At 40.2% G+C, this 127,907-nt stretch overlaps 4 protein-coding genes across 5 annotated transcripts; all 4 read left to right on the top strand.

Annotated features, from left to right (window-relative positions):
- Window positions 1–12,790: 12,790 nt before the first annotated feature.
- LOC132771849 (cysteine-rich venom protein 2-like) lies at window positions 12,791–20,519 on the top strand. Its single transcript, XM_067463501.1, has 5 exons — window positions 12,791–12,850; window positions 14,934–15,047; window positions 16,372–16,462; window positions 18,122–18,267; window positions 20,421–20,519. The coding sequence occupies exons 1-5, from the start codon at window positions 12,791–12,793 to the stop codon at window positions 20,517–20,519; spliced, it is 510 nt and encodes a 169-aa protein (XP_067319602.1).
- A 14,745-nt stretch (window positions 20,520–35,264) lies between these two features.
- LOC137097196 (cysteine-rich venom protein triflin-like) lies at window positions 35,265–53,550 on the top strand. The gene is made up of 7 exons (XM_067469155.1): window positions 35,265–35,327; window positions 36,293–36,403; window positions 39,468–39,558; window positions 46,181–46,326; window positions 49,773–49,867; window positions 50,086–50,174; window positions 53,429–53,550. Exons 1-7 carry the CDS (start codon window positions 35,265–35,267, stop codon window positions 53,548–53,550), a joined length of 717 nt encoding a protein of 238 aa, XP_067325256.1.
- A 7,012-nt stretch (window positions 53,551–60,562) lies between these two features.
- LOC132781400 (cysteine-rich venom protein triflin-like) lies at window positions 60,563–84,413 on the top strand. Of its 2 annotated transcripts, none has more exons than XM_067463204.1 (8): window positions 60,563–60,621; window positions 68,925–68,986; window positions 70,645–70,755; window positions 72,584–72,674; window positions 76,914–77,059; window positions 79,422–79,516; window positions 79,767–79,855; window positions 84,123–84,413. In XM_067463204.1, the coding sequence occupies exons 2-8, from the start codon at window positions 68,927–68,929 to the stop codon at window positions 84,248–84,250; spliced, it is 720 nt and encodes a 239-aa protein (XP_067319305.1). In that variant the 5' UTR covers window positions 60,563–60,621; window positions 68,925–68,926; the 3' UTR covers window positions 84,251–84,413. The 2 variants fall into 2 exon arrangements, with proteins under 2 accessions (XP_067319305.1, XP_067319306.1); XM_067463205.1 differs by lacking the exon at window positions 60,563–60,621 and adding an exon at window positions 67,298–67,331.
- A 3,604-nt stretch (window positions 84,414–88,017) lies between these two features.
- LOC132781407 (cysteine-rich venom protein piscivorin-like) lies at window positions 88,018–108,100 on the top strand. The gene is made up of 9 exons (XM_067463530.1): window positions 88,018–88,023; window positions 93,278–93,428; window positions 97,325–97,386; window positions 98,779–98,889; window positions 99,775–99,865; window positions 101,847–101,992; window positions 102,247–102,341; window positions 103,689–103,777; window positions 107,894–108,100. The coding sequence occupies exons 1-9, from the start codon at window positions 88,018–88,020 to the stop codon at window positions 108,019–108,021; spliced, it is 879 nt and encodes a 292-aa protein (XP_067319631.1). The 3' UTR covers window positions 108,022–108,100.
- The last annotated feature ends 19,807 nt before the right edge of the window (window positions 108,101–127,907 follow it).

A 127,907-nucleotide genomic window follows, 5' to 3' on the forward strand; every position in this document is an offset into this window, starting at 1 on the left:
TTGGATGAAGCAAAGTCCAAACAAGTTAGGGCAAAATGCGGTTTATTCTTATGGCGCAATAGGAAGATGGACAGGCAGCATAACACACAGCATGCCGACACAAAACTGTCCGCCCCCTTATGTCCCCCTCAGTATGACCGATTGTGCACCTAGTACAATTTCTGCTACCTTTTCATACTGCTTTGCTTCAAAATGTAGTTTATCTCTCTTCTCCTTCACAGTGAAAGGTGTGCATCTTAGATTTGTGTTTTAGATTTGTGTGTGTGTCTTTTTTTAAAAAGGGGGATCAGAAGCAGTGGCTGGGAGAAATGGAGGGAAACCAGCTATCTTGGTCAGCTCCCTAAAGGGTTCCCCTGATGATGCTGCCCTAATGTCTACAAGTTGATGCACACTGTTTTTTAAATTTTCCTTTTTCTTTGTAATCTGATGATTCCTTCTTTTAATTTCAATATCCTCCTCTTGTGTCTTTTTTTTCCTGAGTGCCATACGTTAGTTCTGATATGGAGTGGAGTCAGCACCATGGGAGTCAACATAGCCAGCTGCCTCGCTAGCTCAGTGGCAAGAGGTGTCTGCATTCTGTGGCACCAAGTTGTCCCAGCACCTAAATGAAGTCTAGATTAATCAAAGATTTTCCATTATTCTTGATTGCAGTTTTGTTATGTTCTTCTAATACCCAATCAGGAATACCTTTCTTTGTGAACTATATTAACACGCCTCTTGAATACTACTTTTTGATAACAATGGCAGAGTTTACTTTGTACATGGTTTCTGTCTCAGAATTCAAGTCTTCTTCTTTCCCATCTAGAACTTAATGAGACATGCCGCATTATCACGGGGTGTCTGTGCCCTATACCATTGGAGAAATTACACTGTTTAGCCGGTATTGCACCATCTGACATCTGCCGGGAAGTAGCAGCCAATAGTGAAAGGACCAAGGCAGTGACATCTCCAGCTCACCCCCTGTTTGGGTATCAGCCAGCATGTCAACAACTTAAATCAAGACATTGTTTTATAAGATCTACAGAGACACTCACTGGAACACCTCAGCAAGCGAGAGTCCAAAAGTGGCAGGCTCAAACCCAGAACCTCAATCAATGGCTGATACCCAATGAGAGACTCTGGCACCATGAGATGCAGAGCCAGCCTTAAGAAATGGGGCTACAAAGTGGAATCCACGACATGCGAGTGTGGAGAAGAGCAAACTTCAGACCATCTGCTGCGATGCAACCTGAGCCCTGCTACATGCACAATGGAGGACCTTCTTATAGTAACACCAGAGGCACTCCAAGTGGCCAGCTACTGGTCAAAGGACATTTATTTAACTACCAAACTTGCAAACTTTGTGTTTTGTTTGTTTGTTTAAAAATGCAATACAACTGTTTGGCTTGCTCCTGACATAATAAATAAATTTAGAACTTTAACCAGTATTTCTACAATCCACATTCTAATATTTCCTGAACTTTTTCTAAGTCACATATTCTTAAGAAGGATCCCAACTGCTTTTGTTCTAAAAGTGTGAGATGGTTGAGTTATGTGACTAGTTCTACATTTAGAACTTCAGTTCGTTGTTTTGACATCTGTGTATCTTTTTTATTTGTAACAATTTCCTTTTATATTAATCTCGGTGTCTTTTAAAAAAAATGTCCTAAGATAAGTTGCATCACATTCATTTGAGGTATAACTAGTACCTACTATGAGGTACTGCTTAATTCCTGTCATAAATTTGTTTCGTCTTTAACTCTTTTCTGATATTCTGGTGGTATTTCATTCACAAGTCTTCCTCCTTATCTCCCCTCAATCCACGGGGTACTTTATCATAAAACAGAGATATACCGTATATACTCGAGTATAAGCCGACCCGAATATTAGCCGAGGCACCCAATTTTACCACAAAAAACTGGGAAAACGGATTGACTCGAGTATAAGCCGAGGGTGGGAAATGCAGCAACTACGGGTCAACTTCAAAATCAAAATAGATACCAATAAAATTACATTAATTGAAGCATCAGTGGGTTAAATGTTTTTGAATATTGACATAAACTGTCCAGCTCTGATTAAACCTTTATTCTAACCTTTTTTCATTGTAAATGTGCTTACGTATCCTTCCAATAATAATAAAGAGAGGATAATAATAATAATAATAATAATAATGTAAAATGATAAGTGCAATAATAACAACAACAACAATGGAGTAAAATAATAAATAACCTTGACTCAAGTATAAGGTCAGCCCCCTCGCTGATGGCGTTTCGGAAAAAACTAAAGACATGGATGTTTGAACAAGCATTCGGATAATCCGACGAAACGAATTTTGACGATTAAGGATTGGTAATTACAGATGACGAATTTGGATTGTGATTCCAGTTACGAGATGCATTTGGATTGTTATTGGTGGCCCAATAATTCTGTATTTTATATGTGTTTTTTATGTTTTTAAATTGAATATTGTTGTTTTTAGATGTTGTAAACCGCAATGAGTTGCCGACTTAGGCTGAGATATTAGCGGTATACAAGTGTAATAATAAATAAATAAATAAATATAAGCCAAGGGGGACCTTTTCAGCCTAAAAAAGGGGCTGAAAAACTAGGCTTATACTCGGGTATATACAGTATCTTTCTCAACAACCTGTCATCGAGCTCAACTGCATATGGCCTCTTCAAGAACCCAGTCCCACCTGAAATTTAGACATTCTTCATTAACTTGCTTTGTTCTGCTCCTTGAAACCAATTATCGATTACATTTTGAATACTAGAAACACAGAAACATAGATCTGAAAGAGACCACAAGGGACATCCAGTTTCAAGCCAGGTATCATCCATCCTATATCTGTGCACTTCCTTTCTTCTTCATTAACATCATCTACCAAACTTGTAACTCTATAAAATAAGTTAAGCCTGGCATATTTTTAAGAAACCCTTGTTGACATTAAGTGACCCTGCCATTCCTGTCTACGTGTATCTGAAAGCCATTTATTTAAATGAGAAACACTGCTTTAAGAAAAAAGATTTCTGTCCCCAACTTTTGCATTACCTTTTCTTTAATATTTCTTCCAAAGGGCTGCTAGAGTTAGTTTAGTAATTGCACTGGAACAGTGTATATATAGGACAAACAGTTCCGGCTTCATGAATGGCAGCTGCCAAAAAAAAAAAATCCACAAAAAAAAAAAACAGACCAAACTTCTACTTAAGCATCAAACTGTATTTTAATTTTTTATTCTGCTTTTTCAGCTAACATGTTGTAAGGTTACCGCTTGAGTTCTAAAATTCTTCTTGTGCTGCTATATACAACATTAAATTGTAGCACTATACCTCTTATCTAGTTACAGGGCATATTTGACAATGTGATTGTTGAGTGTATAGGATTGTGCAATCACAAAGTAGTGAGAAGTTAATACAGCAATATCTTGAGATGGCAGAAAGATAAGAAACGGGAACTGGTTTATAAATCCAGAATTTGGAAAATGTTTATATTTATAGAGAAAATTAAAGTGAAGCATGAGTGCCTTATGATTGGTAGAACTATTGCAAGTAAAACTGCAGGAGTGGGTAAATCTTCAGCTATATTTTAAAATAGGTTTCAGTTTAATTCCTTCTATAAAGTAGCCTCATATTTTTTTAATTATTTGTTGCTGAGTTCTCTCTAGAGGTGTGCAATTCAGGTAAACCCTGTGCTGTTTTCGGTGTCCAATTTTTGGGTGCCCCTGGGAAGATCTGGCTCATTGGGGGCAATGGGGGAACTTCTGAGGCTTCCCTTTCCATCATTTTTATGACTTTCAGGACAAAAATGGCCATACTTGGAGGGCACATTTACCATTGCATGCCCACCAAGTTTCAGAACATTTGGGCCATCTATTGATATTGATATTGATATTGGGAAGGTAACGGCGTTCCATGCAGTCATGCCGGCCACATGACCTTGGAGGTGTCTAAGGACATCGCTGGCTCTTCGGCTTAGAAATGGAGATGAGCACCACACCCCAGAGTCAGACATGACTGGACTTAACGTCAGGGGACTACCTTTACCTTTACTATTGATTTTTAGGAAATTTTTAAAGTTTCTAAAAATAAAAGTTCCTTTACAAAACGTATTCCTTGGAATTTCTCCACAGCAACAGTATAGGAGGAGGAGGAGCAGCAAGGCATCATTCCTGCCAACTTTCATAAAGATCCACACATCCCACAATTTTTAGGAATTTGTTTAAAAAAATTACTAATAAAAACAAATGTTGTTCCCAATCTTTTGCATGTCTACATGGTTGACAAGCCAAGTGAACTGGGGCAGGGGAGGGGAATAAATGAGTCAGTCAAAGAGGTGAACAACAAGAAGAAAGAGTGATGTATTGTCGAAGGCTTTCATGGCTGGAATCACTAGGTTCTTGTGGATTTTTTCGGGCTATAGGGCCATGTTCTAGAGGCATTTCTCCTCATGTTTCGCCTGCATCTATGGCAAGCATCCTCAGAGGTAGTGAGGTCTGTTGGAATTCCAACAGACCTCACTACCTCTGAGGATGCTTGCCATAGATGCAGGCGAAACGTCAGGAGAAATGCCTCTAGAACATGGTCCTATAGCCCGAAAAAACCCACAAGAACCTAAGAAGAAAGAGCCTTTTTTTGTCAATAAATAAATGCATTTGGGGGAGGGGGAAAGAAAGGTGCAGGACAGAGTACAGAGACAACAAGAAGGAAATGGCTGGGGAGGGATTGAACTCTCCCCATGGGGACTCAAGGGAGTTAGGCTATCTCCTCCCTTCACTAAAACACCCTCCCACAAAGGTAAAATATATGTAAGCATTGCAAACACCCCCACCAAAATGCCCTTTCCCAGCCCTCTCCCCAAATGCACACCAACCCTCACTCCCCTAGTGAAATAAGAAAAAGAAGGTCTGGAAGATATTAAACTAATAAAATTTAATAAAAAACCAAAGGAAAGATTGGAATTGAGTTCAAAAGCAATTCTAAGCAGTGATAGTACTGAGATTGAACACAGACCCAGCTACTCTGTGTCTTTCTTAGAAGCCTGGAAGCCACAGAAAAATGGAGGAGCTTGCCCTGGTATGTATAAACCAGCTTGGCAAAAAAACATGTGATCCACTTTCTTGGTCTGATTGGCTCAGGCAAGGCTCAGGGGACCCCCCCCCCCCCAATCGTGTGCAACTGCTGCCACAGCACAACTGAAGGCAGCAATTTTTGGCAGCCACATGGTCCATTTTGGCTAAGTCAAACCAAGCTGCTCCATTTCCAGGAATTCGGTTTCCGAAACTGCCGGATTTCCCACATCCCATTTTGAAAAACAGCACTGTACACACCCCTAGTTCTCACAGGATGGCAGGATCTAAATTTGCAAGCAGTTGTACTGAAAGTAGTACATCATCTTCTATTTATTCAAAGGGGGCTCCCTTCCATCTGGTATGGCTCCCCCACTTAGCAGCAACAATGGGAAAGATCATGTGGATCCAGAATTGGTCTTCAAAGTCCTTTACAGATCCATCTCCAAGACTCTACATCTACACTCGGTCATGAGATCACCAGTGCATGAAAGTTTTCATCTTATATCCACCTACCCAGTTGATCATAGGTCTTCAATGGGGGAAAAAGTCTGAGCATATGTATATATGGCTGCACTGTGAGTAGTTGATGCATTTGGAGTTGAAGCAATGGATACCAAGTTTGATTAATGAGCAGTGATTGATTTTTGAAATACTTTATTTCTTTTACAGAACTGCTGACCATCAGGATGTAGATCAATATGATGTTTCAGCTTGAGTCAACTGGTTTCAGAGAACAGATAACAACAACAACAACAACATTTTTTATACCCCGCCAAGGGGACTCGGGGTGGCTTACAAAGGGACAAGCTCAATACAGATAAAAACAAAATGCAATAAATTCAATCAAATAAGAACATTACACAGTAACAAACATCATCATAAAACAATCATATGTTTGAGATAATGTAGACATAGGGTTCAGGTACAAGTGAGTACAAAGCTTCCTAAATGGGGCCAGTGGGAAGTGCAAGATTCAAATAATTAAGGAGTAGGAATATTATCTCACAACCACCGAAAAATAGAAGGAAGTCAAACTAACCATTTCCCTTTTTTTCCCTTCTTTTTTTCTTATTTTCCCTTCAGTTTTCTTGATTAAGTTTTTTGTACTCCCCAATCTCCAATTCCCAACTCTTTCCCATTTTCTAATTTTTCTGTTTGGAAATTGTTCTCACTCTTTCAATGTTCTATCTCCTTTCAAGTAAAAGTATAATAAAAATTAATGGGGGGGGGGGGGGGAGAAGTAGGAATATCCTTAGAAAAGGTGTCATAGTAAGCCAATAGGAGGGCCGCAATAAAGTGTAGGATTTAGAATAGGATCGAAATGGGTCTCCAGTGAAAACTGCCTAATAGAAAGCACAATGGAACATCCCGTTTTTAATTCCCTCCAAAAGGTGGACAAGGTAGGAGCCTGTCTAATCTCCATGAGGAGGTAGTTCTAATGCTGGGGGGCCACTACCGATAAGGCCTTCACCCTCGTCCCCACCGATCACACTTGAGATGGCAGTGGAAGCGAAAGAAGAACCTCCCTGGATAATCTTAGGGTGCGTACTGGTTCGTTATGTTACTGAAGGAGCTCTGTCTTTTGTTTTGGTTCATATACTAAATATTCACCTGTTTTTTCATATCAGCATAATTTACTTTAAATGGCTTGGTAAAGCCCAGGTTTAAAGGTGAATTAGGAAAAGAACTCCCAGTGTTGGACAAACCGTACACCAAAAGCAATACATTATTTGACTTCCTCACAGTATTGAGTGCTTTGCATGGTTACAGAATTGGTACTACAAGAACTTAAGAAACTGCCTTAGACCATGTCAGACCACGGATGCAATAAAAAGCGTTTTACCCTTTAGGACAATCATATTAATTGAGCAGAAATTAAATATAAATTGGGCACAAAGTGGATAGATATAATGAAGCATCTTGGTAAGCAAATAGCATTTAAGTAGCAACTTGTAAGCATTCTGTTCAACAAGCACAGCAAGTAAATAGTTACAAAGGATTTGAAAAAGTCTTAACTACATATATTTAAATAATCAGCTAATAGATGTACTGCTTTGTTCAGAAAATGACGTTGTCTTTTTAATGACACTTTAATTCCCTACTATTGCTCTCTGTTGCTATTAGGCTGAGTTCAGTTCAGACACCTTGATAAAGGGGAGCATGTTGTAACATGCTCTAAATCCAGTGCCACAAATTCCAGGCCTAGTCCAGCTACTGTTCCACTTAAGCTGGGCACAAAGTCTGGGTCATCACGACACTTCAGCAGAAAACATAGCTATAAATCATTTCACCCTGGCTATGCTGGGTGGGCACAGAAATGGTATTTTGTGAGTGTGGGGGAAGAGGACTCCAAAAGTGGGTAGAATATCTCTGGAGTGAAGGGACAAGTTCAAAGAGCATCTACTTAACCTTGCTTTGCTGCTTTGGGTCTACCCCAGCTCCACTGATGAGAAGCTGGCTGGGATTCCTGAGAGGAAAGCATTCCAAAAGTGGGTTGAACAGCTTGGGGTGATGAAGAAAGTCCCAGGTATACCCATGCTACCTCATTTGACTGCTTTGGACTTAACACTTTACTCCTGGACATGCTGGACAGGTTCCTTAAGAGTAGAGAACTAAGAGTGTATGTAAGATATCTCACTTGACTTCACCCTGTTATCTTGATAAAACCATGTAGTGAGAAAAGCAGTTTCAATTTTATATCCTGCTCTGAAGCTGCTTTGAAATGAGTCAAGAAAGTGTGGATCATCCAAAGCTATCTGAAGTTGGTGGGCAACTATCTTCCTGATCACCTTGCCCAATATTTACTGGTCTGTAAATATTATGGTTGTAGCCCTCAGTGTTGCAGTGGGTTAAATCGCTGAGCTGCTGAACTTGCTGATCGAAAGATTGCAGGTTTGAATCCAGGGAGTAGCGTGAGCTCCCTCTGTTAACTCCAGCTTCTGCAAACCTAGCAGTTCGAAAACATGCAAATGTTAGTAGATCAATAGGTATCACTCTGGTGGGAAGATAACAGCACTCCATGAATCATGCCAGTCATGACCTTGGAGGCATCTACGGACAACATCTTGGACCTTGGAGACATCTACGGTTCTTCGGTAGGGCCATGGGTAGGGTGCCAGCTTATAGCATGGTTGTGCCCAGTGACTCTTTGCTCCAACCAGCCACCAGCCAGCCACTAGCCAGTTGCCAGCCAGCTGCCAACCAGCCTTCTCCACCAATCTCCTGATGGGCCAGCTGGGTTGTGTGTGTACTTGTAACTTTTGGCCATGGGTAAGATGCCAGCTTATAGCACGGTTGTGTCTGGTGAGTGGTTGCTCCAGCGAGCTGCCTACCGTCAGCTGCCAGCCAGCCTCTAGCCAGCCAACCTCTAGCCTCTAGCCTGCCAGCCTTTTGCTGATGCTGTTTTATTGCTTACTGGTTTGCACCCAAAGGTCCTAACTTTTTTTTAATCAGGGGAGTGATAGGAATCCAAATAATTACAGTTTACAGGCCTGCACAATATATGACCCACAGGCTGGATTCACCCTGCGACAAACTTCCCTGCAGCCGACAGATGCTGCTTGGCCCTTCATATGCCCACCTTCCTAGTCAGGCAGACATGCAAAGGATGCAGGAGTGACCGATGTTTTTTTTAAAAAAAATATTGGTCCTTTACAAGGATCGGATTGTGTAGGCCTTGTGTATTGCATTAGAAGAAGGACTTACTTCTGCAGAAGAAGGAAAACCCTTCTTAAGTTCCATTGATGAATCAGTGAGGTTGTTTTTATAACCCACTCATATAACTGTTCACTGGAACAAGTGGAAGAACAAAGTTATAGACATCACAACATGCTTCACTGTGTTTTATTTCCATGTACACAATGTGCAGCATAACAAATAACTTTCAAAAATCCTGAAACTATAATTATAAACTACAATGCTATGAGGAAATGTTAGTAAGCAATGTATCTGACAATGTACCTTTACTATATGCCTGCCAAAAATATCATTTTTATGTTTACAGCGTGTACTAGAAATCTATCCTTGGACAACTGCATCCCTCTCTTGTTAGCTTTTATAAGGGTTGACTTTCTCAGATCTTTCAAGGTTAATTACAGCTTAACAGGACAAATGTAAAACACAAAATAAGTCAAGGAATTCTGTGCACAGTTCCATTCAGTAGTCCGGCATCCTGAAATCAGCGGAGACACATCATTTCCATTTTCACACCAACTCTAAAACTCTGAGAAACTGCAATTGTTAAGCTTCACATTCTTCTGTTAACAGGCACATCCTTTAGACCAGGGGTCCTCAAACTTTTTAAACAGAGGGCCAGGTCACAGTCCCTCAAACTGTTGGAGGGCCGGATTATAATCTGAAAAAAACATGAATGAATTCCTATGCACGCCGCACATATCTCATTTGTCGTGCAAAAAACACTTTAAAACAATACAATAATTAAAATGAAGAACAATTTCAACAAATATAAAATTATTAGTATTTCAATGTGAATTTTGGGCTTATGGCTGATGAGATAGGATTGCTGTTGTTGTTGTGTGTTTTCCAGTCATTTTAGACTTAGATTGACCCTGAGTGAGGGCCAGATAAATGACCTTGGAGGGCTGCATCTGGCCCCCAGGCCATAGTTTGAGGACCCCTGCTTTAGACAGTTTGGATGTCCAGTGTAGTGACTACTTTCAGATTTATTCCCTTGGAACTGTGCAGTTGTTAGTAGCTGGGTATTGAATCTGAGTCTCAGGATGGTTCCACACAGCCTTTTAACCTGGGAGCAATCGTGAATTGCGCCTGGGTTAAAGTCCACATACACCCCAGAAAGTGCATGCTTTTCTGGAGGGGGGTGATTCCCAGGACACAAAAGAACCCCCCCCCCCCCAAGAAAAGCCTTTAAAAAGAAAATAACTTACCTGGCCACCATTCCCCTTCTCTGGAACTCTCTTGGCACATAGGAATTATGCGTCAGGAGATGGGGGGGCAGAAGCACCAGGAGAGCACCGGAGAAGGGGAAATGGCAGCTGGGTAAGTTATTTTCCTTTTTAAAGGCTTTTCACCGGGGAGGGGGCTAAGGGCCCTCTCAGATATTCCAGGCTCATAGAGCCCAGAAAACACAAGAAGGCTGTGCAGTCGGCCCCCTCAGCCCAGACTCCACCCACAGCTGGAAAGACCCGGGTCTTTCAAGAAGACCCAGGTTTTTTCAGCTGACTAATTACTTCACGATAACGTATGGTTTTCCTGCTTTGTCCCGAAACCATTCACTTTTACATGGGGCATCGTTTGGATGACCCATGTGAAAACACGAGAGCTCAGACTTCTCAGGGGCTGTCTGGTTGCACCTTCAGATTTGTCTGAACACTACAATAAGACACATTGAGGTTATCATGTAACTGAAGTAAATGTTTTATATTAGAAGTGTTCAGCAGGCACTCTAGCATTTCCTACCATGACGGTTGTGGCTTTCTCAAAAAGCTGAAATGGAACATTTTTCAGTAATCTGTGGCCCCTTCCACACAGCTGAATAAAATCCCACATTATCTACTTTGAACTAGGATATATGGCAGTGTGAACTCAGATAACTCAGATAACTCTGTTCAAAGCAGATATTCTGCCTTGCTATTCTGGGTTTTATGTGCTGTGTGGAAGTGCCCTCTATAATGTTATTTTATTTAGCATATTTAGCATGTTTGTGTTAAATGTTATGTTTAAAAGCTTTATGTGGAAATTGTTTTATTGAAGGATTTGCAATCACATAATGAGAATAGTATATATTTGCCTTAACATGAGGTATCTATAATTCAGAGAAAGCTATTTTAGAACCACATGAGTAAAGGTAGTAGTATTTGATAGGCCTGGTTAACAACGGAAAAATTTGTTTCTAAAATCGATTCGTTTTTTGGGGGTTTTTGCATTTCGATATTTAAAAGAATTACAATTTTTTTCTCTAAAAAAGTTCAATATTTACGAAATTTCGTAAATGTAAAAAAATTACAAAACATTAACGAAATGATTTCCGAAACAATAACGAATCGATTCGTTAATGGTGGACGCGACCGCGCAATACGCTAAAAAACCTCCAAATGGGACAGGGGGAACTTCTGAAGCTTCCCTCTCCCTCTGTTGTTGACTGTTGGTGTGATATTATAATTTTTTTTTCACTAATTAAACAAAAAACTTGCCCCAGACATGCGGAAATAATAACGAAATGACCTCAAAACTATAACGAAACGAATACAATAACAAAATCCGAAGCATTTACGAAACGAAGTTAAAAATTCATTTCATTTTTAGGTTGCTCCAGAATGGTTTGTTATCGCTTCGTAATCAAGAAAATTAACGAATTTTTAACGAATTACGAATTAACGAAATGAAACCGCCCAGCCCTAGTATTTGATGCATCTTATATCAACAATTTCACTTTCTTTTGCTGAGGCATTATTAGACCTTCATCTTCACTGTCTATTTCATATAGAACAAACTGGTTGACTAAAACTAGCTGAACTTATATTTTGGATGGTTGTTGTCTGGCATGTGCCCACATTTTGTTTCTGATATATAGCAACCCTATCACAAGATTTTCTTGCAAATAATTATTCAGAGGTAATCCAATTGGTTTCCATGGCCAAGCAGAGACTCAAACCCTTGTCTGGAGTCATAGACCAACATCGTGGCTCTCACTACATAATGTTACAGAGTTAATTTTCTGATGAACTACCCTTCCTTGTGTCTATATATATGTGCGTGTGTGTGTGTGTTTATTTATTTCATATCCTGCCTTTCTCCTTGAACAAGATCCAAGATGGCTTGTACCATATTCAGGCTAGCTGGCTGCAGAGACCTGAATATTTATTTGCCCTTTTCCCCCTCTATCATGGAGCTTCCAAGGACGTGGTTTTATCATTATACCTTTTTTGAGATGATTATATATATATGCCTCTGATGCAGGGTTTTTAGGAAATGAGTAGTAGTCATTTACAAAGCAGGAAGTGAGTCTGTCACATATATACACCTCTCCAGTGCACTTTTGATCAAACTCCTCCTGGTGACCAGAAAAGACAGAAAATAATATCCTTAGATCGGTAAAGACTTGTAAAGGTAAATTCTTTTTTTAAATGAAAAAACTGCTTCCTGAAGAAATACTTTCACATTCATATTTCAGTATATCTTTCACATGAAGTCTCTTTTGATTATCTTGTAAAAGGGAAAATAAACAGTGTGGCCAATGGCATTTATAATAAAGATTGCTTCTCAAGAGAGTTGTTTACAGTTTGGATGTATTTCCATTATAGCAAATTTTACAACTATATATATTAAGTATCACTGTAATCAATTAGTTTAGTATTAGAGTGTTAACAGCTTACTATGTCCAGCATATTAAAAGAGCTGTCCTACTTGATTAAGGCTATGTTGTGTATATTATTTGCTTTTGAGTGCAAGGGCTTTCTTTCACAATTGTTCAGAATAGAAAGTTTGGTCCAAGCTAAGCAGTCTTTAACACTTTCCCATTGCTGCCGCCCTGATCAAGATGGGATTTTTCCATCCCCTGTATGCATGTGTTCACACTTTTTCCAATGCAAATGCAATATTTCTGAAACCAAGACCAACCTAAACCACACTGAGGGTATCATAATAGCCATATTTGCTAGGAAAATAAGTCCCATCTTCTAAGAAACATCCTTATCAAACATGCACCCTGGTTAAGCAATAAGCGATTCTAATAAGATCTGCCGATTCTTTTTGTTTTCCCAGAAATGCTTTTTCTGATCAAGCTCTTGGTCTTAGCTGTTGTGATTCAGCAATCTATGGAACAGGTATGTGTTTTAATGCAAAGGCAGTACTGAACTGCCAATGATTCATTCTGTTTAAGACTTAACAATTGTTAAATATTAAAATCTGCTTATTGGGTTGCATTTATAATTTGGAATGGGATTAAATTCTTCAGATGGGAAGAGAATTGGAACAGCTGCCAATATGTTTTGAAAATATTCTGAGGTACATCTCTTCTTTGAGGAATTCAAATAATCACTACCTTTAAAAATGGCAGTTTCTTTTGTCACTTATCTGGATCCACCATTACAGAGAATAGATTCACACTTTACTTGAGGTGTGGACAAACTGGCATCAGTGGACCACATACAGAATCTGGACCACACTTTTATAACTCCCAAAATCCACTCAAAGTCTCCCATCTTCCCAATTTGGTAAGAAAGAAAAACTGGCAAGATAATTGGACAAATTTTGCTTCCAGTACATACAGAAACTCCTCCAAAGGTGTGTAAACATACAAAAAGATCTTCACACATCCACTGCAAGTTTACGTTACCCCAAATACCTCTGCTTTTCTCTGCATTCCCTCTCAAAGATAGCAATATAATTGTGTGAGAGAGACTATAGAGTAGGTAAAAATGCCCTCTGGCCCTATGCAGTTGTCCACCACTGGTTTTATACACAGACTATATTGAGTAACCTTCCTTCAGCAACTCTTCAAATTCTAGAGTGAAATGTTAACTTCTTTCACCATTTTGATTTATTCATATACAACAGGGCTGAAAATTAGTTGTATGAATTACCATTGAGAGGCCTCAGTAATGGACTGATGTTATAACACAGAGCTTTCCTGTTCCGTCTCCCAGGAGCCTGATTTGCCTCACTTTAAAGTTGCTTGAGGTTGCTTCCTCTTGCATTTTCTCCCAGGGCTTTGCAAGAGTCCTAAAAGCTAATAGTATCAGAGTCTGCAGACCTCTTTGCACCATTAGCTTAGAGAGCAGCTCTTTGAGTTTAGGCACTGTCTTTTCTCCCAGGGAGAGATCTCCATTTTAGATTCTCTCCTGCCTTTTCAGTTTGAGGAAAGATTTCAGGCGTGCTGATGGTTAAGCAGTTAGCTCTGGGAAAACCATTGCAAAGACTACTCTTTAGATAAGTATTAAGCTAAACTGAGATGGTATATTGTGTTTTGAGCTGTTTTTGAGATATTACAGACAGATATGCTTAGTTGAGAAGACTGAGTTATATAGTTATAGAGAGAGAGTCGTGACTGCTTTGTCTCCAGGACTGACCTTAAGTTATAGATAGGGGAAAAGCCTGCCTTTTTCTAAACCACAACAGCTTTAGGTTAGGGTGTTAAGATTCCAGAATCTTATCTGCCATCTGGAGAAAAGGGTTGCCTCTGCAACTATAGAAAAGAAAGAATATTTTTGTAACTTCATCTATTGACTGTTTGTTTGCAACTTTGATGATCTGTGATGAACCGTGCCAAGTCTTCAAGGACTTGGAATAAATAAATGTTCTTTTTTATGTTTAAAACCAGTATTAGTCTCAGTTGCTTAATATCTTAAGTTTTCAAGATAGACAACTGCAGTTCACTCAGCTATAGAGAGAAGCACGCCGCAGTCTTATTTTTTATAGCGTCTAGGTGGACGGCACATTTCCAAACATTTCAATTTGGTGACACACCATTTTTAGGCATGCATCATTGTGTGACACAGTAATTCAGTATAAGGGATATAGAAACATACATGAATTGTAATAGCAAAATTGTATGGGGACACAACCTATCTCATTAATATTTTAATATATAATTTATTGCTTGTTTCACATAGATTCATTAGTTTTGCGCAACACACCTACACACTGCAGCTGGCACACTAATGTGTCACAACACATAGTTTGGAAAGCTCTATTATAACATATTGCATTATATTCATAATAATGACTTTTTCGCAGAGCTAGAGATTCTTCATAGCTCACACATCATGCTCAATTTAAGTAGTATTCTATGGTGTTCAAGGGGTAATTATATACAAGTCAATTGGATATTGCTATCAACAAGATCACAATAGATCAGGAATGCTTAAAATAATATAGACATATGACATACTTAATATATTATTGCAGGGTAACTCAGGTATCGTGGCTAACATCCCTAAAAAGAGACAGAAGGAAATCATTGACGGACACAATGCTGTGAGGGCAAGGGTAAATCCAACCGCCAGTAACATGATGAAAATGGTAAGATACAAATCTCCCTTGTTGTTAGATATTGTTGAAAGGTTCCACTGTAGGTCACACCGTTTACAGAAAATCCACACACACGGATAGATATCTACATAAAAACTCCAACCATCACCCAAGCCAAAAAAGAAGCACAATTAAAGCCTTGGCAGAATGTGCAAAAAGAATCTACGAACCCCACCTCCTCCAAGAGGAACTGAACCACCTAAACTAGGCTCTACAGGCCAATGGATACTCCACCTCAGACATCAGAAGAGCTGCAAGACCAAGAACAAGCCACGAGAGTCAAGACAAAGATCCACCCAGAGGAAAAGTGTTCTTGCCATACATCAAGGGAACCACTGACCGCATAGATAAGCTGATGAGGAAACACAACATACAAACTATCTACAGACCCACCAAGAAAATCCAACAAATGCTATGTTCAGCAAAGGACAAGAGGGATCCTCTCACTTCTGCAGGAGTCTACTGTATACCATGCAGCTGTGGACAAGTCTACATAGGGACCACCAAACGCAGTATTGCCCAAACACAAATCAAGGAACATGAAAGGCACTGCAGACAACTTCAACCAGAGAAGTCTGCCATAGCAGAGCACCTGATGAACCAACCTGGACACAGCATATTATTTGAGAACACAGAAACCCTGGACCACTCTCACAACCACCATGTCAGACTACACAGCGAAGCAATTGAAATCCACATTGAAATTACCTTGGAGGGCCATATGCGGCCCCCGGGCCTTAGTTTGAGGATCCCTGGTCTAGAACATGGCCATATAGCCCGAAAAAACCTGCAACAACCCGGTTCCACTGTGGCTTCTAAAACATTTACAAAATAAGAGAGGATGTCTACTTGAGGGCTCTAACTAAAATGTAATGTTCATGAGGGGACCAGTGTGTTGAAAAAGTTTTGGTTGGAAGGTTCTAAAGTTTAGGAGGTTTTGTAAACTGCTTTTTGATTTGAACTGGCTTGTTTTCAACGCAAAATGAATTTCACATTTTTTTCATTTCTCTTGTGTTTTTGTTTTTGTTTTACTTTTTACATAACTGTTAATTTTGTCAGTTTTAAAATAACCATCTGACTACATACCATTTTAACTTACTGGTACCAGTGATCACTAATGAGCACTTCTTTACTTCAATTCCTCAATCTGTAGTGATAAAATATAGGCATTTAGTATAGGAATCTGTAATGGGATCTCTACTATTAAAAACCAAAATGATGAGATTTTTATTTTATTTTCTCTGTGTGATCGACTATATTTTGCTTTTTGTGGTGCACTTCAATGTTTTCACGCCTCCTTGTTGGCTTTTTAAAGAGGTGGGATGAGGAAGCAAGCGAAACCGCTAAAAAGTGGGCTGCACAATGTAGAGGAAGAACAAGTCCAGCGGACCAGAGACTTGTGGATGGTGAGTTATGTTATGGAGTTGGATTTGCAATGTTGAATTTGCAATGCCAGGAGTTGCTGGGCAATATGCTTTTACTGGGATTCCCTACTGTCAACATTCCTCCCTCTCCTCTTCTTTCTGCCTCTGGGTTTAACTGGTACCATTTTCCAGAGAAAGATAACAAAACACCGTCAGGTTATTACTCCTTTTTCCTTCTCTAAGAACCAAATTATATGCAATATTTATTGTACTTCACAATGTTCTTTTCAATATTTTATTCATTAAAATATTTATATTGTAGTCTATACCTCAGACTTACATATAAGCAGCACAACAAAGATGATAAACAATTTAAATGGGTAGGGAAAGCTGAAGACAGTCTAGAACACAATACACTTTGTATACAGGGGTCCTCAAACTTTTTAAACTGAGGGCTGGTTCATGGTCCTTCAGACTGTTGGGGGGCAGACTACAGGTGGAAAAAAACATGAACGAATTTTTATGCACACTGCACATATCTTATCTGTAGTGCAAATATTATGGAAGAACAACATAAAGAATAATTTTAACCAATATAAACTTATCAGTATTTCAATGGGAAGTATGGGCTTTTGGCTGATGCCTTCAAGGCTTTCTTTCAACAAGAGTTCCAGAGTCAAAGGGATACCATAAAGGCCCCGTCTGCACTGCCATATAATGAAGTTTCAGAATGCTGATTAACTGCATTGAACTGGAGTATATGGCAGTGTAGATCACATAAGCAAGTTCAATGCCATTCAGACTGCATTATACGAGTCTACACAGACCATATAATGCAGTTCAAACTTCATTATATGGAAGTGTAGATGGGGCCTCAGTGAGACAGGACCTGACCCGAAAATCCAAGGTTTGACCTGGCAGTAAAATAACACCATAAAGATGGCATTGCATCAAAAGAAGTTCACTACACCAATATAGTGACTGGTAGGGACAGGCCCGTAGCCAGGATTTCAATTTGGGGGGGGGGGGCTGAGTTTGTTTCGGGGGGGCTGAGTCTGAGTAAAAGAGGGTCTACCCTAGCAAACCTTTTGTATCGTTACTCCAATACCCCCATGCATATGGGATATATTGAGTATGGTGATCAGATCATGATATGAATAAACATAACAGTTTAAATAATGCACCAGTAAGGCCTTTTCGCGAACCACCATGAGAATTGGCTACACGCCTGGGTAGGGAGTGATACTCTATCCAGGTACTTCTACCATATCCATATCCATATCCATATCCATATCCATATCCATATCCATACCCATACCCATACACACACACACACACACACATATGAATGAATGAAACCAGGACTAGTGATAAAGTGTCACTGGAGACATCTTTTCTCCATGATAACTCTTTCAGGAGTGGATTTCTCTTTGAAGGGGTAGATTTCTCTCACTTCCTGTTGTCTCATCCCCATTCTTAACTATGAGACATTTGCAAGTTGGATGTTTGTAACTCTAGGACTGCCTGTATATTCCAATTATTAATTGGATAACGAATCTTCATAATACTATTTTAAAGAATTTTGAGTTTGTACCCTTAGGCATATTTCTATTGCAGGAGTTTATTGTAATGAAAAACTTTTTTAAAATGTCCAAATCCATCTTCTGATCAAATATAGCTCAAGTCTGCTTCTCATTTCAGGAGTTTACTGTGGTGAAATTATGTTAACCTCTTATAAACCTGTGTCCTGGTCAAAGATAATTGAAGACTGGTCTACTACATCAGTAAATTTCAAATATGGTGAAGGGCCAATTGGTGACATTAATTTAAGTGATGTCTATACCCAGGTATGAACAAAAATGTCTAATTTTTTTGTTATAATCCCCGAAAGATTTGCCCTTATGAAGGCACTTCAGCAATCCCGGTGTTATCCTGCAGCAAGTTTTGAAATGTACATGTCAGTTTTTAAAGTGAGGTAGGAAACAAGGGACTTTCCAGGTGCTGCACTACAAACTCCATCGGTGTCCAGTGGTTTTTCCGGCTAGGGCATCCTTTGCCTAGTAACAAGCAAGTGCAGGAGGGAGGATGCAGGAGGGGGAATCAGCTGCTGAGGAAAAGCAGGTACAGGAATACTGATAAGATATGATACCAGAAGGGAACAAAAGGAAGAAATAGAGATGAGGCACAAACTGGAGAAAGTAACTTGTACATATGCTCAAGGTGTTGACTATAAAAGTGAGCAGCATCACAGTTTTGTGTAGCATTTTTTCCTTTGGTTCACCAAGCAGGGTAATTTGAACAAATAAGGGTCTTAAGCAGGGCTGTAGCCAGAAAACTTTTTCGGGAGGGGTTGAAATTTTCGGGGGGGGGGGCGTTGAAAATTTTGCATGGGGGGTTGAAACCTGCCTCCTAGCTCACGCTGAAGCAAAGAGGACAGCAGGGGGCAGAGCAGCCTTCCATAGCCTGCAGCTCTATCCCTGTCAACCACCTCCACCAAGTCTGGCCTCCTTAACGAGAGCATTCAACACCCCAACGTGGTTGCTTCACTTCATCGGCTATTGCTGCAAGTAATGACAGTGTGAATAAATTGTCAATGTTTGCCTGAGATAGTGCTTGCAGTTCTGGAGGGACTCTTAATTTTTTGCATCTCATAGACGTAGCATGGGGATTTGGTTAACCAGTTAAAATTCATGAGTAAACCAGGTTTTTTAAAAATCTGAAACATTTCGGGGGGGGAGGGTTGAACCCCTAACCCCCCCCCCCCCCCTTGCTACAGGCCTGGTCTTAAGCGATCTTCTTGCCTCCAGTTTGATTTGATAAATGGGCCCTAGAGGTTTTGGAGCCATTTGATAATAGAGGGATACGTATCCCAACAGTGAAGATTCAAAGATTTTTGAGCACTGCAATAAGTCATTTGACTTAATGTTATGCTCAAAAGAAGCTTCTTCCAATGAGCTTTAATCAGGTAGCAATATATGGCCAGAAATGAGAATGCTGAGTAAGGTTCAGAAATCCACTCTCTCTTTAGCAGACAAACTTCGACTTCAGTTAATTCCCCCAAATACATTAACTGAATCAAAATCCTGAATAGTACAAGAATATAAAAATAAGAGTACAAAAAGAGAATCATATTCAAAATTATAAACAAGAAATACATTTTTTAAGCAATCAATCCATTACAGGGTCAAATTAGATGGTATAATGAACAGAATATTTGCTATGACTAAAGCTACAATTTTATTGACACTTTACCGCAAAGGAGGGCTGACTTAGCTCTGTGGTAATTGCATGATGCACAGAACTGATTTGACTGAAATCGGGCCAAAATGGAATACTCTTTCCCAAACTCCTGGGAAACACTTTGGGCATGTGTAATCAACTGTACCACTTCTGATTTGGTTACAGTGCCATGCTACTTTTCCTGGGCTCAGACATCCCAGGGACAGAGGATGGTGCGTATCTCCCCCCGGCCCCGGTGTTTGCAGTGCCCAGCGCTTGATCGTAGAAGGGAGGGGTAAAGGTGGGAGCAATTCTTCCTCCTTTCCTCCTTAGCATTACTTCACCACTCTGGATAGCATCACTTCAGACACCAAATGATTAACAATGCTATTTTCACACTGAGAGGGAATGGCAAATAGCAGATAGAAGGGGACAAGGTAAGTGGTGGCAAGCTGGTTCCCATGTTGATCAGTCATGCAGCTGTCACATACTCACCAGGGTGGTTGAGGGCCTGCAGTTCAGCTCCCAAACCAGGTTCAGGGTGTGCAGTTTAGCCTCCGGCAATGCTGATCCAGAATAGCCTGCTCCAGGTCAGCATCACCTTTTCTGCAGTGTTAAGATGCACCCTAATTCATTTTGCCTTCCACATTGCTGCCCCACCAAACTACAGATATCACCAAATTAGAATAACTCTGTGATTGTATTGATCACAATAATTTTACAGACTGGAATATTGGATTAAAATGCAATGTTAATCTCTTTCTCTGCTTTGTATTTTTAGCTTGTTTGGCATAATTCACACCGAGTTGGATGTGCAACTGCCCACTGTCCAGATCAAATTGTCCCTTTCCTATATGTTTGCCATTATTGCCCTTTGTAAGTATAATTTTTATGCTATGTTTATTTATGTTGTTATATTAATTTTATTGAGATTTTTCATTTGTTATATGCTGCTCTTGATTCTTGGCATTGAGTGTCTGCCATTGATTTTTACTGAAAGCCTGAGTCCCCCCTGGGCGGGTTAAAAATAAAGGATTATTATGATTATTATTTAATTTTATCATAGTAGAAATCCACTTTTATCTGATTTGAACTGGATTATCTTAGTCTACACGGCTATATAATCCAGTTCAAAACAGATAATGTGGATTTTATACAGCCTGAGGCCCCTTCTACACTACCCTATTTCTTAGGATCTGATCCCAGACCCTGAGTCCTACAATTTTTGGGGGTAGAGCTTTCTCTCCATCAGACCCCCCCCCCCCCTTCCAGACTTAGTTGATAAGGACACAGGAGAGAGACCTCTAGGTTTTGAAACAACTTCCTGGAGAGGGATCAGTTTGTCCTGCCTCCTGTCTTTTTGCTAGCAGACAAAGACATTCTTGTTTGAAAATGTGTTCAGACTTAGCTGACTAGGATGATGTGTTTTTAGTTTCTATTTTAAAGTGGTTTAATTTTTAATGTTTTCAAAACAGTGTTTCAGTTGAATGTCTAATGTACGACTTTTCAAACTTTGTCCTCCATTTTGGTCCAGATATCCTGTTTTAGTCTGTATTGTAAACTGCTTTGAGCCCTATTTGGGAGGTATCAATCAAATGAATAAACAAATAAAGAATAAAATTGTGTATGCTATGATTTCAGAGGGAACATACTACGACTTCTGCCAACACCATACAAAGAAGGCAAACCATGTGCAGACTGCCCTGATAGTTGTGAAAATAACCTCTGTAGTAAGTTATTGATTTTATTAATCATTGAAATAATATTAAAATTGAAATCATGAGTTCTAAACTAACATTTGTAGATGGAAAGAAACACTTGCAAAACTAGTTCTGCTTTTATGGTGGTAGGTTCTCACAACTGTTGTGGATAATTGCTGTATTATTATGCCAAAGGAAGGCTGATTGGTATAGTTACTGAAAGAGTTTTATCCAGGGAAGCAGACCAGGAATAAGAATCAAGGATCAATGACAAAGACTCTCCTCCCCCAACAACCAAATTTCAAAAACCTTTTTTCACCTCAAATATGTGTTGCATTGGAGAACATGGTTTTAGAGCTGAGCCATGTTCCTCAATGCTAAAATAATTTTGGATGCATCTGAAACACTTGAAAATGTGTTTCCAATTATCTAAAATAGGCATGAGCAAACTTTTTTTGGTGGGGCTGCTTGCTGGGCCAGGGCCAACTAATTGGCCTTGAAAAGAGGGCGGGAGGGGCAGGAGGGGAGGCCAAGGGCAGTTGGCACTGGATGGGAGACTGGGGGGCAGTTGTTGTGGGGGAGACCAGGGGGCAATTGGCACAGGAGAGAAGGTTTCACACCCAGCTATGCAGGGTTCTCAGGAGAGCCAGAGAGCTTGACAAGTGGCTGCATGGGACTCTCAGGAAAGCCCCACGCAGCCCTGCATGCCTGCAGGGTGCTCCTCTTGGCAGGAGGACACAGTGTCCTGCCACATCCTCCTGCCAAGAGGATTTCACACCTAGCATGTGACTGCCCTGGCCCTCCTCTCAGCACTCCTGTGGGCCATCACATCCTCATGCTGCAAAGACAGGGAGATTTGTGACAGAGAGGCACAGTTGTCCCCTGGGATATTACCAGTACTGGGTAATGCCGTTCGGCTTGTCTGGGCCCCCTAGGTTTTCATGCAGTTCATTAATGAAGTACTACATCAGCTTCTATATAAGGGAGTTTTAGTCTATCTTGATGACATATTAATTTTTTTCAGCATCATTAGAAGAACACATAAAATTGACCAGGCAGGTATTAACAAAATTACAGGAAGCACAGCTCTATGTCACATTGTCCAAGTATGTGTTCAATAAGGAAGAACTAAACTACTTGGAGTTCAACATTTCCAAGGACGGGATAGGCATGGATCCTAGTAAAGTACAGGATCTTTTGGAATGGGAGGCCACTTGTACCAGAAAACAATTCCAAGGATATCTGGGTTTTGCAAATTTATATAGGCAATTTATTAAGGAATTTGCATTAGAATGTGGCAGCTCTCAGCATCCACTTGTCTGCCTCGCCCATTCTTTCATGCTGATAGGACAGGGAAAAAGAGGGAGACCAGAGGAAAGCATTGAAGGGAGGCATTCCACCTGCAGGCCTAGATTTGCCATGCCTGATCTAAAGTGTAAGGCATATTACTTCTATGTTCAGGGGCAGAAAGACTCAAAAATGGCCACGTGGCCCTACTTGCATATCCAGTCCACTTCTGTTGTAGTACAGCATGATAGTAACGTTACTACTACCGGTAGAAGGGAGAAGAGGGCTGTGCAGGTGTTGGAGCAGCAGCGAAAGCGGATTAGAGACATATTCATGGCTCCAACTGATTCCGAATCCTTTGAGGGTTTCTCAGACTGTGAAATGGGGGAAGGAGAGGAAAGCAGGGGAGTTAAGCGGGCTACTCGAGAACAAGAATCTGATGAGGAGATCCAAAGGAAGCGTATCCGTGATAATAAACCTTTGTTTGGACCTTTTATATTGTGTTTGGCGTTCTTGAGGCTTCTGGGTCTTGACAACTTCTTTTGTTAACAATAACTAACAATTTTCAGAAGTTGGTCCTGAGCTTTCTTGAAGATGCCATCATATACAGTACGTATACATATGTATATAATGGCATTCTCAAGAAAGCTCAGGATCAACCCTATGAATAAACCTTTACATGGTTATTGTTTACAAAAGAAGTGGATATGCAAAGAGGGCATATCTATTACAAAGGAGGTTTCATTTTTAATAAAAAATAATTGGTAAGAAGTCTCCTTTAGAAATAAATCTCTAAAAAGAACATGGGAGATCCCAAGTTACAATGTCCCTAAAAGTAGGAAGATGTAGGAAGTAAAGCTACCCTTATTATGTTAAGTCTAAGAGGAGTTTTAAATCCTCTAGAGGAAGCCCAAAGTTATATAATATCAGATCACAAAGGACCACCCATAGTATTATCCACAAGACCTAGTTTTTAAATGTTTTGAAAAAATAGTTCAAAATACACATGAGATCATAAAGAACAATAATAAAATCCATGACATTTAAGGCAGGATATCTAGAATGAAGTCAGCAATAAAGATTTAAACAAGTGCGTTATTTTCATTCATATCTAATTATGTATTGTTTTGATTTATTACAGTCAATACATGTATCTATGTGGATCATATTGAGGGATGTGATAAACTGCTACAAATGTCCAGTTGTGATGAAGCGTTGATGCAAAACAACTGCCAAGCAACCTGTAAATGCAAATCAGATATTAACTAACATATATAAGAAGACCAGAAATATTCTTAAGAAAACTGTTCTTCACTGCCAAGGAGAGAAATCGACTACGAAAAATAAATCCATTTCCTGATCTAACAGATCAAAAAATTGCAGTTAATAGTAATGGTGTGGAATAATAATGAGAGCAACAATGGATTCGTGTCTGCCTCTCCCTTCAGTTTCAAGGAAGCTTACAACAGTTAAAACAAACACAGCTTAAAAATTAGTTTAAAACACAATTAAACTTTCAATGAAATTAAAAACAGTTAAAAACTTGAACTCTGAAAAGAAAACAAATAGACAATGGATCGCATTATGCAAGATGCCTTGAGCATGTGTTACTGTGGCCAGATCTGATGTTTATAGGAATGGGAACAATTGGCACAAAAACAGTTTCGGTCACTTCTGAAACTTGAACTTCTGGGCTCAGAACTTTGTCCACATATCCGAGTTTTCAGAAGAAATGTAATCCCTTCCTACTTTTGCTGGCCACATTGTCATGAATAACTTTTCAATAACTTTAAAGCATAGGTTCTTTTGTTGCAATTTCCAGTGTGAGAGGGTACATCAGACTACAGAAATATATTTAGACAAAGAGTAACATTTGCCATACAGACATAAAGATTCTATACAACTACATTGGATTTATAATTTCATGGCTAGCAAACAAACAAAGGGTAACTACATTTTCACTCAGCATTCACGCACATGTACATGTATTCATCCTCATGCATCCAAATATTACCATATCCTTTTCTCCCTCTTTGGAAAAGCACCTGCATTCCTGCAGCCTGCCAACGCATAGTTCTAAAACTTTCATAACACCAAAACTTCAAAAGGCTGAAATGCCAAAACTTCTTTCCCTAAGGACAATGCCAAGGACTAGATCTTTGTTTTCTGCACAGCAGAACCTGACTCGCTGCATCTAAGACTCCAAAAGCGCACTCCTTCCTTTTCCCTTGAGAAAGAAGCCCTAAAATGACCACACTGCTCCCTTTCAAATCTGCCACTCTCTGAATACACCATCTCTCTCCTTCTCATGGAGCAGAGAGGCAGGTGAACCAGACTACTCAGGTCTGTCACAATTTGAGCGTTATTAGGTTGAGTCTTATATAGGAATATTCTGCTGATGAAGTCCCAAAGTTGTAAATTAATGATAGATGTCTTCTATCCTGGTTCTATCTCAGTTTCCTGGCCAGATGTTGATTCTTCTTGATTGGTGTTAATCTTGTGTTGATTTCCTTCTTAACATTGTAAGCATTTCTGTTATCACTGTCCCAGTTCTTAGCAGAGTTTCAGTTCTTATTAGCAACTTTTAATTACAGTCCAGCAAGCAGGTAGTCATTGCAGGCCTTGGTGTTTTACTGGTGTTTCCAAAATTATTAACTCCATCCATACATCCTTCCATTCAAGTCATTCATACCCACATATCATATTAAATCCACATTTATCAAATCTGCACATTGAATTTCTTATTACAACATGGGCTCTGACATCAGAGGCACCCTTGCCAGCCAGGAGCTCAGATGGAGCCGTGTTGTCGACTGTGGCAGTAGCACAAACATGACCCACCTTGGCACTAGTGTTGAGTCTGAAGATCAAACTGAGCAAAATCACACCCAGTCCTAGTCTCCAGACAACCCTAAAACTGTGAGATCCTCTGACATTTTCAAGTGAACAAAGTCAGCTTAAATCAACAAAAAGTTATATATACTGAAGTCTCTGCACATCATGAGGACAAGAAGTGATCCATTTGGTGGCGGGGAGGGGAGTTGCCTTCTTTGCATAGATATGGAAAGAAGTAACAGACTTTTATATCATCCACATAATAATGCCGAAGCCCAGACAAACTTACTCTATTTTTGGTAAAATACTTCCAACCCCATCACATGCTCTTATTTTTTATCATCTGCATTCTGAGATCACACGAGCAAGTGTAGTCCCCGCTCATTACACATTCTTCTTCTTTTTTTCTTTTTGGAAAGGGGAAATTTCAAACTTGGAGAAATCCGAAACCTCAAAAATAGAAAATCTATCTAATAATAAGAATATTGGTATTAAATTATTATGGGAAAAAAACAAATTGCATTATCAGTCTTAAAGTTATAACTTTTGTTACCAATGTGATATAAGCACTTATAAGGATATGCTCAAATTTAAGGCAGAATTAGGTTATTATACATTGTTCCAGGGCTTTCTAGAAGACACCCACTAGTACTTCCTATCATTTGCAATAAAAAGGGAAAAGGGGGAAGTATTAACAAGCTAGTTTGGTGCAATATGGAAAGCCAAGGATTCAAGAAAGGTGTGACAGAAAACGGTGTGATAGAAACCCACACACACAAATAGATATCTACATAAAAACTCCAACCAAGAAAATCCAACAAATGCTACGTTCAGCAAAGGACAAGAGGGATCCTCTCACTTCTGCAGCTGTGGACAAGTCTACATAGGGACCACCAAATGCAGCGCCCAAACACGAATCAAGGAACATGAAAGGCACTGCAGACTATTTCAACCAGAGAAGTCAGCCATAGCAGAGCACCTGATGAACCAACCTGGACACAACATATTATTTGAGAACACAGAAATGCTGGACCACTCTAACAACCACCATGTCAAACTACACAGAGAAGCCATTGAAATACACAAGCATGTAGACAATTTCAACAGAAAGGAGGAAACCATGAAAATCTGGCTACCAGTATTAAAAAACTCTAAAATTACAACAGTACAACAACAGAGAGGAAAGAAACAAGGACATCTAATCACCTCTCAACAAAAGAGTTCTCCAGGCACTGTCAGACCATTATATTAGCAAATCAAGGTGGTCAGTTGAAACATTCACACCTAGCTCCAGCAGACAAGAGTCCTTTGTCCCACCCTGGTCATTCCACAGATATATAAACCCTTTTTCCTAGTTCTAGCAGACCTCACTACCTCTGAGGGTGCTTGCCATAGATGCAGGCGAAACGTCAGGAGAGAATGCCTCTAGACCATGGCCATATAGCCCGAACAAAACCTACAACAACCCAGTGATTCCGGCCATGAAAGCCTTCGACAATACGTTGTGTGTATTGTTTGCGTTTGCTCTTTCTAATAATATTGTTATCATGTGCTATCCAATAAGATTTTGTTTTGGACCGTTTGTTAGGCCACACACTTTTGACAGCAGAGAGGAACAGAAGCAGTGGTTTGCAGACCTGGCAGGATGACTCGGGATGCAGGTTGTCTCCCTGGAGCAAGCATCCAAGATGTAACAGATAGGGCGTCAAGGCTTTACAAGCCCACAGACCATTAACTCTTCCTTTTGGTTCATGTAGGAACCATTGGCACTGAAGCTATGGGTAAGAAGATTAAGGGCCTTGATGCCCAGGCCACCATTTCATTTGCCCTCCTAGTTTAAGGGTGTGACCCAGAAAGGGAGAAGGGGGTGACAGAAGTGAATAACTAGTTTCGCAGATTTGGCTTCCTATACCATGGTCTATGACAGTGGTTCTCAACCTGTGGGTCCCCAAATGTTTTGGCCTTCAACTCCCAGAGGTCCTAACAGCTGGTAAACTGGCTGGGATTTCTGGGAGTTGTTGGCCAAAACACCTGGGGACCCACAGGTTGAGAACTACTGGTCTATGATTTAATAAAGTTGGGCTTCTAGCAAGGGCTAGGTTGAACCTCACAGAGGTTGGCAGGAATGTTAATAAAATAATAGAGCTGGAAGAGATCAAAAAGGCCTTCCAGTCCAACCCCTTGCCCATGCAAGAACACATAATCAAAGCAGCCCAGATAGATGGCCATCCAACTTCTGCTTAAATCTACATGAAGCCGCTGGGGGAGATCATTCAGAGTTTCGGGGTGTGGTGTCATCTGTATGCGGATGATGTCCAACTCTGTCACTCCTTTCCACCTGCTACTAAGGAGGCTGTCGAGGTCCTGAACCGGTGCTTGGCCGCTGTGACGATCTGGATGAGGGCGAACAAATTGAAATTGAATCCAGACAAGACAGAGGTACTCCTGGTCAGTCGTAAGGCCAAACAGGGCATAGGGTTACAGCCTGTGTTGGATGGGGTCGCATTCCCCCTGAAGACGCAGGTTCGCAGCTTGGGTGTGATCCTGGATTCATCGCTGAGCCTGGAACCCCAGGTTTCAGCGATGACCAGGGGAGCATTTGCACAGCTAAACCTTGTGCGCCAGCTGCGCCTCTACCTTGGGAAGTCTGACTTGGCCAAGGTAGTCCACGCTCTGGTTACATCCCGTTTAGACTACTGCAACGCTCTCTATGTGGGGTTGCCTTTGAAGATGGCTCGGAAGCTTCAACTAGTCCAACGCTCGGCAGCCATGATTTTAACAGGAGCAGAGCGCAGGGAGCATACAACCCCCCTGCTGCGCCAACTCCACTGGCTACCGATTTGCTACCGGGCTCAATTCAAAGTGCTGGGGTTAGCCTTTAAAGCCCTAAACTATTCCGGCCCACGCTACCTATCCGACCGTATCTTTGCCTATGAACCCACCAGGACTTTGCGATCTTCCGGGGAGGCCCTGCTCTCGATCTGGCCTGCCTCACAGGCACGGCTGGCGGGGACAAGAGATAGGGCCTTCTTGGTGGTGGCCCCGCGGCTGTGGAACGCCCTTCCCACGGACATTAGACTAGCTCCATCATTAATGGTATTCCGCAAAAAAGTGAAAACCTGGTTGTTTGAGCAGGCCTTCAAATAGTTAATGCAATGAATGTAATGAACATAAGAATGGAACAATGGATAACGGATCTGGATCATGTTTTTAGTGATTAGACGCTAGTGAATGGCTATTGGTGTTAATTGTATATTGTTGTTAATTGTATACTTTTCTATAATATGTTATGATGTTAACTGTTTTTTATACTGTGTTATGGTAGCATGGAATTTCTGCTGTTCTTGTTGTGAACCGCTGTGAGTCGCCTAAGGGCTGAGAACAGCGGTATACAAATAAAGTGAATAAATAAATAAATGCCCCAGAGAAGGAGACTCCCTCATGTTCTGAGGTAGCATCTTCCAGTGCTGAACAGCTTTTACTGTCAGGAAGTTTTTCCTAATGTTTAGGTGAAATCCTTTTTCCTGCAATTAGAATTCAAAAAGAGAAAGAACTATTAGTTAAATCTAGATATGAAGATTACATCTGCGATGTAAATGTTAGTTAGAACAGATGGAACAACTTCAGCTTATCAAAGCACTTCTATTTTTTTATTAATGTTTTGTACCTTTCAGCATGTTTCATTGCGCATTACTACATGTACCCAGTTTATAACTTTCTTTCATCTTTGCATAACAAATGTGGATATTCTAAATGGCAAAACATGTTGGCACTACAAACAACACATAGTGCTATCAGAACTGCTAGCTGGCATTTTGCAGCTTAGAAAGGCATACTCCGTGTATGCAGTATGATCAATAAGTCCCCACCAACAGAATTAAAAGTCCGGTCTGGTCTTCATCTCTTGAAGCACTGTAAAGGCATAGGTTACATCTATAGTGAGCATTTTAGGTGAGTGTAGAATTGAATCAGCCTGTTCTGGCCCAACATATCTATCTGAACGTATCTCGGCCTATCAGCCCACCAGGATCCTAAGATCTTCGGGAGAGGCCCTACTCTCTATCCCACCTGCTTCACAGGTGCGGCTGGCGGGAACGAGAGACAGGGCCTTTTCTGTGGTGGCCCCGCGGCTTTGGAATGCCCTCCCTGTAGAGATAAGATCAGCCTCCTCGCTGATGGTATTTCGAAAAAAACTGAAGACATGGATGTTTGAACAAGCATTCGGCTAATCCGGTGCGATGAAGTTCATGATCAAGGACTGGCAATCACAGACAACGAAATTGGATTATGATTTTAATTAAGAGATGCTTTGGTCTGTATTGGTGGCCCAATACTGTGTATTGTATATGTACTTGTGTTTTATATTTTTAATCTGAATATTGTTGTTTTTAAATGTTGTAAACCGCAATGAGTCGCCGATTTAGGCTGAGATATTAGCGGTATACAAGTGTACTAATAATAATAATAATAATAATAATAATAATAATAATAACAAGATGTATGTGGGCTCATCCAGATTAACCTAGGGAAAGCCCATTCATATGACTGAACCCTGGGTTAAAATGACTCAGGGAAAGTCCAAATCCTGCACCAGGATTCTGACTTCCCCCTATGTTCTGGCAGTGTAGATACTCACAGCCAGTTCCTATGCTGAACTAGCTATGTTTGCCCTGACAGCCCACCTACAACACCAGGCTCAAGAAGCCTGGGGACATGGGGTGGCTCTCCTCACCTGCCCTCTCCATCCATGACACTGCCAGCTACAGTGACAAAAGAATTACATATCTGCTGCTGGGCTGTCTGTCCTCCTGCTTCTAAGCTCTGTGTAATCAGTAATCAAAGGCACTCACAAGAGAATCTTGGAAATATCTTTCATGCTAGGTTACTACACTACAGCAAAGTTTAGTCAAACTACTAGTCCAATATCCTCCTGACTCCTCCTCTTCGATTCACAAAAATTCTACAATCTTCCCGTTCCAGTCCGAGCCGGCTCGCATTATCAGTCTCTTCTCAGGCTAGGCCAGAATTATCAGTCTTTTGTCATGGTGGGCCTCCTGAATGTTTCACATTCTTCACCTTGGCATGAATTATGGCACAGGGATGCTATGATATCTCAGGCCACTTCCACCTAGCTCTATAAAATCCATATGGAACGTTATATGGCAGTGTGGATTCAGATAATCCACTTCAAAGCAGATATTGTGGATTATCTGCCTTGATATTCTATCGATCAATCAAAACTATTATTTGTATCCCACCCCCTCTCCCCGTGGGGACTCAGGGCAGCTCACAACATGAAATAATAAACTAAGCAAATGAGCAATATAAACAATCAATCATAAATGAAATCATCATAAAATCAATAAAACACAATTAGACAAACCACATTAAAACAGCAAAACAAGATTAAAAGCCATTGTCAAAGTTAAAAGCAATATCCGGCAAAGTAATACTTATTTAACAAGCCAGATCATCAGATGTTAGGTTCTTCATATGCCTGGGCACATAGGTGTGGTTTTAATAGCTTTTTGAAAGAGGGCATTGAAGGGGCCATTCTAATTTCCTTTGGAAGAGAGTTCCAGAGGTAGGGGGCAACTGCAGAGAAGGCCCTCTTTCCTGTCCCCACCAACCGGGTTTGAGACAGGAGTGGGATCAAGAGGAGGGCCTCCCCTGATGACCACAGCATCTGAGCAGGTTCATATGAGGAGAGGTAGTTTGTCAGGTAGTCTGGACACAAACCGTTTAGGACTTTAAAGGTAATGACCACCAGTACTTTAATTTTTGCCTGGTAGCAAACTAGCAGCCAGTGGAGCTGCTGTAACATGATTATTCTCTCCCTGTACGAAGCTCCAGTTAGTAGCCTGGCTGCTGCTCTCTCAACCAGTTGAAGCTTCTGAGCACTCTCTAAAGGCAACTCCACATAGAGCGCATTGCAGTAGTCCAATCGAGATGTAACTAAGGCATTTACTACTGTGGCCAGATCTGGTGTTTCAAGGTATAGGCACAGCTGGTACACAAGCTTTAATTGTGCAAAGACACTCCTGGTCACCGCTGACACTTGGGGCTTTGGGGTCAGTGATAAATCCAGGATCACCCCAGACTGTGAACCTGTGTCTTCAGGGGGAATGTAACCTCATTCACCATGGGTTGTATTCTCATACCCTGATCTGCCTTATGACTGACCAGGAGTACCTCTGTCTTGTCAGAATTTAGTTTCAAACTATTCACTCTGATCCAGTCCATTACTGATGACAGGCACCAGTTCAGGATCAGAATGGCATCCTTGGCTTTTAGTGGAAAGGAGTAATAGAGTTGGGTGTCATCTGCATAAATATGGCACTGAACTCCAAAACTCCAGATAATATTTCCCAGTGGTTTCATGTCAATGTTAAATAGCGTGGGTAACAGAATAGAACCCTGAGGGATCCCACAGGCCAATGGCCAGGCGGTCAAATAGGAGTCACCCAGCACCACCACCTGAGTCTGGTCCTCTAGAAAGGAATGGAACCCCTGCAAAACAGTGCGTCCTAGTCCCATCCCAGAGAGATGACTCAGAAGGACACCGTGGTCAATGGTATTGAACACTGCTGAGAGGTCAGGAGAACCAGCAGGGTTACATTCCCCCTGTCTAGCTCTCTTTGTAGATCATCTACCAAGGTGATCAATGCCATTTCAGTTCCGAAACCAGGTCTGAAAACAAACTGAAATGGATCCAGATAATTGGTTTCTTCCAAGAAACTCTGAGCTGAGAAGCCACCACCTTCTCCAGAACCTTACCCAAAAAGGGGAGATTACTGCCTTCTTAAGGCTGCCTTCTTACTTCCTCGCATAGGTGAGAATCTTGGGCTAGACTCTTGAGAGGTCAAAGGGGACAAGGGGGAGACCAGACTTGTGTTTGCTGAATTTATAGTGTCGGATTTAGGACCCAAAAGTGAGGATCTGTTACTAACTGTCTCCCTCGTCAGTTGTCATTGCTGTCTGTGGCTGCTAGGTAGGAGTCAATTCTCATTTGTTTCACCTTTTTGTAAGAATTTGTGAAGCCCTGTAACATTTCTGGGGGGTAACTTGGATTCTTTTCCTGCCCCTGGGTGGCATTTTGGCTGGGAGTTTTAGATAATACTGGGTTTTTCCATAGCTTAGTACAAGAGCTGCTTGCAAGACCCCATGCTCCAGCCTCCTTCTTAGTCTATTGTTTGCAGAGGGATGCATTCCTATCTTTGGTATGATAAAATAAAAGCAGATTCAAACCACTTTATAAGGAGATTACTATTTTGATTTGTGGAGTAAATATAAAAATAGTTTTTTCTTCCCAAGGATATCACTATGGTATTCTCTGCATGAAGCTTTGTTTAAAGAGAAATTTATTTGGAAGGAAATGGTTAACTTACAATGATCTATTATTATTGCACAATGATCAACATGGGGTAAAGATGAGAGAAAAGTTAAAGACAGAGAGTTTTACAATACAGTGGTTTGCTCATAGATAAATCTCTGAGTGGTCTAAAATGGATAAAAATATATTTAGATTTGTAACAATTAAATCGGAGTTTGAAAGTTTATTATATTCTGGGCATGATCATTTGATTGCAAAATTGTACAAATTGCTGATACAATATGAGATAAAGCATGTGATTTTCCTGCTTCTTGGCAGGGGGTTGGACTGGATGGCCCACAAGGTCTCTTCCAACTCTATGATTCTATGATTCTATGAAAGGTTATGTGGTTAAATGGGCACAAAATATAGGTTCACAAATCCAATTGGAACAGCAAGAGAAGGCCTGGACAAAGAGTCTGAAATTTGCTTTGAGTAATGATTTGAAAGGATTTTAAAAATAAGATGATGAATAAAGAATAAAGGCAGTCCTAGTAAATGTTGGAAATGTGAAAAATGCTGGGACATTTTATCATATGTGGTGATCTTACAAAAAAAAAAAGCCCAGAAATATTGTACTCAAATACATATGATAAAATATGATGCTAGAATAAATTTGTCAAGGTTAAAATCACAATGAAACTAGAGTTTTATTTCTTGGGGATGCTGGACAATCAACTAGAAAGGAAACATGGAAGAGTACATCTATATATGTTTATTGCAGTGAGGATCATCTATGCCCGGGATGGAAAGGACTAGCTATCCTAATGCCAGAAGAATAATTCACAAAGATTTGTAGTTTAGCTGAGATGGACAAACTGATGCTGCTGATTAAGGAGGAATCCTTGATAATGGCTAACTTCAAGTAAGACTGGGACTTCTTTATCCTTTTTTAAAATTGAAGATGGTGACAAATATCAACTGCTGGTTTTCTGATTTAGAAGAGTGTTATTTAAAGTAGAAGGATAGAAAGGGAGTGGAAAATAAGCAAAAATCCATAGGTAATGTGAGGGAATTGTAGACTTCCCCCTGTGTTCTGGAAGTCTACAATTCCAGAACAGTGGTTTTGGTAGTTGTATGTTTAGAACGTGTTTATTACTGTGGGTATGGGCAAAGTGTTAAATATAGTTGTGTTTCTGCCAACCTAGCAGTTCGAAAACATGCAAATGTGAGTAGATCAAAGTGTTAAATATAGTTGTGTTAGTTGTTGTAGATTAATTGTATGTATGATGGAAAACTTTTTCTTCATTTTTTCCTGCATTTCTGTATCTCTGTATTCCTGAATAAAAAACAATATTAAAAAAATAAATGAAATAAAACATGGTTGCCTCTCATAGCTTGATGATTGGGTTGTTGTGAGTTTTCTGAGCTGTAAGGGCATCTTCCAGAATCATTCTCTCCTGAAGTTTTGCCTGCATCTATGGCAGGCATCCTCAGAGATTGTGAGGTCTCACAACCTCTCAGCATTCCTGCCATAGATGCAGGTGAAACGTCAGGAGAGAATGCTCCTGGAACATGGCCATATAACCCATAAAACTCACAACAACCCAGTGATTCCAGCCATGAAAGCCTTTGATAATAGCTTGAAGATTTTTGGTGAGACAGTGCAATACATACAATACATTTGGGTTAAGTACACTGGGATATGTCTGCATTGATTGGGGCAGATGATTTTGCGTCATAGAGAATCCCAAGCTTTCATTATCAAAATATTTCCAATGAGTGAGTTGGGTGAGTTTCCAGATGAGTTGACTAATGCCTGTTCCCAAACCAAGGCCTCCTCAGCTGTAATAAGTAAAGTTGTGGCCTGTTTTATCCCAATAAATGAAGTTTATATACTTGTTAAGCCTATAAGTCACCACTGGATTGGCAAATCACAGCCAAAAGGGTAGCTTTGCAGAAACATTTCCTGTGAACTCATATTTAAATAGAAACCAGCTTTGTGCCATTTTAGATTCATTCATTTATAAAGCAGGAACAGTTCCTGCAATATAAACGTCTCTCCAATTCAACTTTTGTGAAATTCCTACAGATCTTCAAAAGACACAGACATTGAGAGGTAATGGAGGTATTGGGGCTAAGCGCTACCTCCTAGGACAGTGGGAAGACATTAAAATAGATTTCTGCAAACAGCTTCAACATTAATTCACCGTGTTTGAATTAACTATAGAAAGGGAAAGATTCAAGCATTGGAAAGATGGTTGCAGGAAGTCTCTGAACATATTCACTCAGCTCCTTCACTAACTATTTAATGCTAGGTGAATATTTTGTTATTGCAGGCATATAATTTCAATAGAGGGTTTTCTGGCATTCTCACTCACATATTTGCTTCTGTACGGAGAAATATGAACCAACTGTGCAGGATTTTGTGGGCTTTTTTTTGTAAAAAGGGGGGGAATTGTAATCACAGTTCCTCTTTTTTTGTTCAGAAATGCTTCTTCAGAATGTGTTCCTACTACTGATAGCCGTGGTTCTCCAGTCATCCCCAGGACAGGTATGAGCACCCAAATATGTCAAGAATATGTATTGTCGAAGGCTTTCATGGCTGGAATCACTAGGTTCCTGTGGGTTTTTTCGGGCTGTATGGCCATGTTCTAGAGGCATTTCTCCTGACGTTTCACCTGCATCTATGGCAAGCATCCTCAGAGGTACCTGAGGATGCTTGCCATAGATGCAGGCGAAACGTCAGGAGAAATGCCTCTAGAACATGGCCCTATAGTCCGAAAAAACCCACAAGAACCTTATGTCAAGAATATCTGCCAGGCATCGTCTGGTCAGAAAACTATAATTCCTAATGTTCTCTCTGATGTGTAATTTAATCTATAGAGAGGAGATATGTGCGGTAAAGTTATATGCAGAAGGAGCACTTAGCTCTTATTTGGCTGAAAAGCTATTAAAATGGGTCGATCCTGCAGAGTTTCTCTTTCTCTTGTAAAAGCCATATCCAACTACTTTGAATCCAGGTGAATCTGCAAATGTAGCCAAGCAGGAGATCCAGTTCTCAGTTTTTATCCCATGTATTGGCTTTCACAGTCTCTCTGCGCTTGGGCTCCATTACTGGCCTGATACTTTGTAGGAAAGATAGAGAGATGGATCTTTCACTGACCCTTTTTTGTTCCATTTCTTTCTTTTAAAAAAACAGCCCCTTTCAATTCTTGTTAGGGAAGACAGTTGAGATGGAAATAAGTAAGAAATGTCTTATGCAAATGGGGAAAAGAAAAGTAATAACATCCAGGAAGGCAGTGACGGACCTATTCCATCTCCAGCGAAATGCCCAGTCTCTGACTTTTGAAATGCAGAAGATGAATTGGAGCTCATGTTGGTAACTCTACGCAATGTCAAAGATTAAGATTTCAGCAATCTTTAGCAATGTAACGGAATAATACATAAACATGAATTGTGTTTACTACTCATTCTTGATTAAAAACAGGATAAACATTCAACTTCTTTTATCCTTAGGCAGATGGTTCGCTAAGTGAGGTCTCTGAACTGCAGAAAAAAGAAATTATTGACATACACAATGAAATCAGGAGAAAGGTGCAACCAACTTCTAGCAATATGATGAAAATGGTAAGATGCAATTCAATTGTGTTCTTCCTTGTAAGCTTGGCTATGACAAATTTCTCCCCAAAATTTCCAAGATGATATATACAATTATTTATTTGTGCTCACTTAAAAAAAGGAGATGAGATACTACAAGTCTTTTATGTCTTGTACATATACCTTCAGTTCGTTAAAGTCCTACTGAGACGCTCCACTTGCAAAAGTTGATTTTGCTTTCTAAGCCAAAGGGTATCTTGTTTATCTTTGAAGCATATATCAACTTCTTTTGGATAATTTCTGTGATCATTGTTGAAAGTCACAGCCATCCCTACAAGTTTATGATTGGACAAAAATTAAGACTCCAGGCCAATCCAGACAGTCCCAAAATGCGGAACCTGTCTTGGTTTTTATCGGAAGCATCCAAATGACGCATCCGGTAAAAGTTATTTAATTCAGAGCAAACTAAGGTTTTTTTGGTTTGTTTTGAATTAATGAAATACCTCATTAGATCTGGGCCCTCCTGAAAGGGGAGAAGTGGGTTATTTAAACCCATTTCAGCATGGGTTTCAGGCCTGTGTAGAAGCGCCCTTACAGTTGGGAATTATAAACAGAACGTGTATAAAGACAAATTTATTGAATTTATTTCAAAGAAATGATACACTATATTATGTCTTCTTGTCAGTTTATGATTCACATATTGGGGATGGCTTTATAATAAAAACATATCACTAAATATTTTATTGTACAGGCAGTCCCAGAGTTGCAAATGTCTAACTTACAAATGACTCATAGTTAAGAATGGGGGTGAGACAACAGGAAGTGAGAGAAATCTGTCCTTCAGAAAGAATTATCATGGGAGGGAAGGTGTCTCAACTGAAGCTTTGTTGCCAAGCTTGATTCAACAACAAGCCATTTTTTCCAAAATCTAAGTAACACAGGAACAGAAAGTGAGGTGAAATCTTCAGAACAGGGTACAGACAGCAATACAAACTCCACGGGGATGTTAACCCTTCCTTATGTTATCTAAAGTTTATAGATAGATAGATAGATAGATAGATAGATAGATAGATAGATAGATAGACATATACATATACATATATATATGGCTGGAGTTACACTTAAAAATGTACCTGTTCCGACTTACATACAAATTCAACTTATGAACAAACCTCCAAAACTTATCTTCTTTGTAACTTGCCTGCATTATTGGTTGCTAGCTGTACCCAGCCACACATTGCTTTGGCTCAGTCTGGTTAAATGGAAAAGAAAGAAAAGAGAAAGAGCTGGTTTCTAATATATGTAATTTCATAATGTTTGTGGGTATATAACATTTTTGTTGTTTCATTTTCTCTGAAATGATGATGATGATGATGATGATGATGATGATGATGATGCAAATAATAATACTGGCCTATATAATCTATATAATAATAATACTGGTGTATATAATAATGATAATAATGACAATGATACTGGTCTATATAATAATGATCAGTGTGTTTTGGAGAAAACCTTTTCTTCCCTTCCCTTCTATCTATCTCTTCCTTCCTACCATTCAATCCTTCCGTCCTTCCTTCTGAGTGAGCATGAGACAATGCCAATGCCAGGCAAGGCCAGGCAGGGTGTGAGGCTACGGGAGCTCGGGGCTTGGGCTGGGCCTACCTCCTTGCCGGCCTGCTTTCCTCTCTCCACTGGGCCCATGCCCCACCCCTCTCCCCAGCCTGGATTTCTCTACCTGCTCTGTTGTCCTTTTCCTGCTTTCCGTCTCCCAGTTCTGCTCCAGAGGAAGGCACACAGGCAGACTTGGTGGGAGGTGACCAGGCCGTGAATCCCTAATGGCAGCTCCGGCCCTGATGGGGTCACCTCACAATGTGTTGCTTGGACGTCCAGCAGATGGCACTGTTTTTGATGTCATGAATGTTTTTACCTGTCACAGGTGTGAAATCTATATAATAGTAGGCATGTGAATACACAAAAACATTTACCTGTTTGAATGCTACATTGTGCCCAAATTTCAAAGCAATCAGTGAAGTATTTTGGGAGATTTGAGGTCATTCACAAATGGGCATTTATATTTTTATTTATACAGATTAAATTATAAGTAATTCTATATTAGCAAAAGTTTTCATAGTTGTTATGTTGGTGTTTGTTGGTATACAGTGTTCGTTTTTCCCTGTTATTCCTGCATAAATCAGCAAAACCCACATTGTGTTCTTCCCGGAAGAAACCATGTACAACTTAAAAGTGAGGGAAGTTCGATGTTCTGTTTATCCATCACTAAACTTGTTACATTTTAGTTCCACATAGTATGGTGAGATTTTATTTCTGCTCAGAAGTGCATTAAGATTTCTCCTTAAACTGTTAAGTTGTGTATTTTTGTGGATGATATTTTGTCTGAATTTCTGCCCACAGATTTAATACAGGTATGCATTTAATTCTTTAAGATGCAGATTTAAGTAATCTCACCTGAAAGTCCAAACCCAACTAATTCTTCACCTGTTGTTCTTGAGGCAGAGAAGTTTTCAACAGAAAACTAAACATTAGAATGTAGAGTTGTAAAGCAAATCAGATATCAGATATCAGGTTTTGAAACAAGAATGTTCATTTCCGTTTGCCCTCAGCACTAAATGTTCTGTCACCAGTCTCATTAGCAGGAATTTTTACATGGAGTTTGCACACATGAAATTGCATGTCTGCTGGATAGGTTAACTGATGAGTAAATAGGCATTGTATTCAAAGCCTGATTACATACTGACTGTTGATCAGGCCCGTAGCCAGGATTTTGTTTCGGGGGGAGCTGAGTTTGATTCAGGGGGGGGGGGGGCTGAGTCTGAGCAAAAGAGGGTCTACCCTAGCAAACCTTTTGTATCGTTACCCCAATACCCCCATGCATATGGGATATATTGAGTATGGTGATCAGATCATGATATGAATAAACATAACAGTTTAAATAATGCACCAGTAATGCCTTCTCACGGACCACCATCAGAATTTCGGGGGTGGGGGCTGAAGCCCCCCAGCCCCCCCCCCCCCCCCCCGGCTACATGCCTGCTGCTGATTATCCCTTTTTGTTTTGTTTTGTTTTGCTAAGATGTGGAATGACAATGCTGCCATGAGTGCTGGAAGATGGGCCAGTAAATGCCTGGGAAAAAGTAGTTCCATAGAGGACCGAATGATGGATGGTAAGTGGCACCAAATCAACTACAGCTTCTTTCACATATTAAAGAGGGGGGCACATCTTTGCTGATATGAAGGAGGGATCACTGTTGTTTCGTCATTAAAAGATCACCAAAACTATGTTGTAGATTTGGTGTTAGTTTTTCCTTTAAAAATATTAACAAAAAAACTGTCTTCTAAGGCCTTTTGGGAGTCCCCTCTATGTGCTTGTCTTATATTTTGCTCTGTCATTAAGTAAGAAATAAATCAGGAATACTCAGATTGGTTTTGCCAATTCCTCTGAAACACAGATTACACCAGCTGTAATTCAATGGTGGTCTCTGATTCAAATACCAGGGTTGAACCTGCCTAGCTTTGAAGGTTAGACAAATTCAAATGCTTTTAGGGTATTAGTATAAATTAACACTTTTAAAAGTTAATATTATTGAAATATGCTCTACAGCAAGGGTCCTCAAACGTTTTAAACAGAGGGCCATGTCCCAGTCCCTCAAAGTGTTGGAGGGCCGGATTATAATTTGAAAAAAACATGAATGAATTCCCATGTACACATCTTATTTCTAATGCAAAAAAAAAACCCACTTAAAAACAATAGAATAATTAAAATGAAAAACAAATTTAAAAAATATAAACTTATTGGTATTTCAATAGGAAGTGTGGACCTGCTTTTGGCTGATGAGATAGGATTGCTGTTGTTGTGTGCTTTCAAGTCATTTCAGACATAGGTTGACCCCTTGGAGGGCCATATCCAGCCCCCGGGCCTTAGTTTGAGGACCCCTGCTCTACAGTCTCCCTTGCCAGCATCAAATATTTAATTTTTCACCCCATCAACAATAGAAATGTTGTCAGTGTCAACCCCCAATCACAAAGACAAATATGTGGTGCTGTCAGTACATTTTAATTTTTTTAAAGATGATGGTGATGATGATGATGATGATGATGATGATTATTATTATTATTTGAAACACAACAAGATGAGTCCACAGCAAGCAAGATCACTCTGCTGGCTGTTGTATTGGATCACACACTGGACACTTCTCAAGTGTCTAGTAGAACTGTGGGATGTATCGGCAAATAACGCGTGCAGATCCCAGTAAGGTGGCTTTCTGCAGCTGGCAGATGGTAATTTTGTCAGCGCCAATTGTGTTTAAGTGCAGGCCAAGGTTATTATTATTATTATTATTATTATTATTAGTTATATGAGCAGATGTTGTACATTTATTCCATACAATTATTTATCGATTACATTTTCCCACCCTCTTCCTATTTCTGACTTTTCCTCCTTTCTATATTAGCCACTAGGGCTGGGCGGTTTCGTTTCGTTAATTTGTAATTCGTTAATAATTCGTTAATTTTTTCAATTACAAAACGATAACGAACCATTCTGGAGCAATTATTAAAAAAAACGAATTTTCAAAAACGTTTTGTAAATGCTTCGTATTTCGATATTGTATTCGTTTCGTTATTGTTTTGAGGTCGTTTCGTTATTATTTCCGCATGTCTGGGCCAGTTTTATGGTTTAATTAGTGAAAAAAAATTATAATATCACACCAACAGTCAACAACAGAGGGAGAGGGAAGCTTCAGAAGGTTTTGGAGGTTTTTTAGAGTATTTCGCGGTCGCGTCCGCCATTAACGAATCGATTCGTTATTGTTTCGGAAATCGATTCGTTATTTTTTTACCATTTACGAAATTTCGTAAATATCGAACTTTTTAAAAGGAAAATTTTGTAATTATTTTAAATATCGAAACAAAAAAACCCCCCAAATACAAATCGATTTTAGAAACAAATTTTTCCGTTGTTACCCAGGCCTATTAGCCACACATTTATCTTTGTTCTATTCACTCTTTCTTTTTCCCTCCACAACCCCATACCACAATTTCCATTATAACTTTAACTTCATCCACAAGCTCAGCTTTTCCCATTTCTGTATAATATTTACATTGACTTCATCACTTTTTATCCATTCCATATATACCAACCATTTCTCTTTAATTTTTTCATTTTATCTTCCTTCTCATCTTCACAGGTTAAACTTGCTATAACATCTGATTTGACCTAATCAAACAAGTCATTGTTCCAATTTACCGTAATCCTTTTTTCATATTTCCGACCCCATGCTATTACCACCTTTCCTACAAGAATCATCGCTTTGAATAAATCTTGATTTTGTACATTGTTCTTATTATTCTCTAATATTCCCATCTGTAACAACTCCATATTCACTTGAAGTGGTATTTTAAATAATGTCTCCATTTTCTTCATTATTTGTTTCCAAAAGGCTTTTGCCTTTGGACATTCCCATTCCCACCACATGTGAGCATACCATCCTTTGCTTAACCCACAGTGCCAACATTTTGAACTTTTTCCCATTACTATATTTGATAGTTCTGCTGGGGTTTGGTGCCATTTCCGAATAAATTTCCTTTCCATTTATCTTGCCTGTCTCTCCACCAGCTAGAATCAAACCCCATCCCATAAACACTCTCTAAAAAAGTCCATTTCGATGTTTCTGGCATCCATTTGGGCTGCCAATTTTTCCTATATTTTTAATGCCAATTTTCTGCAGCCTCTTGTTTGTTCCCTATTTCCTTGTAAAGATTCCCTTGTTGACTTCTTCTATCCTAAACCATTCATCTTTTTTCTCTCAAATTTTCAAATAGTGGTTTTATCTGAAACGCTGCATAATATAGTTCCAAGTTTGGAATTCCCCACCCCAATGCTTCCTAGTATGTAAAGTATACTTTGTATTGTCGAAGGCTTTCATGGCTGGAATCACTAGGTTCTTGTGGGTTTTTTCGGGCTATAGAGCCATGTTCTAGAGGCATTTCTCCTGACGTTTCGCCTGCATTGTCCTAATTCGCCTGAATTAGGACAATGGGTTTATATATCTGTGGAATGGCTGGGGTGGGGCAAGGAGCTCTTCCCTGCTGCAGTTAGGTGTGAATGTTTAACTGATCACCTTCATTAGCATTTGAAGGCCTGCCTGAGCCTGGGAAAATCTCTTGCTGGGAGGTGTTAATCTGTGCCTGGTTGTTTCCTCTCTGTTGTTTTGCTGTTATAATTTTAGAGTTTTTTAATACTGGTAGCCAGATTTTGTTCATTTTCATGGTCTCTTCCTTTCTGTTGAAGTTGTCCACATGCTTGTGGATTTCAATGGCTTCTCTGTGTAATCTGACATGGTGGTTGTTGGTGTGGTCCAGCATTTCTGTGTTCTCAAATAATATGCTGTGTCCAGGCTGGTTCATCAGGTGCTCTGCTATGGCTGACTTCTCTGGCTGAAGTAGTCTGCAGTGCCTTTCATGTTCCTTGATGCGTGTCTGGGCGCTGCGTTTGGTGGTCCCTATGTAGACTTGTCCAGAGCTGCATGGTATACGGTAGACTCCTGCAGAGGTGAGAGGATCCCTCTTGTCCTTTGCTGAACGTAGCATTTGTTGGATTTTCTGGGTGGGTTTGTAGATTGTTTGTATGTTGTGTTTCCTCATCAGTTTCCCTATGCGGTCAGTGGTTCCCTTGATGTATGGCAGGAACACTTTTCCTCTGGGTGGATCTTCATCTTGACTCTCGTGGCTTGTTCTTGGTCTTGCAGCTCTTCTGATGTCTGAGGTGGAGTATCCATTGGCCTGTAGAGCCCAGTTGAGGTGGTTCAGTTCATCTTGAAGAAGGTGGGGTTCGCAGATTCTTTTTGCACGCTCTGCCAAGGCTTTAATGGTGCTTCTTTTTTGACTTGGGTGATGGTTGGAGTTTTTATGTAGATATCTATCTGTGTGTGTGGGTTTTCTGTAGACAGTGTGACCCAATTGTTGATCTGTTTTGCGGATGACTAGGACATCTAGAAAAGGCAGTCTTCCTTCATTTTCTTTTTCCATGGTGAACTGGATGTTTGTGTGGATGCTGTTAAGATGGTCCAGGAGCCTGTTGAGTTCTTCTTCTCCATGGCTCCAAATGGTGAAGGTGTCATCCACATATCTGAACCATATCGTGGGCTTTTTGGTTGCTGTCTCCAGGGCTTGTATACTTTTTTTTTGTTGCAATCTGGATTTCTTTTCTCCCAAGAGCCATTCCTTTACAGTCTTGTTCCAACTATTAAATTATGTTTGATATTGTGATATAGCCTAAGGGCTAATCAATAAAATTACTATTGCTACTATTAAATTATGCCTTTTCCATTGGGAGAACTTGGAATAAGTATAATAATTTTGGCATCAGAAACATTTTAGCTGCTTTTATTTTGCCTAGGGTGCCCAAATTTTTCCTTTTCCAATTTTTCATAATCTTAAAAACTTTCTTCCATGTCTCTTTATAAGTGGTCTCTACCATCCTTTCTATGTTCTTTTGTATCATCACGCCCAAATATTATATTTTCATATTTCCATGCCTATTTCTGTTATATTATCTATTTGTTTTGTTGTTTTTGTTTTACATGATTTGTGATTTCTTTGTACTTACTCTCAATCCTGTATTTTTTTCAAAATCCTTCAGTATAATTTTTAATTTTCTTATTCCTATGAAAGGGTTAGATAATACCACCATGATGTCATCAGAATAAAGATTCCATTTAATTTCCCCACAATCAAATTTATAACCTTCTACCCTTACACTATTTCTTATTCTGTTTGCCAATATCTCAATACCTATTTATTAGGCTTGGTTGATTGTGTTGGTTAGTTTCTAAACTCGTTATGAATTCATATTTAAATTAGCTTCGATCCAATATCAAGCCATGCAGGAATAGTGTGAGGAGTAATTAAGAATCGAAACAATTTCCCCATTTTTCGTAATTATTTTTGGATGTCTGGTGCAAGTTTTACAATCTCGCAGTTTCTCTTCCCTCCCCGGTAGCAAGCTGCGCATTTACCCCACTTCCGGTCCCTGGCCTCAGCTTAAGACGATGAATTTCCTCTCCCCCCCCCCTCCTGCCGGCCACCTTTGCTCTGCTGCTTCCCTCCTCTTTCCTCATGCTTCTTCTTGCCTCACTCTGGGCTGCACTGGGCTTCCTTCCTTCCTTCCTTCCTTTCTTCCTTCTTTCCTTCCTTCCTTCCAGCTGGCAAATCCCACATTCCCCCCTCCCTCCTCTTTCTTCTGGCATCCTTCTTGCCCAAAATTTCTCATTACTTTATTTGTCATACCATCACTCTATGCGACAACAATGCATTGCCGGGTACAGCTAGTATAATATATAATATATATAATATAATATAATATAATATAATATAATATAATATAATATATAATATAATATAATATAATATAATATAATATAATATAATATCATAATATAATAATATAATATAATATAATATAACATACAATAATAATATAATATATAATATAATATACAATTATAATATAATAATAATATAGTAATATAATATATATAGTTGTTGTTAGTTTTATCACACCAACAGTCAACAACAGAGGGAGAGGGAAGCTTCAGAAGTTCCCCCTGTCCCGTTTGGAGTTTTTTTTTTCGCGTATTGCGCAATTGCGTCCACCATTAACGAATCAATTCGTATATTTACGAAATTTCGTAAATATCGACATTTTGAAATCTGAAATTTCGGAAATCCTCCCAGATTAAAAACGCGGGCGCCCCCTAGATACGAAACGAGTTTAGAACCAATTTTTTTTCTTGATCAACGAAGCCTACTATTTATAATGTAATGATAAGGGGTAACCTTGCCTGATTCCCCTTTGAAAGGGGAACTCTTCTGATATGCCCCCATTTACTCAATAGCTCCTTAATCACATTTATAAATGGTTCTTCTATACCATATTTGTTCATGATCTCCCATAGAAATCCATGCTTTAGTGTATCAAATGCTTTGTATATATCCAATTTTAATAATGCAATTTTTTTCTTGTTTGTGTTCAGTAACTGATGTCTCCTCCTCCTCCTCCATTCATCCTGGAAATGTGGTTGGCCTCCACATCCCCAGGTTAAAAAGAGAGTGCGGGGGGGGGGGGACTGATGTTGCGGGGGGGACGGACTGATGGCTAGGAGTGGCAGGAACCCGTCATCCCATGCCCCACATTGCCTGGCTTCCCTTCTACCTCATCTCATGGGGAGGTATCCACTGCCCAGCTATCCCCAGTTGATCCCAATGTAACAAAGAAAACCTCCTGTGTTGTCGCTGCAGTGGCATGCACTAATTCCTCTTTAATTTTGCAATGGAGCTCTGCCAGAAGTAGCTGTACATCACAAAATGCGAAGTGGTAGGCTCTGTCACAAAATTAAAGAGGAACTGGCATTGCCACCAAAATGTACCCTTTCTGATGAGGTCGGATGTGACGAAATTGGGGGGGGGGGGGGTCTGTTCCGGGTTTTAAAATGTTATTTCCTGTTTAATTGTGTGGTGTTGACATTGAAAGTAGTTGTTATACTCCAGAGACTTCATTTTTGTGGCTGCCACAAGCTATGTTAAATTGATAGAGACTTTATGAAAATATTCAGTAAAAACGATAGCAAATCAAAATGTGATACAGGATGTCCTGCAAAACCAAGTTTTTACAGTTGAATAAACTTTTTCCATGTTTCTATAATAAAACCAATTAGGAAACGACATTTATAACCCAGGAACAAAAAATGTGTTACACTGTGTAATACTACTACATTTTGTTGAATACAGGAGTCCAATGTGGTGAGCTAACTTTGAAAACCACTTATCCTACTACGTGGCATTCTGTTATTGAGTTGTTCGCAAGTGGACAGAGTTACTTTCAGTATGGCACTGGAACAACGGACTCAAGTAAACATGTTAATGGTTATACCCAGGTAGGAAGAGAAATACCATAAATTTGTGGTAAGGTGCTTGTGGGACCTGCGTTACAGAAATAACACTACATAACACAATATTTGTTATTTTGGGAATACATCTTGAATGGCACTTCAAAAATTGTGACCAAACTCTAAATCTGATTAATGGCTTCTAAGTTATCACGCTCACTGACAAACTCTACAGTCTACTGCAGCCCCCCCCCCCCCCCCCCGCTCTGTTGTGAACTGGTAATAGATTTAATTTTGTGCTGATGTGCATCTCTTCAGAAAATTGGAGAAAAAAGCCTGAACAGTGATTTGAGACCATGTTCCATGTTTAATGTAATCACTGTCCCAGCCTCAAACTGGTTCCAGGTATTGCAATCTATTTAGCTACACAGTAAAACCAGTTCCTCCTAAACTGAATTATAGTGTCAGTGTAGATATGCCCACAGTCTCCATCAACCTTCTCTCTAAAGGACTAGTGCAGCAGCTCCCAAAATCCCTAGTGGGAAAGTGACATTATCTTCTCCTATCCCTCTTCAGGAACAGCATCTGCGAGGTTGTGTTCCTGTTGGCCATAATGGGATTCAACTTCAGAAAGGCAGATTGGTCTAAATTCTCAGATATGATAGATGGAAAGATCATATCAGTCACCACAATCCCTGAGGAATACGAGCGCTTTATCAAAATAGTAAAAACCTGCTCACCTGCTTCTATACCAAGAGGCTGCAGAACACACTACCTTCAGGGAATTACTCCTGATACAGTTGCCAAGTTGGAAGACTATTACAGGCTCCATGATGAAGACCCATTTAGCAAAAAAAAAACTTTTCCGTAGGCAAAGAATTTGGTTCTCCATCTCTGAAGCCAAGAAAGAACAGTGGATAAACCTGATAACAGAAGTCAATATGGGCAGGAGTGGCCAGAAGGAGTAGAGGCTGTTAAAGCAGCTGAACAATGATCACAAACTAATACCCATGCTAACATAAGGGCAGATCAGATAGCACATCAACTTCTGAAGGATGGGAAACCCAAACTTGCCACCAAAATAGGAAGGAAACCAATAGTCAGACAACCAGATAATGAGAACAAAAATCTTCATGAACCTTTTACATCTACCAAATTGGAAATTGCTCTTAATAAATGTAAAAATGGCAAAACAGCTAGCCTGGATGATCTACAGATGAAACAAACTAAGAACTTTGGCCCAAAGGCAAGATGCTGGCTGCTGAAACTGATGAACAACTGCACATCATCCTGTCAGATCCCTAAAATCTGGAGGAAAACAAGCATCATGGCCATTTTGAAACCAGGCAAAGACCGTAATGATCCAAAAAGCTATAGACCAATCTCCCTGTTATGCCACCTCTACAAAGTTCTGGAGAGACTTATTCTGCATAGAATTATGGAAAAAATAGACCCCTGTCTGATTCCACAGCAAGCTGGCTTCAGAAAAGGCAAAAGCTGCACATCGCAAGTGCTGAACCTGACTCAGCACATAGAAGATGACTTTGAAAGGCAGCAGATCACAGGAGCTGTCTTCATAGACCTGTCAGCGGCTTATGATACTGTAAACCACTGCCTCCTCCTGAGAAAAATGTATTATATCACAAAGGACTACCATCTCACCTGCCTCATAGGAAACCTGATACAAAACAGGAGCTTTTTTATTGAGTTCCAGGGCCAGAGAAGTAGATGGCAGAAACAGAAGAACGGCCTGCCTCAGGGGAGCGTAAACCATTGCCTTCTCCTGGGAAAAATTTATAATATCACAAAGAACTACCACCTCACCCACTTCATAGGAAATCTGCTACAAAACAGGAGCTTTTTGTTGAGTTTCAGGGTCAGAGATGCAGATGGTGAAAACAGAAGAATGGCCTGCCTCAGGGGAGCATGCTTGCTCCATCAATCTTCAACATTAACACAAATGATAAAAAGCTTCCCAAGAGAGATACTTGCTAAAACACCACAGCAAGCTAGAGTCCAAAAGTGGTTAGGTTAAACCCCAGCACTTCAATCAGTGGCTGAGACTGAATGAGAAACTCCCTCCTGGTCACACAGAATAGTGGATGACCTGGAAGGCGCTGAACAGGCTGTGTTCTGGCACCACAAAATGCAGAGCTCGCCTTAAGAAATGGGGCTACAAAGTGGAGTCTGCGACATGTGAGTGTTGAGATGAGCAAACCACAGACCACCTACTACAATGCAACCTGAGTCCTGCCACATGCACAACGGAGGACCTTCTTGCAGCATCACCAGAGGCACTCCAAGTGGCCAGCTTCTCGTCAAAGGATATTTAAACTTAGTGTTTTTACATGCATTTTTACTGTACCCTCAACTTGCTTTTGACACCATACATAAATATGATGGGACATATTTCCAGTTTTTCTTTTACAAGAAATAGGGACCAGCTGCAGGCACATTCTTCTTCCATTTTTTGTGCATTTCTTTCTGTCTTTCCCTGGAAGGAAAGTGACATTGGACTTCATTGCATTGATAAGAGGTGGGATGGGGTGGAGGGAATTGCCACATAGTATAACGAATCTGTGGGGCAGTGGGGGGAAAACCTTTATTTATTTATCTATCTATCATCTATCTATCTATCTATCTATCTATCTATCTATCTATCTATCTATCTATCTATTTATGACATTTCTACCCTGCCTTTCTCTACCCTGGAGAGTACGTACTCAAGGTGATGCCCCACATTGCCCATCACAACCATTACCTCATCCCATGGATAAAGCGTTGCCACCTGACTGCCTCCATTGTTCTCTACAGAATATGTGAACCCTCCGATGTTCCCAGGGAAGCCTCCTAGCTCACTGCCAGAATGCTTCCTCCATGGAGCCCAACCTGAAGTTGCCTTACATATGGCGGGTTCTCAGGAGGAAACATCCTAGCATTGTGCTAGGATGCTAATTTTCTTCCATGTGATGAGGTCGATGATCTTCTCCTTTCCTTCTTCAGGAACAGCACCCGCAATGTTGTGTTCCCATTGGTCAGGATGGGACATAACTCCAATTTGTACAAGATATAGGGAGGATCTGCAGGGACCTCCTTCTTCCTTTTCCTGTGCATTTCTTTGTCTGACAAAGGTTGAGTTTCTTTTGCTTTTAGCCAGGAAAAGAGAAGAGGTAGTGCTTCTTCCTAAGAGATCGGCATGCATTGATCTCGAACAAGCACCAGTTTTAGCCCTCTCAGCATGTCTACCTATTGCATCCATGTTTATCAGCATTTATATTCAAGCCTTTGGATAGAAACATATGTAATGCATATAAAACCATACTCAGAATGGCAGAAAAATCTTTGCAACACTTCCTATTTCTTAACAAATATTGTCATTCTTTTGTTATGTTGTTATTGCAATTTCTGCCCAAGTCAGAACTGTCCAATTTACGTCCCAACTTTGTCTTTCTGAATGAACCCCAATTTACTGTGCACTCACTTTATGTTTATAGATTGTTTGGCATAATTCAAACCAGATGGGATGTGCACTTGCCTTCTGCCCCCAAAGTCCCAGCAACTTCATATATGTGTGCCATTACTGTCCTGGGTAAGTATTGCTTTGGGTGTTCCAACTGTGTTTTAAATACTCTCTCACTTAAGTTGCTCCCAGCATATAGAAGGCCCACCTTTTTCTCTGCTATGTTCATTTTTTCCTTGAAACTCCCTTTCCCCCCAGAAATCTGGATGTCTTGATCCATTATGTAATTTGTTTCTTAAACGTTGCACTCAAGTGAGATACATTATCACACTGTTCTGTAATTTCAGGGGAAACATAGTAGAACAACTGAAGACCCCATACAAAAAAGGTCCACCTTGTGGCGACTGTGCTGGGAGCTGTGAGGATAATCTCTGCAGTAAGTGATATCCAACCTCATCCCACGGGGAAGTTTTAGTGTCCTAGGACCCTTCTGCCCCAGTAGAGACATAGAGCCCCATGCTGCTCCTCACACAAGCATAGTGTCACTTCCAGCAGGCCTTTGTGGCTAAACGGAGGTAGCAGTGTGGTAGAACTCTGTGCCACCAACACAGGAGCTTCCCAGTGTTAGTATTAGGAACAACAGGGCTACTGCAGGTGAAGCCTCATGGCGATCCTTCCCCATGTGTGATGTGGAAGCATCAGCTGATGGTGATGTGGGGTGTCTGGATGGCCCCGCTTCCCCGATTCACCACAGAGGCTGGCAAATCATCAATGTGATGAGGCCCATCATCTGCCTGCCTATCTATCTATCTATCTATCTATCTATCTATCTATCTATCTAATCACCTTTTCCCCAATTCCTTTTGCAATACCACCATTTCAATCTGTCTACAATGTATTGCCTATAGGGCATCCATCACAGTTGCTGTACTGGTGGGAAACTAAAATGGTCCAGACAAGTCTATCTGGCTACTTGGGCTATGCAAAATTTCATTTGTGCCTCATTTGAAGCATATATTTCATAAGATTCGTACATATGACATAATATTAAAGAATGCAAGCAACACCTATGCAAAAAATTAAGATTCAAAACATTTTTTGGAAGATTTATGGAAGTCTCGTAAATGGCTCCAGCTCTCCATTATGGGCACGACTTCCCCTCTAAAAGGCCTGGGTTTGGTTCCCCCAAAGGGCCCTGATGAGGATGGCAAGGCTGGAGTAGAGGGAGAAGCCCCACTCTTTCCCCAAAGGGAGTGGCAAGGGGAGGCTGGGGCAGGTGGGTGAGCATGATGCTTGGTTGGAAGCCCTTCCAGCACATGGTCAGCCCAGAGAGAGAGAGAGACAGAGAGCACACTTACATGGAGGTTTTAACACGGGAAGTGAGCAGATTTCTAGAAATGTAGTTTAGGGCGGGACCTTTTGAATTCTCTGGCACAGGGGTCCTCGCTTTCCCAAACTACGTTTCCCAGAATCCTCCCTGAAAGTTTTGGTCTGCATTCTCTGAAGGGATTTTGAGATATAAAAGGGATTGTTGGGAGTTGAATGAACCCTGTGAGGTAGGCAAAGTTGAGAGACAGTACCTCCAAAGTTTACCTAGTAGGTTTAAAGACTGGATGGGCATCTGTTGGAGTTGCTTTGACTGTGCTTTTCCTACTTGACAGAAGAGGGTTGGACTGAGCCTTCCAGTGAAATAGTATTGTTGAGTTTATGTTGGTTAAAATTCCCTAAAAATCAGCGGATATGGAAATCTTTCTGAAACTTGGGGGGGAGGGGGTTCCAATGGTTTCTTTTAGCTAAAATCAATTAAATGTGCTTGTTCATTAATTAAATTATCCATATACTGCATGGTGAGAAATTGTCATATAATCCAGCCATTTGATCTCAATAAAATGCCACAAATAAAGTGAAATTTAGATATAGTTCATTATGTTGTATGACAATTGTAACAACAACAACAACAACAACTTTATTTTTATACAATGCCACCATCTCCCCAAGGGGACTTGGGGCAGCTTACAAGGGGAAAAGCCCAAAATCACAGATAAAAATAACAGCATTAAAATCAATCAAATAAAAATATATTGAAGTTACAACATCATAAAACATAAAACATAATAAAAACAATATCATGGCTGAAAGAAAATCAGAGCTGCTCAAGAAAGTGCAGTGAATTCCTAAGTTTTGTTATACAGAAGAAGAAGAAAACATTTCCTGTGCCTATACAATACACAGGCATGTTCACACTCATATCTAATAATCTCGTTTAGATCGGTAGAATTATTTATTAATATAAAATGTATTCTTCTTTCTTTTTTGGTGACAATTTTTGGTTTATCCCTTGGATTTACTCCAAATATCTCTATATAGTATACTCTACTGATTACTTATGTTATTATTAAGTATGGCAATTGAAAATTTAAAAAATGTATTTTATTTAAATACAGTTATAATGCAAATGAGAAGAATATACATAATTGCAACTGTTTTCATAATATACCAATCAGTTGCCCAGCTTTGAGGAACTAGAATACGGCGATCCTAGTTAGCATTCCCTGAAGATGTCTTTACTTTGGATGTCTATAAATAGTCATTTCATACAAGAACTAGGGCCCTTCCACACAGCCCTATATTCCAGAATATCAAGGCAGAAAATCCCACAATATCGGAACGCGGACTCAGATAACCCAGTTCAAAGCAGATACTGTGGGATTTTCTGCCTTGATATTCTGGGATATAGGGCTGTGTGGAAGGGCCCCTAGAGTAAGATGGGACTTACAAGTTGCCTGATTCCTAACAAATTTGTAAATATAAACATATATATATATATATATATATATATATATATATATATTAGGGCTGGGCGGTTTCGTTTCGTTAATTCATAATTCGTTAAAAATTCGTTATTTTTTTTGTTAACGAAGCGATAATGAACCATTCTGGAGCAACTTAAAAACGAAATGAATTTTTCAATTCGTTTCGTAAATGCTTCGTATTTTGTTATGTATTCATTTTGTTATTGGTTTGAGGTCGTTTCGTTAGTATTTCCGCATGTCTGGGGCAAGTTTTATAGTTGTTTTTTTGTTTAATTAGTGAAAAAAAATTATAATATCACACCAACAATCAACAACAGAGGGAGAGGGAAGCTTCAGAAGTTTTTTTAGCGTATTGCGCGATCGCGGCCGCCATTAACGAATCGATTCGTTATTGTTTCGTTATTGTTTTGTAATTTTTTTACCATTTACGAAATTTCGTAAATATCGAACTTTTTTTAAGGAAAATTTCGGAATTCTTTTAAATATCGAAACGCAAAAAACCCCAAAAAATGAATCGATTTTAGAAACAAATTTTTCCATTGTTACCCAGGCCTAATATATATGTGTGTGTGTGTGTGTGTGTGTATTGCATACATACACATACTCCATGTTCCTCTCAGTGCACATGTGTTCCAGCTTCTGGATACTTTCAAGGATAGTGCTAAATAAAGTGCATAGAAATCTTTTTTTAAAATCCTATCTAGGGTCTAAATGACAATGATAAGCTTCCAGTTTTCCAGTACACAATGCTTCAAAATCAGACCAACAAATGTTTTGTTTCTTTAGTAAACCAACTTGATGGTGGGAAGGATAAAATCCAAGGGAAAGGAAGAAAATTGTTAGTTCTCAAATTTAATTGTTGTTTTATTTCTTTCAGTTAACTCTTGCCCGTATATAGATCAAGGTGATGACTGTAGAAACCTAGTAGAAATGTTCACATGTGCATATCCATTTGCTGAACAAAGATGTGCAGCCACCTGTAAATGCCCCAAGGAATAAATAATATATGCAGAAGAAATAGAAGAAAAGATCGTAATCGCAACATAATGAAAATTGAGAATTTAAAATTATTTTTGACTTGAAAATGTGCATTTGAAATTAGTGTAAAAATAAAGCACATGAAAAGAGTATTATTTGCCTATTTGTTTATTCTTTATTGTTCTGCTTTAGAAAAATTTGGTATATTGATTATTTATTTATTTACCTTACTTATATACCGCTGTTCTCAGCCCGAAGGCGACTCACAGCGGTTCACAACAAATACGAACAGCAAAAATCCAGTGCTACAGTATAAAAACAGTTAACAACCTAACACATTACACAATTAATAAACAGTTACTACAATACCCATTCACTGTCGTCTCGTCATCAAAAACATGTTCCAGATTCGTCATCCATTGTTCCATTCCAGTGTTCATTAACCAATCATTGCACTAATTATTCGAACGCCTGCTCAAACAGCCAGGTCTTCACTTTTTTGCGGAATACCATTAGAGATGGTGCTAGTCTAATGTCCGTAGGAAGGGCGTTCCACAGTCGAGGAGCCACCACCGAGAAGGCCCTATCTCTCATCCCCTCCAGCCGTGCTTGATAAGCAGGCGGGATCGAGAGCAGGGCCTCCCCGGAAGATCTCAAAGTCTTGGTGGGTATACTTCCAATATATCTCTCTCCAGCCTAAAAGTTTTGATATCATGAGGTGTGCCTGTGTGTGTGTGTTCAGTGTGCCTGTTATCAGTTAAAAATCAATTTATATCCAAGGGCTATCCTGGACATCTTGTCAATAATGCCATAATCAGGGCATCCAAAGTTTCACGCACCACCCTGCTGGCAGACAGATCTGTTTCGACAGACAACAGATTGATCTGGCCCTTGACATTAACCAATTTCTCTTGACAGGTAATTAAAACGGTGAAAAAATATTGGCAACGTATAAATGACAAGCTGTCCCCTGCAACGCGTTGCTGTGGCCCAGTCTGTTGATCTGGAAAATAAAGGGAATGAAAAAGTGTTGGTTTCTAATATATGTAATTTCTTTATGCTTGTGGGTAAACAGTATTTCTTGTTGTTTCTTTGTCAGTGTTGATGTGGAGATTGTCTGGTTTGCCTACTCTGGAACATGGAACATATTATTATCCTTCTTTAAGGGTCCCTTTCAAATCTATGATACTATATCTGTGTGTGTGTGAATCATATCTATCTATATATCCATCCATCTATCTATATCTATGGCTGGATGGCTCTTTGTCAGGAGGACGTTGTATACGCTTTCTTGTCCTGATGAAGGGAGTTGGATTGGATGGCCTTAAGTATTTTCTGTTGGTCATGGGGGTTCTGTGTGGGAAGTTTGCCCCGATTCTGTCGTTCGTGGGGTTCAGAATGCCCTTTGATTGTAGGTGAACTGTGACTCCCAGTCACTACAACTCTCAAATGTCAAGGTCTATTTCCCCCAAACTCCATCTGTGTTCATATTTGGGCGTATTGAATGCTTGTGCCAAGTTTGGTCCACATTCATCATTGTTTGAGTGCACAGTGCTCTCTGGATGTAGGTGAACTACAACTCCCAAACTCAAGACCAATGCCCACCAAACCCTTCCAGTATTTTCTGTTGGTCATGGGAGTTCTGTCTGCCAAGTTTGGTTCAATTCCATCGTTGGTGGAGTTGAACTATAAATCCTAGGAACTACATCTCCCAAATGACAAAATTATAATTTTTTGAGTGATGGTCACTCCTTGTGTTGTGAGACATTTTGTTGCCAAATTTGGTGTGAATTCGTTCATTGGTTCTTTTGTTTTTAAGGAACTCATTATGCACAGAGCATTTTTATATATATAGATATACCGATATGTGGGGGGGAAACCCATGGTGGCACATAAAAGAACACAGAACTTGAGAGACATGATATTGACTATGATACTCAAATCTTGAGAACTATACCTAATTTAGTAGGACACTTTCTCATTACTTTATTTTCCAGATCACCAGACTGGGCCACAGCAACACATGGCAGGGAACAGCTAGTATAATATTAAAAGAAGAAAATGAGTATTAAAAAGGGATAACCAGTATGATATATAAAATATTAATAGAGATTAAATGGGTAAAAGGGGATACAAACAAGGGAACTATGGGAGGAAGAATTGGGAACAAAAATAAGAGAAAGAAATTGGGAAAGATTATGGAGAGCAAGACACTTTAAGAATGAATCAATCAGAATAAAAGAAAATTACTACAAGATGATATGGAAATGGTATTTGACCCTGGTAAAGAAACATAATATAGATAAGAACTGTTGGAAGGGTTGCCAAGAAACGGGACATATATGCACATGTGGAGACAATGTAAATATGCACAGAGGTTCTGGGGAAAAGTTGTAATAGATATAAAAAGCATGATGAAGAAAAATTAATAGAAATTCAGAGACTATATTGTTATCTTTATACGATACCGATAATTGTAAAGAAAATGAAAAGAATTTGATAACAATGTTGTTAATGGCAGCAAAACTTTGGAAAAGAGGGGTAGAAATTAAGATAGAAGAATGGTATAAGAAAATATGGAAATTAGCATTATTTATTTATTTATTTAAAACATTTATATTCTGCCCTTCTCACCCCAGAGGGGACTCAGGGTGGAGCACAGCATATATACGGCAAACATTCAATGCTGGGACACAAATTCTTATATACATACATAAACATTAAAAACATTTATCAAAATATTAAAATACACCATTTAAAACCATCCTAGTCATCCACGTCAAGTCTAATTGACGTGGATGACTTTCCTATTGCTGCTTTATTGCCCTGTCCCAAAAGCTTGGTCCCACAGCCAAGTTTTTACCATCCTTCTAAAGGACAGGAGGGAGGGGGCCAACCTGATCTCACCAGGAAGGGAGTTCCAGAGCCGGGGAGAAGGCCCTGTCTCTCGTCCCCGCCAATCGCGCTTGTGACTATGGCGGGATGGAAAGCAGGGCCTCCTGGGAGGATCTTAATCTCCACAATGGTTCATAGGGAGAGATGCGTTCGGACAGGTAATTTGGGCCGGGACCATTTAGGGCTTTAGAGGCCAAAGCCAGCACTTTGAATTGTGCCCAGTAGCAAACTGGCAGCCAGTGGAACTGGTGTAACATGGGACTTAACAAAAGGCCTATGGAAAAATAACGATGCTGAAAGCATGTGGAAAAAAATATTGAAAAAAACATTGATAAAATAAGATGAGAAGAAACTCTCACCAGAATAAAGGAAGTTCTGGTGAGACCACGAAGAAAAGACGGACTCCAGAGACGGGGAACACAGCAAGGAGCAGAACAGGGGAAATGAGAAGAAATAAATATATGAATTATAGAGATTGTGTTTTATAATGAAATGGAATGAAAATGCAATAAAATTATTAGTATTTTTTAAAGTAGAAGATTAATTGAGTTTTTAGCCTCTGGCTGGGCTCATGCATGAAAAGATGTTTTGAGGACAATCAGACATGATCCCCGTTGTGAAAGGAGGAGGTCCAAGGTGCCACGGCCTGTTTGGGTCCCTCTTTGGAATGCTGAAGGATTTATTGGAGGAGGGCGCACATTGCTTGTAGTTCATGCAGGATCTTGTCTGTGGTGGGCACTGAACTGGTCTGCGATGAATGTACAGTCTAAAAAGAAGAATCTGGGGTGGTGCCCATAATTCACAAAGAATGGGGTCTCTGTGGTTGACAAGTGTGAACTGTCACAAATTTAGCCAGGGATAGCAATTTTATCCATTTATATTGTTGGTTGTTCACATAGGACCTGAAATATTATTCCAGGATGGCATTGGTATGTTCTATCTGCCCATCTGTGGGGATGCATATAGGTAGGTACAGCTTGAGTTCCAGAAGACATAATAGGGTCTGCCAACACAGTGTCCTCAAGTAGGACATGTAACCAGTAAATGTTCTGGAGGAACAGACTGCAGTGTTCTTGGCAGAAGGCACACTTGTGTGGGGGATAAATTAAGCCATCTCTGTGAAGTATTATTAGCAAGATGATGATAGAGCCTTCTAAGGATGGAAGGTCCGTTATGAAAACTAGAGGCTGTAGCAACTCTTGGTTCTATATCAGGCTGAGCAAACCCGAACATAATAGACTACGTATGTGTATATTTGATACCACCAGAAAATCTTGGGTTCCAGGGTTGAGGGTTTTAAACAGTCCAAATTGTCTTGCAAGCTGACAGTTGTGGCACAGGCTTAATGTATTTGTTAACTAAGGGCCCTTCCACGCAGCCATTTGGTCAAAAGATCAAGACAAGTAATTCACAATATCTGCTTTGAACTGGATTATCTGAGTCCACACTGCCATATAATCAATCAACTTTATTTATACCCTGCTACCATCTCTCCAAGGGACTCGGTGCAGCTTACATGAGGCCGAGTCCATAATACAACAATACAAGCAATAACAACAACAATACAAGCAATTAAAATCAAACAAAAAACAATAAAACAATAACATAAGCATTAACAGTAGGACAACACACTTTAAAATCTATGGGTAGGCCGAATGTAATTAAAAATTTAAAAAATAATGCTGGACATGGGCGAAAAAGTGGTGGGGCGTTTGTGGAACATACAACCTAAAACAATATAAAGTGCTTTGGAGGACAAAATGCTATGGGATCATTATTCTGGGAAGGCACACTGGAACAACCACGTCTTCAAGCTCCTCTTAAAGACTGCCAGAGTTGGGGCGAGCCTGATGTCTTTAGGAAGTGAGTTCCAGAGTCGAGGGGCCACCACCAAAAAGTCTCTCTCACGCTCCCACCAAAAAGGTGGGAGCGTGAGCAGGGCCTCTCCAGATGATCGAAGAGATCATGTGGGTCCGTATACAGAAATGCGGTCATGCTGGTAGGTGGGTCCCAAACCATTCAGGGTTTTGTAGGTGAGAACCTGCACCTTGAATTGGGTCCGGAAAATGAATGGCAGCCAGTGGAGCTCCTTAAACAGTTCAATTTGGATTTTATACAGCTGTGTGGAAGGGGTCAGAGAGCTGGGGAAATGTAAAGGCTATTGTGGTACAGATGTGTATTCCAAACCATCTAGAGAGATTTTTCCTTTATTTATTTATTTATTTATTTACAATATTTATATACCACTTTCCTCACCCCTAGGGGGACTCAAAGAGGTTTACAAATAGATAATGGCAAAATTCAAGGCCTTACAACTACAATAGTAAAACCACACATTAGACATAAATCATATTAAAACAGTACATCACCAAGCATCAAAACAAGAATTAAAACCATAAACAATCTCATCAGTTGAGTCGCCATTCCACTTCTTGTCCCTCTAAAAAGCTACATACATCCATTGTCTGAAGGCCTGGTCCCAGAAGCATGATTTTAATTTTATTACTGACATAGATAGTTCTTTGCATTGGTCTTGAGCAAAGAGATTATGGGTTTAAGAGAGTAGGTAGACACTTTGTGAAAATGACACAGAAGTAGAAGGGTCAGAAATCATTCAGTGAGCGTGGAGCTACAAAATCAACTCAAAGCTCTCTCCCCAGGGAAGACTCAACACATGGAATGACCCCTGCCAAGCCTCCAAAAAGACATGTAGTGGTGATACGGAAGCAATGGTTTGTGGACCTGACAAGGTGACTTGAGAGATGTGCTGTCTTCCTGGAGCAAAACTCCATGAGGTTGACATTATCCCTTCTTTTTGGTCCATGTGGAAACCACTGACATTGCAAGGCATTCATATCGGAATATGATGCTATGGGTAGGAAGATGAAGGACATTGATACCCAGTTTCATCCCTCCTTTCAGTTCAGAAACACAGACTACAAAAGGAGAGAAGGATAATAAACATGAATAACTGGCTTCACCAATGGAATTATTCACTGATTAGGCTTGGTACACATGCCCAGTATGGAACACATCTCACCACGCTTAAACAGTGGATGTGGCTCTTAATAAGACATGCCGCATTATCACAGGATGTCTGTGTCCTATTGCACCACCTGACATCCACTGGGAAGTAGCAGCCGATAATGAAAGGACCAAGGCAGTGACATCTCTGGCCCATCCCCTTTTCGGATATCAGCCAGCACGGCAACGCCTTAAATCAAGAAATAGTTTTCTAAGATCTACAGAGACACTCGCTGGAACACCTCAGCAAGTGAGGGTCCAAAAGTGGCAGGCTAAAACCCACAACTTCAATCAATGGCTGATACCAAATGAAAGACTCACTCCTGGGCACACAGAAGACTGGGCAACTTGGAAGGCGCTGAACAGACTGCACTCTGGCACCACAAGATGCAGAGCTAACCTTAAGAAACGGAGCCACAAAGTGGAGTCCATGACATATGAGTGTGGAGAAGTGCAAACTATAGACCACCTATTACAATGCAGTCTGAGCCCTGCCACATGAACAATGGGGGACCTTCTCACAGCAATACCAGAGGCACTCCAAGTGGTCAAAGGACATTTAGCATCATGCCAAGTTTTAAAATATATTACAGCTGTACCCTTGGTTTGCTCCTGATATGATAAATAAATAAATTGGTTTAGGACCTCATCACATACACAGCAGTGGCGGTGGTGCTGTTCTTAATAGAGGAGGCAAAGGTGGTAGTTTCACCTTGTAGTTTCACCTCATATTTTTGCCTTGCCTCCTTTTGCAGTGTTTTGCCAATTCGCTTGGCTATTTCATGGAGGGAAGTGAAGTGTGTGCACAGTGCGCATGCCTTCTCTCCACTGCCCAGGCAACACAGGAGGCTTCCCATGTTGCCAGCTCACTCCGTGAGATCGTCAGGCCAACCAGCAAAATGAGGGAAGAGGGAAGCAGCAGAGAAAAAGCAGAGTTTGTTGGGAAAGAGACTGAGAAAGCAGAGAATTCTAGGAAATGTTGTTTAAGAAGGTGAGGAATCCTATGCCAGAGATTTCAAAAGTCCTGCCCTGAACTGCATTTCCCAGAATTCTGCTCAGCATCAGAAAGCTCCAATCAGGAGAGGGGAGAGATTTGTCCCTCTGTAGCAGCAGCCAGTACGGGTTCCAATAAATTGTTGAATCTGCAAAGAGAAGGACTGGCTAATACTTCTAGTAAGTAGATCTCTGTGCTGGGCTGGGAAGAAATCCCTAAACGGAAGTTCTGTTGGTTAATATGAGAGATATTCAATGAATTTTAAAAAAATATTTTTTTGTGTAAAAACTTTAAAAGATTCCCTAAATCAGTATATGTATGAATATTTCCAAAAGTTGGGAGGAATGATTCTCTGTTATATTGTGTCATTGAATAGAAAATAGGGGTGTGTAATTTTTTTGTAAGTTGTCATAAGTCGTATCGTATTCGTTAGATTCGTACTTACGAGGCGATATCTGACATGTGGGCATGGCCCAGGACAAAAACTTAAGAATTGAAACTTACCCAATACTTTTTCCTTTGAATTTTGTAAACCCCAGTAGCCTCCCAAAGTCATTTTCATTTTCAGCACAAGGAATCAAAGCAAAGCTTAAAAGGCTGCATTTCCTCTTCAAGTTAATGGTCTCTCACCATGAGAGAGAAAACAGAGATTTCTGAGAAAAAGACTGAGAAAGCACAGAATTCTGGGAAATGCAGTTTGGAAAGGTGAGGAGACCTATGCCAGAGATTTCCAAAGGTCCTGCCCTAAACTACTTTCCCCAGAATTTTGCTAAGTATCAGAAAGCCCTAATCAGAGCAGGGGAGAAATTTGTCCCTCCGTAGCAGCAAAAATTTAAGAATTGAAACTTACTCAGTACTTTTTCATGTGCATTTTGTAAATCTCAGAAGCCTCCCAAAGTCAGTTTCATTTTCAGTGCAAATTTATGTTTGGGTGCTGAGTTTGGTGGTCCCTATGTAGACTTGTCCACAGCTCCATGGTATACAGTAGACTCCTGCAGAGATGGGAGGATCCCTCTTCTCCTTTGCTGAACGTAGTATTTGGACAATTAACATAGCATGTGGACATGTCTTCATCGGGACCACCAAACACGAATCAAGGAACATGAAAGGCACTGCAGATTAATTAAATCTGAGAAGTCAGCCATAGCAGAGCACCTTATGAACAAACCTGGACACAACATATTATTTGAGAACACAAAAAATGCTGGATCACTCTAACAACTACTATGTCAGATTACATAGAGAAGCCACTGAAATCCACAAGCATGTGAACAATTTCAAAAGAAAGGATGAAACCATGAAAATGAATAAAATCTGGCTACCAGTATTAAAAAAAAACTCCAAAATCAGGAGAGTAAATAAAGAGCAACACTCAAAAACGGGGGAATTCCAGACAAGAATCAATCAGGGTAGCTAACACCTCCCAACAAAAGACACCCCCCCCCCCCAGGAGAAACCAGTCAGGCTTTGAAGTTGCAAGGCCATTAAATTCTAATCAAGGTAGCCAATTGCAACATTCACACTTGACTCAAACAGACAAGAGTTCTTTCTCCCACCATGGACATTCCACAGATATATAGACCCAGATATATAGACCTCACTTGTCTAATTTCTAACAGACCTCACAGTCTTTGAGGATGCCTGCCATAGATGTGAGCAAAACGTCAGGAGAGAATGTTCCTGGAACATAGTCATACAGCCCAGAAAACTCACAGTAACCCAGTGATTCCAGCCATGAAAGCCTTCGACAAGAGCTCAATTCTGCTCAAGTGGCAAACCACTAGGAAGTGCTTGCAAAGAACCCCTGTCACCCACCACTGAGGTCTAGGCATTCATATTCTTACTGTTTGTTGACACCTTATTCATGAAGTACCCAGAACGCCAGGCTCGCGTTGAGCCATGTCCCAGTCCCTAAGACTTTATCATTGATGACTGCCCCAGATCTGATATACATGGGTTCCTGCCCTCATACTTTTTTAACCGTGGAGCCTGCTGCACACGAGTTTGAACTGGACAAGGAAATGGAGGACCATGATGACTACGTTTGTCCAACCTTCTCTATTGATGTGATATGCCTACTGTCACCAGATATGGAGGCGATCCACCTCAACCTTCGATCCCCAGAGATTGATATCAGAGCCTTTGCAGATTTCATGTTGAGGCTAGATGGTGTCTTAGGTCTTCAAGTGAACTCCTGGTTGATGATCCAGTGTTCAATTCAAATAATGTTCAACCCCAATCATTGCAGCTTTGCAGTTCTTCCCCATCTGTTGCACAGAGCCAAAGTGTGTTGGTCCAATCTGTCTTTGGTACCTTTAACTTTATACAAGCTTGAAAATCTGTATCATAGACAATGCAGCCCCCCTACTGCTTGAAATTGGCAACTATGGAGACTACTTGTCAGCTTACCAGTGATATATGTGGAATAAGCTTGTTCTCTTCCTAGATGCCTACTCTGGAGTGGGCAAGATGACTCTCACTGTCCTTTAGTGCAAAGCTGAGACCTTCATTTCTCTTATCCTTCAGCAGGCTAAACATTTCATAGACAGCTCTGCTAAGATCATAGCCCACTCAGTTTCTATGTAACAGGGAGCATGGCTTTAAGCATTGGAGCTTTCATCAGCTGCTTGAGGAAAGATTGAAGACTTGCCCTTTGACAAACTCAGCCTGTTCCATACTTATATGGACTCTAAGCTGGACCACACTCATAGGATGTCCACCACTATGAAAAAGATGAGCTTTCCTCAGTCTCACCATCCATATTGTCCTGCCTGGTGAAGACACCTCTCCCCCCCCCCCCCCCCAGAAATTGGGCTCTTCCTCTACTCAATGGAATCAAGAACAATGCACCCAACTCCAAGGCTAATCTTAAGGCCAGCAACAGTCAAAACAGCACCAGCAGACTCACTCTGCCGTCCAGGGAGTTTAGCACATTGCTCAATTTGCCAGACTCTCCACTCTCCTTCAACCACCATTTACCACCTTCTACCATACCTGAGCTTACATCACCACTGACTATTGTGTACTCAATATCATCAATTGAGGCTATGCAATAGAATTTGATACTCTACCCACAATGGGCTGCCACCACCCTACTGCTTCCTCTGCATTTCTCCAAGTCAAAATCACCTCCCTACTTGCAAAGAGAGCAATTCAAGAGTCCAAATGCCTGATATGTCTATTAGGCTTTCTTCACAAGATGCTTTATTGTTTCCAAAAAAAGATGGTGGTCTGAGTCCTCTTCTTGATTTTAGTTGCTTTAACTGGCACATCAAAGCCAAAATATTTAGAATGGTGACGTTGCCCAAGTTCTTCCCCTCTTGAAGCCACCTTGGACTTATTTTATTTATTTCGTATCAAAAGCATTGCATAAATTAGTATAAAACTGATAAAAATAGAAGGATTACAAGTGGCTAAATATCTTTTGACCAAAAACAGACAACAGCAGCCACATTGTCTGTAGCTTCCAACAATTCTTCCTCTGTTCCTTGGACTTCAAAGATGCCTATTTCCATGTGGTCAATACGCATTCTCACAAGAGATTTCTCTTCTTTCAAAATTTCCTAATTTTTTGTTTAGTGAGAGCAAGAAAAGCAGATGTTTTTAAAAAAGACCAACCCACACACATTTTAGCATACAGTGAAATATTTTCAAATTATATCCCAAATTCTGTGGGGATCTAGCCAACTATTTGTTCCAATGAAAAGACTTGTTGTCTTCCAGAAGTACTTTATTGTTAATATACAGCAGAAATCCATTAGCACATAACATCCTTTTGACAGAGCTGAAAATCGCTCCAGGATTATCATTATAAAGGCTTGTATGCATGCTTGTACATTTGATTTTCCCTTCACATCAAGTCCTGAGGGGTTTTTTTCATGTCAGGATTGGCTTGAGAATCCGGGGAGAGCAGGTTGAGCTCCCTCTGTCATGACATGAGAGAAGCCTCCCACAAGGATGCTAAAACATCAAGCATCCCAGTGTCCCCTGGGCAACGTCCTTGCAGATGGCCAATTCTCTCACACTACAATCAATCAAGCCCTGAGCAATAAACTTTTATTATTTCCTTGATTTACCTTTTAATGTCCAAGCCAAATGGGTCTTGTATATATACAACAATTTTATGTCTCCCCTTGATCTTTATGACACAACTTCAAAAGAGTCGTGACCTTGTAACACTGGCACCTGCTATTGCTCCTTTAAGCTCTCCAGGCACTGTAGTAAGTGATGTTATAGAAAATGTCTATAAGATCAATCCCGAGTCTTATAATAAATAAGCTTTTCATGTGCTTTCAGGGTTCCCACAAGCTTTTTAACTGAAAGACTTGGGGCAAGCTTTATGTTGGTTACTTCATGCATACTGGCGGCCAGTTTTGAGCAGGACTAACAACAGACAGGGTTGAGTTGTTCTTGATTTATTTATTGGTTAATTTATATATTACTGTTGGCACTGAATGCTTGCCATTGCATTTTGGTTTTGGTTTTGGTTTTTTTCCCATTGTGAGCCGCCCTGGATCCCTATATAGGGTGGGCTATAAGTAAAGTTTCATTCATTCAATCATTCATTTTATGTTGCTATTTGAAAAATTTGATTGGAGAGGTTTTTTTTTTTTACTTGAATGCCTCTGCATGTAATGCAGGGAAAGAGGGATGATAGTACTATCTCATCTGGGCCAGATAAGACTTGATCCAGTTGTCCAGATGGTTCCAAAGTCACAGGGTATTCTGGGGTTTCCAGCAAACTCAGGAGCAGGCCTTCCCCAAACTAAGACCCGCGGGCCAGATGCAACCCTCCAGAGTCATATACCTCCCCCCCCCCACCGCCATAAACTAGACTTTCAGTAGATCTAAGTCTGAAATTTCTTGAAGATATACTAAAATAATAATCCTAATTAATTTGACTCTCTCATCAGTCAAAAGCAGGCCCATACTTCCCATTGAAATACTAGTAGGTTTGTGTTGGTTAAAATTGTTCTTCAGTTTAAATATTATATTGCTCTTTCATAGGTTTTTTTGCACTACAAATAAGATATGTGCAGTGTGCATAGGAATTTTTCCAAGTTTTTTTCAAACTATAGTCCACGCACCCCCAACAATCTGAGGGACCATGAACCTGCCCCTGGCTTAAAAGGGCAAGACCCCTGTTCTGGAGTATCCTCCAACTTTACCCAAAGCAGGGCAAACCCAGTTTAAAGCTATAACCCCTGGGGTGCTTACTGGACGTAGTTGTGTGTCATGAAGACAAACAGTCAGCCTTCCATTTTTAGTAACATGAATGTATCTCCAGCAAGTGAGCTTAGTAAGTAGAGGTGTCTGGTTATTACTATTTGGCATGTGGTTGCCAAATGTTCATATCTGTACACCTGTTGAAGCTAAACCTCTTCAGTTATAGGAAAGAGAATAAGGGCTTAGTTTCTAGATTATGTAAATGTATATTAGAATACAATCTAGAGGACAATAGAGTAAAAATCGCTATGATCTCCTGGGCTAAAGACCTAGGGAAAAATATTGGGAGCATCTGTAGTAAAGTGGATTTAAATTGTCAATAGCTGGCTCTATCAGATAAAAATATATATAAGATTCCTATACACACTGTACATGTCTTATTTGTAGTGCATTAAAATATGAAAGAACAATATAATATTTAAACTGAAGAACAATTTTAAACATATGATATAATGCCAGAGATAATGGTCAAAATGGATAAAACCTAGCTAGGGGAATGCTGGTGGTGTAAGATGCAGAAAGGTGCTTTCTTTCATGTTTGGTGGACCTATAGGATGGTACAAGATTTTTGGGAAAATGTGATTAAGGAAACAAATAAAATGATTACTTTTTGTTGTCGTGTCAGGAGTGACTCCTGGTGTGAGAGAATTAGCCGTCTGCAAGGACGTTGCCCAGGGGACGCCCGGATGATTTGATTTTTTTATCATCCTTGTGGGAGGCTTCTCTCATGTCCCCGCATGAGGAGCTGGAACTGATAGAGGGAGCTCATCCACCTCTCCCCGGATTCGAACCTGTGACCTGTCGGTCTTCAGTCCTGCCGGCACAGGGGTTTAACCCACTGCGCCACTGATTACTAACAACGTTTAAAAATCCAGAAATGTTGCCTTTTAGGAATATTTAGAAAGAGAATTAGTAAAGGAAATGGGGAAATTTGTCAATATAGTTTTATTGCAGCTAGACTTATAATATCGAAATCATGGAAAGACAAAAAGGAACAATAAAAAAAGGATTGGAGAGAAATGTTATTAGACTATATACAAATGGCCAAATTATCTAATGGTATCCATGGAGGAAATAGTGAAGAGTTTGCTAAAAGGAAATAGAGGCTGGCATTTGAATACATGGAAAAGAAGACAAATGTAGACTAAAATAGCCACAAGAGGAGTAGATATAAGGGTAGATTTCTCGAGATATGATTCTCACAATGAGTAGTGTCAGAGGTCATGGCTAGTGGGTTCACGGGTGAGAGGTAAAAGGGGAAAGTTTGGATAGAACAGTACAATGTATTGGTTTGGGGATCAACATACCAGTATTAGATGTATTTGACTATTTCTAGATGTTTCTCCTTTTTATATTCTGTATTCCACTGAAACCTTTTAAAAAAATTAAAAAGGTTATGGCAAATAAAGATATGGCTTATAAATGTGTTTTGTGTAATTCCCACTCAGCTTGTCATTCATCACTGGACCTGCAAATCACAGACAAACAAGTAGCTTTCCTGTGAAACTCCTATTCATTTTAACAAAACCCAGCTTTGTGCTGATTTAAATTTATTCATTTATAAAGCAGGAAGTGTTCCTGCAATATAAACTCCTCCTCAGTGCAGATTCTGTGCAATTCCTACAGGTCTTCAAAAGATACAGAAAAGAAGATACTGAAAGAGGTAATGGAAAAATGTCAACATTGTTGGGGCCAAACCGAAGTTCACTAGGGCAGTGGGAAGACATTAATGTTCACAGCATCTACATTAATTCATGGACCTTAAATATAAGAATAACTATTTGTCATATAAAAAGCTTTTTGAATTAACTATCAAAAGGGGAAGTTTACTGTCTGGGGGCAATGGTAATTGAAATAAACGAATAAATACTAGATGTCAAGTGTCAGAAGGGTGGTTGCTAGAGACAAACTGTCCTTCTGTATGTTCAACCAACTCCTGTACTGACTGTTCAATGCTAGGTGAATATTATGTAATGACATTAGAAAGTTTTCTGTCACCTGCAAACATCTTCCAGTATTACTATTAAATATCTATTTTTGATTACGGTTCCGGTCCAGCGTATCTGTCCGAACGTATCTCCCTCTACGTCCCATCCTGGAATTTGAGATCATCCGGGGAGGTCCTGCTCTCGATCCCACCGCTATCACAAGTGAGGCTGGTGGGGACGAGGAGCAGGGCCTTCTTGGTGGTGGCCCCCCACCTGTGGAACTCACTCCCGGGGGAAATCAAAGAATCAACATCCCTCCTTGCCTTCAGGAGGAAGGTAAAGATGTGGCTATGGGACCAGGCCTTTGGGCATCCTGACAATTAGATATGGAAACCAGATGGATAGGACCGACAAGGTGTGGAAATTGGAATTTAGACTATGAGACTGTAAAACACTGACCAGCAATGAGGTTTGTATTGTTTTATTGTTTTTACCTGTTTTTACTGGTTTTATGGTTGTTCTGCCGATAATAATTCTGTTCTGTTAATTGCTGTTTATTGCTAAAATTGCTGTCGTTAACTGATGTTGTTGTTCCTTGCTGTATGTAATGAGGGCATCGAATTGTGCCTTGCTTGTGTAAGCCACCCTGAGTCCCCCCCCCCCCCCGGGTGAGAAGGGCGAGGTAGAAGCAACCAAAATAAATTGCTTTATGAGCATTGTATCTATTTTAAAAATTCAAATTGGAACAAAACTTAGTCTATATAATAACTGAATTGTTTAAGGTAGGACTGAAACATTAATTGTTTCCAACTTAAGCCCTCCTTGCATGGAGGAGAACACCTCAACTGGCCTGGAGTACTTTCCCGTACTGTTGTAGTCTTAAGATTGTGTCACTAAACACAAAGAACAAAACTCTTAACTCAGTCTTCACATATTATTTAGATTAAATGAAAATCCCAGAAGTAAGTGTTACAAATACATAGAAATGGAAAGGTCCTCAAAGACCAATTAATCCAACTCTTTGCCATAGTCGGAAATCCACAACTAAAACATCTCTGATGGTCAGGCATCCAATCACTGTATTGTCGAAGGCTTTGGGTTGTTGTAGGTTTTTTCGGGCTATATGGCCATATTCTAGAGGCATTCTCTCCTCTCATCCAATCACTGTTTTAAAGGTGATTAATGAATTAGAGTCCACTAGCATTCTCACTCACATATTTGCTTCTGTCTGCAGTATGGGGAAATCTGAACCAATTGAGCTGGGTTTTGTTGACCTTTTCTTGAAAGGGGAGATTGTAATCACACTTCCTTTTTGTGTGTGTGTTCAGAAATGTTTCTTCAGAACGTGTTCCTACTGATGGCCTTGGTGCTCCAGCAATCCTCAGGACAGGTATGAGCACCAGAATATGTCAAGAACATCTGCCATGCATGGTCTGGTCAGGAAACCACAATTCCTAATGTTCTCTCTGAGATGTAATAGACTAGGTTGAGGAAATGTGTGCAGGAGTGCTCGACTCTTCTTTGGGAGAATAGTTATTAAAATGGGTGGATCCTGCAGAGTTCTCTCTCTCTTCCAGAAGCCATATCTAGTTACTTCATAGCTAGGTGATTCTGCAAAATTAGTTAAGCAGGAGATGCAGTTCTCAGCTTTCATGCCATTTAGGAGCCCTTGGTGGCACAATGGGTTAAACCCATGTGTTGGCAGGACTGCTCGACCAACGATGGCGGTTTGAATCTGGTGAGTGGGGTAAGCTCCCATCTGTCGAGCTCTAGCTTCTCATATGGGGACATGAGAGAAATCTCCCACAGGATGGTAAAAATCAACCATGTGGGTGTCCCCTGAGCAACATCCTTGCAGATGGCCAACTCTCTCACACCAGAAGTGATTTGCAGTTTCTCGAGTCACTTCTGACATGAAAAAAATGCCATTTAATGGCTTGCATAGAGAAACTGATCTTTCTCTGGCCCCCTTTTCGTTCCATTTTTTCTTTTTTTTAAAAAAAAGTTAACTCGTTTTATTACTTGTTGGGAAAGACAGTTGAGATAGAAATAAGTAAGTAATTTAATATGTGAATGGAAAAATAAAAGTATCAACATCCAGTAAGACAGAGGAGGTCTCAATTCTAACTCCTATCCTAAAATCATGCATGAACCATCTCTGACTTTTGAAATACATATTGAATTGGAGTTCATGTTAGTAACTCTAGGCCAGCGTTTCTCAACCTGGGGGTCGGGACCCCTGGGGGGGGGGTCACCAGTGGGTGTCAGAGGGGCCACCAAATGCCATCAGTATTTTTTGTTGGTCATGGGGGTTCTATTTGGGAAGCTTGGCCAAATTGTAAGATATCGTTGGTGGGGTTCAGAATGCTCTTTGATTGTAAGTGAACTATAAATCCCAGCAATTACAACTCCCAAATGTGAAGATCTGTTTTCCCCAAACTCCACCAGTGTCCACATTTGCGCATGTTGAGGATTCATGCCTAGTTTGGTCCAGATCCATCATTGTTTGAGTCCACAGTGATCTCTGGATGCATGTGAACTACAACTCCACCAAACCCTTCCAGTATTTTCTATTGGTTGTGGTAGTTCTATTTGCCAAGTTTGGTTCAATTTTATTATTGCTGAAGTTCTGAGTGTTATTTGATTGTAGGTGAACTATAAATCCCAGCAACGACAACTCCCAAATGACAAAATCAATCCCCCCGCCCAACCCCACCAGTATTCAAATTTGGGCGTATCGGATATTTGTGCCAAATTTGGTCCAGTGAATGAAAATACATTCTGCATATAAGATATTTACATTACAATTCATACAATTACAGTTATGAAGTAGCAACAAAAATAATTTTATGGTTGGGGGGGGGGGGTCACCACAACATGGGGTCGCAGCATTAGGAAGGTTGAGAAACACTGCTCTAGGCAATGTCAAAGGCAAAGACTTTAGCAACCTTTGGCAATGTAATCAAATAATGAGTAAACATGAATTGTGTTTACTGCTCACGACTGATGAAAAGGCATAAATAAGAATTCAACTTCTTTTGTCCTTAGAAAGACCAAATTCTAAGTGCAATCTCTGAAGTCCAGAGGAACGCCATTGTTGACAAACACAATGAAATCAGGAGACAGGTGCAACCAACTGCTACCAATATGATGAAAATGGTAAGATGCAATTCAATGATGTTCTTCCTTGATATCATTGTAAGACATAGCTATGGCAAAGTTCTTCCCAAAACCTCCTGGAATATTATTATTAATTATCTTTGTTTACTGAAATGAATTTCAAGGCATTTTATGAGAATACTGCCACTGATCCTTGATTAGCATCGGATTGCCTGGCAGTGCCTGGAGCAATCTTTTGCTCCAGGCACTTTGAGAGGTGATTAGATGTCCTTCTTTGTTTCCTCTCTGTTGTTGTGCTGTTCTAATTTTAGAGTTAGACTACACAGATAAGCCATTGAAATCCACAAGCATGTGGACAATTTCAACAGAAAGGAGGAAACCATGAAAATGAACAAAATCTGGCTACCAGTATTAAAAAAACTCTAAAATTAGAACAGCACAACAACAAAGAGGAAACAAACAAGGACATCTAATCACCTCTCAAGAAAAGATTGCTCCAGGCACTGCCAGGCAATCAAATGCTAATCAAGGTGGTCAGTTGAAACATTCACACCTAGCTCCAGCAGACAAAAGTCCTTTGTCCCACCCTGGTCATTCCACAGATATATAAACCCCTTTTCCTAGTTCCAACAGACCTCACTATCTCTGAGGATGCTTGCCATAGATGTAGGCGAAACGTCAGGAGAAATTCCTCTAGAACATGGCCATATAGCCCCAAAAAAACCTACAACAACCCATTATTATTATTATTTGAAACACAACAAGATGAGTCCACAGCAGACACCCTGCTGGCTGTTGAATTGTCTCACATCGGACACTTCCCAAGTGTCTAGGACTGCGTGATGTATCGACGAATAATGCGTGCAGATCCCAGTAAGGTGGCCTTTTGCAACTGCCAGATGGTAATCTTGTCAGCGCTTATTGTGTTTAAATGCAGGCCAAGGTCTTTAGGCACTGCACCCAGTGTGCCAATCACCACTGGGACCACCTTTACTGGCTTGTGCCAGAGTCTTTGCAGTTTGATCTTTAAATCCTCATATCGTGTCAGCTTTTCCTGTTGTTTCTCTGCAATCCTGCTGTCACCTGGGATTGCGACATCAACGATCCATATTTTGTTTTTTAACACGATTGCGAGGTCAGGAGTATTACGCTACAAAACTCTGTCTGTCTGAATTCGGAAGTCCCAGAGGAGTTTGGCGTGTTCATTCTCTGTAACTTTTTCCGACTTTGTCACAGGCAGTTCTTTGTCACAGGCAGATGGTATTTGTGACACAAGTTTCAATGAATCATCTGAGCAACAGTGTTATGCCTCTGCTTGTAGTCTGTCTGCACGATCTTCTTGCAGCAGCTGAGGATGTGATTATTATTACTATTAACTTCCCACAAATTGAACTTAGGTCTACATTTATGAACACAAGAGTAGTCTCACTATCCCCAAACAAAAATGTTCATTTAAACTGAGGACATTTGGCCATCTCCAACTCTGTTTAGGACTAGTTTTGCAGTTGTGTTTTGCTGGATAGGGAACCTCAAGCAGGCACAGTAGTTAGGGTTTGATTTTCTTTTCTAACACCTAGAACTCATGCCCCAACTCCTTATCATACATTATATAGACTCTGAATTCATTCTCTTTAGCCCCTTGCACACAGCTGCATAAAATCCACACTGAGCTGGGTTATATGGCAGTGTCGACTAAGATAACTGAGTTCAAAGCAGAAACTATGGATTATCTGCATTGATATTCTGGGTTATATAGCTGTGTGGAGGGGCCCTTCATCTATCTGTACATCCCATCCATCTGCTGACTAGTGTGCATTTCAGTCTTGTTTTACAAAAATGTGATTATTCCTTCATTTGCTTTGCCAAGCTGTGGAACGAGAAAGCAGAAATGACTGCTAGAAGTTGGGCCAGTAAATGCAAACCAGAATCTAGTGCGAAAGAAGATCGAAGGGTGGATGGTAAGTAAAGGCAATTGATTTAAGGGTGTTGTGACACCATGGTGTTATAGCAATGCATAACTCCACTTTTGTCTCAGCTTTACTGAAGAACATAATTGCTCTCTAGGCACTGTTGCATTGCTTACTTTACTTACTTAAGCGATCCCTCATTGGCTGAGTAGGATAGTCTTCCAGGATCAGTGTTCTGCTGGGTCCGTAGGTGACTGTGGAGCCCTAGTCTTGATCTGCATCTTCTCAGTAAGGGCATTGGTTTCCAGGTGGAAGGCGGTCTTGGTCGAGGTTGGCTTGATGCGCCTTCCTCTTGGCACATTTCTCTCTTTTGCCCTCCATTCGTGCCTCTTCAAATTCTGCAGCATTGCTGGTCACAGCTGACCTCCAGCTGGAGTGCTCAAGGGCCAGGGCTTCCCACTTCTCAGTGTCTATACCAGAGTTTTTAAGGTTGGCTTTGAGCCCATCTTTAAATCTCTTTTCCTGTCCACCAACATTCTATTTTCCGTTCTTGAGTTCGGAGTAGAGCAACTGCTTTGGGAGACGGTGGTCAGGCATCCGGACAACGTGGCCGGTCCAGTGGAGTTGATGGCGGAGGACCATCACTTCAATGCTGCTGGTCTTCGCTTCTTCCAGCACGCTGACATTTGTCCGCCTGCCTTCCCAAGTGATTTGCAGGATTTTCCAGAGGCAGTGCTGATGGAATCGTTCCAGGAGTTGCATGTGATGTCTGTAGACAGTCCACGTTTCGCAGGCATATAGCAGGGCTGGGAGGACAATAGCTTTATAAACAAGACCTTGGTATCCCTATGGATGTCAGAAAATATTATCTTTCCACACTGGAAATGATATTATTTCATTTCTCCTGTTCAAATTGGTCCATCACTGAACAGTATCTAAACTAGTGGTTATGACTTATAAACTCCAATAAAGCTTAGGTCTTGGCTGTCTGATAGACTACAGACAGTCCCCGGGTTACAAACATCCAACTTACAAATGACCCATAGTTAAGACAGAGGTGAAACAACAGGAAGTGAGAGAAATCTGATTTTAAGAAGGGAAATTCATTCTTGGAAGAGTTATCATGGGGAAAATGTGTCCCAGCTGAAGTTTTATCTACAATCCATGTTTCCACAACAAGATTTTTTTTCAAAAATAAATAATCACAGGGACAGAAAGTGAGGTGAAATCTTCTGAATAGAGAAAACAAACACTACAAAGGTGTTAACCCTCCCTATGCGATCCTAAGATAGATAGATCGAGAGAGAGATATTGCTGGAGTTACACTTCAAAATGTACCTGTTCCAACTTATATACAAATTTAACTTAAAATAAACGTATAGAAACCATGTTGTTTGTAATTTGAGGACTGCCTGTGTATCTCCTTACACGAACCTGCTGGAATTGTAAAATTATTGAAAGACTTTCTCTCAGTACCACCATGACCACAGGTGAGAACGTAGGAGAAATCAGTCTGATTCCTTCCTTGCTTTGTGTGTTCTGGCAGGTAAAAGACTTTCTCATTTGTACAAACATATGGTTGCTATTCAGAAACACTTGAAATGACATGTCTATGCTGGATTGTTATTGCTCTTATTATGTTTTGAATAATTTTAAAGTATATATGTGTTAATATGGTAAATGGTAATTAATGATGTCCGTTGCTTTGAGTCCCATTTAAGAAAGAGGGAAGATGGAGTATTTCCTTGATTCTACACTTATTTCAATATCATCAACAAATAAGTCTTGATTTTAAGAAAAAAATAGAATATTTTTTAGATTTTCAACAATGAGGAAAAAGAGAAAAATAAGGACACCTAAAATGCAGTTGTGATCATTTCAGCTTTGTAGTGCAATGTTTTTGACATTTTGATGCGCAATGAGGTATCAAAATGATTGACACCACTCTGATGGCCGAAAGCGAGGAGGAGCTGAGGAGCCTTCTAATCAAGGTGAAAGAAGAAAGTGCAAAAGCCAGGTTGCAGCTAAACATAAAAAAACCAAGATTATGGCAACAAGAATGATTGACAACTGGGAAATAGAGGGAGAAAATGTGGAGGCCGTGACAGACTTTGTATTTCTAGGTGCAAAGATGACTGCAGATGCAGACTGTGGCCAGGAAATCAGAAGACGCTTACTTCTTGGGAGGAGAGCAATGTCCAGTCTCGATAAAATAGTAAAGAGTAGAGACATCAGACTGGCAACAAAGATCCGCCTAGTCAAAGCCATGGTATTCCCTGTAGTAACCTACGGATGTGAGAGCTGGATCTTAGGGAAGGCTGAGCGAAGGAAGATAGATGCTTTTGAACTGTGGTGTTGGAGGAAGGTTCTGAGAGTGCCTTGGACTGCGAGAAGATCCAACCAGTCCATCCTCCAGGAAATAGAGTCCGACTGCTCATTGGAGGGAAGGATACAAGAGACAAAGCTGAAGTACTTTGGCCACATCATGAGGTGACAGCAAAGCCTAGAGAAGGCAATTATGCTGGGGAAAGTGGAAGGTAAAAGGAAGAGGGGCCGACCAAGGGCAAGATGGATGGATGGCATCCTTGAAGTGACTGGACTGACCTTGAAGGAGCTGGGGTGGTGACAGCCGACAGGGAGCTCTGACATGGGCTGGTCCATGAGGTCACGAAGAGTCGGAGACGACTGAACGAATGAACAACAACAACAGGAACTCAACTTTCGAAAGATACAACTAAATATTCTTACAGTTAGTTTTTGCTGAGTGAGTTCCACTACAATAAAATAACAGTGGCACAACACTTGCAGTGTGCTACTTTATTCAACAATGGAATAGCAAAAGAAGGGTGGAACAATAACAGCCAAATTTAGATGAGGGTGATAAGATTTACCGTGAATCTAAAACACAGCCTATTTTTAGAGATGTTATATGGGAAAAAATGAGTCTCAAAAGCAAGTCATGCCAAACTGATCATTCGTGTGTGTGTGTGTGTGTGTATGTGTGTGTGTGTTTGGAATAACAAGCTTGGTAGATTAGGGGACTGCTATGGATCTAGTACATCTTAATTTATCAAAGCATTTCTAACAAATGGCAATTAAATCAAGATTCAATGTCCCTTATGTTCTCTGCCAGCTTTATGACTGTATGATTTTAGTAAGGCTTTTGCCTGGATCATTATGATATTCTTACAGTCGATCTGGTTATTTATTTAATGTGTCAGCAGCAACCAGACATTTGTATTACATTTTTAACAAAAACAAACAAACAGACAGACAAAACAAAAAGAAGTCGGTCTGGTGAATTGCAGTCTATAGTGGATTTATAAATCATTGATTTATAATGAGTTTTTGCCAATGGGATGCTCTTCATCTCAGATAGAAGTGACTAGTGTATCTCAGGATTCTGTCCTAGTAGTATTTAACATTTTTATGAATGTCTTAGATAAGGAGCACAATTCAAAATGCTGGTCTTGGCCTATAAAGCCCTATACGACTTCAGCCCAGCTTACTTGTCTGAACGTATCTCCATGTACGTTCCGCCTCGTAGTCTAAGATCTGCTGGGGAGGCCCTGCTCTCGGTCCCACCAGCTTCGCAAATACGGCTGGTGGGGATGAGGGAAAGGGCCTTCTCGGTGGTGACCCCCTCCCCCCCCCCGACGCCTGTGGAATTCGCTACCCAGCTAAATTGGATCAGCGTTCTCCCTCCTTTCTTTCAGAAGAAAACTGAAAACCAGGCTTTTGGCTAATTGATATAACGGCACCTGAACAGTGAATTGGACCAGATAGTTGTTATAATGGAAATGCCTTTATGGTTGGATAACATTGTTTTAATGTATTATATTGTATGATTTTATTTTGCTTTTATAATTGTAATTATTGTGGCATTGAATCGTTGCCATTGTTAGCCGCTCTGAGTCCCCTTGCAGGGGTGAGAAGAGCGGGGTAGAAATGCTGTAAATAAAATAAATTATTAATAAATAAATACAAGGCATGTTTATCAAATTGCAGATGACACAAAATGTGGGAGGGGTTAATAAATATCCTGGATGATAGATCAGAGTTCATAATTGCCATGAAAGATCAGAGAGCTAGGCCAAAATTAGCAAAATGTATTTCAACAGGGATAAATGTACGATACTAAATGTAGGTACAAAAATTAAAATGTGCAAATATAGTGTAGGTGATGCCTTGCTTGAAAGCAGTATATATGAAAAAGATGTATGGGTCTTAGTAGATGACAACCATACTATACATTTCTTAGGCAATAATATAATATTACCTCTGTTACAGGAATCATATGTGGTGAGACTGTACTACAAACAAATCATGCCATGTTGTGGTCAGATGTAATTGAATCTTTCGCAAGTGAACAGACTTACTTCCAGTATGGCGTTGGGACAACTGACAAGGCACACAATGTTTATAGTTATACTCAGGTAGGAAGAGAGACACTATTAATTTATGTTAAGTTACCTGTACATATTGAAATAATCTTCAATATACTCGTCTTTCTGATTGACATATAAGTAAGTCCCCAAAGGGATGCTTACTTGAAAGAATGTCAAGATGTGATTGGACCAATGCTACACTCATGGCTTCATTTTGAGAGCAAGATTGAGTTCAAAGTTTGAAACATTCTGGAGGCTTGGACACACTTCAAAAATTGTGACCAAACCCCAGAGCTGATTAATGGCTTCTCAGTTATAACACTAACCCACATCCTCTAAAGCAGTGGTTCTTAACCTGTGGGCCATGGGCTGCGAGGATGAAAATCTGGTCTGCAAGCCTCCTTCCTGTTTATTTTAATTTATTTTATTTTCGCTCCTTTCATGCCGTCTGCCACTCCTTCCCCGTCACTGACCAGCCCTGACTCCTTGGATAGACCATATCAGCTCTAGATGGTCAAATATGGTTTTCTGTGGGCGAGCAGATAGCGACTACTGGATGGCATGTGTTCTGGTTGGCATGTGTTCAGAAACTAGAGCTGATGTGGTCTATCCAATGCAATTTTCTGAATCAGCACCCCAAATAACCAAACCGAAGCTAAAGTTGACCAAAAACCGATTTGTAACCCTTTTGGAACTAATGTTGGAGAGTGGTCCCTGGCCAAAGCGGTCCCTAGTCAAGTGGTCTCTGGTTAAAAAAAGATTGCAAACCACTGCTCTAAAGTCTTCTGCAACAATGTTGCAAGTCCCCCCTCGATTGTGAACTGGTACGATGTTCATTTTCCCTGTGGAAAACAAAACTTAAATCTACCTTCAGGGAGTTAAAAATGAAGGAATCAGAGACTCTTAGACCCATCTACAATGATAGTATAATGTGGTTTCAAGACAACATGAAGCATTAATTACAACGTCACAGGAAAGTCCGAGTTAAGCCATAAACGTGCTGCAGGAGATCCAAGTATAGTCCAGATCTAGGATGAAATTGGCTCCACAAAATGTAGGCTGTATGGCAGGACAGCAAGGGGCCACTTGAACCCCTGAGAGCGGGAACCGATTATTTCTATTCATAAATGTTATGTTCCCTTAAAAAAAAATCTCTATGCTTTCAGTTTGCTGATGTGCATCTCTGCAGAGACTTGGTTAAAAAAAACATGGACAGTGTTTGGAGGCCACGTTTCTCAATGTAATCACTGTCCTGGCCTCAACCTGGTTGCAGGCACGGCAATCTATTCACCTACACAGTGAAACCAAATTGATTCCAAGCTCCATTACAGTGTCAGTGTAGATAAAACTCAGTCCCCATCAATCTCCTCTCTAAAGGACAAGTGCAGTAGCTCCCAATATCCGTAGTAGGAAAGTGACATTATTTTCCCCTGTCCCTCTTCAGGAACAGCATCTGCGAGGTTGTGTTCCCATTGGTTAGAATGGGACATAGTTCCAGTTTTTCTTTTACAAGAGATAGGGAGGAGCTGCAGGCATGTTGGACCTCATCGCATTGGTGAGAGGCAGTGGGGGGAATCGTCACACACTGTGGTGAATCTGTGGGACAACAGGGGGGAACCATTGCCCCACATTGTCCATTAAACCCTCATCCCACCAATGGAAGCATTGCTGACCAGCTTCCCCTATTGTTTTCTGTGGAACATGGGGAACTTCCCATGTTCCTAGGGAAGCCTCCTAGCATGCTGCCAGGATGTTTCCTCCATGACGCCCAGCCTGAAATTGCCTTACATTGTGTAATGTCATCTAGTTAACTCTCAGGAGGAAGCTTCCTGGCAATGTGCTAGGATGCTAATTTTCTGCTGTTTGATGAAGTCAACGATCATCTCCTTTCCCTCTTCAGGAACAGCATCTGTGAGGTTGTATTCCCATTGGTCAGGATGGGACATAGCTCCAATTTGTACAACAGATAGGAAGGAGCTGCAGGGACCTCCTTCTTCCTTTTCCTGTGTATTTCTCTGTCTGTCAAAAGTTGAGTTTCTTTTGCTTTTAGCAAATGAAGGAGAAGGGGCAATGCTTCTCCCTGAGAGATCTGCACGCATTGACCTTGAACAAGAACAGTTTTTAGCCCTCTTCTTAGCCTGAGCATACCTACCTATTGCATCCATGTTTATCGGCATTTATATTCAAGTTTGGATACAAACACATGTAATGCATATAAAACAGTACTCAGACTGGCAGAAAAATCTTTGCAACACTTCTTATTTCTTAACAAATATTGTCATTCTTTTGTTATGTTATTATTACAATTTCTGTCCAAGTCAGAACTGTCCAATTTATGGTGAATCCACCACTTGTACTTTGTCTTTCTGAATGAACCCCAATTTACCATGCACCCACTTTTTGTTCATAGATTATTTGGCATAATTCAAACCAGGTTGGATGTTCACTTGCCTTCTGCCCCAAAAATGACGGCATGTTCGTATATGTTTGCCATTACTGTCCTGGGTAAGTATTGCTTTGACTGTTCCAAATATTTTTGCATACTCTCTCACTGACATTGCTCTCAGCATATAGGAATTCATTTTATCAGAGTGGAGAACTGTGTCAGTCTTTCCTCTGTTATGTTCGTTTTTTCCATGAAGAGCCCCCCCCCCCCCCAAGAAATCTGAATGTCTTGATCCATTATGTAATCTTACTTGTTTCTTAAAAGTTGCACTCTAGTGAGATACATTATCACACTGTTCTGTAATTTCAGAGGAAACATAATAGAACAACTGAATACACCATACAAAGCAGGTCCACCATGTGCCGACTGTGATGGGAAATGTGAGGATAACCTCTGCAGTAAGTGATAGCATTTTTTAAATTTTCTATTTATTTATTACCTTTCACCCTAGTTCAGGGTATCTTATAACACTGTTGATATGGTCAGTGGACTAAACAATAAATTTTGCTTTATAACAACTAAAAACAAATGTAACTAAAACTTCCGTCATACAAAGGTTACAAATGAAATTGTCAAAAATAAATAAATAAATAAATAAATAAATAAATCCAGTTAAACACATGAAGGGAAAAGGCATTAAAGGAAAATCCCATACTCCGCTGTTACACCAGCTCCACTGGCTGCCAATTAGCTTCCGAGCACGATTCATATAGGTGTTAACCTATAAAGCCCTAAACGACTCCAGCCCTGTTTACCTCTCCGAACGTATTCTCCCCTATGAACCATCAAGATTATTAAGATCATCTGGAGAGGCCCTGCTCTCGGTCCCACTGGCCTCGCAAGCGCGTCTGGTGGGGACGAGGGACAGGGCCTTCTCGGTGGTGGCCCCTCGACTCTGGAACTCTCTCCCACTGGAGATCAGAACTGCCTCGTCTATCCTGACATTTAGGAAACAGGTGAAGACTTGGTTATGGAGACAGGCATTTGACGAGTGAGCCAACACCCTGAGATATGGATGGAGGATGATGAGCAACGATTTTAGTGTGACGACTGACCATTATAGTTATTGACTGTAATTGCTGTTTTAATGTTTTACTATAATATGTATTATGATGTTTTATTGATTGTATGTGATATTATGGTTGGAAACCGGTCTGAGTCCCTCAAGAGAGGTGAGAAGGCCGGTATACAAAACTTTTAAATAAATAATAAATAAATACTTCATGAAAAGCCTGTTTCCCCTAAGCTGCTGAAACAACCAAAAGTCTTCACCTGCCTATAAAAACTAACAGAAGTTGTCCCAATCCATCCTCCCTGGAAAAGAAGTTCCAGGGAACAGCCACTATGAAGGTGGTGTCTTCCCAGAAGCAAGTTCATGAGAGAATGTGATCCTTCAGATAACGTTAGGTATACAGACCATAACCAGAAAGATTTTCCTCTAAATAATCCTTCTCTTCTTCCTTCTGCAATGTCACAATTTTAATGGTGGCATCCATTGAAATTGCTGGGAAACTGAAATGGTCCGGGAAAATTAGCTGGCTACACAGTTCCAAGTGACAGTGTTGCTCTCCACTTTTTCTTCCAGCCTAAGTTAAATAACAGTGCTTGTTGGTTAACTATATTATGTTTAGCATGGTGGGAAATTGCCATAAAATCCAGCTATTTCATAGAATCATAGAATCAAAGAGTTGGAAGAGACCTCATGGACCATCCAGTCCAACCTCCTGCCAAGAAGCAGGAATATTGCATTCAAATCACCCCTGACAGATGGCCATCCAGCCCCTGTTTAAAAACTTCCAAAGAAAGAGCCTCCACCACACTCCGGGGCAGAGAGTTCCACTGCTGAACGGCTCTCACAGTCAGGAAGTCCTTCCTCATGTTCAGATGGAATCTCCTCTCTTGTAGTTTGAAGCCATTGTTCCGCCTCCTAGTCTCCAAGGAAGCAGAAAACAAGCTTGCTCCCTCCTCCCTGTGGCTTCCTCTCACATATTTATACATGGCTATCATATCTCCTCTCAGCCTTCTCTTCTTCAGGCTAAACATGCCCAGCTCCTTAAGCCGCTCCTCATAGGGCTTGTTCTCCAGACCCTTGATCATTTTAGTCGCCCTCCTCTGGACACATCCCAGCTTGTCAATATCTCTCTTGAATTGTGGTGCCCAGAATTGGACACAATATTCCAGGTGTGGTCTAACCAGAGCAGAATAGAGGGGTAGCATTACTTCCCTAGATCTAGACACTAGGCTCCTATTGATGCAGGCCAAAATCCCATTGGCTTTTTTTGCCGCCACATCACATTGTTGGCTCATGTTTAACTTGTTGTCCACGAGGACTCCAAGATCTTTTTCACACGTACTGCTCTCGAGCCAGGCATTGTCCCCCATTCTGTATCTTTGCATTTCGTTCTTCCTGCCTAAGTGGAGTATCTTGCATTTGTCACTGTTAAACTTCATTTTGTTAGTTTTGGCCCATCTCTCTAATCTGTCAAGATCATTTTGAATCCTGCTCCTGTCCTCTGGAGTATTGGCTATCCCTCCCAATTTGGTGTCATCTGCAAACTTGATGATCCTGCCTTCTAACCCTTCATCTAAGTCATTAATAAAGATGTTGAACAGGACTGGGCCCAGGACGGAACCCTGCGGCACTCCACTATTTGAGCTCAGTAGTTTGTTTGGTTTTTTTGGTTTTTTTTTAAAGGGGGAAACACCAGATATCATTAGCAGCAGGCCTTTGGGTACTGTGTGATGCTACCAAGTCTGACCTAATGGCTTAGCAATACACTGTGCCAGCCCCCCTCCCCATTCCGAAACATTTTATTGATCAGTCGATTTGTCTTATCAGAGAATATAAACACAACATACAGTATACATCTAGTCTGAGTAAAATTATAAATATACAACTACAAAGAGAAAAAAATGAGTGTGGTCAGCTTATAACCAAATGTACCTTAATTTTAGGTATATACATCAGATGTCCTCGTCCTCCTTACACCGTACACTAGCCCCCCATTACAGGTTTCCTATATGTCGTGGGCCAGCCTGCCCCATGCTCAAAGCTACTGATTTTCTGATTGAGGGAGAAAGATGCTGGCCTGCATTGTTCAAAAATATAAGCTAGGCTCCACAGTCCTTCAAACTCCCTACCTACCAATGCTCATATTCTTAAATGTTTTCATGTACATGTTTACACTAATTTATCTTGATCCCTGATTTGTGAGATAAGACGTAACATCCAGAAAGTTGAACAATCATATTTATAATCACATTTATACAGAACTGTTCAAACTTTATCTCATCTGTTCGTATTCCTGATGTGTAGTCCTCGGGGAAGATAAAAAATACGTGATAACGACACACAAAATTCATTCCTGGCCCCCAAGGATCATCAGCAATAGCCTGGGGATACATACATTTTAGGGATGGGTTGCAACCACTGGAGGTCACACTGTATCAGCTGGCTCATTCACCTCTTCTTTCTTATTTCTTCTTTCTTGAGGAGAAAAGCTGTGGATAATTACGAATGGGTGAGGAACCTCACCCACATGCACCGCGACTGTGGCGCAGCTGGCTGGGAATCAGCTGCATTAAGATCACCACTGACCAAAAGGTCATGAGTTTGATGCCAGCCCGAGTTGGAGTGAGCTTCCGACCAATTTGTGTAGCTTGCTGTCAACCTTTGGAGCCCAAAAGACAGTTGCATCTGTCAAATAGGAAATTTAGGTACCGCTTATGCGGGGAGCCCCCGGTGGCGCAGTGGGTTAAAGCACTGAGCTGCTGAGCTTGTTGATCGAAAGGTCACAGGTTCGATTCCAGGGAGCGGTGTGAGCTTCCGCTGTCAGCCCTAGCTTCTGCCAACCTAGCAGTTTGAAAACATGCAAATGTGAGTAGATCAATAGGTACCGCTCCGGCGGGAAGGTAACGGCGCTCCATGCAGTCATGCCGGCCACATGACCTTGGAGGTGTCTACGGACAACGCTGGCTCTTCGGCTTAGAAATGGAGATGAGCACCACACCCCAGAGTCAGACATGACTGGACGTAATGTCAGGGGACTACCTTTACCTTTATGTGGGGAGACTAATTTATGATGCCATAAAAATCTCCAGCAAGCATGCAAAGAATGAGGAAGTGCTTCATCAGTGTCACAAATGAATGGTGAAGCGACAGCTTCCTGGTGGCCAGAATACCCTCATGAAAAAGCTGGAATGTTAAATAGCCTTTGTATTTTGAGTGTCTATGGCATTGAATGTTTGCCATGTATATGTATATTGTATTCTGCCCTGAGTCCCTTGCAGGGTGAGAAGGTCGGAATATAAATACTGTAAATAAATAAATAATAAATAAATAAACCACCTTCCTTGTCACCACTATTTCAGCACCATTTCTACTGGATCCCTGGGGGAGGGTTGTGTCTTTTGCCTACTTTCTTTGCCTTTTCTTCGCTCCTAGCTGCTCAGTCTCAGTTGTCCAGAGCCAGCTCTTTTTTCTCCTCAGAGAAGATGGTGAGGAGGAGGAAAAAGAGTTGGAAGAAGACAAGTGAGCCAAATGTGCACATCCATTGGCAGCAAAGAGGAGCAGGAGAAGGCAATCAAAATTGCAAATGTTGATGACTGCAGTGGGCCACTTTCTCATTTTTGCATCTAATTTCATTTTGGTTTCATTCCTTTCAGACAGCTCATGCCCTTATGCTGATGCATATGACTACTGTGATGACCTTATTGAGAGCTTCTCATGCTCACAGAAATTTGTTCAAGAAAAATGTAAGGGCTCCTGCCATTGCGCTAAAGGTGAAGAATAGATATACAAGAATTACAAGATTCCTCTCTGCGTCTTACTGAAGAAAAATGAAAATTAATAAAAGAAATATTGTAACCTGAAAATTCAGCATTTGAAATTGACAGTGTAAAAATAAAGCACACCAAAGACTAAGAGAAATGTATCGTTTTATGCCAATCATTCCTTTCCCCCCTTGTTATTCTGCTTTACAAAATGTTTTTGCTACTTTTCAAGATAAATCTTTGAATATTCAAATTCACCTCTTTCTAAGTTTCTTTCTTCTACCTCCAATTACAACTTAAATATAAATTTAAATCCAGGTCAAAATAGCAATTAAGATGTCATCTGTACTCTATGGTTGTTGTGTAAGCTCTCTAAATGATTTGTATAACTACGTTGTGATGTAGATAGATGTGGCTGGCTTCAACAGATGTTTTTAATTTAGTGGTCTCCTTTCTAAGTTCTGGAGCCCCCGGTGGCGCAGTGGGTTAAAGCACTGAGCTGCTGAGCTTGTTGATCGAAAGGTCGCAGGTTCGATTGCGGGGAGCGGCGTGAGCTTCCCCTGTCAGCCCCAGCTTCTGCCAACCTAGCAGTTCGAAAACATGCAAATGTGAGTAGATCAATAGGTACCGCTCCGGCGGGAAGGTAACGGTGCTCCATGCAGTCATGCCAGCCACATGACCTTGGAGGTGTCTGTGGACAACGCTGGCTCTTCGGCTTAGAAATGGAGATGAGCACCACACCCCAGAGTCAGACATGACTGGACTTAATGTCAGGGGACTACCTTTACCTTTACCTTTCTAAGTTCTAGCATTGCTGGTATAGAATCATATACCAGTTTATATTTATTGTTTATTTGATTATTAATTTATATGCTGTTCATTGGAGGGAAGGATACTAGAGACAAAGTTGAAGTACTTTGGCCACATCATAAGGAGACAGGAAAGCCTAGAGAAGACAATTATGGAAAATGGAAGGAAAAAGGAAGAGGGGCCGACCAAGGGCAAGATGGAAGATGGATAAACTGTTTTTCTATGTTTTGTACACCGCCACGAGTCGCCCCAGGGCTGAGAGCGGCGGTTAATAAGTGCAAGTAATAAATAAATAATAAATAATGGCATCCTTGAAGTGACTGGCTTGACTCTGAAGGAGCTGGGGGAGGTGACGGCCGACAGGGAGCTCTGGCATGGGCTGGTCCATGAGGTCACGAAGAGTCGGAAATGACTGAACGAATGAACAACAACATGCTGTTCTTTTCCCAAAATGAGACCCAAGTAGGATCACAACATAAAATGCAACAAAGTAAAAAATAAACAGTGTTAAAATATAGGTTATAAATCTATTATTTAAAAACTATAATATTAAAAATACAATAAAAGTTATAACTAAAACCAGTTTCACGACATATGAAACATAACAAATAGGATAGAAGTAGACTGCCTCTCCTATTAAAAGAATTAATCCATAGCAAACAGTTAAAAACTGAACGCCTATATAAATAAAAAGACCAGGAGAGCAGATATGTGACCAGTCCTGCTTCCAATAGGAGAGAAATGGAAACTTTGGAACAACCACCATTTTGGTTTTTCTTTCCTCGTGAATCTATGTTTTTCACTCAAGGCAAGAAACAGATTTGATTAAAGATAGCCTTTACTTTTCCATCAACTGATTTCTTGCCCCAGAACACTAAGAGCAGTCTATGCAATGGATTAAACTGAATCGGTTTCATTGCATGAAGCCTAAACAATTGCACCAAGAACCAGTTTGAGACTGAGATGGCTAATTGCGGATCAGAACCAAACTCAACAATGTTTTTCCCCCTTGCCCAATCTACTGGAATGCACTGATGTGAATTGTCATGTCCACTTGGAATCAACACTAGATTGTGGCAGGGCATAGGAAATAAAAACAAAAGGGTAGAAAGTGAGAGTTCCCATGACAGTCATATGAATTTTTTTTCCTGAAAGAGTGCTTGTTTACCCTCTCAACAAGTTGTATTTGGTTTTTTTTTTTAAAAAAGTGTCAGAACTAGGAGTGTGCAAAGCTTCAAAGCGTAATTCTGAAATTTGAATGCAAATCTTTGAATTACTAATCAGAAAGGGACCACTCCTAAGCATTTATGAATCAAAACATGAGCCTCTGAAATATTCATAAAGATTTGTTGTTTCTGAGCTTTTTTTATTCAATGTAACATACTCCGTTGCCCTTGATTGTCTGGAGTGGAAGGAGGCCAATGTGGTTGACAAGAGCATCTGCATGCTGTTTTTTTTTCCTTGTCAGCCAATCAGAAGAAGAAAGCCAAATCACACAGCTTTCTTCAAAGCTGGTCTACTCCTCTGTGTAGTATCTCTATGTCTTTTGTGGTGTTTGCAGGAGAGAGATCAAGACGTGCTCTTTGAAATAAGTCTTTCAGTTTTCAGTTTGTGTGTGTTTCTTAAACTTAAACTTATAGTAGCTTTTAAATAATTCTGTTTCTTTCTGTTCCTTGATATTCAGACTATAACCTTCCTCAGTTGAAATTATCCACCACCACCTCCCCCCCAGCCTATATATTATTTTCCAAATTCCCATAGCTAACACTAGCTATTAGAACGATGCAAATTTTGGACAGGGTTCATAAGTTATAATAAGTTTGGCAAAATTCATATTTACGACTCGATGTATGAACCTAGACTTGAGCCCCTCCTGAACCCAGACAGAATGAAATAGGCATCACCATCCCACCATCCATTCCAGAAAAGTTTGTAAGAATTATTAGTTTTCTGACTGTTTGTTTTGTAAACAAGCACATGACGGGGGCTATGAGACTGGGCAGAGAGAAGTCTGCTTTATTCTAACCAAAGGGAACCCAGAAAATCAAAAACATCCAGACTAGAAACTGAGGATATAGAGTGTCAGAGGGGACATAAAGGCCCCCCAATGGCGTTCACATGCTCTTTCTCAATCACAGGGCTGCTTTTCCTCTCCATTTTCCAAATGCACTGCTTCCAAGCTACAAGCTTGCTTCTCCTTGGATTTCTCGGAGAGCATCCCAATCCGTACATATTTCCTATTTCCTATTCCTGGACTGCGACTCCCAGCAATCCTCCAGATAGATAAGATAGATGATAGATAGATAGATAGATAGATAGATAGATAGAGATAGATAGATAGATAGATAGATAGATAGATAGATAGATAGATTGATGGTGGATAGATCAATCAGGAGGACTGTTGGGAGTTGCAGTCTAAGAATAGGTAGAGAAGGAAGAAAGGAGAGAAAGAAAAAGGGAGGGGAAGGAAGGAAAGAGGTAGAGAAGAAAGAAGGAAGGAGAGAAGGAAAGAAGGAAAGAGGGAGGGAAGGTGGGCCAAAGCAATGCGTAGCAGGTACAGCTAGTATATAATAAATATATTATTTCATAAAATGCTCCAGAGACTTAATTTATTATTTGTGTGGAGGGGTGTGTGTGTCAATTTCTTGATAATATTTCCTTATCCTCTCTAGATGCCTGATCAAGCCCTTCAGATGTGTTGCAGAGCACTCAAGGGGGGCAATTGGTGGCACTAGCCAATAGTTGCTTCTCTCTCTCCTACTGCAGCGCTTGGCCAGCCTGACCAATGTCTTTGCAGTTTACCACCAAGCTCTCTGGAATTAAGGGCATTGAGAGTTGCAGTATCAGTGATCACTGGAAATATACATGGGGCAGGTGACAGAAAGAGGAGGGGAAGATGGCATGGTGTGAAGCAAGTATCCCTCACACATTGTGAATGCTACTGTACAGATGTTCTAGAAGAGAGTGCTGAGGTAGGATGCAGGTGAGGACATGTGCTATGGTGTGCATTTGGCTCCCTGAAGTGCCATGCAATTTTCATTAAGATTGCAGACATGCATTCATGTGCATAATTGTTAAGGAGAAAGGGGCTCTACTCTGCCTACTCTGGAGCTTCACAGCAGTTCACACTCAGCTTTCCCCATGGCTGTATTTGCTTGCTACCAATGCAGATCTTGCCTGGGGAGGAGTTTGGAGGGGTGCTTCCCCATGAACATACAGAGGATCCCTCTTCCCACTGAACCAATGAGCCTGTGATGTGCTGTCGTGTCATGTCAGGAGCAACCGCTCCTGTTGTGAGAGAATTGGCCGTCTGCAAGGACGTTGCCCAGGGGACGCCTGGATGATTTTTGATGTTTTATCATCCTTGTGGGAGGCTTCTCTCATGTCCCCGCATGAGGAGCTGGAGCTAATAGAGGGAGCTCATCTGCCTCTCCTCGAATTCGAACCTGCAACCTGTCGGTCTTCAGTCCTGCCGGCACAGTGCTTTAACCCACTGCGCCACCGGGGGCTCCTTGTGATGTGCTCAATGGGTGTAAGGGTAAAATGGCCTCCTTGAAATCCAGAAGGTTCACCATGTAGTATTGGTGAAAGCATACACCTTCTTAGGACGGCAGGGGGAGGTCCCAGAGAAACAAGAGCACAAAAGACATGAGGAATCCCTCCTCTGCAGATTCCTCACCGGCACATGATGGCTTTATCTGGACTATAATAAAATAATAATATTTTATTTATATACCTCTCTATCTCTCCGAAGGGGACTCAGGGCAGTTTCCAAGCAACATCACCAAAACATACAGAGTAAACAGCATAACATAAAATTAACAAAACAACATAAGCATAAATTTTTCAAAGGAGTCCTGGGAGACCTCTGCCAAACTCTAATCAAACTGCTTATCACCTGTAACAGCTTAGCTACCTGGGACTCTCTGAATGATGGTGCTTTGAGTCAGGTGCTTGGGATGGTTGGTTGTTTGAAATAGGGTATGGTGGCAGTGCCTCTTCTGCTGTGGGTGTTGGCATGGCAATAAGGTTCCTCCTTGGACCAGGGTTGTGAAAGGCCTTGGTACAATGCTGCCCAGGTGTCTATCTGCACACCAGTACCACATCCACATTGGCATAACACAGGGTAGCAAATACACGTTAGAAAAGGAATGTGTGCAATAGGTAACAGTGTCATTTCCTGGCAGGAATGGGTTTTACAATTATTTCCCTTGGGTGGTTACCTGCAATGCGTTTCTGTTAGCTCACCGAGGCCCCTCTGCATTGCTAATGAGATTTTGAGCTGGCACAGAATGATCACAGAGATATTATTTTCACAGAAGCCCCTCCTCTGTCCTTGAGTCAAGTTTGCATTGTACATATATGCATGGCTGTTTACATGTACATACTGAGCCTCCTGTGGTATAATGGGTTAAAGCCTTGTGCCATCAGGACTACTGACCAACAGGTACGTGGTTCAAATCCAAGGAGAACAGTTTGAACTCCCTCTGTCAGTTCCAGCTCTGCATACAGGGACATAATAATAATAATAATAATAATAATAATAATAATAATAATAATAATAATAATTTATTTATACCCTGCCACCATCTCCCCAATGGGACTCGGGGTGGCTTACATATACATGAGGCCAAGCCCAACAGTACAACAGAGCAAATATGCAACATAATGAAAATAAAAAATAAATAAATAAAATAATACAAATGAGCACACCAAATATAATATCACAGTAATTGAATCATACAAAAAATCACAGTGGGAACTGGGCAGGGCAAGTTACAAAAATAAAGTTTAAAAACACTGGGTGAGTAGGCCATGTAATGTGTCTAGACAGAGGATCAGAGGGACAAAAATAAGGTTTAATTGCACTAGAACAGGGGTCCACAAACCTTTTAAACAGAGGGCCAGGTCACAGTTCCTCAAACTGTTGGAGGGTCGGATTATAATTTGAAAAAAAAACATGAATGAATTCCTATGCATACCACATATCTTATTTGTAGTGCAAAAATCACTTAAAACAATACAATAATTAAAATGAAGAACAATTTAACAAATATAAACTTATTAGTATTAGTATCTCAATGGGAAGTGTGGGCCTGCTTTTGGCTCATGAGATAGGATTGTTGTTGTTGTTGTTGTTGTTGTTGTTGTGTGCTTTCAAGTCATTGTTGTGTGCTTCTGGGAGCATTTTATGCAGGGTTTGGTCAAGGTCAAGGATTATTGTTCATTCATTAAAGGCACACTCAAATAGCCAAGTTTTGAGACTCTTTCTAAAGACTGCCAGGGTGGGGGCTTGCCTAATTTCTCTGGGGGGCGAGTTCTCTGTGAGAGAAACCTCCCACAAGGATGGTAAAATAGCAAACATCCAGGCACCCCCTGGGCAACGTCTTTGCAGATGGCCAATTCTCTCACACCAGAAGCGACTTGCAGTTTCTCAAGTTGCTCCTAACATGAAAAAAAATGTATATACTACAATGCTTTTCCCAGATTAAGGGCCCAAGGCAGTGATTTACTCTACTTTCACCTCATGTGCCACAGCTGGAAGTTTCATTTAACTCACATTATATGACCAGTGTAGACAGGGTTAAGACTTTTAGAAAGGCCACCATGAAAGAACTAGCATGTATTAGAAGGAATAACAGCATTACTTATGGGATCATTATAAGGATTTATTTATAGATAGAGAAGGAAAAAGACCATTACTTAGATCTATCCAGGAACTTCTAAAATTTGATTTGTAATCTTTAGCTGGAACAAATAGCTTATTGGATATCATTATTATATTTTCACTTAAAGTTATGTTCCTAAAGTCACTGCACTTTAGTGGGACTACCACGTACGTACGTACCCACCGTGTAGCCTTTCATCTCTGCATAACAAATGTGATTTTTTAAAATGATAAAATGTGTTGGCACCACTAAAGAGCAGAGTGTGATGCCAATAACTGTTAGCAGGTATTTTACAGCTTATCAATGCATCATTTCTGCATGCTATGTGCCTCATAAACCCACCAGCATGGAGATTGTCCATCCAAACGGGCCTTTGTAAGTTCTTTTCTTGAACAGAACATTACTAGCTATTAAAAGGAGTGTGGTGACCACTGATAAGCGAAGAACCAGCTGCCACTCCAGAAGATATCATTGTCAAGATAAAAGCATAGTATTCCAAAAATACTAACTACAATCTAAGTACTCATTTTCTAAAAATATTTTATGGGAACTATAACTTGTATGGATTAGAATATTATATGACCAGTGTATTTTATGGGAACCATTTCAATTGTATGGATAAGAGCACATTATGACAATAATTTAGTGTCTGCATTATTTCCTACGGTAAAATACTAGTGATGATAACATCAATTCATTTACTTTTATTACTTCAGCTAAAATTTCCACTCATTTGATGTCCAAACAGAAATACAATAAAACATACTCTTTTTTTTTTCAAAACGAAATGAGCTATCCCCAAAACATAATGGAATTTTAACATTGTGATACCATTTTAATTACACAATTCTTGGAATTGTAATTTTGTGAGATGATTTGACTATTTTGCCAAAGAGCTATCCTGGGAAGTGGACTCTGGGGACTGGTAGATGCCAGATAAATGTATGTTTTGGTTGCTTGTAGGTTATTATTCAAAGTTGGCCCAACTAATTCTACTGTATACCCCATACTATGTCATACCATAAACTTGATATTAATATAGAAATATAGTCATTAAAAGTAAATAAAGGCAAGTTTGAGGTAACAAAGTTTTACTGTATTATATATAGTAAAGATAAAGGTTTCCCGATATTAAGTCTAGTTGTGTTTGACTCTGGAGGATGGTGGTCATCTCCATTTCTAAGCCGAAGAGCCGGCATTGTCTGTAGACACCTCCTAGGTCATGTGGCCAGTATGACTACATGGCGCACCATTACCTTCCCGCAGAAGCGGTACCTATTGATCTACTCACATTTGCATGTTTTCAAACCTCTAGGTTGGCAGAATCTGGGTCTAACAGCGGGAGCTCACCCCACTCCACAGATTCGAACCGCCAACCTTTTGGACAGCAAGTTCAGCAGCTGAGCAGTTTAACCCACTGCACTACCAGGGGGGCTGTATGTATGTGTGTGTGTGTGTGTGTGTGTGTGTGTATATATATATATGATACAGGACCCCTGGTAGTGCAGTGGGTTATATATATACACTAGCTTGGGGACCCAGCTTTGCCCAGGTTATTAGAGAAAGTGGGTAATGGGGGTTCTGTATGCCAAGTTTGGTCTTGATCAGTCATTGGATGAGGGTCGCAGTGGTTTCAGTAACTGAGTTACGGTACTGGAAGTCCCATCATCCATAGTCCATGCTCCTTCAAGCTGCAGCAGGATGTAGAGTGGGTAATGGGGGCTCTGTGTGCCAAGTTTGGTCTTGATCGATCATTGGATGAGGGTCACAGTGGTTTCAGTAAGTGAGTGAAGGTACTGCAAGTCCCATCATCCATGGTCCACCCTCCTTCAAACTGCAGCAGGATGTAGATAGGGTCATGGGGGCTCTGTGTGCCAAGTTTGGTCTTGATCAGTCATTGGATGAGGGTCGCAGTGGTTTCAGTAAGTGAGTGAAGGTACTGCAAGTCCCATCATCCATAGTCCACCAAACTACAGCAGGATGTAGATAGGGTAATGAGGGCTCTGTGTGCCAAGTTTGGTCTTGATCAGTCATTGGATGAGGGTCGCAACAGTCTCAGGATGTGAGTGGAGGTACTTCAAGTCCCATCATTCGTGGTCCGTCCTCCTCAAATCTGCACCAGGAATCTTGTTGTTGGGATTCTTGTGTTTTCCTATATAATATGTGATTAACTTGGTCTTAACTGTACGCTGTGATTCTAATAATTAAGTTCTGCTTCTTTCCAAGCTGCCAGGTTTATCTTGCATCAATGTAATGGTATCTGTAAGGGACCTCAGGGATTGGTCCAGTACAATAGTTGACATGCCTGAATGAACCCAAGATGCCCGGTTTCTAAGGGGCATCAGCCAACAGGCTAATTTTCCAATGTGGGAAAGGTTGTCCAACACAGCACTCATTTTACATAAACTAAGTCAAAACTTTTGACCATTTTAAACTCATTATCAACATGTCCTTGTTCACGATTCCTCCTGCTTCTCTTCCTCCTCTTCTGTACCCATTGGTCATGAAAACATTTAGAAATCTTAACGTCTTTAAACATTTTAAAAAACTAGTTTTGTTATGATCTAGATATTTTGCAGTTGCGGGGGTAGCAGTTATTCTCAAAACAGGAAGTATTCTCTCCCACATATAGATACAGATATATATACACACACAGTACTACAGCACAGCTGGGATCTCTTGCTGTACAGAAGACACAGAAAAGAATACACTAGTACAGGTAATTTAAAAACAACTCATTTTAACAACATCATCATCATCAACAACAACAACAACAACAACAACACTTCACGTCTGCTCATTGCTTCCAGCATTACTCACTTCTACATATAAAAAATAGGTATATTAATTCCAATTTTGAATTTGGTATTTAATGAATTATACTACATTCATACTACTTGATATATATTTGCATATAGCTAGTGGAGAGAAGATTTTTTTGTGTGTGGTGACTCATAAATTATGAAACTTCCATCCTTATTTTAGAGCAAAACTTTGTCTTTTTGTCAGAAAGCTTTTTCTTTCCTTTTTCTACTGGATAATTTGTTGTTTTGAAGGGTATTTATTGCAAGTTCACTTACTGTGTTTTTAATTTTTGTTACTTTTGCTATTTAACTATATTATTCCTTTAGTTGTATTATGATGTGATTTAGTTTGTACTGAAATAATGATTTCAATCAATTTTATTAGTCCACTAACTTAGCCTGTTTTGTTTTGTTTCTTTTGCTTACGCAACAGATAAACTAGATTGCTTGCTACCTACAGCCACTATAGTTATATCCAACCCTAGATCATGGATATGATTCTGCAGTAAAAGCCCAATGACATGTAAACAAAAATGTTAAAGAAATAAGCAGTGATTCAAAGAACTAGATCATCAAGAGCCATTTTTCTGAGTATATACAGCATGTGCAAGCCTTCCTCATTCAATCTTCATTCGAGAATAGGGAAAAATATCCCAAACTGCTGAAATACACAGTGCACTAAAATGTCATTTAAAAATATACTGGATTGCAATTATGATTTACTGAAGAGTCGCTCTCCATTTTTTTCTACTGCTACTTGAAATATCTTTGGCACAACCAAGCCATAATTGACTATTTTTTTCCATCCCATTGATGCTAGCTGGATAGAATTAGACAAATAAAATCGTAGAATCATACCAACTTCATCCCAAAATCTGTCCTAACAAGCTCTGTGGACCTCAAAACGTGCAAATCTGTAAAACTTAGGAAGTTAGAATAATAGAATCATAGAATCAAAGAGTTGGAAGAGACCTCGTGGGCCATCTAGTCCAACCCCATTCTGCCAAGAAGCAGGAAAATCACATTCAAAGCACCCCTGACAGATGGCCATCCACTCTCTATGTTTAAAAGCCTCTAAAGAAGGAACCTCCACCACACTCTGGGGCAGAGAGTTCCACTGTTGGACATATCTCCTTACAGTGAGGAACTTCTTCCTCATGTTCAGATGGAATCTCCTTTCTTGTAGTTTGAAGGCATTGTTCCGCACCGTAGTCTCCACGGCAGCAGAAAACAAGCTTGATCCCTCCTTCCTATAACTTCCCCTCACATATTTATTTATACATGGCCATCATGGCTCCTCTCAGCCTCCTTTTCTGCAGGCTACACATGCCCAGTTGTTTAAACTACTCCTCATAGGGCTTGTTCTCCAGACCCCTGATCATTTTAGTCACCCTACTTAACTTTCTCCATTGGATCATATGACTAGAAGTGATGGGGACCAAGTAATTGCCAGTTAGCAATCTAAATTCAATACATCATACATTTTGACAGAGCCATTAAGTTTTCATAAAACTTTGCATAAGCACATCTCAAAGTGATATTGTAAAGAGGCCACCAGTTTGTAATGGTTTTATAAAGGAGCCACCACTTTATAAGGGCTTATTAAATTGATAGCGTAGCTAATAGCTAGTAATATTGAATTGGTCTTTCTTCAATGTGTAGCGTGACTTAACTTGGAAAGGATTTGTAACAGAGACCGGGCTTTAAAAGAAACTGTAACAATTTTATTAAAATGTAGAAGAAGCTTGATGGTTTCAATGTTTCTTAACTCTTAGAGGCACATATCTTCAGAGGTTACATTTATAAGCTTTCATAAACAACTCTTAGGAGGACTCTTCCTTCCACAAAACAGGTTTCAAACTTATTTTTCTTCAAACTGTATTTCTTCCCTTAATAGATAACTTCAGATACAAGCTTATTCCTTCTTTGTGATGTTTCTGTTGCAATAAATTTTCTCACTGAGTTTATCTCACCCTTTCTACTCATACACTAATTACTAATATAAATAAGTCAACTCGATTTATCTAAACTACCTAGGCTAAAAGCCAAAACCTTCCTGATTCTCACTACAGTAGAATCAGCCTTTCCCTGTAGTTTTTAAACTACAGACTACCTTCCTGGTTGTCACTACACAACAGAACCAGCCTCTCCTGCAGCTCACAGACTGCAGACTAACGGTTTTAAAATGGCTGCCCTGCCAAGTGGCAGTTGGCTCGGCCCTTTTTTCCATAGCAACCTCACTCAAAGTGAGCTGATCTGGCTACCATCCCCCCAGTTATGCTACTTTAAATACTTACCCTTTTAAACACCTATCTATAATTATGCATAACTGTAGATCAAAATTCACACTTTACCACAGATATCATTTCTCTATTTTAATATGGTGAATTTTAAAATAATTTGCCCTCTTCTTGTTATTTCTGTCTTGACTACTTTTCTAGCACAAATGGGACTGAAACCTTCAGTTGGAGGCCCCATCTACACTGCCACATAATAAATCTTGAAACTGCATTCTATGGTCAGTGTAGGCTCATATAATGCAGTTCAACTGCATTTATATAAGTCAAACTGCATTATATGGAAGTGTTGATGGGGCCCAAGTCCCACATTTAGATATCTTTTATACTGGATTTATTACAAGACCAGAAATGACAAATATGGAGTGGAGTGTTTACAATATTTACAGTACAATATATGAATCATGCAGCCAGAATTACCCTAAGCATGGTGAATTCCACAGTGCAGCTAGTTACTGGACTCTTGCTCCATCTTCTCCATCCATATTTGATTTCATTCACTTCTTCCGTGTCCAGTATGAAACCTTAATTCTTAGTCCTCTGCCCTCTATAGCACATGGCTGCTAGAAGTAGTTTACATTCAGCACAGTATATACCTTTTTGTTTTTAATCAGGAAAAAACAACAATATCCAAAAACCAAGATACCCTTTGCCCTGCCTAAAGCTCTTCACATTAAAGGATACTGACACAGGTTTAAAACCACATCTTCCCATGGGGAAAATTGTTCTGCCCCAAACCCCAGAGAATACAAGAGTGATTCAGATTAAAAACCATTGTTTTCCATTGGATCCTATTGTTCTGCATTAAACCCAATAGGATACAAGAGACTGCTGGTGGTTGGACAATGAAACATAATGGGAAACATAATGGTTCCCATCGCACATGTTTTTCAGTTGTAAAGCTGAGAGTAAAGCATGATAAGAGGTATTGAACACTATTGTTGGCCTGTGTTCAGAGTTCCCTCCTTTCAGGACATTTCTGTTTCTTTTCAACCCTGGAACATTTTATTGGCTCCATGCCTCTCCCTGCTTGAAAGGAGTCTGAAGTATCCTACCAGGGAGAAATTTCTCAATGTGATAAGGTGATATTGCTGGAGTTCCCTCCTTTCAGGACACTTCCACCTCTTTTCAACCATGGAGGGCTATGCATCACAGCCTGAAGTAGTTTAACTCATGTGATGAGCTCAGTGCCTCTCCATGCTTGAAAAGAGACTGAAGTGTGGTATGACTGGGAAATTTCTCAATGTGATAAGGTATTTTAACTGCCATGACCCAATGCTAAGGAATCCTGGAAGTTGGAGTTTTACATGGTCTTTAGCCTTCCCAGTGAAAAAGCTGTGGTCCCTCATCAAACTACTGGATTCCATAGCAATGAACCATAACAGTTAAAGTGGTATCAAACTCTACATTGTGAATGTGTTCTGGATATATATGGGCTTCTTTTAAATGCCCAGAAGTGACTCTAGGCTGGTGAAGGCTCTAATCATATTTTAAATTGGTTTCTTTGTCCATAGAAATGCTTCTTCTGCTTCTACTCCTGCCCTTGTCTGCCATGTTGCAACCATCTCTAGGACAGGTATGAGACCTAAGACTTTCAAAGACCATAGATATTATCTGACATATCCTATAACTCAGTGGTTCTTAACCTGTGGCCTACGAACCACCAGTGGGCCATGGGGATGAAAATCTGGTCAATGAGCCTCCTTCCTCTTTATTTTATTTTATTTCTGCTCCTTTCAAGCCACCTGACATTTCTTCCCTGTCGCTGACCAGCCCCATCCCCTTGGATAGTCCACATCAGCTCTAGATTATTAAATATGGTGACAAATGGATGGCATATGTTCTGTATCAGAAACTAGAGCTGATGTGGTCTATCCAATGCAATTTTCTGAATCAGCACCACAAATAACCAAAGATAATCTAAAGTTGACCAAATCTGATTAGTAACCCTTTTGGTGCTAATGTTGGAGAGTGGTCTCTGAACCACTGCTATAGCTGAATCCTTTTGGGGTTTACGGAGACTGCATATTTTAACAACTATATCCTGGAGGAGGGTGAAGTGATTATGTTCATTTTCCTACCAGTGTGAGCTCCATGAAAAACACAGATTGGATAGTTACATTACTTGTGTTTCAATTTGCACAGCTTGAGGATGGGTGGTGTTCTTTGAGAAGAATGGCCAACTAGTGCCATAGTTTATCTGTGCCCATTTTAGTTAAGATGGGCATGAGGGTAAAAGAAGAGGTAAATGTTGGGAGAGCGAGCATTGAATCTTCACTTCTCACCATGAAAAAGAAGTTACGGTATTTATCACATTTCTAGCCAGGTCTACTTCTTTCACTTTTTTTTCCTCTTCATCTTTCTCATTCTTCTCCAATTGCCTCTCTCCCGTGACAAACTGCCCCCAAAATAAGCCTACAACCAATGGGAGAGCAAAAGAGGAAAGGGAAAAAATGCCATGGGAATGAGCTTAAGACAGCAATGGAGTGACAGGCACCAGGCATGTAGCCGGGGGGGGGGGGGGCTCGGGGGGCTTCAGCCCCCCCCCCCCCTGAAATTCTCATGGTGGTCCGCGAGAAGCCCTTACTGGTACATTATTTAAACTATTATGTTTATTCATATCATGATCTGATCACCATGCTCAATAGATCCCATCTGCATGGGGGTATTGGGGTAACGATAGAAAAGGTTTGCTAGGGTAGACCCTCTTTCACTCAGACTCCGCCCCCCCCCCCCTGAACCAAACTCACCCCCCCCCCCGAACCAAACTCAGTCCCCCCTCCCGAAACAAAATCCTGGCTATGGGCCTGACAGGCACATAAATATTTTGAAAAGGACATATAAATGAGAAGGATATTGTTATAATACATGTGTATTAGGAACATGATAAAAAGCAAGGTAATTAATATTACAAATTTTAAGAATTCTCAGGCTTACTTTTTTTCCCCTCCCACCAATATTTTTTCAGCACCCAGGAATAGCAACAGATCTCCCTGAAAAAATACAGAATGAAATTGTTGACAAATTTAATGCTATCAGGAGAGGAGTGGAACCACCTGCTAGCAATATGGTGAAAATGGTAAGACAGAACTTACTCACATAACATTGTAGTAGGTTTCACATATATCTTTTAGTTTGGTGCAGCATTTCTCAACCTGGGGGTTGGGAATCCTGGGGGAGTCACGAGGGGGTGTCAGTGGAGTCAGCAAAAGCCATCAGAAAACATGGTATTTTCTGTTGATCATGGGGGTTCTGTGTGGGAAATTTGGGCCAATTCTGTCATTGTTGGCATTCAGAATGCTCTTTGATTGTAAGTGAAATATAAATCCCAGCAACTACAACTCCCAAATGTCAAGGTCCACCAGTGCTCATATTTGAGCATATTGAGTATTCATGCCAAGTTTGGTCCAGATCCATCATTGTTTGAGCCCGCAGTGCTCTCTGCATGTAGGTGAACTACAACTCCAAAACTCAATGTCAATGCCTACCAAACCCTCCAGCATTTTCCGTTGGTCATGGGAGATCTGTGTGCCAAGTTTGGTTCAAGTCCATCTTGCTGGAGCTCAGAATGTTCTTTGATTGTGGGTTAACTATAAATCCCAGCAACTACAACTCCCAAATGACAAAATCACCCCCAACCCCACCAGTATTCAGATGTGAACATATCAGGTATTTGTGCCAAATTTTGTCCAGTGAATGAAAATACATCCTGCTGATCTGATATTTACATTACGATTCATAACAGGAACAAAATTATAGTTGTGAAGTGGCAATGAAAATAATGTTATGGTTGGGAGACACCACAACATGAGAAACTGTATTGAGAGCTTAGGAAGATAGAGAACCACTGCCGTAGAATATCAGATTGATGGATTTATTTTAGCTCATCTATGAATGCTCACTGTATTGTAGTGTTATGGATACGAAATGTATTTTCCATCTTCCCTGTGTTTGCTTTATTAAGAAATGGAGTGATAAAGCTGCTGATAATGCTAAAACATGGGCTAAAACATGCATTGCAAGAGCCGCTCCACAAGAAAAGCGAATTATAGATGGTAAGTGATATGAATAGACAGAAGAATGCTTTACGCATTGTATGTAAGGAACAAGAGGGACAAAATAAGCAATTACAGAGATTTTACACTGGTCTTCTTTTTAAAAAGAACAACGAAGAAACCATTTTCTGGGCAAATACTGAAATGTTTAAGAACCGTGTGGGTAGCGGAAACTAAAAGGACATTCTAGAAGTTTTATACACACACACACACACACACTTTTTTTAATTTTAAGCATGTTGGGCTCTTCTGAAAGCAGTTCAAATATCCTTCTCTTTTCCTATTACTGCATTATTCCTGCACGTGGCCACCATAATGTTCTCGTGTTTTGACTTCTCCCCATGGAGAAGTAATGGCTTCAAACTACAAGAAAGGAGATTCCATCTGAACATTAGGAAGAACTTCCTGACTGTGAGAGCCATTCAGCAGTGGAACTCTCTGCCCAGAAGTGTGGTGGAGGCTCCTTCTTTGGAAGCTTTTAAACTGAATGGTCATCTGTCAGGGGTGCTTTCCTGCTTCTTGGCAGGGGGTTGGACTGGATGGCCCACGAGGTCTCTTCCAACTCTATGATTCTATGATCCTCACAGGCACAAAATGTCGCTGGAACTGGCATAAAAAATGCCAGTCCCAAGCCACATTGTGTCCACATACATCTGCCTTAAGCTGACTCCATGGAAGAATAACAGCCACACAGCTCACACATGCTGAAGCTGGTTTAGCAGGGCTCTTTAGACACTTCACACATCCCCATTCACCCCAAAATCAACAGAAAATCCTTCCTGAACATCAAGCTCTGTGTTTCATGAATCTGTATTATTATGAAGCAAGCAGAGTAGTAAGTCCCCTCCTCTTTTCCAAATTTACATTGCTTCCTGCATGGTACAGATTCAGGATGCAGTGAATGGTAAGGATTATCTGTAGTTTTGGGTTAAATGTTTAGGAAGGCACTGCCATCCCACTTCCTTGGATTACCTGAGGGTGTGAAATATGCAATGGCTGTGAGTACACAATCTCAGATCCCACATAGGGATCCAAATTGGCAGCCCCCATGCCAAAACACCATAGAATCACAGAATCATAGAATCATAGAATCAAAGAGTTGGAAGAGACCTCATGGGCCATCCAGTCCAACCCCCTGCCAAGAAGCAGGAATATTGCATTCAAATCACCCCTGACAGATGGCCATCCAGCCTCTGCTTAAAAGCTTCCAAAGAAGGAGCCTCCACCACACTCCAGGGCAGAGAGTTCCACTGCTGAACGGCTCTCACAGTCAGGAAGTTCTTCCTAATGTTCAGATGGAATCTCCTCTCTTGTAGTTTGAAGCCATTGTTCCACGTCCTAGTCTCCAAGGAAGCAGAAAACAAGCTTGCTCCCTCCTCCCTATGGCTTCCTCTCACATATTTATACCAGGACCAGGAAAGGTCCAGATCTTCCTAAACAATTCAGACATTTTCTGATGTTTTTCTGGTCTTGCAGCTCAGAAGAGCTGCAAAACCAAGAACAAGCCACAATAGTAAAACCAAAGATCCACCTAGAGGAAAGGTGTTCTTCCCATACATCAGGGGAACCACTGACCGCATAAGGAAACACAACGTACAAACAATCTACAGACCCTCTAAGAAATTTCAACAAATGCTAGGTTCAGCAAAGGATAAGAGCAATCCTCTAACCATTGCAATACAGCTGTAGACATGTCTACTTAGGGACTACCAAATGCAGTGTCCAAACAAGTATCAAAGAACATGAAAAGCACTGCAAACTAATACAGCCAGAGAAGTCAGCCATAGCAGAGCACTTGATAAACCAACCTGGACACAGAATACTATCTGAGAACACATAAATACTGGATCTCTTTGACAACCATCATGTCAAACTACACAGAGAAGCCATTGAAATCCACAAGCATGTGGACAATTTCAACAAAAAAGAGGAAACCATGAAAATGAACAAAATCTGGCTACCAATATTCTTCTTCTTTCAGGGGTCTTGTGTGGGGATAACAGAGTCCGGTCAACTTATTCAACCTCCTGGTCAGAAATAATTGACTTGTGGAGTCAAAAATCATCTAACTTCAAGTATGGAATTGGAGCAATTGACCCCAAAAAAGACATATATGGTTACACTCAGGTATGAAAAAACAGTTATAAGGGAAATATTTACTTTAATTCAATACATGTTGAATCCTAAATGGTCCATCAACAAGTAAACTATAATATAATAAAGTACAAATCACATTTGTTATAAAACATAATCATACTCACACATAAAATTCCAATAATGTTGTAATAAATAGACATGGCAAACATGTCTATTTTTTAAGTCTAATCATTTCTAAAACTTGAAACTTTATTTGAACATGCTCTTTCCCCTTATGTTGATAGATGATTTGGCATAATTCATATCTGATTGGATGTACAGTTGCCTTCTGTCCAGAAGAAGAGTACAAGTTCTTATATGTTTGCCGTTTCTGCCCTGCGTAAGTATCTTTTGGAAATTATGGAGTCATATAATTGACACACAAGAGCCGTTCAGTCCAGTCATAGCACTCTCAACAGATGGCCATTCAGTCTCTGCTTTAAAATCTCCAAAGAGGGAGACTCCATCACACTTTGAGACAGCATATTCAATGATTATGCTCTTACTGTAGGAATGTCTTCCTAATATTCAGGGAGAATGTATTCCTCCAATTTGAATCAATTTCTCTGTATCCTACGATCTCGTCACACAGCCGCCAGAGGTGGTACCCCATGCCCTACAATGTCCAGCTCTAGCCAAGGGCGATCAAATGGGGGGAGCATGAGAGTGCCTGGAGCATGCGGCTTCCTCCCAATGGATTGCAGTGGCAAAATGGGAGCCCTTTCCTGGCAGCAGCATGCACCTGCTCCACCCTCCTTCACCCACAGAGCCATACCGGCATCATCTGATGGGAGCAAGTCGGCTTGGTGTGTGACCAGGGCTAAATCAGCACATGCCACCAAATTTAGCCCCATGTGAAAGGGTCACTAATATCTAGAAAACAAGCCTGCTCCATCTTTAATTGGACAGATTTTTCAAATAAATTGTTAATGTATTTCTCTGGGATTGAACACACAATGAAGTACACAAAGAGCCCCTGTGACCTGGGATTTCCCCATCCATTTCAATAGAGGGAGATGCCAGGGTAATAATGAATATGCCAATGTGAGATGACTTGGCAGATAAATGAAGCAGATCTTGAACGCAGGGGATGTCCCACCTTTCTCTCTGCTTCTCTCTCACTCATTTCTACTAAAAATACTTCAGGTAGTACGGCAATCCAGGTGTGCTGAAATATGACATGACATTATTCCCATGGGGGAATCTATCTTGGGGACACTTGATGAATTTGATATATCAGCGGTATGTTTTTAAGAAAGGGAAACCAACAAAAGTCTTAAAATAAAAAAACAATATTTTCACTCTATCCCATTTTTTTTTCAAAATTAGCTTCAGCTGTCACAGAGGAACTGTTGGCAAGTTGGAAAGGGGTATTCTAGGGACATAAGAATTTCTGCAACTTACAATGATGCTCCAGACATTATTCAGTACTTAAATAAAATAGTAGTTTAAGAAAAACTCTGATCATTTTGAGTTAACAATTTCCAAAGGTGACATTCATAGGAAAGAATTTCCATATATATCAATCCCTTAAAGTCCTATGTAGCTATTGAGGTTATTTTTTAAAAAATTATGCCGTTTCTTCTTGAATGTCACATGTAATGAATGCTGTTCTGTGTTCTAACCTTTTTACCTTATTAGTTAATAAGTGCACCTTTAAAATAATGCATTCATGTTGTAATTTCAGTGGAAATACAATAGAAGAAATTGCGACACCCTACAAAGAAGGCCCACCCTGTGGAGATTGCCCTGATGATTGTGAGGATAGACTTTGCAGTAAGTTACTATTTTTTACAATGTGCCTGGGCAAATATGGACACAGTACTCTATATTTGCTCTCTAAGAGACGGGGAGAGCAAACAACTCACAATGGGCTTGCTTACTTTCATCTGCTACAGTGTAGTGTTTAGTGGTCCTCATGGCTTTTCTGCACTGGAGGTTTCCAGACTGGGATCTCGTGGTCTCACCCAGTTGTTCTTCTTCTATATATATAAATTTGTTAGGGGCATCCAACGGAGAAACAAAACTCAAAACCCCCCCAACGAAACTTAACCAAAATTCCCATGCCCATAACACAACCCACAAGGTACAAACATATCTATTCAAAATGAAAAACAACACAACAACACACAAAACGGCAAAACAACAAAACTCAAAAATCCCCCAACGAAACTTAACCAAAATTCCCGTGCCCATAACACAACCCACAAGGTACAAACATATCTACTCAAAATGAAAAACAACACAACAACACACTCTCAAAATGGCAAAAGAACAAAACTCAAAAAAACCCCAACAAAACTTAACCAAAATTCCCATGCCCATATCACAACCCACAAGGTACAAACATATCTACTCAAAATGAAAAACAACACAACAACACACTCACAAAACGGCAAAAGAACAAAACTCAAAAATCCCCCAATGAAACTTAACCAAAATTCCCATGCCCATAACACAACCACAAGGTACAAACATATCTACTCAAAATGAAAAACAACACAACACACTCAAAACAGCAAAAAAACAAAACTCAAAAAAACCCCAACGAAACTTAACCAAAATTCCCATGCCCATAACACAACCCACAAGGTACAAACATATCTACTCAAAATGAAAAACAACACAACAACACACTCACAAAACGGCAAAACAACTGAGCATGCGCATTGGCGCCCAGCCGCAAGTTCCCTGGCGCGCGCACATGGCCTTCCGGCCAACGTTCCCTCTGCGGAAACCATGCCTACTCCAAGCCCCGCCGCACCGCTTCCCGCACACACACACACCCTGCCGCACACACACACACACAACCCCACACTCCATCACTCCCCCCGCCGCCACACACACACACGCAACCCCACTCCCCCCGCTGCCGCACACACACACGCAACCCCACGCTCCATCACTCCCCCGCCGCCGCACGCACACACGCATCCTCCCCCCGCCGCCGCACACACACACGCAACCCCACGCTCCATCACTCCCCCCGCCGCCGCATACACACACGCAACCCCACGCTCCATCACTCCCCCGCCCCAATCTTACCTCCTTTTACTTCACGCCACCTCCAAACCCCACCCCGCCCCTTCCCGCCCTGTCAAAATCTAGGAAAGACAGGAAGGAAGGAAAGAAGGACGAAAGAGAAAGGGAGGTAAAGAAAAAGGGGGAAGGAAGGAAAGTTAGAGAAAGAAGGAAGAAGAAAAGAAAAGGAAAGATGGAAGGAAAGAAAAGAGAGACAGCAGAAAAGAAAGAAAAAGGGGGAAGGAAGGAAAGAGACAGAGAAAGAAGAGGAGAAGGAAAGATGGGAGGGAAGGAAGGAAGGAGGGAAAGAAGGAGAGAAAGAGGGAAGATTGGCCACAGCAACACGTGGCGGGTAAAGGTTGTTATTTCTATTATTATTATTATTATTATTATTATTATTATTATTATTATTATGCTATTGTTTCTATGAGACCCTTTTAGGGGGAATGAGAGAGGTGTCAGGTCCCAGAGGCAATGCATTGCATTATTGTTATTGTTATGATGGTGGTAAAATAAAAGGAAATAAAAAGTGAAAGAAGGAAGCAAACAGGGAGGGAAGAAAGGCAAAGGAAGAAAGGAGGAGGGAATGAAGGAAAGAGAGAAGGATGAAACCAAGTAGTGAAAGAAAGAAAGAGGTAGAGAAGGAAGAAAGGAGAGAAAGGGGGAGGAAAAGGGGGAAGGAATAGGTAGGGACCTCTCTTTCATAATAGTCCAGATATCTACCTCAACTTTGATAAGTTTTACTATAGGCCACAGCAACGCGTGGCAGGGCACAGCTAGTCCCTTATAAGTTCAAACATGATTGGGGATGGGGGGAAACAGGAGCAAGGTTTAAGACTGTTGTGGATCACTTAACAAGAGAGGTAATGATTTCTTCACTCCACATTTTATTATGCCCCCAATATGATTCCACAACAAATGGAAACTGCCCTTGTATCATGATCTAAACTTGTGAATTTAATTCTGTGGGGGAAAACAATCTGTCTATAGTTTTATGATTCTATGATTTGATTTACTCTTTACTCTTATCTGGGCAAGAGGTCCCATGAAAACAATAAGCCCACTGAGTACGTGTATTTAAAATTGCTATTCCCTGCTAAAAGGTAAAGATTTCCCCTGACATTAAGTCCAGTTGTGTCTGACTCTGGGGGTTGGTGCTCATCTCCATTTCCAAGCTGAAAAGCCAGCATTGTCTGTAGACACAGCTCCAAAATCATGTGGCTGGCATGACTTCATGGAGTGCGGTTACCTTCCTGTCAAAGTGGTACATCTATTTCTGTTTCATTGACTATTCCAAAGCCTTTGACTGTGTGGATCATAATAAATTGTGGCATACCATTGGTGGTATGGGCATACCAAATCACTGTGTCTCTCTCCTGAGAAATCTGTATAAGGACCAAGTAGCAACAGTCAGAACTGACCACGGAACAACAGACTGGTTCAAGATTGGGAAAGACTTACGGCAGGGTTGTATACTCTCACCCAATTCAACTTGTATGCAGAACACATTATGCAATGTGTGGGGCTTGACGAATGCAAGGCTGGGGTGAACATTGCTGGAAGAAACATTAACAACCTTAGGTATGGAGATGACACCACTTTGATGGCCGAAAGCGAGGAGGAGCTGGGGAGACTTCTAATCAAGGTGAAAGAAGAAAGCTCAAAAGCTGGGTTGCAGTTAAACACCAAAAAAAACCAAGATGATGGCAACAAGAATGATTGACAACTGGGAAATAGAGGGAGAAAACATGGAGACCATGACAGACTTTGTATTTCTAGGTGCAAAGATTACTGCAGACGCAGACTGCAGCCAGGAAATCAGAAGATGTTTACTTCTTGGGAGGAGAGCAATGTCCAATCTTGATAAAATAGTGAAGAATAGAGACATCACCCTGGCAACAAAGATCCGCATAGTTAAAGCAATGGTGTTCCCCGTAGTCACCTACAGATGTGAGAGTTGGACCTTAGGGAAGGCTGAGCGAAGGAAGATCAATGCTTTTGAACTGTGGTGTTGGAGGAAAGTTCTGAGAGTGCCTTGGACAACGAGAAGATCCAACCAGTCCATACTTCAGGAAATAAAGCCTGACTGCTCATTGGAGGGAAGGATAGTAGAGGCCAAGATGAAATATTTAGCCACATCATGAGAAGAAAGGAAAGCTTAGAGAGGACAATGATGCTGGGGAAAATGGAAGGAAAAAGGAAGAGGGGCCAACCAAGGGCAAGATGGATGGATAGTATCCTTGAAGTGACAGGCTTGACCTTGAAGGAGCTGGGGGTGATGACAGCCAACAAGGAGTCTGGCGTGGTCTGGTCCATGAAGTCACGAAGAGTCGGAAACGACTGAACGAATGAACAACAACAAGAAGAAGATTGGCAGAAGCTGGGCATAACAGCGGGAGTTTACCCTGCTCCCTGGAATTGAACCTCTAACCTTTGGATCAGCAATTTCAGCAGCTCAGCGGTTTAACCTGCTGCACCACCAGTGAAAACCAAATTTGTCATAATGGCCGAATGAGCCATGTTAACGGCTTTGGAATAAAAGTTAACACATTAAACCTAGAAATATACAGGGATCAATGAAGTTATGTCACAACTGGAATAATGTGGTTCCCTTGATTTTTTAAAAAATAAAATTAGAAATTTCAGGTATTTTAAGGCAACCCCAAAGAAAATAAATTACAGAAATACATCTGGGAGTTTTCCAATGCATTTAACTAGACAAGACGCTTCAGAACAAGGGCATCAAATATTTTAGATAATTTCAGTAAAACAACTCTGCTCAGGGAGATCACATACTGCAATGCATATGTTTATAAATGGTGGACGTCCCCCTTTTTGATGCTAACTTTGTTTTGGTTTGATTTTTCACAGCCCATACATGTGAGTATATGGACACCCGTGAAGACTGTAAAACAATGGTGCTAATGTTTCCCTGTGATCATCCGTATATTCAAAAAGTTTGTGCTGGCACCTGCAAATGCCCACCAGGAACTGTATAAACAACTGAACAGTACACAAGGCATGTTTTAATGAAGCAGATGGAAGTTCACGATTAAAAAGAAACTATTTCTCACCTAAAAGATCATTTCCCACATTATTTGCAAATACAGATAATTGATCAAAATCCGGGTTCTTTTGGTTTTTTTCCTTTGTTTATTATACTGCTTTAGAAAACATTTTGAAGCTGTTCTGGAATGTTGTGTTGGTATATATTTTGGAGTAAGCTGGTCATTTGATATATACAGCATTATATTTTGGAACACCAGAAAAGTGTTGGTTTTCTTATTTTGTGTTTTGCTTTAAAATCAATGAGGAATATAGCCTAAGAAAAATTCTAAAATATTCATTATATAACATAACTTATTAAATTTCATTTTTTTTACCCCCAGAGTTTTCTTCTTGTTGCAAAAATGAAATTAATTTTGTGAAACACATATAATTTGAAACCTGGGTAAGTCCAATTAGTGATTGCTCTGAATTTTCAGCCGATGGAGAAGGAGCCATAATGGATGGACAAACTCCTATTGCTAGGCAGCATATTGCATAAAACAAACTTGATTTGGGAAGATGCAGCCTCATTCTATATTCATCCTATATTCATTTCAAATCAGTCTACAACTCATCTGTAACTAATTTTTTTCATGTCAGGAACAACTTGAGAAACTGCGCTTCTGGTGTGAGAAAATTGGCCATCTTCAAGGAAGTTGCACAGGGCATGCCTGGATGTGTTACCATCCTGTGGGAAGCTTCTCTCATGTCACCACATGAGAAGCTAGATCTGACAGACGGGAGCTCACTCTGCTTTCCAGATTTGAACCGCTAACCTTTCAGTCAGCGGTACTACTGGCACAAGGGTTTAACCCATTGCGCTGCAAGGGGGCTCCTATCTGTAACTAACTAGTACTTTTCAGAAAAATAGAGAACACCTGTTTTAAGCAACTAAAAGCACCTTGAATCTCTGTTCAAAATGTTTTCATGTAAATACAAAGCACTTCTGGATTTTGAGTATTGTGACTTGTCATTATGGGCATAATGGGGGCATCACTTTGAACTGCTTTACTTTCCCATTGCCATACAGTATGCTTTCCAGCCTGCATATGAGTTCACGTGGAGGGTTTGCACTTGTTTCTCATTCCTCTACTCTGCAAGTCGCTTTGATCTGAATGAGGGAGAGGTTCTTAAAGGCACAGCCATCCACACGTACAAAAATCCAAGACGTAGCTCCTGCTGTCCTATATATGCAGCTGTCTTCACTGCCACCACCAGTTATATCACCCAGCCAGCCTGCCCACTCACTGGTCTGTCTTTTCCTTGGCATCTGTTTTGCACACCATGGCATCCCCAAAGCCTGTCATTCTGCACAGCACAGGTTTTTCTTTTATCCATTCAGAAAGCAGTGAGTATGGACTTCCGGTGGACATGGCGACGGGATAGCCTCGTCGAGAGGGAGCTCCCGACGAGGACCTGTGTAGTGGTGGCTGGGTTGAGCTGAACGCTCCCCCCTTTGCCGGATTGAGTTTGCAAAGGTGTCGCGAATCCCAGAGTGGGCTTGAGACCCCAGAGATCTCTCCCCCCTCAAGGAGGAGAGGTCGGGAGGGTTCGAGCAGCACAGGGGAAAGCGAGCCACCCCACAAGGATCGAGCTGCAAGGCTTGTTTAACCGCCGCCAATCCATTCACAAATTGAAGAAGAAAGAAGAATTAAGAAGCCCCAGTTTGGGGAGAGACACAAGAAAGACCCCATCTTCAGGTAATGGGAACTTGTTCCCGAAATTTAAAGAAGAAAAAGCTAAGCTAGAAATAGCTGGGGAGAATATGGAAAGATAAAGAACTAAAGAAGAAGTTATAGAAATTAACAAAGAAGAGATTGCATTAGCTGGCTTTCTGATAGATAAATTAAGGAATTAAAGGAGCAGAGTGACTGAATCTATTTAAGATTAAATACAATTAAATACGATATTTTGGCAACTGGGACAATTTGAATGAATTTTTAAATTAGTAAATAGTGAGCGGGCCGCTCTATTTAACTTAAATTAATTCTAAATTTAATTTAAAGTACAAGAAGACGGGATATCTCCCCCCCATCACCCCCCCCCCTGTTGGGGAAGTAAAGGGAAAAAGCGATAGTGAGCCCGACCTTGACGCCATAACTGTTGTGTCTAGCTCCAACCTTCTTCATAAACAAGCAGGCTGAGTGGAGGAGAAGGAAGTGACGAAACGGAAGGTTGATTGCAGGGACGAATGAGAAACTGGAAGAAACAAAGAAAGGAAGGAAGGGCGGAAGTGACGGAAGTGACCGGGCGGAAGGAGGGCAGACGCCATTTTGGAAACCATAGAGAAAGTCCGATAGTGACGGAAGTGACGGGGCGGAAGGAGGGCAGACGCCATTTTGGAAACCATAGAGAAAGTCCGATACAGAGCGGCCAGAAATAAAATTGAGAATAAACCTGTAATAAAGGGATTTTCTGAAATAAATTTTGATAAACCTGGAAGAGAAGAGGAGTAGAGGACAGGAGGAGACAGAACAAGGATGAGAAGCAGACGATACAAGGACGAGAAGTAGACGACGACGGCGGTGACGTGGAAGAGAAGCAGACGAAGGGCGAGGGGCGTCAAAGACGAGGACGAGAAGCAGACGAACTTTGATCAATCGAGGACGAGAAGTAGACGAGTAATAAAGGATAAAGTAGAGGGGAGAAGCAGAAGAAGAAAGTAGACTTTCTCCTTTTTTTAGGGAGAAGGGATCCGAGATGACAACTCAAGGAAAACCAGAGTCCCGGAGGGGATCTTTGGACATAAACCCAAAAATGGACAATCTTCTAAAAGAAATAAAAAAGATATCAGAAAAACAAGATGCATTGAAGGTGGAATTGAAGGAGGAGGTCAAGACTAAGCATGAGGAATACTATAAGAAACAAGAGGGAATTATCACGAAGATGACAGAGGAATTTAAGGCAATGAAAACTGAAATAAAAGAAGAATTTGGCCAGATCAAAAAAGATATATCACAATTACATGGGGAAGTGAATGAATTAAAAGTTTCTAAAGAGAAAATTGAGGGAACTCAATTAGAAATGGCGCAGAAGATAAAAGGACTGGATAAACAAAGAGAGAAAATGGAACTAGAACAAGAGAGACTACTGCAAATGCAAATGGACTTCCAATTAAGACTTAGAAATATAGTGGAGGAGGAGAAAGAAGATATAAGACAAATGGTAATTAAAATGCTGGCAAGTTGTTTGGAGTGTGAGGAAGATGAATTGGAACAAGAGGTGGATCAAATTTACAGGATTTCATCATTCTATTCAAGGAGAAATAAGACGGATAGGGATGTGATTGTGAAGTTTACAAGAAAGAAGGTACGGGATGACATCTTGTATAATAGCAATAGAAACCCAATCCGTTATAAAGGAAAGAAAGTTGTGGTCTTGAAGGAATTTCCGCAGATGACCTTAGCAAGAAGAAGAAAATATTTTTTCCTAACAGAGGAGCTGAAAAAGAGGGAGATAAGATTCAGGTGGGAAAGAAGAGAAGGAATAATGGTGACTTACAATGAAGAAAGACTCTGGTTGACATCTGAACATAAGGCAAAGGTATTTTATGATAAACTTATGAGTCAAAAGGAGGGAGAAGAAGAGATGGGAGAAGGGGGGGAAGAAGAAGAAGAAGAAGAAGAAGAAGAAACAGAAGGAGCTGAAGAAAGAAGATTATCCACCCCCAGAAAAGGAATTAAAGCTAAAAAAGCAAGATATAAATCACCAAAGGATTATAGTTACCTTTCGAAAGATCCAAAACCACAGAGAATGACACCACGAAAAAAAGAAGGAAAAGAAGGACAGAGTATGGAACAACCAACAACTGGAACAGCGGAAACGGCTTCAGGCGACATAGGACTGGGATTAGATCAGAATGAATAACAAGATGGAGCGACAAATAAAATGTTTTTCTAACAATATTAATGGATTGAACTCCCCCCAAAAACGTAAGAAAGTCTGGAATAGTTTGAAGAAATCTAGTTATGACGTAATAGCTCTCCAGGAGACGCACATCTGTGATAGACATACAGCACACTTACCGAACAAAAAATTAGGAAAAGAATATCATTCGTCATACGAGAAAAAGAAGAGAGGAGTAGTTACATACGTAAAGGAAACAATAGAATCAGAATTGGCTTTTAGAGATTTAGAAGGAAGATGTGTTGCAGTAAAGATGATAATTGGAGATTCTAAAATTTTGATTTGTAACATCTACGCGCCTAACGGTCCAATTTGTTGAATTTTTAAATGTTAAACTGAAAGAAGTGGAATTTGATGAATTGATTCTGGTAGGAGATTTTAATGGGGTATTGGACTCCCAGATGGACAAAAGCTTGAAGACTAGAAAGTCTAAGGAAGGCAAACTCCCACAAAAATTTACAGACCTTCAGAAAGAATTTGATTTAGAAGATATATGGAGAAACAGAAATAAAGATAAAAAAGACTATACCTTCTTCTCGAATAGACATCAATCTTGGTCGAGGATAGACATGGCTTGGATAACTAGGAATCTCTCCGCAAAAGTCAAGGAGATCAATATATTACCACGAGATCTGTCTGACCACTGCCCTCTAGAAATTGTTATTAACCACAAAAACTGTCTCAGAAAATGGAGATTAAATGAGAACCTGATAAAAACAGAAGAAGATAAAGAATATTACAATAAAATAATCCAAGACTTTTTGCAAATAAACAAATTGGATGAAATGGAGCCACGAGTGGTGTGGGATGCATTTAAAGCAGTTCTGAGAGGACATTTTATACAACAAGGATCAAGGAAGAATAGAGAAAGGAATAAAAGAATAAAGGAATCGGCATCAGAAATAGCAGCCAAGGAAATGGAATCAAAACGAAAACCATCGAAAAGAATAGAGAGACAACTGTTGGCACTAAAACAAGAGAAAAACCATGTGGAGTTAGAACTCCAGTCAAGACAAATGAAATTTTTAAAACAACAGACTTTTGAAAATGCGAATAAACCTGGTAAATGGTTAGCAAATCAAATCCGGAAAAAAAGACAAATAAATTATATATCTAAAATAACAATTGCAGACAAAGACTTGAGGACGGATAAAGAAATCATAGAGGAGTTCAGGAGATTTTATACCCAATTATATACAAAGGACAATATAATGAAAGAAGACATTATGGAGTACATAGGCCAAATGAAGCTAGATAAAATAACGGATGAAGATAGAGAAACATTGAATAAAGAGATATCTGAGGAAGAAATTGAAAAAGCAATTAATAAAATGGAGGCAGATAAGGCCCCTGGACCTGATGGGTTTACGGCGGGATTTTATAAATCCTTCAAACAACAGCTATTACCAACACTTAAAGTTATTGTAAACGAAGCGATGAAATATCAGAAGGTACCAGATTCTTGGAAGGAAGCGGAGATCACAGTGATACACAAAGAAGGCTCCCCGGAAACGGATATTAAAAATTATAGGCCAATTTCCCTCTTAAACACGGATTATAAAATATTTGCAAACATCATGGCCACAAGATTAAAACTATTCTTAAATAAATGGATTGGAGAAGAGCAAACAGGTTTTCTGCCAAATAGACATATGAAAGAAAACATACGCAACGTTCTAGATCTTTTGGAATATTATGAGATGAACCATCAAAAAGAATTCGCTATTCTATCAATAGATGCAGAGAAAGCTTTTGATAATTTGAATTGGGATTTCTTCAAGATACTAATACAAGAATTGGACATGGGGGAAAAATTTAATAATGCTATTAATGCGATCTACGAATTTCAAAAAGCTAAAGTGAAAATAAATGGTCAAATGACACAAGAATTTGAAATAGCAAAGGGTACCAGGCAAGGGTGCCCATTATCCCCATTGATTTTCATAATGGCAGTGGAGATCCTAATGAAGAAAATTAGAGAAGATGAAAAGATAAAAGGAGCGAAAATTGGAAAATTTGAATACAAGATACGAGCGTTTGCGGATGATCTATTAGGAACAATTGAGGATCCAGAGAAAAATTTACAAAATTGGATAACTAAAATAGAACAATTCGGAAAAGTGGCAGGCTTCAAAATGAATATGAAGAAAACAAAGCTCCTATTTAAGAATGTGGAAAAGGAGAAACAAGCAAAGATACAACAACAAGTGGGGATAGAGAGTGTTAAGAAAATTAGATACCTAGGAGTCTGGATTACAGCGAGAAATGGTCAACTTCTGAAGAATAATTACGAAATAGTTTGGAAGAAAATTCAAAAAGATCTACTAAAATGGAATTCTTTAAACCTATCACTTCTTGGCCGGATATCTTTAATAAAGATGAATGTTCTACCAAAACTTATATTTCTATTTCAAAATATTCCGATAATAAGAAATCAAACCCTATTCAAAAAATGGAAGAAGGATTTATTGAAATTTGTCTGGAAAGGAAAAAGGCCAAGAATAAATTACATAAATCTGATAGATAAAAAATCTAGAGGAGGGTTGGGATTTCCTGATTTGAAGACTTATCATGAGGCATGTGCTCTGTCATGGATAAGAGACTGGATGACGTTAGACAAAGAAAAGTGTTTAAATTTAGAAGGTCATGACCTGAGAGTAGGATGGCACGCATATGTTTGGTATAATAGAGAATTAAAAGAAAAAAACTTTGGTAATCATTTTGTGCGAGCCTCCCTACTGAGGACATGGATGAGATATAAAGCTCTCTTTTACAAAAACACACCATTGTGGGTCTCAGCAATGGAGGCACATCAAAGAAGATTGTTAGGATGGAGGGTTTGGCCAAGATATAAGGACATCTTGGTAAAAGGGAAAATGGAGATTAAATCTTTTGAACAACTCAAGAATTCTTATGGCAATATAACTTGGTTACATTATTTACAAATTAAAGAATATTTCAAACAAGATCAAAAAATTGGTTTTGACTGGGAAGAAAACACATGGGATAAAGTATTAAGAATACAAAAGAAAACAGTGACAATACTCTATAATAAATTGGTCCAATGGCAAACAGAAACTGAACAGGTGAAAACATGTATGATTAAGTGGGCCGAAAATTTAAGACGACCCATCCAGTTTAGAGAATGGGAGCAAATATGGAACAAAAAGTTGAAATATACATATGCCATGGACCTGAAAGAAAATTGGTATAAAATGTTTTATAGATGGTATTTGACACCGAATAAACTTAGTCATATGTATCAAAATGTCTCAGATAAATGTTGGAAATGTGGAGAACAAACAGGCACATTCTACCATATGTGGTGGACCTGTAAGGATACAACTAAGTTTTGGGCTTCTGTCCATGAGGAAACACAAAAGATGTTGAAGAAGAGGTTCAAAAAGAAACCTGAGTATTATTTATTGGGATTTACAGATTCGGATTTTAAACTGGATGAGAATGAAGACAAATTATTTACATACTACACTACAGCGGCAAGGATTGTTTTTGCCAAATATTGGAAGAATGACCAAATACCGACCATTGAAGAATGGTTGGAGAAAGTTAAAGAAACAAGAGACATGGATGAACTAACTTTTTTGATGAGAAGAAATACTGGAAAATCGCTAAAGAGAACAGACTGGACTTTTTTCTATGACTACGAAAAGAAACTTAAAGATAAAAGTTTTAGAGGACAAGAATAGATAAGTAAGTTGGAGAAGTAGAGTGAGAAGATCCTGAGGTTGGAGTGGAGGTCATTTTAGATTAGTTTAGGTGTGTGTTTTTTGTTGTGTTTTTGTGCTACCCTTCCTTCTTTTCTATCCTCTTGTTATTGTTCCCCCTCTTTCCCTGTGTTGATTTATAAAATGTTTAATAAAAATTATTTGGAAAAAAAAAAGAAAGCAGTGAGTATGGAGAAGAGGGCAACACATGAAGAGAAGAGGGCAGCACATATATCCATATGACAAGAGCAGGATAGCAATATCATCTGGAAGCCCTAGTCTTGTAGGAAAAGGAAGAACAAGTATTGTCAAGGGCTTTCATGGCTGGAATCACTAGGTTCTTGTGGGTTTTTTCGGGCTATAGGGCCATGTTCTAGAGGCATTTCTCCTGACGTTTCGCCTGCATCTATGGCAAGCATCCTCAGAGGTAGTGAGGTCTGTTGGAATTAGGACAATGGGTTTATATATCTGTGGAATGGCTGGGGTGGGGCAAAGAGCTCTTCTCTGCTGGAGCTAGGTGTGAATGTTTCAACTGACCACCTTCATTAGCATTTGAAGGCCTGCCTGAGCCTGGGAAAATCTTTTGTTGAGAGTTGTTAAGATGTGTCTGGTTGTTTCCTCTCTGCTGTTTTGCTGTTGTAATTTTATAGTTTTTTAATACTGGTAGCCAGATTTTGTTCATTTTCATGGTCTCTTCCTTTCTGTTGAAATTGTCCACATGCTTGTGGATTTCAATGGCTTCTCTGTGTAGTCTGACATGGTGGTTGTTGGTGTGGTCCAGCATTTCTGTGTTCTCAAATAATATGCTGTGTCCAGGCTGGTTCATCAGGTGCTCTGCTATGGCTGACTTCTCTGGTTGAAGTAGTCTGCAGTGCCTTTCATGTTCCTTGATTCGTGTTTGGGCGCTGCGTTTGGTGGTCCCTATGTAGACTTGTCCATAGCTGCATGGTATACAGTAGACTCCTGCAGAGGTGAGAGGATCCCTCTTGTCCTTTGCTGAACGTAGCATTTGTTGGATTTTCTTGGTGGGTTTGTAGATTGTTTGCATGTTGTGTTTCCTCATCAGCTTCCCTATGTGGTCAGTGGTTCCCTTGATGTATGGCAGGAACACTTTTCCTCTGGGTGGATCTTCATCTTTACTCTCGTGGCTTGTTCTCAGTCTTGCAGCTCTTCTGATGTCTGAGGTGGAGTATCCATTGGCCTGGAGAGCCCAGTTGAGGTGGTTCAGTTCATCTTGGAGGAGGTGGGGTTCGCAGATCCTTTTTGCACGGTCTGCCAAGGCTTTAATGGTGCTTCTTTTTTGACTTGGGTGATGGTTGGAGTTTTTATATAGCTATCTATCTGTGTGTGTGGGTTTTCTGTAGACAGTGTGACCCAAGTGTTGATCTGGTTTGCGGATAACTAGGACATCTAGAAAAGGCAGTCTTCCTTCATTTTCTTTTTCCATTGTGAATTGGATTTTTGTGTGGATGCTGTTAAGATGGTCCAGGAACCTGTTGAGTTCTTCTTCTCCATGGCTCCAAATGGTGAAGGTGTCATCCACATATCTGAACCATATAGTGGGCTTTTTGGTTGCTGTCTCCAGGGCTTGTTTTTCAAAGTGTTCCATGTAGAAGTTAGCTATGACCGGGCTGAGAGGGCTCCCCATAGCTACTCCATCTTTCTGTTCGTAGAATTCATTGTCTCACTGAAAGTAACTGGTGGTGAGGCAATGGTGAAACAGAGCTGTGATGTCTTCTGGGAACCTTCTGGGAACAAGTAAATAGTGTATAGTTGATTGCAAAACAATAACAGGAGCATGAAAAATTCAGAATTATTCAATACTTCCTTTGCTTCAGTTTTCTCTCCAAAGGTCAACAGTGCTCAACTTAGGGATGGAACAGAGAATGCACAGAATAAATAAAGAGGCAGGACAGGAATATCTGCCCAATCGAAATGAATTGGGCCCGTCCAGACATTAACTGTATTGTGGTATCTACCACAATAAAGGAGGGGCTGTTCAGACAACATTCCCAGTGGTTCTCAATTTGGAGTCCCCAGATGTTTTTGGCCTACAACTCTGAGAAATCTCAACCAGTTTCTCAGCTGTTAGGATTTCTGGGAATTGTAGGCCAAAAACATCTGGGGACCACAGGTTGAGAACCACTGTGACAGTCCTGAATTAATTTGCTGGTTTGTAGTGAATTGATTAGATAATGTGTTTATTCCGTGCCTTCTTGAAAGGCACGGGATAAACCCACTATTTCTGGTTCTGGACTTCAGAATACTGGAGTCCAGACAGTTTTCCCACAGTTTTCCGGGCTAACCTTTCTTCTGGGCTCGAGGCAGGTTACAGCTTTACTAAAACATAAACTAATAATTTTAAAACACTTTGTAAAACACACATATTCAAACATACCTCCATAAAAGACATATCAAAATAAACAAAACAAAAACTAGTCATACAATGGAGTTTAAAATTGACCGTTAAAACTGTCTGGGTAGGCCTGCTGGAAGGGATAAATCTTCACTTGAAGCTTAAATTCCGACAGCGGATCCAGCAATCGGAGACCTACCAGCAGGTCATTCCACGGTTGTGGGGCAGCCAATAGAAAGGTCCTCTGGGTGGTGGTTGCCAGTTGAGTTTTGGCTAATTGGAGTAACTACCCCCCCCCCCCCACACACACACACACAGAGGACCTCAGTGTTTAAGGGAAAAGGCAGTCCTTTAGATAATCTGGACCCAAACCATGTAGGGCTTTAAAGGTCAAAACCAACACCTTGTATTTTGTCCGGAAACAAATTGGCAGCCAGTGGAGTTACTTTAGGATGGGTATGATATGTTCACTTCTAGATCTTCCTGTAGCCAGTCAGACCACCATATTTTGAACCAGCTGGAGTTTCCACACAGGGTAGAGCACATTGTAGAAGTTCAACCTTGAGATCACCAGTGTGTGCACTACCATCTTAAGTTTCCTCCAAATCTCGGAAGGGAGACAGCTGGCTTATCAGCCAAAGCTGAAGCACCCCTGACCATCACATCCACCTGGGCTGACATTGGGAGAGATTGATCTATGAGCAGTCCCAAGCTGTGAACACAGTCTTTCGGGAGGGGGGGGGGTGTAAATCCATCCAGTACTGGGGTTACACAGAAGCTTGATAGCCATCTGTCACAATTGCTTTGGTTGTCTTTTCCTGCATGCCAGGGGGATGGCCCTTGTGTCCTCTACCAACTCTATGATGGTTTAATTTACCACTTCATCACGTTGAAGCAATGAAATAGTTGTATGAGTAGAGCAGAGTAGAGCTCCATTTATCAATGAAACAGATAATTTCCCTACTATCATCACACTGTTAAATGTATCCATGCAACTCAGTAGTATTCCACATTTTTTTGAGTTTATTTGTCATCATTATAGAGATTTGGCCCTGCCCACCATCCCTCCCTCTGCATTCTTTGTTGAAAAAAAAACTTCCTCTCTTTGAAATCCCAGATTAATGCAAGGTCGCATGTTAGTTGTTACATGTCTTCAATTCCGGAAGCAGAGAGGGAGGGAAAGTGTTGATGGTTTCTCTCGCCTGTCCCACAGAGAAGGATGGGGACCTTGAAAACTATAATTCCCAGCAATGCATAGTATGGAGCTGTGGTATTTAAAGTAAGGTCAAGTTGCATTCATTTCACAGTGTAGATGCACCAAGAGAAGGGTGTGGATCTTGGGAAACTATAACTCCCAGGAGGACTCCCTCGCATGGAGCCATGACATTTAAGGTGGGGTACAGTGAAAACCTTTACCTTTAACCTACAAGGGCATTTGTTCCATGTTGTAAATATATCTTGAAGCACAGAACCTGGTCTTCAAATAAATGAATCACTCCTCCCCCCTTTTCGGCTTTCTGCATCTAGGTTGTTTATGATTATTTTTGGAAGCAGTCATTTGTAAAGCAGGATGTGTTCTTGCTTTATATACAAACTTCATTAGTGCAGTTTGATCTAACTTGTGCAGCCCTTCTCAGGACTTAAAGACCTCACATTACAAGGTAAACTTTCCTAAGGAGAAACACTCTGCTTCCTAGCTATTGTATCATAATTGTGATATGGTCTTTAAATATACTAAGACACAAAATGGAAACAATGGGCAATGCTGAACTTGACTAAGTTGGGAAGACAGGCTATTGTCGAACTGTATATTCTTCCGAAGACATATTTCTATCTCAGACATTCAAAAAGAGTAATTTTAAAAGAATCTGTCCCATCAGTGCCTACATTCTAGGGGGTTTGGGTTTTTCTTAAGTATTTTTGAAAAAGAACATAAAGCTCGTTATATTTTAAGGGCTGTCTGGTTATACATTCAAAGAATGTGGAAAACATGGAAAGATATTCCATTTCAATGCTATCTTGAATATGTATGAAGAGTTTTTCTAGTTGAAAAACCGATTTGTAGAATTCAATTGGGTTGAGGGAAACTAAAAAAGACACATTTACTGCAGCACATTCTCCTTTTATTTCATCAATAACTTGGTAGTGCAGTGGTTTAAACCACTGAGCTGCTGAACTTGCTGACCAAAAGGTTAACGGTTCGAATCTGGGGAGTGGGGTGAGCTCCTGCTGTTAGGCCCAGCTTCTGCCAACCTAGCAGTTTGAAAACATGTAAATGTGAGTAGATCAATAGGTACCGCTTCTGTTGGAAGGTAACGATGCTCCATGCAGTCATGCCGACTACATAACCTTGGAGGTGTCTACGGACAATGCCGCCTCTTTGGTTTAGAAATAGAGATGAGCACCACCACTGTAGTGTCCAACTAGACATTAAGTCTAGTTGGACACAACTAGACTTAATGTCAGGAGAAATCTTTACCTTACTTTAACTTGGAAAGAACCATTATATCATGCAACCTTCACATCCATGAAGATTTTGGATCATTATGCCATTGAGTGAGCTTTGTGTAATCATTTCTGGACAGAGCTACATCTGATGCTTTGTTGTTTCATTTCATGTTGTTTGTGTCTTTTGGTTTGTTGTTTTTTTTCTTTCTATTTTTTATTTCTTGTTATTGTTTATTCTCTCAAATTAAATTAAAATAAAACTTTAAAATCTTACCAGTGTTTAGCATTGGGAAAATTGGTGATAACCTTTCAGTGGTCATATCCACATTTTTAAAAATACTCCACACACAAGCACATCCTTAGAGAAGAAGGCATATTTCTAAGGTAAAATGATTACTCCTAGAATTTCTCTCCCACTCAAAGTTTTATGGGACTTTTACAAGTGGTTTCATGACTTGCAAAATTGAGTGGGATACATATAACCATATGCCATGAGTTCATGTCCTGACTTGGACTCATGGCTTATTAGTTACATGTATCAACCAAGAGTAAATTGACTGTTTACACTATGTAACAAAATTTGAAAAAAAAATCTGTTTGAAAATGTTATTTCCTGTCTAATTGCGTGGCATTTACTTTGAAAGTAGTTGTTATACTCCAGAAACATTAATTTTGTTGCTACCACAAAATATGTTGAATTGGTTGAAACTTTATGAGGTAGCCATTGAAAAGCTATAACAAAATGTGCTGAAGATGTCTTGCAAAAACAGAGTTTTTGCAGTTTCATAAACTTTTTTTCATGTATTTATGATAGAACCAATTAAGAAATGACATTTATAATCCTCGAACAAGAATTATGTTACATAAATTCCATCCACACTGCCATATAAAATCCAGATTGTCTGTTTTAACTGGAGTATATAACAGTGTAGATTAATATATTCTAACTCAAAGCAGATGACCTGGATTTTATAAGGCAGTGTAGACGGGGTCATAGTGTTATTGGTGACTCAACATGTGTGTTTTGGAAGAGAGAGTTACAGGGGATTTGAATTTTCAATTAAAAAGCCTTTGATTTTATAAACAAACTAGCTGTCCCCTGCCACGCATTGCTGTGGCCAAGTTTAGTGTTCTGGAAAACAAAGTAATGAGGAAGTGTTGGTTTCTAATATATGTAATTTCCTAATGCTTGTGGCTAAACAGTATTTCTTGTTGTTCTTTTGTCCATGCTGATGTGGAGATTGTCTGGTTTACCTACTCTGGAACATGCAACATATAATTGTCCTTCTTTAAGGGTCCCTTTCAAATCTATGTTACTATATCTGTCATATACATGTGTGTGTGTGCATCATATATATCTATCTATATCTATGGCTGGATGGCTCTTTGTCAGGAGGGTTTTGATTATGTTTTCTTGCCCTGGTGAAGGAGGTTGGTCTGGATGGCCTTAATGCAGCATTTCTCAATCTGGGGGTCAGGACTGGGGGGGGGGGTCTCAAGGGGGTGTCAGAAGGGTTGCCAAAGACCACCAGAAAACACAGTATCATGGAAGTTTTGTGGGGGAAGTTTGGCCCAATTCTATCGTTGGTGGGGTCCAGAATGCTCTTTGATTGTAGGTGAACTATTTATAGTTTGCAGTAACTATAAATAGTAACTATTTGCAGTAACTACAACTCCCAAATGTCAAGGTCTGTTTTCCCCAAGTTCCACCTGTGTTCACGTTTGGGCATATTGAGTATTTATGCCAAGTTTGGTCCAGATCTATCATTGTTTCTGCCCACACTGCTCTCTAGATGTAGGTGAACTACAACACCAAAACTCAAGGCCAATGCCCACCAAACCCTTCTAGTGTTCTCTGTTGGTCATGGGAGTTCTGTGTGCCAAGTTTGGTCCATCATTGGTGGAGTTCTGAATGCTCTTTGGTTGTAGGTGAACTATAAATTCCAGGAACTTCTGCTCCCAAATGACAAAATCGTTTAATAAAGCATTGACAAACCATCTGGCCCAGGTATCCTTCCTGTTTTAATCTCTTTAGTGACATCAGAAACCTTCCTTACTATTCATAATATGTATTCAATGTTTTGCAATCTTTAGTAAATTATGTATTGTCGAAGGCTTTCATGGCCGGAATCACTGGGTTGTTGTAGGTTTTTTCGGGCTATATGGCCATGTTCTAGAGGCATTCTCTCCTGACTTTTTGCCTGCATCTATGGCAAGCATCCTCAGAGGTAGTGAGGTCTGTTGGAACTAAGAAAAGGTCATTCCATATATCTGTGGAATGACCAGGGTGGGACAAAGGACTTTTGTCTGCTGGAGCTAGGTGTGAATGTTTCAACTGACCACCTTGATTAGCATTTGATGGCCTGGCAGTGCCTGGGGCAATCTTTTGTTGAGAGGTGATTAGATGTCCTTGTTTGTTTCCTCTCTGTTGTTTTGCTGTTGTAATTTTAGAGTTTTTTAATACTGGTAGCCAGATTTTGTTCATTTTCATGGTTTTCTCCTTTCTGTTGAAATTGTCCACATGCTTGTGGATTTCAATGGCTTCTCTGTGTAGTCTGACATGGTGGCTGTGAGAGTGGTCCAGCATTTCTGTGTTCTCAAATAATATGCTGTGTCCAGGTTGGTTCATCATGTGCTCTGCTATGGCTTTAATTATAATGATAATAATAATGATAATAATAATAATAATAATAATAATAATAATAATAATAAACCTTTATTTATACCCCGCTACCATCTCCCGAAGGACTCAGTGCGGCTTACAAGAGGCCGAGCCCAAATACATGGCTTTAAATACCTTTTGTTTTCTGAACTAGAGTTAGACTATCCATGACAATTCAACTACTTTTTCCAAAGAACTTTCTTGCCAAAGAAGAATAATATTAATAGAATGCCTTTTATATATTTGTGTTTTCGGTTATTATAACACTTGTAGCACTTCTTGTAACTTTAATATCACAGTCTTTTCCTCTTTTCACAATTTACATGTCAATTACTTTTCTAGTTGATTTGCATGTTTTGGTTATACATAATTTATCTTTATTTCTGTTTCTGCCTCTATAAAATATTCATTTGCTTCATAATAATTAACTTGGCAGACTTCTCTAATGCTTTCTCCTTACCTCAACCGAATCAAGTTATCTGCTTTAGTTTGTTCATTTTCAGTTCAGTTATGATGTATGAAGCACCCACACAAAAGTTTTACTTGTATCCTTAATTATTCTAACACTTGTACCTCTCTTTAAACCAGGGGTCTTCAAACTTTTTAAACAGAGGGCCAGGTCACAGTCCCTCAAACTGTTGGAGGGCCAGATTATAATTTGGAAAAAAAATGAATGAATTTCTATGCGCACTGCACATGTCTTATTTGGAGTGCAAAAAACACTTAAAAACAATACTATAATTAAAATGAAGAAAATTTTAACAAATATAAACTTATTAGTATTTCAATGGGAAGCGTGGGCCTGCGTTTGGCTGATGAGATAGGATTGTTGTTGTTGTTGTAGCTGTGAACTGACAACCTTTCTCTGATACCCTCCAGAAAAATCAAGAGAGCATCATCAAAATTCACTGAATGGGTATCAACAACATGGAAGCCAATCCAAGAAAGAACAGTGGAGCGCCAATGTTGCTTTTCTTTCATTATGTTTATCCAGGAATTGAATTGTGTTGAAGAATAGTCTCAAATTGTCCTGAATCTGCAAAGCATGACATTGCTGGAAGATTGGAATGGAATGATATCACCAAAACTGGACAGAAATTCTGAAAAAAATCTCAAAGGAGACAAAGGGAAATCTCCTAAAATTCTTCCTTGGACCAATGGATGAACTTACATTTCAAGATTCATGGAGTTGCAAATATGGCCAAGCAAAGGAATATATCTTTTTCTCAGCAAGATGTAATTCATTTTCAAGGATTGATATAGTTCTGATATCCAAATACATAAGTTGTAAATTAAAAGTGTTGACATTATCATACACAATTTTGGACCATAATCCGATTGAGTTGGTCCTGGCTGATAGAAAAGGTGCATTTCATTAGAGACTTAATGAATAATTACCCTATGATGAGAAAGTGACTGAAGGCTTAAGTGATTTTTGAGTAAATAAAGAGACTGACATTAGAATGGTGTGAGATGCCAGCAAAGCATTTATGAGGGTGTTTTTATCCAACCAAATGTCAATTTAAAAAGAGACAAGAACATCTGAACTTGATTCAAGACAAAATAAAGACAAAATTGATGGAGCTTCTAAAGAATCCAAAAAATAAAGAATTGATTTATGAGACAAAATGGATACAAAATAATTTTCTTTTGTTATAGTCTCCAAGATCAAAAAAATTTAATATACGTGAACAGAAGCAATATGAATCAGCTTACAAATTAAGGAAAGCAAGAGAGAAGAAATTCATATTAAAGATCAGAGTGGGAAAGGAAGAAGTCATCAACCAGGATAAGATCAAGACAATATTTTATAGCTATTATTCATCTCTCTACAAGGCACCATGCTCTTCAAAAGAGGCACTGGAAAAAATATTTTTTTAAAAGCAAGCCCCCCAACCCCACCCAGAGATCAGGTAAATATGGCAACCCACCAATCTTGTCTCCTATAAGAGGAGAAGTCAACACCTGTGGATAATAAACAGTTCTGAGTTATTTTGGACCCTTGGTAGAATTTTCCTAGTTAAGGAAAGGCAGATTTTCATGAAAACTCAGTGCTACACCAGATGTCCTGCCAAGACACTATTTTATCTTGGCAAACACAGAGGAAATAGGGTTAGAAGAAACACCCATCCCAGCATGGCAGCTGTAACTCCCAGCAAAAGGAACATCTAATTGCTATTACATTTTAAAGAAGAATATATTTTAAAGAAGATTGTTCCTTGAGATTCACTCTTAGATGTTGGCTAATTAATATCCCATTCAACTTCTGGCATTCAACTTCTGCTCTTGAGATGTGACTTATCTAAATCTCTTATTTGAAATTAGATGGAATGCATCTAGAAACAACTGTCATTAACTCTCACAGAGAGCCACTGGACTTTTTAAAAAGTATTTTAAGAAACACCAATAATACCCTCATAATACCTAAAAGTATTCACAGTCATCAAAGAGTTGCATCTTGTATATAGACTTTTGCAAAAGTAATCACATCTGTGGAGAAATTTCTTTGCCTCATCATGTAGGATTCTCGGTCAAAGATCTTGTCCCTATCCCAACTAAGTTGTTCAAGAGAGATTTCCAAAAAGTCAGTAAAGGGTACTAATAATTTTATTCCGAATATCTTCATTTTTGTGTTCCTTAATACCTCAGATAACTATTGTATTTTCTTTCTGCTGAGGGTCCTCAAATACGTTATTTCCTCAAATACGTTATTTCCTTAGGGCTGAGAACGGCGGTCAACAAATGCAGCAAATAAAATAAATAAAGAATTTGGGTTAATTCAGTGATTCCGGCCTTAGTTGATCCCCAGAACCTTGCCTGTTAGAAGCAGCAATCTGTCTTTACATCATTATGCTGTAAAAATCCAGTAAAGCACCAGATGTCACTGTAGCGTGTCTTTTCCAGCAGGTTTGGTTAATAGCTAAATATAGAAGTTGTTATAATTAATAGGCCTGGGTAACAACGGAAAAAATTGTTTCTAAAATTGATTTGTATTTGGGGTTTTTTTTTTGTTTCGATATTTAAAATAATTACAAAATTTTCCTTTTAAAAAGTTCGATATTTATGAAATTTCGTAAATGGTAAAAAATTAACGAATCAATTTCCGAAACAATAACGAATCGATTCGTTAATGGCGGACGCGACCGCGAAATATGCTAAAAAACCTCCAAAACCTTCTGAAGCTTCCCTCTCCCTCTGTTGTTGACTGTTGGTGTGATATTATTATTTTTTTTCACTAATTAAACCATAAAACTGGCCCAGACATGCGGAAATAATAACGAAACGACCTCAAAACAATAACGAGACGAATACAATATCAAAATACGAAGCATTTACAAAACGTTTTTGAAAATTCGTTTTTTTTAATAATTGCTCCAGAATGGTTCGTTATCGTTTTGTAATTGAAAAAATTAACGAATTATTAACGAATTACGAATTAACGAAACGAAACCGCCCAGCCCTAATAATTAACAATGGTTGCTAGAAAGTTGTTAGCATACTTCCTACTTCATGAAGTGCCTAGAAATGTTCCTTTGTTTTGAGTAGAAGACAGTGGCTTATAGAAACAATACTTTAAGTCATATGCCATTAACTTTCTAGATTCATATCTTTCTCAAGATTGATTAGCTTTTTAAGTAGTCCCTGTTAACACAGATGAAAGAGCTCAAAGGAGCCTTCTCCTTTTTAACAAAAACTTCTGGAAGACTATATTATTCCTTTAGAGCAGTGTTTCTCAAACTGTGCTCCTCCAGATGTTTTGGACTTCAGCTCCCACAACAACTGGTAAGCTAGCTGGGATTTATGGGAACTGAAGTCCAAAACACCTGGAAGACCAGAATCTGAGAAACACTGCTTCAGAGTCTTCAGAGACTACTGCAACACGCTCTATGTGGAGTTGCCTTTGAATACTGTTCGGAAACTTCAAATGGTCCAGTGGGTGGCAGCCAGATCTCTAACTGGAGCAGCATAAAGGGAGCTTACAACTCCCCTGTTACACTGGCTGCTACACTGGCTGCCAGTTTGCTACCGAGCACAATTCAAAGTGCTGGCTTTAGTATATAATGTAGTAAATGGTTCCGGCCCAGCTTACCCATCCTAATGTAATCCACCTTGGAGATTAGACCTTCTGGGGAGGCCCTGCTCTCAATTCCACCTCTCTTGCAAGTGAGACTGGTGGGGACAAGACACATGACCTTCACAGTGGTGGCCCCTCAGCTATGGAACTCTCTCCCTAATGAAATTAAAGCAGCCCCCTCCCTCCTGATCTTCAGGAAAAGAGTAAAAACATGGCTATGTGACCAAGCTTTCAAACAGCAAAGTTCTTAGTGCAATAAGAGAATAAGGAATAGTGAACGGACTAATGGAACTACTTCGGATTTGATTTTGGATGGTGTGATTTTAATAATTGTTTTTAAATCATGTTGTTTCCAGGTGGGTTTAAATATAAATGGTAGGTGATTGCTACCCTACATTCATAGGCAAACTAAGCCCAGGGTATGCAGGATGGCAGTAAAGATAGCTGTTGCCATTCTGGTTAGAAACTGGCCCAGTTGTCTTGACTACCCCTGACATGAAGGAGAATCCAAATCCTGTAGGGTTTGGCTTTTCATTGAGTTATCTTAATCCGGAGCAAGTTTCATTTCATCAGCAGCATTTATTTCTTACTCTGATAGGAACAAGGACATAGGTAATTTCTGCCCCATTCATGACTTCCTCCCAACCTAACACGAAGTATCTAAT

Source organism: Anolis sagrei, chromosome 1 (assembly GCF_037176765.1).
Source record: "Anolis sagrei isolate rAnoSag1 chromosome 1, rAnoSag1.mat, whole genome shotgun sequence".
Taxonomy (NCBI): Eukaryota; Metazoa; Chordata; class Lepidosauria; order Squamata; family Dactyloidae; genus Anolis; species Anolis sagrei.

Bases quoted from the DNA above. Each gene is read 5' to 3' on its own strand.
- LOC132771849 (XM_067463501.1), top strand. From the start codon at position 12,791: ATGCTTTTTCTGATCAAGCTCTTGGTCTTAGCTGTTGTGATTCAGCAA. The intron at 16,463-18,121 runs GTGAGTTATGTT...TTCTCATTTCAG, and splicing joins GGACCAGAGACTTGTGGATG to GAGTTTACTGTGGTGAAATT. The intron at 18,268-20,420 runs GTATGAACAAAA...TTGTATTTTTAG, and splicing joins TAAGTGATGTCTATACCCAG to CTTGTTTGGCATAATTCACA.
- LOC137097196 (XM_067469155.1), top strand. From the start codon at position 35,265: ATGCTTCTTCAGAATGTGTTCCTACTACTGATAGCCGTGGTTCTCCAG. The intron at 36,404-39,467 runs GTAAGATGCAAT...TGTTTTGCTAAG, and splicing joins CTAGCAATATGATGAAAATG to ATGTGGAATGACAATGCTGC. The intron at 39,559-46,180 runs GTAAGTGGCACC...TGTTGAATACAG, and splicing joins AGAGGACCGAATGATGGATG to GAGTCCAATGTGGTGAGCTA.
- LOC132781400 (XM_067463204.1), top strand. From the start codon at position 68,927: ATGTTTCTTCAGAACGTGTTCCTACTGATGGCCTTGGTGCTCCAGCAA. The intron at 70,756-72,583 runs GTAAGATGCAAT...TGCTTTGCCAAG, and splicing joins CTACCAATATGATGAAAATG to CTGTGGAACGAGAAAGCAGA. The intron at 79,856-84,122 runs GTAAGTGATAGC...CATTCCTTTCAG, and splicing joins ATGTGAGGATAACCTCTGCA to ACAGCTCATGCCCTTATGCT.
- LOC132781407 (XM_067463530.1), top strand. The intron at 98,890-99,774 runs GTAAGACAGAAC...TGCTTTATTAAG, and splicing joins CTAGCAATATGGTGAAAATG to AAATGGAGTGATAAAGCTGC. The intron at 99,866-101,846 runs GTAAGTGATATG...TTCTTCTTTCAG, and splicing joins AGAAAAGCGAATTATAGATG to GGGTCTTGTGTGGGGATAAC.